This window comes from Vanellus vanellus, assembly GCF_965231255.1.
Source record: "Vanellus vanellus genome assembly, chromosome: 2".
NCBI lineage: Eukaryota > Metazoa > Chordata > Aves > Charadriiformes > Charadriidae > Vanellus > Vanellus vanellus.
Window position 1 is genome coordinate 99730729 of NC_138906.1, and position 144179 is coordinate 99874907.

A 144179-nucleotide genomic window follows, 5' to 3' on the forward strand; every position below is an offset into this window, starting at 1 on the left:
AAGATGGCACAACGGGGAGCTGCCCTGCAACACAGACGAGCGAGGAGATGAGCATGAGTGAGGAAACAGGCACGAGGGCAAGCGAAGAGCTGGGGCATTACAGTAAGCACGTCAGAGGATGCATGGAGCTTGGAAATACCACGGGAAGGTGAAGATGGATATCTTCTTTAAGTGAAGAATTAGTGGAGAATAACAGAAGAAAGCGGGGAAGATGAGGGTGGGGAAGGGGAAGAGGGCATGATGTGAGGGCTCACAGCTCATGCTGCTGCCTTAGCAGACCACATCACCTGAACAGACGCTGAAATGAGAGCAGCGAGGAAGGGCTGGCTACAGATTGGAGCCTTGTTGAACCAAGCAGCACAGTGGCAGAAGCAGCAGAGGCAGGGCTATAGCCTGTCACCTGTGACACACCTCACACTACCCTGGCAAGCAGCAGGGAAACAGGCTGAGCAGAGAATGGATTGAGAGCAGCGCTGAGGAGGAGGACCTGGGGGTGTTGATTGATGAGAAGCTCAATATGAGCCCTCAATGTGTGATCGCAGCCCAGAAAGCCAACCCTATCCTGGGCTGCATCAAAAGAAGCATGGCCAGCAGGTTGAGGGAAGTGAGTCTGCCCCTCTACTCCATTCTTGTGAGATCCCACCTGGAATACTGCGTCCAGCTTTGGAGTCCTCAGCACAGGAAGGACGTGGACCTGTTGGAGTGAGTCCAGAGGAGGGCGATGAAGACGATTAGAGGGCTGGAGCACCTCCCCTATGAGGACAGGCCCCATAGGAAAGCTGGAGACGGACTTTTTACAAGGGCATGTAGTGATCGGACAAGGAGGAATAGCTTGAAACTAGAAGATTAGCTATCAGGAAGAAATTTTTCACTCTGAGGGTGGTGAGGGACTGGAACAGGTTGCCCAGGGAAGTTGTGGAGGCCCCATCCCTGGAAGTGTTCAAGGCCAGGTTGGATGGGGCTTTGAGCAACCTGGTCTAGTGGGAGGTGTCCCTGCTGATGGCAGGGGGGTTGGAACTAGATGATCTTTAAGGTCCCTTCCAATCCAAACCATTCTACAATTCTATGAAAAACAGGGTTAAAACCATATGGTATCAGGTAGGGGAATCTTTACCCTTGGAAGAAAGAAATATTGCATGCATTCTGTGCATTTACACACCTGTAATATTTCATTAATAATATCAATCACTTCCATATTGTGATGAGTAAGTGTGAAAAGGTACTACATTCTGATAGCATCCTCTGGCATTAGTGAAAACATTTTCTAGTGTAATCTACTTTTAATAAATATAGAGCAAATAAGTTACTTGAGGAGAAGAAAAGGGAAAAAATATATTTAACCAAAAAACAGTTCAGGTTTTCAAGCTCTTCATAAGAAAGCATGCCACATAGCAGCATCACTAGTAGGACTCCACTGAAAGAAGAAATAACTAGATTAAATTTTGTTTTGGACAAATACAGTAATTCAGTCTTTTTTCTTACCTAGAATAAAATTACATGCATTTGCTGTCACCCACAGATGTCTATTCTTCCACACAAACCACCGAAGAAAAACATTAACAAGTCTTCCCTTGAAATCTTCATGTTATGACAAATGTATGTTATTTCTCCAGTAAACTTCCCCAGTGTTTCATTTGTATTCTTAAAAATGTTTATATTAATGAATGTTAATGTTCAGCTTATATCCACTGGACCTTATTATGCCTTTTTCCACCCTCCGTTAGGAATTTCTCATATATAGGTATGGGTAGGTATCTGAGTGTTGGATCACTTCTCATCTGTTTCCTGGATAAATAAAAGTAGCCAGAGCTACTTCAGTCTAATTTAGACAGACTTGTTCTCCAGACTTCTGGAGCCCCTTTTCTGAGTCTTTTTTGACCTTTTGATATTCTTTAAGCACAGAAAATAGAACTGGAGTCAATATCCCTCTCATCCTTAGGGCAAACAAAACAAAAATCCAATAACCAAACCAAAAACCACACACCCCCACAAAAAAAAAACCCCGAACACAAAAAATCCCCCCCAAAATACCCTTATAACCATGTATTTCATGCTCCTATTTGTCAGGTAAACAAACACTGTTCTCCTACAAACACTGCTGCAGAGAACATACATCAACAAAGCATGCCTAAACATACATGGACTCAGTCTTATTCACAATTACAATTTGCAGCTTTTCCCTCATTGTAAACCTTGCTGTTTATAAAAAGCTTAAATATATTAAAAAAAAAAAATCCAGAGGAAACCAAACATTTTTTTGTTTTGTTTCATTTTTAATTTGGCTTCACGCTGAAAATTCAATTTACAAGCCATTCATAAGGAAAATGTCCAGCTGGGCAGAACGAGCCATGATTGTATACTGCATGTCAACACTTGCAGTGTATCATTCAGTTCCCTTTTAGTAAATCCTCATATGACTCGTGTAGCATAGCTAAAGCGCTGACATCATTTGGCTCAGTTCATCACACACTATGGACCATTTCAACTTATCGGACAACTAACAAGAAAAAAGAATACTCAAATTGAGGTATTTCCTTTAAGAATTTACTGATCACTGGTATTCAGAGGTAATGTTAAATCATATAGTTTTAAACACTGAAAAATGTACAAAACCAAGTTCATTATTAAAAAATATTATCCTTAGTCTTCCATGCATGCTAATAAAAAATATAAAAATCAAATTTGTAGCACTGAAGCTATACTTTTTGTTCTGCAAAAGTACTTCCACAATGGGAACCACAAGCTACAGTCATTGTTAGTACACCACTTGTTTCTGCTTTTCAGTGTCCAGTCAGTTCAGTGCAAAGGTAATAGTCTATGTACACATACCGTAGGAGGGAAATTTACAGCAGGAAATATGCATTCAGATTATTATTATTATCCAGTAGCACTACGTATCGTTACAGATTTACACTGCATATCCAAGGGCTATGATAATAAAAAGCGTGCAGCCAATACGCGTCTTCCAACACACCAGGTCTGCTTGAGCAGCCTTGAAGTCAGCAGAAGTGGTACCACTGATGGAACAAGCACGTAATTAATACCTTGCAAGGGCTTTCCCACAAAACGGCTTCCTGCTCTGTCAGCACAGGGTTTCGACTAACAGCAGCCTCTTCATGGCAGTGCCTAACTGAGATTCAGTAGCGGTAAGAGAAAATTCCAAAATCTGGATCATTTAAAAGGTTAACTTTTTTGCTTTTGCATCTAAATTCTCAAGTGTATTTAAAAACATAGCAATATTTTTTCCAAAAAGATATAAATGATATCCTCAATGCAAGTTTAACAATAATTCAAGAGATCAAAACCATTTTTTTTTTCTAAATTATGCCTCAGCTTGTTGAAAACTCAACTTTTATAATTCCAAAAGGATGAACTAGTAGTACCTGCGGATCAAATTAGAAATATCTTGCACAGCTGGAGAGATGCTAGGAATTACAAAAAAGTTTCAAAAGTGGTCCCACTGAACAGATGCCAAATACGTCCAGCACAATGCCGCAGTGTTGAAATTGTGTAGTACATCACACGAAGTTAGCAGATGCCGAGTCTTGGTCCTCCTCCAGGCAACAAAATCTATCGCTTCTAAAGAAATTTACTTCTGACTTCTATTTCTAGTGTTACTGGTTTACATGGAGCTCCTACTACCCCTTAGAGCAATTAGAGGAAGCAATATAAAGAAATCACCAAACACAAACAACTATAGACAAGCAGCTGCAATGGTTTCGCTTTTTGTCTAAGCATATACAATTGCTAAGAAGAGATGTTTAACTTCAGGATGCTAAATCCACATATTTAAAAATACAATTTCATTTTTACATGTTTACTTAAAAACTGCTTTTGTAGTCTGGAAAGTACAGCGCTGGCTAACCTAAACCTCCCTTCTGAAATGTAAGAAATATTTTGAACTTCATTATAAAAGAAAACATAGGACAAAAATATATACTTAGGGCATACAAGATCTTCAGAAGTTTATTTCTTCAGCATTTAAAATACAAAATTGTCTTCATGCTGGATAGCGAATAGAGACATGTATTTGGGTTTTCCCCATATACATTCATAGACTTAGAAATAACCTCTCGTCAGATGAATTTCATTTCCAGTACCATGGTAGGATGAAAACTGTCTGAGCTTCAGCTTTCTTCAGCATCCACGAGGAGACTTTGTTTGCTATCACATTTATAGTGCTGCATTCCAAACTTGGATGTAAACAGGCTCACACCAAATGTGACACAGCAACTCAGAAGTCAATCTAATTTAAGGTTTCATTGTATTATATTTCTAAATTTGATTTCTTGTTGTTCATAGGAACACGAAGAATCTCATAAGTTCTTTCAGACCTGCTATCACCTGGACACACCTGCAACGGTTAAAGCATGGGAAAAGAAAACTGCTAGAGCAATACATGGGCCCTTAGTTTTGGGTGGCATTACCAGAAGGTGAATTTAATATTCACCAGCTCCTTATGGCTCAGGGAGAAAAGCCCATGAACATCACTTGAGCTGAAGAGGCAGTGAGGTGTCCCTCAGGCTGCCACACACCTACAAAGAACAGACAGCACAAGCGAGAGCGAGGGACGCAGAAAACCGAATTCCCCAGCGCAAGGGGCAGAAAAGATCCTTCCTTACTGTGGGGAAAGGCCAGCTGCACCGTGAAAGCTCTGTTGCCACACTAGCCTTGATGGGCTTTATTGCTCACTGGTTCAGGACCAGAAGTTCAGCCTGATTTTTCTCCAACTGACTCTTTGGCTCAGAACCAGCACTCTCAAATAACACCCCATTCATAATATCAAAATAACATTTTGATATCATTATTAAAATTACAAAAGTCACTATGACTTTTCTCTTTCTTCTAACATCTTTTGGTCAAAGCTAAAGAACTGAAGCTTAGCACTACCATCCACAGATTAACAGACAGCAGCACCTTTTCCGAGATCTACGAGCGAACCTCAGATAAACTGTGATGTTCGTATAGCCCTGTGCAATTTAGCTCAGAATAAAGAACCATGACAATTATGTTGGTTAAAAAACCAAACCCAAACCCAAACCCAAATAAGTTAATTAACAGAACATCTTACTCAGGTGCAATCTGTGCAAAGGTGATTTTACTGTTTCCATTCCCAGAGACTGATCATTTGGAAACTGCAGATACATCTTTAGTGGTTACAGATGGCCTCCCAAAGTTAGCCTGCGCAGCAGTACTCTGCCACTTTGCTAAAGAAAATGGAACAAGCAGCCGCTGCCATCGCACAATTAGTAAAACTATTTTGCCTAACGGACTTGCAAGACAATCCAGGCAGAGTGTCAGTTACTGTGAAAAGGTCTCAGCATATTTCGCAGAAACATAACCCCTCCATTTCATAAGCCTCTTAAATCCTCTGCGCTCTTGGTAGCGCCCACTTGAATTTAATCCCATTATACATGATAAAGCACATGATATCACCTGGGGGAAAAAAAGAAGCCGTTTTCTACAACACAAATCACTCCGCTTGTAAAAGATGAAATAATTAGTATCTTGAAATAAACCCGAAAGGTTTCCTAGAGAAAGAAACTGTCTTGATCACTATGAGATGCAGGAAATATTCACAGATGCAAGTCCAGGCACGTCTAACAGACACTTTGCTGCTGCATTCTCTCAGTAGTTTTGCCTCAATATTGTATCGTTTACGCACATTTCAATCACAATGTGTCGGAGACTAATGTGTATACCCAGCTCACTGCCTTAGTTATAGCGTAGAACCATCGTGTTTGTTCCTCTGAGGTAGTGCTGGAGGATTTTTACCTTTAAGGAGGTGTTACAAGGTTCCTGTCACAGTTTTAACACTTTTTTTTCCCCCAGTATTCATAGGAAAAAGGCAGGGAGAGCGCATGAAACTGCACTGGCTGTGCTGCCCGTCACCTGGACATTACTTGGATACGCAATGCTGTGCAGTACCTTCGAGAAACCATCCTCTGACTGAAGAACAGCTGGCTAACTTCTGCATAGCTGCAACTGCTAAATGACCCCAATGACAGTCTCAGTCTTGCCGCTCACCTGTGAAACAGATCTTGTTGTTTTGCTGGACTGATTAATTATTTGATTAATAATTAATTCTCAGTGGCACTGATTACAAATTTTTACTTTCCATTTCAAATTGTTGCACCTACTCTTCCTCCTTTTTTCATAAAGGATCTAGCCATATTAATTGGGTAATTGAAGTTTTCCACATTAGCTGAAGTTCAGATGCCTAAAAAGTAATAACCCATCTGAAGCACTTGGTTCACAGGGAACTTCTCTGCTTCTATATGAGTTTAGGAGTTGAACTTAAATTTTGCTAACGTAAAACTCTTGTCCAGCATATTTGTAATTTCTTAACGCTAGGACACTCAGGAAAGTGCTGCTAGAAAAAAGCAGAGGCTTCACATTAAGCAAAATGCAACGTTTCAGAAAGTCTTATAACCCACACCCTGGAAAATTAAACTTATTTGGTGAGTTTTTATCAATTTTTCTTTTTTTTTGCATCTTAGTTCAGTCCCTTAATATATGCAAAGCTGTGCTTCTATAGTTCTGAGATGATGGGCTCTACAGCACATGGCACCAAAGAATACAAGTTGCAGAAATTGAATCAATTTTTTTTTTTTTAAATGAGAATACCATTTTTGAATGAGCGGACAGCAGAATGTGACTGAAACAGTTATCATGAAAAGGTGTACTTACCACATGATAATATAACATCGGAAAAATAACTTAATGGCAATACTGAAGATGGCCTTTTAAGAGAACTCATAAATGGTTAAAAATACACCTGCTTTAGAAAATGTATCAAGTTATGCAAATGTTAAAAGTGCAACAATACCTCTTCCAGAAAAACATTTACTACCTATTATGAGTAAAAACATTCCATCCAGCCCAATGCTTAAATTAGCAAACCAACCTGTTCAGTTTGCATGCAAATACTAGTAAACAGCCACGTATAAAACTATTTACTTCCAGCAGCTTTGCCACTAAAGAGGCTGCATCACTTCCTTACTGCACACGTGTCCCCCTGTCAACCTTTGTGACCTACGGATTTATACCTTCCAAGCAGGATTAGCAAACACACACACAAGCCTAGTTGCTTTTTATCATAGGAAGATTAGTCTAGCTACAATAAATGTATACAGTGTAATTCATTGGTATAAAATTAACTGTACAACCCGATTCCTCTGTAAGTCTTGCAAATTGCCTATTAACGCCTTTTTAGTGTAGCTGCTTACAGCAGTGGACTCCTCAGAAATCTAGAATAGCATCTGCCCTACTGTGGTAGACTTGTTGGTTTAAACATGCTTTGCACCTCCTAAACTTTTCACGGAATCATAGAATGGTTTAGGATCAAAAAGACCTTGAAGATCATCGAGTTCCAACCCCCCTGCCATAGGCAGGGACACCTCCCACTAGACCAGGTTGCCCAAGGCCGCATCCAGCCTGGCCTTGAACACCTCCAGATGGGGCCTCAGCAACCTCTCTGGGCAACCCGTTCCAGCATCTCACCATCCTCAAAGTGGAAAACTTCTTCCTAATGTTTAATCTGAACCTGCCCTCTTCCAGTTTAAACCTATTCCCCCTTGCCCTATCACTACATGCCCGAGGAAAAAATCCTTCCCAGCTCTCCTGTAGGCCCCCTTTAGGTACTGGAAGGCCGCAATTAGATCTCCTCGGAGCCTTCTCTTCTCCAGGCTGAACAGCCCCAACCCTTTCAGCCGCTCCTCATAGGAGAGGTACTCCAGCCCTTGGATCATCCTCGTGGCTCTCCTCTGGACACACTCCAGCAGGTCCATGTCCTTCTTATGTTGGGGACTCCAGAGCTAGATGCAGTACTCCAGGTGGGGTCTCATGAGAGTGGAGTAGAGGGGCAGAATCACCTCCTTGGACCTGCTGGCCACACTTCTTTTGATGCAGCCCAGGATACAGTCAGCCTTCTGGGCTGTGAATGCACCTTGCTGGATCATGTTAAGCTTCTCGTCAATCAATCACCCCCAGGTCCTCCTCCTCAGGGCTGCTCTCCAGCCATTCCCTGCCCAGCCTGTATTTGTGCTTGGGATTGCCCTGACCCAGATGTAGGGCCTTGCGCTTGGCCTTGTTGAACTGTATGAGGTTGGCTTGGGCCCACCTCTGCAGCCTGTCCAGGTCCCTCTGGATGGCATCCCTCCCCTCCAGTGTGTCTACCTTGCCAAACAGCTTGGTGTCATCAGCAAACTTGCTGAGGGTGCACTCGACCCCACTGTCCATGTCACCGACAAAGACGTTGAACAGTACAGGCCCCAGTACTGACCCCTGAGGAACACCACTCGTCACTGCTCTCCACTTGGACATCGAGCCATTGACCACAACTCTTTGAGTGCGACCGTCCAGCCAGTTCTTTATCCACTGAGTGGTCCATTTGTCAAATCCATGTCTCTTCAATTTAGAGACCAGGATACCACGTGGGATAGTGTCAAACAGTTTACACAAATCCAAGTAGGTGACATCAGTTGGACTTTCCTTGTCCACTGCCACTGTAACCCCTTCATAGAAGGCCACCAAATTTGTCAGGCATGACTTGCTGTTGGTGAAGCCATGCTGGCTGTCACCAACCACCTCCTTGTTTTCTATGTGCCTCAGCAGAGTTTCCAGGAGGATCTGCTCCATGATCTTGCCAGGCACAGAGGTGAGACTGACTGGCCTGTAGTTCCCTGGCTCTTCCTTGTTTCCCTTTTTGGGAAACATAACCCCTATTTTCCTTTTCCAGTCAGCAGGAACCTCGCCAGACTGCCACAACTTCTCAAATATGATGGCTAGTAGCTCAGCGACTTCATCTGCCAGTTCCCTCAGGACCCACAGATGTATCTCATCAGGTCCCATGGACTTGTGCACCTTCAGGTTCCTCAGGAGGTCTCGCACTTGATCTTCACCTACATTTTCCCAATCCTCACTTTTGCATTCTGCATCATGGGCAGGGTGGCTGCAGTCCTTGCCAGTGAAGACTGAGGCAAAAAAGTCATTAAATACCTCAGCTCTGTCTCTGTCCCGGGTAACCAGTTCTTGTGTTTCCTTCTGGAGAGGGCCCACAGTTTCCCTAGTCTTTCTTTTCTCACTGACGTACTTAAAGAAGGATTTTTTGTTTGTCTTGATGTCCCTGGCCAGATTTAGTTCTATCTGGGCTTTAGCTTGTCTAACCCAATCCCTGGCTGGTCAAACTATTCCTCTGTATTCCTCCCAGGCTACCTGCCCGTTTCCACTCCCTATAGGCCTCCATTTTCCTTTTGGTCATGTGCAGGAGCTCCTTATTCATCCATGCAGGCCCCTGGCTTGTCTGCCTGCCTTCCCTGTTGTAGGGATGCTTTATGCATTTTTAGTGGGGTTTTATGATGTTTGAAGAAATACAACTGAAGAAAAAAAAAAAAAAGACTTTTTAGATATCTTGTATTTAGTAATTTTCTGTGTTACTTTAAAACATGTTCAAAATACAGAGTACACTTCTTCAGCCATATCGGAATAGCAAAACTTTGTCTGGGTCTCTCAAAATATAAAAAAAATTCAGTTTGATGCAAGAGCTGTACTGGCAAGTGAGGGCAGTGTTGCCTAAAAGTAATAAAATGCTCATCAGAAACATCAAATGCCTTCACACTCCTGCATTTTGGTGTGAGGATTGTTTATTAAATTAAATTGCTGCAAAGAACTGAAGTCATTCCTTCTTATGTCTCCCTGTAAATTTAGGGGCTGTTGGTACCACCAGTTAAAATAAAAACGTGTTGGTAAAATCTGTAATACTTCAATTGAAAGTGTTTACATGTCAATGTTTGGTGAAGGGGAAAGGAAGCTTCCACTTCTACCCTGACATTGCAGCAAGCCACTGAAACTTGACTGTCACAACCCAGCTGTTCCACGGTCAGGTGCCTTTTCAAAAGGCCACTTACGTGGAACTACCAAAACCTTTCAGCAGTCAGTTTGATAGATGAACTGTAACGAAGATTGCTGCAGCAATGCAGTCTGTTACAGGGCTCAGCCCTCAATAAAGCCCCAAGTTTACCACTCTACCATAACGTGGCTTTTCTCTCACCATGAAGCAGTCTAACATTATAGCCTTATATTCTACCAATGATAAAAGTCACCTGAATTATATTATTTAATCTCAGCTTTTGTGACACTATGCGCGATCTAAAAATGTTTCCATGCAGGCTGATCAGGACCTCACCCTATAATTCATCCTGTTATGTCTCTACCTCGTTCAACAATCTCACAAAAGAGGGAGAATCGCAATTCATTACAGAATCTATGTGTTTTGTGGGTTTGTTTATTTTTCTTTTCTAAATGATTGTTTCCACCAAGAGTACTTGCTCACCAAGCCAACAATGCGCTGGTCACTGGCCTTCTTCAGCAGCAGCTCTGGACTGGACTCACTGATGCACACAACTTTCAGTGCCTCTTCGACATGCAACGTGGCGGTTGTTTAAGGGCCCTCTGTCGCAGGCTGCAGTGCAACCCAAGCGCTCTGCACAGCTTGGCTGCACACAACTGCAGTTATTACCCTCATCACAATTAGAAAACATCTCCCTCACCAAAACAAATATGAAACCAAATGAACCCTTTGGCTTTCAGAAGACAGATTCCCCAAGTTACAGACAGCATACATGCAAATTAGGCACGCTCATATTTAGCCAACTTCAATCAGCTTGCTTTGTTCTTTCACAGATTATTATGGACAGAGTATCTCTTCTTCTGGAGCTTCTCTCACCCCAAAGTTGTCCATGGGATAACTAAGCTTACCGTTCTCTTCTTGTCAGACACATGTCTCGGGGAACTCTATCCCATCCCCTGCACTCTGAAATTCTCAGATTCCCAGGCTCACATACAAAGCAAAAAATAACTATCTTAAACAGGCAGCTTAATCCACATGCCATAAAAAGTCTGGTAGAGGAGATGCAATACATCCAGACTACGGTTCATGTGCCTTCCTCCCTTACACACCAAATACAATACACACTGTATAATCACAGAAAGTAGACCTCAGGATGTATCCAGATAACCCTGGGGCATGATCAACATAATCAAGTGTTTTCAAAACCTCTGGTGAAGGAAGGCTCCTCACACCACCTGGAATAATCCATTCTCCTCAGCTTACCTAGGTGTATTGTAAGGAAATTTTCCTAATGCTTAACTTGCCTTTTAAATGAATAGCCTGCATCTACATGGAGAAAAGACTGCTCCTATCTTCTCTATAGCAACTTCTTCTGTATTTGAAGACTGTTTTCACATCTTCCTTCAGTCTCCTCTTCTTTGGATTAAAGAATGCTTTTGGTATCTCTCTCTCTTTTTTTTTTTTTTTTTTTTTTTGAAACTTCATTTTCTGTCCAGGACTCTATCCAGCTACTCCCCATCTTTCTCAGGTGCCCCAACATAGCAGGTACTTCAGGTAAGGGCTTATCACACCTTGGTAACACAGAAATACCACCACACTTTTCACAGGTTACACCATTGATGCATCCCACTATAATGAGTATCTTTTCTGCTGCAATGTGTTAGTGGTGCTTAGTTTGTCATACTTTGTACCATCTCTGCCCCAAGATCTTTTATGCAGTAATACCCACTCCCTCCTCTGTATGTGCAGCTGACTATTCCTATGTAAGTGTAATTCCTCATGTGCCTTATTTTTCCAAACCATTTATCTTATTCTTCATCATCAGTTTTAGCTCAAATCTTGTCTGCCAGTCTGCTACAGCCCTGTCAGCTTGGCACACGTTACTTAGATAAATCAGAAGTTTAATTATTATCTCCAAATGAGGACCTACCTCCACATACCTCACAGAAAGCATGATTTCTTACATTTTTTCCCCATACCCTTTCTATTAAAGCCAGTTTCAGTTTGGAGACTTGCCACATAGTTAGGGATTTCCAAGGACATATTCCAATACCGTAATGCGCTTTAAGACACCTCCTGCTATTTAAAAAATTGTACCAAATGCTTTTATTACTAACAGATTTCCTTTCCTTCTGCTAAAATTCCTGCCTTTCAAATCTAGTTTTAAATTACTCTAACATGTGGAAGATTCAAGTCTCAACAGCTTTCCAATCACAAAACCATTATATTTTAGCACAGCCCTACAAAATTAGTCATAGAAATTATTTGAAAGTAATTTTTGTTTGTTTGGAAGTAGAGCTGCCATCAGAGTTACTTTGTGACGGAGTTCTCCATCCTACTCCTTGAGACTTTTGTCACATTTTTTAATCAGTGAAGCTCTGTGGTTTTATAATAATTTAAATTTTTCTTTGAGACCTCCATTGCTAATTAAGGCATCTGGCTTTACGAAAGGGAAGAGAAGAACCATTACTAATACAAGTGGTTTAGTTTGTTTGTTTGTTTTTTTAAACAGTTCTAAACTATTTTAAGCTCCATATACATTATATGCAGTATACTTAACGTTGCTATAGAGATTTAACTAGAGTTTCTTTCTTCAAGATGTTCTGCAACTTGTTGCTGGCTTGGCCTCTGAAGTAACTGCAACCTTTTCAAACTTGTGCTGATACCATAACATTTTCTTAGTGTGTTCCATACTAAGTTATCTGTATATACAGGCTTGCTACAAAAGAAACCTGTGATTCCTGATAAACGTAGATTAAATACAATCGTGTAAACTTCTCCTATTTAAATGCTGGGTGGACATAATTTGAATTGATTATAAGAAAAAAAGCACAAACAGTTTTGTCACGTATTTGCAGACAGTATGTGGCATGTCAGTTTGGAAAAAATTCACATTTAATTGCATCTGAAAGATTACAGTAGAAAAGTGTTGGGGTGAGGGATAAGGAGCCCTTCCTTTTCATTCTACCATGGAATAGACTGAAAGAGAAACAATCTTGCCATTAAACAATAAAAATTAATCCTTAGCAGGTTTTTGCATTATTGTTTCCAAACTGCTCACTGAAACCAAAACAAAGGGCCAAAATATGCTTGCCTTGCTCAAGAGAATAATCCCACTGAAATCAACAAGACTGACTATGCAAATGTGGACAGCAAAGTTTGGCCCCAAATAAACATCCCCGTAACGAGGGAAAACACTAATCACCAAAGTGCACTTAACACCATAGTAGCTACAGTTTCTTTATACATGCACAGTTTGTGCAACACTTTGTACATGAAACTAGCCAATGGATTATAAATAAGTGTGCCGCTTCCTTTTAAATATGAACATTAATAATGAAGCACATTCACATTTTTGCCTTTCAAAGACCTTTTTGAAAAAAAATAAAACCACCTTCCCCAAAGTAACCTGGAACATGTTTTTAAATATAGCACATATGATTCAAAGAACGGTATTAAGGTAGAAGAACTTTCACACACAAAACTGGTATTTGTTGTATAGTTGGAGTGACTTATGAAAATCCCAAGAAAAGACAATCCTCTCACCAGGAGAGGAAGGTAACAGTTGTAGTGTTAATTCAGTTTCTTCTGCAGGGGCTTGTTTTTATCTTCAGCGTTTTCAGGGCTGAAGTCAGTACAGATACCATTAGGAGCAGAAAGAGATGAAGTCTCCAAGCCACTCTCATCTCCCATCTGATCAGCATAGAGATAGTCTTCTGCAAAGTGTGGGTGCAATTCAGCAAATCTGTAGAAGTCATCTAAAAAAAAAAATGTTGTTACACAGAATCAGCTCTTTGAAACAGAAGGATGCTAAATTTGAATACTTACACATATATAATCATGTGACCACTTTGGAGAAAAATAGCAGCAATTAACATAACGCTATCCCCACAGCATGTTTTAGCTTTTCAGAAGTTTACCACATCCCCAGAGCCAAGATGCTGCAGAGTTATCTAAGCTTTCTTAAAACACTTCAGACCAGAGCTTAGCTTGTATGGTGAAGGGGTGAACAGGCTCAGGTTTGTATTAAAATGCACAAGGAGCACCACACACCCTAAGATAGCATCTCACTGTTCACTGGAGGAAGGGCAAAAGCCCTCCAACTGAGGAACAATTAACAGCAAGAGTAGTCATTTCTTGAAATCTGGGAAGTCTTTTGCAAACATGCCCTTTAATGCTTTGCACTCATAATTCTCTTCAGCCTAACAGCAGCTGTCATTGCTGCCTTCTACTTTCAAGACTTCAGCATTTCAGAAGTCCTAGTATTTTAAAGAATAATATTGTGAGAATATAATTAATTTGTAACACATTATGGAAAAACTGATTTTAATGTTAGATACTAATACGACAATAAAAAGAGCAAGATTAGTTCTTGCGAGAGCGAGGAATCCTTAACACCAAGAAGTAATATATTGAGTTAAAAAAAATCAGACATTGAAGCCTTGTCACAATTTGCCCATATGACTGTTTATTCAGACATGATTTGAACACAAGATACTGTACAGGATCCGAGTCATAAGAAGATATTCTGATAATATAAACTGACACTGGAAAAAGCTGGATGTGAACATTATCACTAACTCAGTCACCTACAATGTATCACACACAGCCCACTCAGATTCACTGTATTATCTCAGAAGAGCTCATGATCAAGCGATGCTGTGAGTTCCCTGGAGTGCAGCGTATATGACAGCTGAAGTAGCCTTTCAGGAGTGAAGCCCAATTCCTCCTGGTACAATTGGGCTGGTGTGGAAGAAGGGAACTACCCCAGCTTTCCCGCTCTGCCACCCTTCTCTGAGATTACAAGTTTTTCTCAATATTGCAAAGGGCAAGGGAATGTCATTTGGCTCACAGGGGCACTGAAGTTGCAGGTCAACCCTGCCTCTGCACTGTTGCAAAGGGACAGGTGGGAAGAATGCAATAAACATAACTTCATCCTTCTGCAAATGAAAAAGTGGGTATCCTTTATCCACAGTTAATATGGATGTAAAGTATTTTGGATCTTGTAACTTCAACAAAAGCTGATGATGTTCAGGCCATAAAAACCAACCAACTGATCACGTAAATAGTAAAGTCTTTAGGGAAAAAAAAACCAAACAACCTTAAATGCATACAGCAAAAAATTGTCTTTTGACAATATTTAATGCAACTTCAACTTTTTAAAAAATATAATCTCATAGCAAAGAACGTGATGCATCTGACCTTTTTCAAGAAGGAAATGTAGAACTTTCATATTTAAAGTATTTAACAGTGGTTAGAAACACTTGAGTGCAAACTGATCCATCAGAATCAAAACAGTTAAGCACATTCAGTGAACCCAGCTGAGCAGATTACTTTTCTGCAGCTAACACTGAGAGAGCAATCAGCTATCAGCTTTAACTGGATCTGTTCTGCAGCAGGCACAAAAGGCTTCCCTTTTTTCACATGGACGCTTTAAGCCCATCCCAAGAATCTATTTCTTTTTGTAACAACACATTACATGTGTCCATCATATTAATGACCATGAAAAAAAAGCCTTTTCTGGGAAAGGTCATTCTGACAGCCCAACTAAGGTAAGAAAAGTATAAAAATTTCAGTTAGCGGTTCCAAAGATACTCTTACAGTCACATTAAGCATAACCTTTTTTTTTTTTTCCATGGAAAAGACTAGAATATTTACTGTAGATGCCATTCTAAGTAAATTTTCCAAAAGCTAATGTATCTTTTCAGAAAATAAATTCAGAAAATCCCTTGAAGAAATTGTTCACACAAGTATGATAGTCTATATCCAAATCGGCATCCTGACAACTCTGTCAGGATCCATCCCTCAATGTTTTATCAGTATTGGATCCAAATGAAAGAAATTCAGATTCCAGAGAGGACTGAGTTGAATGGGATAATGTTTCTGATAGATTTCAGCAAGTAGACATTTTGAGTCTTGCTGAAAGAAGTCCTGAAGATATCAAGGAATATTTATCAAAGTTGTACACAGCAGAGCCCAAAGAAAAGTGCTTGGGATCCCATTTGCCTCATTCATCAGAAATGTGAGACAAGACAATGTAGGAAGAACGAGCTATTCCAGCATTACTTCTAACCACAGGTCTCATCTTGGAGCTCAAGCTTAAAGCAACTTCAAAGCATTAGACTGGAGGAAAATATCACCTTTGTCACTTACTTGGGAAAAAAAGTAGTAGTAGTACCCCCTACTAAAAGAAAAGAGACAAAAAGGAGGAAAGAACACAAAGTGGAGTTCTTTAAGATGCCTGTCTATATTTTTGCATTAAGTATGTATATGTACTACAAGAACTTCAAAAGGTTTTTCTCCTGCCTTTGTGATACCCTCCTACTACTTGATGCTCCTGATGGAAGCTCTGTGGTCATGAATCTTCTCTACTTTTTGTTCCCCCTCAGCTACATTATTACTTTAGTGTACAGGAACTTCACAGGATAATCCTGTGGTTAATATAGGTAAGGATACTACATTTTAAAGAACAAATAATTCTTTCTCCTCTGAAAGTTCTTCTATATGGATATTCACAATACTGCCAATCTCCCCTTTCTTCTTGTTACCAGCAAGCAAGGCAGTCTTCAGAACACTTTCACAGTCGTCATTTGTCCATCAAGAGCAGGTGGAGAGTTTCCTAGAATTTGCCATGCTCACCTACAGAACCTATTCAAATTCTCCAGAATCATGTCTTAAGATTCAGAAGTCTCGCCTCTCTCTAGATTGCAGTGAAGAGATGAGCTTTGGAATCAAGGTGCATCTAAACAGTTAAGCCAACAGCTAAGTACTTAAGAGAACTGACACACAGAACTTTGGCAACCAGTGTATTTTCAAGCATGTGACAAAAATCCAGACTTCTAACAATTCAGATCCAAGACTATCAATCTAGTTACACAATCTCAATTTTGCTATTGGTTGTTCTGTTTACCTGTAACCTGAGCTGCTTCTTTGGGATGAGATCTTTGGCTTCATGGACTCTGCTATATGTGCAAGGAATTTAGGTTTGATACTCTGGATATTATTTTTTGTTCTTACAAGTAAGACTGAAGATTTAATATTCCTGCTTCATATTCTAACAGTCTAGAAAGAAGGAGCTTGTGAGCAGATCCCTCTGCTCCATGTATACAAAGTAATGTCAGTACTCTTCCACCAGATATGAAGTTTTGATTTCTCAAAACTTGTCTGGACAATGCCTTCAGAAAAGGTGTAATCTTCCACCTCTCCTTTCTCAGTATTTAAGTGCAATGAATTGAGTATGTGGAAAGTTGCACATATTCTCAGGAAAGGGAAGAGATTGAATATTGATAGCAAGAACTTTCAAGACAGAAATGCAAAACTAAAAGTTTGTTTTCATCTTATAATTCTCTATCACAATAAATTGGATGTTTATTATTACTATTAAGCTTTCAGAGATGTTAAAATCTTAATGGAAAGTTTATAATATAAAATGAGCACTGCTCTCAGAAAAAGATCCAAGCAAAGTTTCAAAGGAATGACATAAACACCATCCTACTTTGTGTAGCCTCACAAAAGACTACTCTTGACTACAGGAAATAAAATAATGTAAATGAGAGCTAAGCACTTCAGTGGCCAGTGCTGCGGTTCAGTGGTCCAGGTCTTCTTGTGATGGCAACATACCGTCCACTTCGGGGAAAAGTGCAGATTTAAATGCAACAAAGTACTATTAAAGATGGATATCAAAATATGAATTCTTTGGTAACTCACATGAACTGGTCCGAGTTCACGTGTATGCTATTTCAAATTTAGCTATTCTCAAACAATGAAGCGTGCCAAAATTAGAGTTCTGCTAGGCTTATCAGTTTAAGATTCTGTGCTGGTATTTTTGAAGCTGGTGATGGGGGGAGGGAGGGGAAGAGCTGAGTCACCGCCCAAATGAGTTGGGAGACAAGGAGCAACAGAGATAGGCAGGAAAAAGGCCATAGCATGGGATGGACATGGAAATGCTGGTGATGTGACAGATGAGAGGTACAGAAAGGAAAGGGCTAGTACAGTGGGAATATCAAGGAGGCAAGACATAGCAGTCAGGAAGAGTGGAGCAGGCAGTGGCAGTGATACTCATTCCAATAACTCTAAAATAACTCTGTAGTTGAGGCTTTACATAGATATTGTAGAAACTGTGATTTACTAGCATTGATGTCTTAATTTGTAAGATTTTTTACAAATTAAACACATACTGATTATCCTGAAGGAAAACCACTAGGACGGGGCATGTCAAACACTTCTACTGCAGATACATGATACGTTGGCTACCAACAACTCATTTCATACTTAAAAGATACAACTAAATTTAGAATCTTACTGCATAAAACATGAAGACTATGAAGTAACACATAAGTACTTTGATTCCCAGCATAATCTATTCACCCAGCTCTCAGATTTTTTTTCAAATGCAACTTTCTCACCTCCATATCACCTGCATTACATACTACCTAATGAGCAGCCTGTTTAATACCCCCTCATTTCACCCCCCCCGTGACTTATTTTCAAACAGGCTGAGAAATTATTATGGAAGTAGAAAAATCTTATATTCCCCTATATTCTGGGGGCAGAAATAGTGGGGAACAGATACAAGAGGCAAAACAGGACAGAGCTAGGATAGCTTTCTTAAAAACACACATTTGCATACATGGAAATCACTGAACAGAATATGCTGGAGGAGCTAATCTAGGTATTGCCTGACTTAATCTAGAAGGGAAAACCTCTGAAAACATGTAATCCTGGCATTTGATATTAAAGGTGAAACTCAAGTAATTTTTAAAAATGTAAATTTACTTTGTCTGTAGTGCTTTTATTGTTGTTAAAATCAACAAGTCAACTAAAAAAAGGTAAAGTTTAATAAAAATATAACTGTTTTGTATATCATCATGAGTTCAGACAACTGACATTTTGTGACAATTAGATCCACTTAAAGTACTTACCATATGTAATCTCTCCTTTTTCTTTTTCATCTACAGCTCTAAAAAGATGTGTAACATTAATCTGTGACACACCCATGGCAGTCTTCAGAATATGAGCTAAATCCTCTTCTGTTATAGTTCCATTTTCTGACTTGTACAGCTATGAATCAAGACAGCAAGATAAATCATTGCAAAGCTGAATGCTAACTCCTGTGAGCAGCACCACACTAAAGTTATGCAAAATTAAAATTCCATATTGGACATTCTAGCTGCTCTCAGATTGATGTGACCTACTGAGGTTTCTGATTAATCCAGGTAAAAGACAGCATTGATTATTAGTTCACCTACTCAGAAAAAAACCCTTTGTTTACACGACTAACCACTGGCATTTCAGTGATATTCAGAGACAAGACTGTTTAATGCGTTTTGCAGATATGTAACGGAATAATTTGTAGTCCACGGAAAAACATCAATATCTATGACAAATACAACTTCATTAAACTTTCTAGAATAACTCAACTTGCCTGTGTAATGGAAATTGAGACAGAAGAGTTTTGAAACATCCTTGTCAAGCATGACAACACTGCAAATATTGAACCACATAAAAAAATGCTATTTTGGAAACTTCCTTTTAGTTTCTCTACATCATTGAGAAGGCGGGAACTAATGAGACTGAACAAAACAGGCATAAGGATGTATTTCTCACACAAGCAGAAGCTGCTGTCACGAGACAGCACACCTCAATGGAATAAAAAAAAGTCAGTGGAATACAAAAGTTGAAGTACTGTGGAAGACAACATTCATGCTCAAATCAGGAATCTTGCCTTCTTCTCCCTTGCATCTAACTTGCACACTGTTTCACAAGGAGTAGGGGCAAGGACCAGACACTTATTAAATAAAACCTGCTATATTTTCACAGATCAAGTAGTCAGAAGGTGATATTTGATGGTAAGGCTCACAAGCGTCCTATCAGCACAATTCACAACACCCTTTCACTTACTTAGCAATCAGGAAGGGAGGATATGTAGCACTTACGCTGAAGTGCTGCTTAGACTTGATTGCCATAATCCTCCCTTCTCTTTTAATTGCCCACTGCTTTAGAACTCCCATTTTTCAAGTTCTTCAACCATATACTAAACACTTTCACTTTGAAAACTTGTTCAGCTACATGAAATGTTGCACTTTATCCCTGAAAACAAATGACAAGGTGCTTTGCAAGTAGCAGCACGTGGTAGAGGACAGCAACTGTTCGAAGCCACACATTCATGAACTGGCTAGATCCTTCAGTGGCTCCCAATAAGCTGCATGAATACCTTACTCTACACAAACTCAGGAAAGAGGGGAAAGAAACGACTTCTTTTAAGGAAAAAAAAAAGTTTCTCTTCCCCATTTTTCTAGAATACTGTGAGCCCAGTTTTCTCAGCTTGAGACTTTTAACATTTTCAATCATCACTAGCAGGATAAAATGAGCCATACCTGCTTCCCCTTCTTCATACCTGCATAGAACTTCTTTGCAGTTCTACAGTTAACTTCATATTTTACAATTAACCAGGGAACTCAAAATTATGTATTATGAGTTGAAGAACAGAGCAGATAGTGAAGAACAGAATTTGTTTAAGAAACAGTTCTACTAAAGTTAGGTACTTCCAAAAAGGAAATAATTGCCTAATCTGAGCTTTTCTTCCTCTAAAATGGTAAAAGCATTGCACATTATGCATCACGACAGCTGAACTTTAATGAAATACTGCCCAAAAGCCACCTTCAAGTTTACTTTAACCTTTTCCATCTTAGTATGAAGACACAGAGATGACCAAACAGCACCTGAGCATTCCTCTATGCCATTATATAGATCAAACGGAGTAAGCAAGGGCAGAGACATTTCTGCTTTTCCCTCAGAAGTAACAGTAAGTAATAGCAAGTAACAGCAATTAGAGGTAGGTTTTCCCCATTATTTGTAGGAATTAAATATTTTTGCTTCTTCCTCCTTTGTTAAATTTATTTGATACTGGCCAAAGGGCAAGAATGATAGATGTGAACACTAAACATTCACAGGAGCTTCATTTCTTTAGCAAAACATAGTTAAGAGAGTAATACAGGTATGCTGAAGAACCTGAGAACAACTACTCGGAAAGTAAGGCTGCCATGTAGCACCATGGAAATTAATGTTCTCAACTCCATGCATTCACCAGTGATGACAGCATCAAGAGTTAGCATTCTTCGGTTTCAGTAACACTAAAGACCACGTGAGTTTAAGGCAAAGGGAAAAGATGATGCATGATGCAGCAGAGTTAGCGTGTAGAAATAGCAATATTAAAGAAATTAAAAAGTAATAAATCAAGGTTTCAGACAAAACCACCGGAATGGCAAACATTAAGTATTGCTGCTGCCACTCTCCCCAAAAGCCTGCATTAACTGTCTATGCTGATGCTACAACAAACCACTGAGGCTCAAACAAGATCAGGAGCTCTTCTGGGAAGCATAAAGCCTGGGCAGAAACTGAAGGACCAACACAGTAAGACTAAGAAGGAAGAAAATCTTATCACGAAGATATGAAAAAGGGTAAAAAGATTAATCTCTATTAACATGCAAGAGAAGTTTTAAAACAGTTTATTAAGTTGAAAAATAAGATTTCCTTGCAACATTATAAAAGTAGTAAGCACAACTCATTAGCCCTTAGAGGAATCAATACAAAGGACTTCAGGTCTGAGACTCAACGTGCTGAAAAAGATTCTACCAGAGTTCCACAGAGAACTATTTCAAACTGCAAACTTCCGCTATTTTACATGACTTAAACTTGCAATGTATTCCTTCTGAACACGACCTCTTAATTTAACATTGCATGAATGATATTTTACAATGTAATTAAAATGGCATGTTAAACAAGCTTCTGTAAAGTCTAACAGCATTATTACTAATTTCTAAAAAAAGTAAATTACATAGAGGAAGAAAATGCTGCTTACCTGAAATGCCAACTGAATTGTTTCCAGAGTATTTGACGGCTTACAGACAACTGACAGAGCAATAACAAATTCCCGAATGTCAATCATGCCATCTTCATTCTGTGAAGAAAAACCTCACCTCAAGACACTGCAATTTGTCCAAGAATTTTCATAAATAACTAACAGTTGCTAAAGATGCAGAATATTCAGAAATACTATTACATATGCCACTGCAAAAAGGCTCACTGAAATTTAATTAATTCAGGGTAAGAACCTGAGTCATCAAAGCTCTGCACACCCCTTTCAGAGTCTCAATTAGAAGTCATAATTCAAAGATTCTTGGAAGACAGTGCTGCTACTGTCACCCTTCACTTGCATATTTAAGATTTTTATGTTAAACCACCTGAATTACTGGGCTGAAATTAAAATCAGAGAACTAGAGGGCAAGGTAGCCTAATCTAAGCCCTGAATACATGACACCTGCTCTTAGTCCTGAGAGAACACTGTGGACATATCCACCTCCTGGTCCAAAGAGCACCTCATCCAGACAAAGATAATAGTAATTTCCCCATCCTGACTGACTGCCAGAGGAATGAAAACACGCCTCATTTGCCAAGTTCATAGGTCCTTCAGGTTTCAGGCATCCTAGAAGAACAAATGATTTATTTAGAAGGTAAGTGAAATATCAGCTAATAGGCATTGCATTCAGTTGCAACAAGCTGCAGCAGAGGAAAGAACCCATTTTGCTTCCTCTTCACATTTTGCATCTAGAAAGAAAATCAGTTTTGTCCAACTGATATTCCTCTTAACTTCTACCTGAATGAGTACTTTATTTAGTTGATGATAGCTGCTTTTACCTTGCTGAAAAGGAAATGCAGAAGGAAATACTGTGAAGTGCTCAAAAGCACTTGGCACTGGCCCAAATCAGACCCCAGTGAATTCAGCTGGCACAGAATTTGGCTGAAGCAGTTTACCAAAAGTAGTATGATTTTTAAACATGATGTTGTTTCTTACCTCATCAAAAAGCGCAAACATACTTTCTAATGTGTGTGAAACTGGAAATTCCAAGTATGCTGAAAATTCTTTAAGATCAATCTTTTCTTTTTTCATTTTCATGGCACTTGCAGCATATTTATCAAGATCATCTTCAAGTGTTTCTGGCTTCAACCTAGAAAGCATATTATTTTTGCACTTTTTAAAAATAAACCCAGTTTTTACAATACAAATTTCAATATATCAAATGAAGCAATGGATGACAATGGTGCAAACCATTACAAAATCTGCAATCAGAATCACTAAGCAATTTTATTATAAAATAATTTACTCCTGTAATTTTAAGGCTCCCATTAGTTCTTGAACTGTATTAGAAATTATTGCAAGGGCTTAGGAACCCTGGTCATAAACCTGTGTCCTTTATTCTACCTTGATTATAAGCTGTATGTGCAATCAGTTCAACATCAACAAGAAACACAGTCTAGAACTAGCTAATAAGAAATATCAGGTGTGGAGAACTAGGTGGGATTTAGGTTACCTGAACGTGGCTGCATTTTAGGACAGTAACATAAACCAATTATGATTCCAAATTTACTAACGTCACTGAACAGGAAAGACCTGACATCTTGCTTAAAAGAAATCAGGGATTACATAATAGCGATTATACTGTTAATCTTGTTTGTCAGTCCTCATTTTTCACATTCAGTCCGGAGCTGGACACCATTACAAGGTGACCCAAACAAAGTTATAGCAGTTAATACAGCTACAGAAATTTCCTCAGTCCTTCTGATTGCAAAACCAGATTTTGACTGATCAATAAACAGCTTTATATTTATGCAAATGTCTACTATATGGTTGTTGGTGTTTCTTCCCCCTTCCCCCCCCCCCCCCCCCAAAATCAAGCTTCCTGGTTTTGCTTTGTGAAAAGAAGTCTTACTATGAATATAATAAACGGTGCTGCAGGTACATGGGGAAAAGTAAATTCCCTCGCTAATACAACATCAACCAAATTTTGATCAGTGTGTTTCCTCTAAACTGAGTTAGAGTAACATGGGCATCCAAACTTTCCAGTCTGAAGACAAAAGCAGCCCATAGTCTTCTACAATATTCTTCTGCAGTTGTCTGTTTTGCTGTTTGCTGCTGCAGACAAGGAAAAGCAGTTGTTTACAGAACTCACAATCTCACACCAGAATTGTTCCCAGACTGCAGCTGGGACTCCTCAGCAGCTTCCTCTCACCAACAAGAATGAATAAAATACTTGATATCAGCATTCTCGGGAGCTTTTAAAAAAAGATAAGAGCATTTCTAATACGAAGATTATCTGATACGTCAGCTCCAGATCTCGATCACTTGCTGAAATGACCCATCCTAAAAAAATCACTGCTTTTAAGTAAAAACAACTACTATGCTGTCTGCCATTACCTAAATTGACTTATCAAAATCGTACTAAATAAACAAAGCCAAGCCCTCTATTTCTGAATTATAAGACCTGAACATGCAAGAATACTTCCAGAGACCCACAGTCCCTACAGAACATTCATACGTTCTCCATCCTGGCATTAAAGCACCTATCAAGTTTTGGTCCTAGACAGTATAAAAAGAGCAGCAAAACACCCCTCTGCAAAAATTCATTTTCCATGATCAAGTAGAAAAGTAGCACAAACAATGACAAAGGAATCCATGGAGAATTTGAGGTGCACACAGAATGCAGCTTCTCACATGCAGGATTACATGTAAGAAGTATCCACAGATAATACATCCCCACTGTAGAAGCTGAAATGTATTTTAACTGTAAGATGAAGGACAGCTGGCACCAGAATCGTCCCTTGAGGTAAGCCACCACTGACACAGAATACGCAGTCTAACATCTGTCTCTAAATCAGAGAGATTTGTTTTGTAATGAATTGACTCAAAATTCACCTTCCAGAACTCATTTGGTGAGCAGTATTCGAGATTTGTGAGATCCCTTCACTAGTCAATTAAGTCAAAAAGCTAAAGCTTGAAGGCAAAACCTTACACAGAAATTAGCATGGCTTACCACAAAATCTTACAGACATCTTGTGGTTTGGGTTTTATAAATATAGAAAGAGATGTGAGCCAATCTCAAAAAGAGTATGTCGATCAGTGAGGCAAACTTAATGCATTGAGAATGACTGCATCGTACTTCTGATAATTCAAGTTGGGCTCACTTCCCTCCAGTCCTTCCAGGATCAGAAAGTAACTGATGTGTGGATGACCATGACCTATTATGCTGAAGTCTTTTGAAGCCAAGTGTTCCAAATCCCACAATAGGTTCTAAACCAATGTGAAATGGTTTTAATGTCTCAATTGCTTTCAAATTGTTACTTTTATCCCAATTGAGGCTAGGAAAGCTAGAAAGCCAACATCTTGCTCATGAAATCATGCTTGCTTGCCTAATGGATTCCATGCAGGATCTAGGCTTTACAATTGCCCTGGTTTGAGTGACACAGGACTAATTTCTCTTCTGGGAAAACTGCACTTTTAGAAGACTCTAGTTTCTGAATTTGTGAAAATATTTACTTTACAGCCAGTTATGGTGTGGGGGTTTCAAGGTCTCAGTGTTTTTCAAGCTAGCCAGGTGCAGGTATGAGGAGGAGCGAGAGCCAGGCACTTGACCCAAGCTGGCCAACACGGTTATTTTGTACCATGAATGTCACATTCAATATATATTAGAAAGTTTGCTGTGAAGTGGTCTCTCCGGTAATGGCTGCGATCCAGAGATCTGGAAGAGATCTGTCCACTGCTGGGAGTGCACAGGTCCCACTAAATGGTCGAGTATAATCCTTGTATATTTTATATTTGTATCAATATTGGTGCTTTAGTGTTATTAATGTTAATTATTTAGTTTTATTCTATTAAATCAGTTTATATTTCAACCTTCAAGTTTCCTTGTGTTTTCCCCAATTCCCCTTCCCGGGTTGGGAGAGGTCATCGGGTGAGAGAATAATTGTCTAAATGACAATAAATCATTGTGGGTTTCTCAAACCATAACAACGATACAGAACATTATTGCTGTTGTGGTGTTTTGCTTCATGTTTTTGGGCCAGCATGCACTAAAGAGAACAAAAAGTAATTTCCGAGTCCCTGTAGACAGAAAGGGCATTTTTCAAGATTAACAGCTCAGAACATGAAATCCTTCACAGCAGATTTCACAAGGAAAACGAGATCCCTGAAGGTAGGATATTTTCAGCATAATTACCATTATTTTTAGCACATAACATGTCTTACCTGCTTAAAGCTAGTTTTAGCTGTATTTGACTATTTGAAAACAAACTCATTTCTTGCGTGCTGGGAACCTGCCAAAAAACTTCTGGTGTCTCACAGAGCTGGAAGTTGCATAAGAACAGCTGGATCTTGTATCTAGCTACTGTAAACTGCAAGCTCAGAGAAACATGCCCTAAGCCAGAAAAGCAAAATACATTCAGTTTTATGTCTGCTGATGTGCAACTTCTTATCATAATGGAGAAAGGATACTGAACAGCTGCAAGACTGACCTTCTGAATACTATGGCACACCCTGCCTTGATCCAGGCAGCAGGGGCTATTATGGTTGGTATTTGCTATGTTAAGCCTGATCCGTGATCACCTCCTGTAACAGACAGTATTGCTTTTATCATGAAGGCCAGAGGACAACATTCTCCAGAGTTTTTTCTATGAACACTGAGGGGTTATTACTTTGGGGATGCAAAGATCTGCCTACAGTCTGGACCACCATTTCAGGCACACATGGACAGCAGAAGTTTGCATTGTAGTCTGGGTGGTAAAGGCTGTTGAGCAAGAATAGACAGGCACCAGGCCTAGGCACTGCCTAGAAGGATCCTCACGGCCAACTGGATGAAATAATATTGGAGGGTAGTGGTCAAAATAGAATTGCTATTTAATTCAGGGCATTCTTACCAAAATACTATGGCTTTTAAGAGACAGAATTGATTCAACGCCAAGTACGTTTACTAACACTGAATTTCACCAGAGCCAGGGAGTGTGTAAGGAGGTAAACCTTGCAGGCTTGCTCAAGCTGTAGAACATTCTTCCAGGGCAGACATCACTAGTACCCATCACACGGGTAAAAGACACCAATAATACTCAGCCTTAGGAAAGCAAAGGAGATAGTTAAGGATCCAAAAGGAATTCCAAAATTTCTTGCTGCCCGTTGTTAAAGATAAAAATTACTGACTAAGAATAATCCTACTGAGAAAGCTAAGAAATCTAGAAGGCTAGAACAGAGTATTTTTCTGAAACCTGACCTGAAAAGGACGATTTGGTGCAAAACATACCTTTTAAAAGAAGTGGACGTAATCAGCAGAGCTATACCATTTTCAGTGAAAAGTACAAAGAACCTCAGTCTGTGTACTAAAAGCATACACCAGATCAAGAACCTGCCAAACCAAAGGGTCTTGTGCCACATGTATACCAATAATAAAATGCACATTCAGCATGATACCATATTATGTTCTTGCTGTACTTTCTACACTTACTGCTTTCTGATGCACAGAGAAGTCAATTACCGTACTGGAAGAGAAAATGTGTCATCTTGTACAAGTACCAGTGCTGCCTGGCTTCCAAAAAAAGTAATTAGAAAAAAAATGAATGAAAAAATTTTTAAAGAATATTTGCCAAAAAGACTTCAAATGAATAAGAAAAATGAGGAAGTAGAAAACAGTGACTAAAACAGAAGGATGTGAGACACATCCATTCTTGCTAGATGTTCAAAATCATACCTGGGGTTTTAAAAGTGAAAGATTTGGGAAAAAACAACGAGGAAGCAATTAAGTACAGTTAAAGCTACAGAGAAGAAGGAGACTCCCAGGAGTCACATAGAAAAGACAAGGGGTAATGGGTACAAGTCACTTCTGGGTAGATTCCAATTGGATCAGGACTTATTATAAAGACCTGACTTTATAAGCCTCACCTAACAGCAAGCAGAACACAGTCACTAAAAAAAAAAAAAAAAAAAAAAAAATACAAATTCTACTTTGGATGGCAATATGTGGTACATTTGGCACTTTTTTTCTTTTTTCTTTTTTTTTTTTGAAGAGAGGAAAGGTATTTCTAATTTTCAGAAAATAAAACGATTAAAACTGAGAACAATCACAACTAAAAGAAATTGCAAAATCATTTGACTGAAAACTGGAAATTCTCTAAGGAGCTACTGATGGCCTAAAAGCCATGTTTCTATAAGAAAGGGGAAGAAGAATTAAAGCTAGAAGGTCCTTCTTGTTCATGAGCTAAGGGAATGCAGGAATTAGAACGAACAGAAGTTTGAGACAATAGGAACAAATCAATTAAAATCAGAACTTAAGGATCTCCTTGCAGGCAACTATCTTAAAGCAGGTCATAAAAAGATGCAAATGAGACTTAATTATACTGTATTAACACTTTCTGAAGGAGAAGATATCCAAATAGGTGTTTAATTAGGCACAAAATCCAAACAACCTTCAATGTCTACAACATGGTAAGAGATCTAGTCAAAGCACAAATAGAGAATCACTTTAAACAGTGGGGTAATTAACTGTGTAAAAAATCATGAAATGAAGCGGAGGATTTACAATGTACGAAAGCTACAGTAAAGATTGCATATAGCTTAATCAGCTCATTGGTCAGACATAGATTATCAGGATCAACAGAAGCATAACTGCTTCACGACTAACGAACACAGAATTTGAGATGAGGAGACTACGATCAATTGATCTCATTGATGCAGTCATTTTACTACAGAGTTCAGCATGAGGCAGCTGAGTTTCAGCCAGCTGTGACCTGGCAGCTGTATAACTGTGTTAACAGAGCCCAAGCTCTTCATTAGATGAAGCACAAGAACTCAATGCTGTGGCTGCATGGCTTTTGGATTGGATCCCATCCAGCTGAGCACAGATTAAGCAAGTTTTACAATATTAATGAATCCTGTAGATACATAACGTGAACAGAAATAACCCTCCAATGTAGGAAACTGAGGTGTAACTTGATTTCAAAGAGTCTAAACCAAAAACAAGTCTTACTTTGCCTTACTATAAAAATTTTGCATTTCAAATTGGATGTTATCTTGAAGATATGTTATTAGTCAAGGTATGTTATTGCTGAAAGTATGTTATAAGCAAGTGTTAAGACCGGATGCGAAATCCAGCAGATAAAATTTACCGTTCCAGTTATTTAGGGATGTGACTGGATGATTTTAATGCCTCCTTGGCCTCAAAACCTTTGAAAAAACAGCAAAATGACTGCATCGCCATCAAACATGCATTAGAGATGAAGTCATATTACAATCTTCATCCAATTGTGCCAGAAAAATACCATTGTAATAGCCTTCTTACTGGCACACATCCAAATCAAGACAGGATAACCTTTCAGCAATGAACAATTGCTCAAACCAGACAGAGAACTTTTCGGTTGTGGGGAACCTCACTCACAAATGCACATAATTCTTCTAGAGGCCAAAACAAAAACCCAGAAAAGCATAATTTGAAAGAACAGCTTTAAATTGAGCAGACAGAAGCCAGACAATTTAACAAGAGGATTAAACTGAATCCTGGGATTATCAAGTACACAATAAGAGACATGGTGGTTTTTTGGGTTTGTTTGCCTTTTTTTTTTTTTTTTGTTAGTACTGTAAAGTCAGAATCTTTGGAACAAAGCAAGAATCTCTGTTTCCCCTTAGAAGTCTTTCCTATCCAACTGGAAGTCTTTTCAGATGGAGGTCCTGACAATGAATTAATATATGCTTGTCTTCTGAATGCATATGTATGCTGTCCTACATTACTTACTCTCCAACAGATCTTTTCTTTTTTTTCATTTATGTACACAAGCTGGAAGATGAAGGAAAAATTAGTGAAAGGAAATAAAAGTACAGAATGGAAACAGGAAACTATATACTTTCAGGTGAGGAGATGAAAAAAAGGAAAAAGGTGTTTGTATATTAAAGGAGTTAATAGGATGAGGCTTTAGATTTAGTTTGTGGTTGTTCAACAGGATAAGAAGAGAAATAGGAGAAAAATTGGAAAGACAGCAGCAACAAGTTCTACTGTTTGATTTATGTGAATTTTTTCACTGTTTCCTAAAGCTTTTCTGAAAGGTAAAGCCAGAGGGAACTAATGCTATGAGAAGAGAGGAGCCACACTGCATATACTAAGTTACAGTTTCATTAGAAAGTCCATCTAGCAGTAACCTACTCAAAAGATCAACCACTTCTTTCTGCTTCTTGGGAAAGGGTGACCCCTCTGCCCTCACTATTATAATGTTAATCCAGTCACAAGACTGCTATGGCAGCACTGTTCTCCCTTCATAGATGTCACAGGAAAGGGCAATTGACTCTTAACTGTATGAAATATTAGGAAACCTCCAGGATTCCTGACCCTCTTCAGGAGGTGTCTTCTAGTTTTCTTCAAGAATGAACACTTCAGACACACTCTGCTCACTTGTCAGACTGAAAATATGAATTTTACAACCTATGACACCTATTAATTAGTATCTAGGGGTGCTGCCTGCAAGTGGAGAACAGTATTGGTTTAATTTTATATTAGTGATTCTCCAATTGTCATATGACAACATTCCATATGTATTCATAAATGCAATATTGTTATACGAAGGGAAAACTATATAAACACAGATACATAATAAAGATGCACCTTACACATAAATACTGTATATGCTCACCCAAGGCTTCTCACAAGCTTTGCAAATTCTAAAAGACAGGTGTCTGAAGGCAGACGAAGTTGTCCTTCAGCCAAAGCTAGCTGACAATCTTCAAATGTATAGTCCGTCACAGGAACTCCCAACGCCCTTGAATAAACCAAAGAAACACAGTAAGCAAGATAATCTAAGAAAACTGAGCAGAATCATCTTTTTTTTTTTTATAGCAAGAAATCCTGTAACAATTATGTTCTGTATCCTGAAGGACTGTAAGAAAGAGCTCATAAAAGAAACTTCACATACAAAGAATGAAATATGGTACTCTACCCACTGCAGAACATCTATTTTGACTTTACAACTACATGAAAATACAAAAGAACAAGAGAAAAATTAGGCAGTGCACAGAGTTTCAAATTCCTTAATATTTTTATAGAAGTAAATAACAAAAGTTTTGACATTATTAATCTAGAGCAAACCCATATATTTATTAATGATTATGTTAAATATTTATATTCTTATTACACATATTAGTAAATCAATTATCACCTGAGCAGAACAACTATTACCTTCAGGTAGTATTAATACTATACTACAGGCAACATTTCTCTCTAAAAAATGGCTAGAACATAAAATATAAAAGCAAGGAGAGTTAAACTCCAAGAACACAAGTTATTTTTAAGTGTATGACATAAGAAAGGTAGAAGAAAAAAATACTCCCAAGTTTTTGTATGGCAAACAATTAAGTACTCATTGTTGCTTTACTTCTAACTTGATGCTCTGTAGTAACGGCAGCACCAAAAATATACTTCAAGGAAATCCCAGTATTGTAGTTGCACTGCATTTGCTGTGCCAAAGTTGAAAGAAAGACACTTCGGTTTGGAAGATGCCCTTAAGGATTCAGTGTACACACATAAGACAATTCAGAAAGCAAACACTGCTCCATATGAGTTACTCATCTGCCATGTTCTCCATTACACTCAATTTTACTTATGTTAGTATGGAACATTATCTCCATTGTGCACTTTTAGTTTGATGAAGTCTTCACAAAATTTTTTTTCTTGGCTTACCTTCATTCTTTTAATCTACAAGTTCTTCTACCTTACTACTAACTACCTTTTTCATCTGTGAATATAATATATAGTAATGGCAAGTCTGATAGAAAAACCCTGAGGCATGCCACAGTCACTTTGACTTTGATGAAAATTCTGCATTCAGTTCTACACTTTGTTATAGACAGTTTGATCTGTAACAGCAGTTACCTCTCATGCAACAACCACTTAGTTTCTGTTAAATAGCCTCTTCCCCAGAATCTCATTACAAGGCCTTTGAATGCAATGCCAATGCAAATAACAAGCCAGCTCTCTTTTATCCACCAATTAATTGCCAAACTTCAGGAATTCTAATGTATTAGTAAGACATGCACTTAACATTAAAGCTACTGATTAGGGTTTCTCTTTTCTCTCTAAGGCTGAGAAAGTCAAACATTCAGGGACACCTCACTAATAGATATTTAAGCTCAAAAGTATGTTAAAAAAATGGATACTATTTATAAGCTACTTATGAATAAACCAAGGACATACAGGATAGTGATTTTGGCTGAACAGCCTCCCCCTTGCAAGAAGAAACAACAAACAGGAAGGAACACACGGAAAAAGCCAACTAAATCAAAGACATACAGGTACATAGAAAAGGCATCTTAAAATCCTGCAAACTGCTGAAGGCTAGATTGCCTCATATGGGTGATCATAAGCAATTAAATTCAGTTCCTCCAAATTTTTCATTTCTTTATCTGTTCCCATTTCATTGCTCTACTCCTCCTATGAAGGGTGTCCTAGTAGTATTTGCAAATTTGTAAACCACCTTAATGGAATGGACAACAGGTTCTTGTGATACCATATTTTATCCCATAGACTTATGGTTAACATAGTAATGAATGTTGTGTAAAATCCAGATGAACAACTCCTCCATGCCATGGGGGTTTAAATCCATTTCCAAGTTCCACCTGACTTGGAGATCTGGCATTGCAGGTCTTGTCAATACTTGTATTACAAGGTATTCAATATAGTGTTGTATTATACAATATGAAATCATCGGTATTATACAATACTAAATCATTTTTCCTTGGAAATAGAGAGGTGGATGAAAGAAGCAGAGTCTGTTCTATCAGTTAGATTATTTCCCGTTCCCTTCTTTTGTATTATGTGTGTGCTAGATCATCCTTATAAACTTCCCTGTCAACTATCAGTGAAATAGCTGAACTTCTAGGGCAGCAAGGACACACTCTAAACAGTATCATCCAGAGCGGCTTACATAAAAGAACGTGCTAATAACCAGAGATCTTGTCCAGCCAGGCACATTACACCAAATTTCATCAGATCTTAACACAGCAGTAGGTATAGCACACAACTGAAATACAGGAACTTATGGGTGACCAGCTGAAGCACAGGACAATTACAATGAAAAGGGGAAGCTAGTTAAAAAGTTAAAAGAAGTAACTGAAAGGGTAAAGTAGTCATTGGTGGTACAGAAACAACACATCATATGAGGGAATAAAGATAAGTGACAAGACACTTATCAAAAAAAGATTGTGAAAATTAAAAAAAATCCAGTATAACTCAGCAACTGATTAAAGATGGCAATTAGAACGAAAAGACTTTTTTTAAAAAAAAAAACATGTTTTCTCATGGAAAACAGAGAAGACAGACAAGTTAAAACATAACCATAAGGTGGCAAGCCAAAGCAAGAAACAATAACTTGTTAAAACTAGTAGCTTTTCAAACACATCAAAAGAAAGATGACTAAAAGATCAGGCCATTCAACCTGGTGGAGGGTAGAAGCCTGACTGCCGTCCGAGAACCGATGCCAGATTTAAATAACTTCTCTTAAATAATGGTCCCCACACATGTTGAAGGAGCCTAGCCAAAGAGGAATTAAAAAACCCCACAAAAAAACCCAACAAACCACCAAGACCAAACTTATGATACAGCACAAATTCCAAACAAAAGTAGGGAACATCTTAGACTCAGCCAAGCCATAGGGGTAAAATACAACCTGCACCTTTTTATAGCTGTGCACATCCCTTACAGAAGGAGCGGTATTTGGGCCAGACTAATAGCTCTACCAGTACAGGAAAATTCCCACTATAATTAACGCCTGCACGTATGCCCAGTGTCAAAACATACATAAAGCAGGATTAAGAAGGATAAAAACATCTTCTCTTGCTCACCTGTTGGCCATTTTCCAGCCTTAAAAAGCAAAATATATTTGCATACAGACTTTCAGAATTACAAAAATCAGAAGTAAAAAATGAGAAGAAACAACTTTTGCTCACAGTAAAATTCAGTCATAGGATCAACCAAGGCCAGATAAACTAGAGTTCAATGGTCTCAAGTTCAGAAGATAAATCACAAGCTGTATAAGGCTAGCAGATTAATGCAAAAGGACCTTGATTTCAGCTCAGAGTATTGAAGAAACTGAAGCCGGGGAACATATAAAATTCATTGTTTGTGCTAAGACTTGTGAATTTTTCAATTTCTTGGAATAAAGACTGGCATACTAGAGTTTACTGTAAAGCCTGGGTACAGCTGCAACTTGAGATTTCAATTTGAGATTCAAGATGCAAATTGCAAGTGCAACCCAATGTTTTTAATAAACTAGGAATGTAACAGCTTTTCCCACACCTTCATTTGGAAGCATTTCTTTCCTCTTTTCTTCATACTACATCCACTTTCACAATCAGTTAACCTGATCTTGACCTTTTTTATTGTTCAGCAATTTTATAAGGCCAGATGTGCACATGGGGCTTGACACACTTTGCGACTTTCTCCCTCCCCACCCTCTCTGAAATGATGGCTATTTACCTTTCACAATATCACACTACACGAAATTCCAAAGTCAGCAAGTCACTTAAAAAAAAAAAAAAAAAAAAACACACAACCAAACAAACAAAAAACCCCAAATCAAACAAAACCCCAAAAGCCTTCTTGCAAACCCAATCTGTTGTATGCAACAGTTGTACTTGTTATGTCCCGACTTCTCACACCAAACAGCTCTCAATGTCTAACACTTGTGCAGTCATAATATAAAAATAATCAACTTTCTCATTTTCTGCCTACCAATCCACTACACATGCAAAATTCTGAACATAAACCAGACTGTGACTGCTGTAATATTATGCAAAGTGAGAGAAAAATAGTGCAGACAATATTGTGACATTCTGAATCTATGCTTCAACAAAAACATTTTCAAAATGTTTTACATTGTTAATAAGCAGAACTGTGAACTAATTTAGAAAATACTCCACAGGCTGCTCCAAAAAAACCCTTAAAATCAGCTATAATTTTATAGGGTGCTAAAGACATTAAAAGGATAGCAAATTTGGCATTTTACTTCACTATCAGGTGTTTTGGAAAAAGACATACAAAACATGGTCGACAAATAACCCCAGCTTCTCATAGTCATCTGTATAGAATCTTCCTGAACCAGAGACTATTTGTATCGCTGTGATTTAGAATCACTGATGGACCAAATTTTTTACAGTACATCGCAGCTCTGATGAATTCATTTTATGCATCTGGTAGTGAACACCACAATTTAGTACATCCTTTAAAGATTATTTCTGTTTACTTTTAGCTGATCTACTGTTGAGTGCTTTCTATCTCTTCCACTATGTAAAGTAACAGACTTGCCTTACTATGCATACTAGAACACTCATGATTTTCCTGACCTTCAGAACAACTCTCCCCTCCCCTTCCCTCCCCTTTTTCTGTCTTTCTTTCCCAAGATTACGAACTTTCACTTATTTAGTCTTGGAAGGCCAGGGTAGATAGCCCCTTTTATCTCCTTGGACGACTACTACTTTGCAACATTATCCTAGCAAATGAAGGGCCAGTGGTAAGAGTCTGGAGTTCACATCAAGAATATAGTTATCTCATGGTGGTTTAATTTTTAGACAGAAAAAGAAGCTGGTAACAGCTGCGTTTATCCCTTGCGTTAAGAAAATAGGTCCTGTAATTGTTGGTCTGGATAAGATCTTATAGGCTTGTACTCCACAAATCTTCAAGGGGTGAAAAGTGAAACAGGTTCTCTTTGAGTTGTCCGCATTCAAAAATCTAGTTCAAACAAGACTTGCCAAATATTATTTAACTTTAAAAAAATTACTTCTTCCTTGAGAAAATAAACTGAGCAGGAAGCTGCATAGAGTTAACCCTGTTCAGCAACTACATTTGCCTAATTGCCACACTTACAGCATTCACAGAAATAAACAAGAGTGCACAACGTAGTTCTCATCTCCATTTTTGTATATGGCCTGAAACCTAAACAAACGGATGCTTGTTAGCTCCAGCACTTCAGTAATTCCACTTATACTGATCCTCATGCCTTTGATGGTATAAAAATAACAAAAAGAAGTCTTGAATTTCAAAGTTGAGTGCCAAGCAGCCAACCAGTGCTTCTGCAGAATCGCAAATAAAACTTCAGACAGCATAGGTACAGAGCACAGCAATTTTTCCGAAGTTAAATTTAATTGTCCACTGAAAATACAACAAATAGCCATGAGATAGACCAGTAAGCTACTGTAAAACCATATCCTCAAGGCTATTCTTCAGCAACTAGCATTACTGTATCACATATGGTGGCTGAGATGACATTCTGATGCTGTCAAAGCCTGGAAGGAAAAAAAAAAAAAGTATCTGATTTTGGGTACGTAGAAGATTACAAAAGGTGAAACAGACACAGAAGACTATCTGTAATATCTTTGGCCTTCACCAGCATGCTGGAAAAAAGGATTCATTTCTCAAAAGCAGAGACATAATCCTCATGTCAAGCTGATAAGATTTACTGCTTTAACAGTATGACATGTTCCGACAAGGGGAAAGTGATTCTGGCAAGCACTTGAAAACATCTGTCTTCCTTATGTTTTCTCGGTCAAGTTCCATGCCTAACACTCTACACTTCAATTCATTTGAGCATCTACTGTAAATATAAAAACATGTCTTTAAATGTTTGTGTAAGTGGAGATGAAAAACAAAGTTACTGGAAAAATGCAAACCAGACTATGACATTTTGGTATTTCTACAGGAAGTCTGACTTTCTGGGCTCACCACAAAAGAAACTTTAAAACTCCTGGCTAGCGTCATATATGTAGTTATAATGCTGTGTTCTAACACCAGAAAGATCAGAAAAATGAAATGCTCAATCAGGAATGCTGACAGAACTTCAGTTCTGAGGTGCTTACAGTTTTGAAAAACCAAGGGGCAAAGGTACCCAGTTTCCATCAGGTTTCAGTCTAAACATCCCCATAGGCATAAAAAAAAATTAACAAAGTTGCAATATTATAACTTGCATTTTTTAAAAAATTATACCATCTAAATCATATTGTTTCCTATTTTGAAGACAGCCTCTCTAAGGGAAACTAAAAAACTAAAGCAGAACTGTGTATGTTAGTAAGTGTTTAACAGGTCTGTGTGTAATTATCTAAGGAGCTTACATCTGTAATTATGGATGTTACTTTAGACTTGCCCAAAAAGCCTGCAGTGCAGATTTTCACAATTAGCTGCCTGCACTACCACAGGTTTATTTATGTACAAAATGAATAGTGCTAAGTACATGCAACTAACTAGAAGCTGAGCTACTGACATACTCCTTTTAAACATATCTGAGCCCTAATGGATAGTAAGCTAACAAACTGACAAATTTTGTTTTGCGAAGTGGGAGAGGAAGAGTTACCTACTTTTTCTTTAAAGCAGTATTTCTATAACCTCAACAGCACTTTGATTACTTTACAACCATCAGATGTCTTCCAGAATAAAAGTGCTAATGAAAATTAGGTGTTCAAGAATCTATTCAACAGGCAAAAGGTACAATTCCACAATGAAAAGAGACAACTAACGAGGTTTTTTAGGGCAAAAAACCCCACCATAAACAAATTAACTTTAAAAGTGTATCAATAAATTAGAAGCAATATGGAAAGGTGAAGACAGAAGTTGCAACGGATGAAGCTAAGAAACATAAGATTTTTTACAAAGCATAAGAAAGACTATAAACAGCGACATAATCTATCACTAACTGAGGATAATAAAATTGCCAAGAGGAAAAAAAAGAAATCATATGCAATAAATACTTTATATTAGGAAACAATTAAGATGACATATCTTATGAATAAAATGAACTACTTTCAAATGCTTTAACAGTGGTAGAGATGTTTCCTTTATCACTCAAATAAATACTTGTGAAATAAATACTTGTGAAGGCAAGGTCAAATGACTTGTTCTTGATAATTCTAGAAGAGCTGGGGTTGAAGCCTCAAGTCTACACACTGAAGATTCTCCAACACTACTGAAGTTCTAGTAAATCACAAGTTCATAGTTTGAAGATATTAAAAATAAATAGATAAAATGTAACAATATAGGCCAGAAAGCTTGACACAACTAGAAAATATATAGAAGGAACAGTAAGCGTTGAAATGAATAAATTAACAGATCAAAATAATTCACATTGACTACCATCAGTGTAAGGTGGTAACAGCTAACACACATGAAGACCAAAACGACTATTTTGCAACTGTAAGTAATACAAAAGTGGGGCAATATAATATGTATCTACATGATATGACTTACTAACATGGTGGCTTCAGAACTGTATTACAGCAATAAAGAACACATGAAGTGAATTAAACTGAAGATATCACCAAAGTTTGTTTGTTTATTTTAAAGAGAGGACCTGCATGGACTGTTGCCATATTCAAAACCAATCAACATTTTCAGTGATTTGAAAGTGACTCTAAAAACACTTCCTGATAGCATGTTGTAGATAAGATGGACATTGACTAAACAGAGTAGAAGGCAGAGCAAGACCAGAAAGAACGAAGAAGACAGAGTCACTCAAACAAAACAGGCTGTATGAGAAAATCAAATTCAAAGCATATTGATACAGAATAAGTAGAGTGGTCCATACTTTAAACAGTATATTAATCTAATCTGCACATACCTTTTGTGCAGAATAAGAAAATGATCCTAAGGAAGACAAGCATGGAGTAACTATTCAGCAGCAGTGGCTATCCTGCATGAGTAATTCCAGTTCTGATTAAACAGATAATCCCCAAAACAGAAGAAACAGTGAGCTGAGTGGCTGTAAGAAGACTGCACATGACCCAATTTTTGGCCCAATGCTACCGAACAAGTATCTGTCAATGAGAAAAATAGTTGAAGATAACAGACATTAAAAAACTGGTAATTGCATAGCTGAGACTAAGAAACCCTTTTAGAAAGAAATTCTGCATTTTTATAAGTGCTGTAAAGCAATCAACTACTAAGGGGTGGATCTTGCTCATCCTTCTGATGGGGACTGCAACAAAAAAATGTCACTACAAACTAGCACTGCAGGAAGCAAGTATCCACAGGTACAACTGAAAGGTCTGCAGAAGTTGTGAGCCTTAAATTAATTTTCTAGCATAACAGTGTCTTGTAAAAAATGGAAATGTATCACCTGGATTCTTGTTGAATTTGGTGACAGATCAGTGCACAAATACTGAATTACCACCAATCAAGAAGAGATCACCTCAAATTACATTTGAATTAATTAAAACAAACTAGCTTTAGTTTAGGGAAAAAAGAAGCCCATGAATGAGGTCCTGAAACACAGTAGGAAAGGGTGTTTGCAGAATAGTAATCCGGACTGAGTAACTTCTGGTCACAATGTTCTCATCAATGAGATAATCATCCCCAACGTGGTCCAGGAAAAACAAACCAGTGTTCATATTTGAATGGTATATGGCAGCAGAAAAGAAGGATACAAATGGTGGGCTAGCACTTGAATGCATCTTCAAAAGCATACAATCTTTGTCATCCTGGATGAGAAGGAATACAATAAAGGCATGCAGAGCGCTAAAGCAGTTAAAAAATGGCATTTGCTTTGTTATTGGTATGGCTGCCTGAGGGAACACAAAGCTCAGGAGAACAGTTCTGCCAGAAGTCCCTGGCCTGCAACAGAGAGCCAAAAGGCCAGGCTCACTTTGGATTTCACTTTTTGGGCAAGTTAATTCATCTGTCCTGCAAGAAACTAACGTCCTAAGGAAGCAAACCTCTGTGAATGACAGCATCTCCTTTGTCAAACATTTGTTTTATACATAAATGAACAGGAACACCTAGAAACCCCCATCACTCGCATCTGTGGCTGCCCACAGAAAATCTAAACAAGGCAAAATCAAAACTTCAGTCAACAAGTAGAAGCAGCATAAGAATCAGACATCCTGTCAAGTGCTTTGTTCAATACTTAACAGAAGCTGTTCACGAGACAAGATTATGATGAAGGCAAACAGATTTCAGGAGTGGAAATCACACGTATTGTTGCACTCAGCAACTCCTATCAATTCCCTTTGAAATCAAGGGCAAGAGACAAGGTTTTGCTGCAGTACTGGTTCAAGACTCACAAATGCATTATTATCTGGGACTGCCACCTCTGCTGCTGTAAAATATCCAGTAGGATTAGACTCTTCTTCCAGAAAAATATTATGGGGATGAAGGGGAAAGCAGACATCTAAACAGATCCTGAATTGACCTCTTGATATCAAAATGGTACACTGTCACCAATTCAATCTTCAAGAAAAGGAGACAAATCTAGATGAAGCAGTAATACTATCCTTTATTTAGCAATGCAGGGTGCAATGCTAGCACCAAATAGCACCCGAAATGCTAGAATTGTAACTGCTACGCCTCCAGGACAGGCTGACAGGATCTCAGCTGGTATCTCCTATACCAAAAGCCACATGAATGAACTGGGAGAATCTGGAGAACTGCCACTAGAAGTAAGCACATGGAAGTGGTCATAAATAAATAAATAAATTTTGGCTATGTTGATGTTATTTTAACTGGTCTACAGTAATCCATGGTATCCAGGAGTCAGCATTCCGGTTTATTCCCATCTGCATTTTAACTTCAGAAGTTTGATATCCAAACACATTTATTTTCCTTTCACATCAACACAGGATCTGCAGCCCTTTCTTCATCTCAAAGCAAGCCACAATTGCTATCTCCCATTCTGACAGTATTCCCTTTAGACCTGCATCCCACTTCTGTTACCCCAAGTGCCTAATCCTTCAGAGGTGGGAGGGAAAAACAAAAGATAGAGCAAAATCATCTCTCCTCCTATGGGCACACAGAAGGGAAGACTTTCAACATGCAGGTTGTTGTAAACTTCTGTATTTCAAAAGTTCTCTTTATACCTCACAATCCTTGTCATCTGATTGGAGTTCAGATTTAAGGTTTCATAACACATCCTTCTACACAATGTCTGAGGACAACAATTTAGTGCCAGCTGATGGTCTTAAATTAACTACAATAGTCTTTGAGGCCACTGCAACTCTAAGACAGGTTGATTCACACAGATCGTTTTTTTTTTGTTGTTTTTTTGTTTTGTTTTGTTTTGTTTTTTTTTTTCTTTTTGAGAAACGTCCTTTTGTACAATGGATTGAATATTGATCTACTGTTATATTGTAGGCCCAACATCCTTAAGGAAACTCACAGAGCTGGGTTTTGGTTATAAACCAGAGAAGAATTACTAGTTTCTATCTACAAACTTGCCTTTGGTTGAAATTGGTAACTTAGAAACAGAAGAGAAGTTACACAAAGGAAATTAAGATTTCACAAGTTCTTTCAAAATTCAGAGTAGAAAGATTCCTAAATCCTTCAAGAGTCATTAATGAGTGTTCTCTGTAAATACTGTACATCTACTGACTAATGGAAGATTTTCTGAAAGGACAAAAAAAAAGAATGAACAAGAGAGGTTAAAAAATACTACAAAAGAGAATGAAGGTCTGCATATTCAATGTTGGCTTTATTATACACTATAGACAAGTGTTGTATGTGTCCTCTCATTAACATGCAACTTCAATTAGTTTGCATTGTATCAGTACTCTGTTTCCAATAGAAGCAGCTTTCTTGTGCTTTATTTTTGAAATAACCACAGGCTAACAATGAATACATTAAACTATTCTCAACCTCATTAAAAAAGTCATAGCTTAAAATGCAACCTCAATAGCACAAATTTCAGTTACATTAACTTCATAAAATTCAACTATACCTTTCTCCGCACAGCAGCAAGCAGAACTGGCTTGTTATATGAAGATATGTTAGAAAAAGGAGACAACCCAAACCCACCAATTCCTACAGTTCCTGCTACCAATTCCTACATTTCCTGCTGTATTTGTGGCTCCCTGGCCTCCTCAGGGAGGAAGGCAACTGCTATATAAAAAGTTTTGTATACACTACTGCAGACTACAAGAGTCTTTGCAAGCAGGCAACTACGCTGACTTGATTTTATGGAATCACGGAGTTTCAGAGTTGGAAGGGACCTCTAGAGATCATCTAGTCCAACTCCCCTGCCAAAGCACGACTGCCTAGAGCACATTACTCAGGACTGCATCCAGGTGGGTCTTGAAAATCTCCAGAGAAGGGGACTCCACAACCTCCCTGGGCAGCCTGTGCCAGTGCTCTGTCACCCTCACTGTAAAGAAGTTTTTCCGTGTATTTGAACGGAACTTCCTGTGTTCTAACTTGTGCCCATTACCCCTCGTCCTGTCACTGGGAACCATTGAAAAGAGCCTGGCTCCATCCTCCTTCAACCCACCCTTTGGATACTTGTACACCATAATAAGGTCTCCCCTCAGCCTTCTCTTCTCCAGGCTAAAGAGTCCCAGCTCTCTCAGCCTTTCCTCATAAGGCAGATGCTCCAAGCCCTTAATCATCTTAGTTGCCCTTCGCTGGACTCGCTCCAGCAGTTCCCTGTCCCTCTTGAACTGGGGAGCCCAAAACTGGACACAGTATTCCAGTTGTGGCCTCACCAGTGCCGAGTAGAGGGGGAGAATGACCTCCTTCGACCTACTGGCCACATTATTCCCTATGCAGCCCAGGATTCCATTGGCCTTTTTGGCAACAAGGGCACATTGCTGGGCCATGGATAATTTACTGTCTACTAGGACCCCCAGATCCTTCTCCTCCGAGCTACTTCCCAGCAGGTCCACCCCTAACCTATACTGGTGCCTAGCATTCTTCCTGCCCAGGTGCAGGACCTTGCACTTGCTTTTGTTGAACCTCATTAGGTTCTTCTGGACAGGCTGGAGAGCTGGGCAGAGGTCACGCTGGATGGCAGCACGGTCCTCTGGGGTGTCAGCCACCCACCCAGTTTGGTATCATCAGCGAACTTGCTGAGGATACACTCTGTCCCCTCATCCAGGTCATTAATGAATACATTAAACAAGATTGGACCAAGTATTGACCCCTGGGGGACACCACTGGTTATAGGCCTCCAACTAGACTCTGTGCAGCTGATCACAACCCTCTGAGTTTTGTCACACAGAATGACATTTTCTTGATCCTAAAATTAAAATCACACATCTGTTTTTATTCCATATTACAACATACTTACTCTGCCATTACACGTCTGACGTTATTGGCATATAACACTGGATTTTTTCTTTCTTCTTCTGAAGGAACGTACACGGGTAGAAACTGCATACAGAGAACTGAATTATACCAAGAATATTTAACATTTAAACAATCTCTATTATAGCACTGTGGTGAAAAATGTATACAGTTTGCTGCTGTTTACAAAATTATATTAACAAAGGTACCATAAAACCAGTCAAAATTGAACTCTTAAATGCTTAAGGATACATCATACTTCTAGAAACTCATAAAACAGTGACTCTGCTCATTTCCATTTCTTACCTCATGGAAACCAAGCAGAGCTTTATCTTGCTTTAATAAGTAGGAAAAGGATTTTTTAAATGATTTAAAAGCATTAGCATTTTCTCGCACAAACTTTTACAGCCTGTATTGTCCAGCTCTTTGCAGATAAACAAGAAAAGCACCTGCTACATGAACATTGTTCTATAGCTTAAATATTAAGAATTCAAATTCTCAGGACATCAGGTATTTACTGTTCCACCTGCACATTTTGAAATCATTTATGACTGCTCAATGTACACATTAGAAGTGTTTTTATCTTCTGTTGTTGGAGGTTTTGCAAAATTTGTCCTTCAAATTGGATACTGTATATTAATACTCAACTGAAAAGAAAAACTCTAAATAAATGCAGATGGCTGCAGAACCACAGAACAGTTGAGGCTGGAAGGGAAAAATTAAACCAAAACTGCTGGACACCTGCAACCGAAAAGGCAGCTTTCAGAATGGCATGGTCTATATTAAAAGCTTTTGGCTATGGTTTTAAGTGTTCATTGAAATATGATGTAAGCCCCAAGATCACGGCCAGTCTCACCTATAAAAACCCTCAAAACATCCCATTCCTGTCAAGTAATTAACTTATCAGATAGAAGGAACAAGAAGGGATCACTGATTCCCACTGCTGCTCAGTAACAGAAAATTCCCTTAGTAGTGCAATGCAATGAGACAATTTATGCACTAAGTGAATAAAATGTTCGTAATACTGTGGAAAGCTTCTCAAGTAGAAACCAAATTTGTAATAAGCTTAGTTATACTTCGTATAATTACCTATCGGTAAATACTTCTCAATAACTATGAAGTTAGCTGTATCTTCAGAATCGCATAATGGTATGATCAGCAGTACTCAAAATGCTGCCATTAGATGTTTGTCTAACTATTTATTAGAAGTAGTCAGCGATAGACAAATCTTTAATTTATTTGGGGTTTTGCTACAGTTATCTGTCTATGCATCACTGCAATTGAAAACACATGACTCCTGTCTTCTAGGTTTACAAGCAGGTATGCCAGCCTGATGTGATGTAATATACAAAAGAGCAAAGACTGTGAAGCTAATAGGGAGGGAAAGATTGTTCCTTCACGTTCCAAGCTCAATTCTATTTCTTTACTTTGACTTGCAAATTGCTATCAAGTCATTCATCCAAACACAGGACAAGTTTGAGAATATGAGGTAATTTCAGAGGTGTTCTACATGTTTATGCCTAACTGGACAGAAATAGCACAATCATTTCAGCACCACTAACAAAATTAAGAGAAGAACTCTCAGCTACTGTACACTGTGATGGATGTATGAACACTGAAGCTGACAGGCCAGAAAAACAAACTGACATGAGCCAAAACCAGCTGTATGTGCAGGTGATCACATAACCTTTCTTCTTCACAAGACTGCTTGCATGTCAATTCCAAGTACAGGATGGATGGGCAGGACAATATTTAGAGTAACCTATTACAAAATCCACATAGATGCTTGCTTCTCCGTATACACGCTGAATGACATGTATGGTATGCCAGAACATACGTATGCAGAGAAGCCCAGACTAACAAACTTCGGATGCTGATTGCTGGCTGTTAGACCTTAGGAGCTAGCATTTAATCAAAAACATACTGAACTTGTATTGTTTGTCTGTATATCTCCCTCAGCAGTAATTCGGGTATCAAGGCTGGTTGGTACTTGCCAGTATCCCTGTGCAGATGGAACAAAGCAGGAATAAAAGCCAACAAACTTTGGAGACCAGGGGAAAAACATGACTTTGAACACAGAGCAATACATTTTCCTCTATGTTGCTAAATCTGAAGCACTTCCTTACAAAAACAGATTCAAGAAGTAGCTCTCAAGTACTCTGCCTCATACTTGCGAGCAGCTTCGTAAACAGCTCTGCTCCTCTACCGTCTGCCAGCTCGTGCTTTAGTACACAGTATTTCAGAAAGTCATTAGCTTTTAAAAAAAAAATAAAAACAAAAATCACAACCAAAGATCATAACTTGTCCTTGTGCAAGTTCTGTATGTGCTACAGAAACTCAGCATCTGCAAGCAGCTGCTGTCTCAAAAATCAAGAAAGCTCAGCAGTGTTCACTTCTGTGTGAAAGAACCCATTTTACTTGCCTAGGGCTGAAAACCATGTTCCTGAGATAGAGCAAAAATCCTGCCAATCAGCTGGTTTGTCTTGTCTCTGCATGAGGCAGTTGCTCCCTGGCCTTTCTACCAAAAATAGGCCACTGTTTTGGAAATAAGGGTTTTAATTTATTTTTAATATACTATTAACAGCTGAAAACATGCAACTAAAGTGATAACACAAACCACAAATAGATACAACTGTTCAGTGGCTGGTATTTTGTGCGTTCATTATTTTTGCAAGAATATATAGCATAAATAAGTAAACACAGAGTATAGCAATTATAAATACTGTGATTAGCATATGTTATAATAGTACCATGTACGTGTACATAAATATGTAATACTTCTTTCTACTAATTTACCCTGCCATCAGTAAGATATAAGTAGCTACTTCATTATTTAAAAAACGTAAGCGAAAGAACTAGAGAACACCTGTCAAATACCCTATATAAGACCCTTAAAACACCATACTTCTCCACAAAAATGTAATTAATCTCTGTAAGATGCATACGGACAGCAATTTAAAAGGAAAGGTTTTAATTGTTTTCCCATTTTCACTATAGCAGTCTTCAGTCTTAGTATGACATAGTGTTTTTCTCAAAACAAAGTTAAAATATACATAAACTTAAATTTTTTTTTTTGCGTTTTCCAATTTCACATACTGAACAGTGCAGCCTAATAAAAAAAATTACCCAGAAATATTAAGTAACCTATCTGGCCTATAAGAAACCACTTACTATGATTTTTCTCTAGAAGATAGTCCCTATATTATACACCACCATTCACAGACTTGGATATTTAACACACACAGTTGGTATACTACCTGGAATAGCAATCAGGCAATTAAAAGACAAGAAATTTGTTCACAGAAGACTCTTTAAACAGAGTTAGAAATCTACTCAATTTAAATGAATAAGAAAGTAATCTTAAGCCAAGTAGAAAACTGTATTTTGTTACTCCATTTCTAGGCTACATTTTCAGATATAGGAGCCATTTGTCTAAAATATAAGTGCTATTTTAACTTGTTTTTACAGACAGTGTCAAAATATGAAGTTTGAATACAAACTTTTACTGCAGAACTAAGTACAATAACACATATTCTGATACTGCTCAGAATACACTTTTTTTTTTTTACTGACCTCAATTTCCACAGAATTGTGAAATTGACACAAAGTAAGCCACAGAATTTCTAACCTAAAAGGGAGGGGGGAAAAGGAGAAGGATGGAGGAAAAAATTTACATGTAGTGAAACAGTAGTACATTATGCTCCGAAGTAACATTCCTATTTGTAGGTATGATCATATTCAGCTACAAAATTAACAGACAAGGTCTTTGAGAGCACTTCTATACATTACATTCTGTAAGGTAGAACAAAAGCAATTTACACTTAAGTTGCATCTTAAAAGATACCCAAAAGCAGGAAGACAAGCAGCAATATGATATACAGGTACTAATACACACAGTAGGATATGGTGTATGCACAGTGTGTAAAGAAACAGGAAGTCTGTTTCAGGAAAATGCTGTATTCAGCATAGCGTTGGCAAGGTTACTTATCATGACTAAGATTTTATCATTACCTTGGTTTGGAATCAAAGTTCATTATACTTCAGAAGTCTGTTAAGGAAATGCAGTACGTGTGTTTTAGTACCCTAAGACACCAGATACTGGAATAAACTTGACCTTAGAAAGCAGTAAGATTCAAATCCAGGAGAGGATTTAGTAAACCTAAATTAGGGAGCAGCGTCAGTAGCCACATTTTATACAGTATCTAGGTAGTTACAGCAGTCAATTGCTGTGAGAGGAGGGCTGGTCAAAATCCTCTTAGGCAGATAAAGTGCAGTTCCTAGAAGCAACACCCTATCCATTTTGCTATACAATCATTCAGGGCTTTTTTCCCCTTCTTTCCTACTGAACTTCCAATACATTAAAGCAAAGACAAGGAGCAAGAACAGCAGTGGAACTTGTTATTTGGAGTTTATGTCACTGACAGGAAACGTGAAAGTCTGGTTTCTAGGTCCTTGTCCAAGAGCATTAAAATACCTCAATAAGTTACAAGTAAACTTTTCTCTCTGCCATCCTCAAAGACTTAAATTACAAACATCAGTTTAAAAAACTGGTAGAACCTGTATCTAACTGTCCTGGTTTGACTCAAGTCCAATGTAGAGAAAATTTAAGTTGTATGCTTTTGTCAATTTTTGTTTCCAAGGTAGAATCAGTTGATCTGCTCTGAATACTGTCAAACTAGTAAAAACATTACTTCCCATAAGTGGAAGAAAGCGTATAGCTTCCACATGACAAGTTTTCAATCCATTTTATAGGCTACAACTGTGAACAAACAGCATACTCCCGGATACATCAATATTTCCAGATTAAGTTTTGGCTAACACTATGACAGAAGAAGGGAGACATTTGCTGAGAGAGTGAAGACTGTATCAGTCTTAACAGTATTTTCTGCTAAGACATCAGAAATACATTTTAGGTCAACTCAGGAGAATTAATCCTAATTAAGTAAAGCTGTAATTTAAACTGACCCAGTGAATTTGCATAACATCACATGCTGCTTCAGATTCTGATTCAGCTTTAATTTAATTTAACTTTATTAGCAGAGGTCAGCACTTCCAAATAAAGGTTTTCTACACATTAAAGTGATCTGAGGCAACACACCTACAAGTTCCTTCCCTCTCCTTCCTCCTTCTATGTGTTCTTGACTCCTCAGGTAGGACACTAAGCTGGAAGTAAGCTACTCACCTTTCTCCCCTCTGGCTGAGTTAATTTGCTAGATGAACTGCAGCACAAATGCAAGGGAGGAGGTAGGAACTCGCAAGGATAGAACAGAAATCCCTGCATGCAGTAAATGCTGCAGTACCTACTTACTCCAGACATTACCATGGATTCCTCTACTTTCAACATGACAATTTGATTGAAAGCTGAACCTTTAAAAGTGAACAATGATTTCCTCAAGTCTCCAAATCTAGACATATCCTTAATTAGATCTGGTTCCCAGTCCATTTGAAGGTGCAAAAATTAATTGACAAAATTCTACGTTAGTTGAATCTTGGCTAATCCCAATGGTTTCCTCGTTACTACTAAAATATATGATCTCAGGTGGGACATTCAAAACAATAGTTCCCAAAGAAGAGGCTAATGGTAAGCATAGAATCCGACTCCCCTTTACTTACAGTTCAAAATTTCTTGTTTTAATCTTCATCTAAACATTTTAGAACTTCTACTCCAACCCCAATGTGAAAATAATACTAAAAAAAAATATTTTTTTTAAAACAAACAAGAACTGCTTCATCTAGTGTTTTACATTACATGAATCTGCTAAGAAACCTCTAGAATAACATTTTGTTTAAAAAAAAAAAAAAAAATAATCAAAGTTACATTCAGGCAAGATAAAAGAAACAGTATCTCCAAATTCCCTAGGTGGGTTGACTCCTTCTGTGGGACTAGACTATTTTCAAACAATAGCCATACAGATTTTATACAGAAACACAACAAATCAAGTTGCAGGCAATAAAATATGTAGAGCAGACACAAGTTGCTTTACTACAGGTACTTGGCTAAAAAACAAAACAAAAATTTGAAATAAAAACATAAAATCCATTCCGCAAACTACCAAAGTCACAGCAGCAGAATTATACTGTTTGTACCCGGATTCCTCTAACTGCATATTATCATAATTAGGGAGTAATAGATAAAAGACACAAATTAATCCCAAAGAATAATCTAATAACTAGCAATTATTACTGACTATATATGCTTATAAGACTTGTAAATAAAAACTAATGAAGGAAAGCAATCATGATATAAGCAATAAAACATAAACCACTTACGCTCCTGGCCCTTGCCATGTCCATGTGATTGTATCCTAAGAAAAGAATCATGACAGTGGTGATTAATTATGGTACTTTAAACTTTTGTTATATCATAGATAGTATAGCTGATGACATATGACTAAAAGGTTTTCATGGAAACTTCAGCGCCCTCTTTGCAAAAGTTCTTAGCCCCAGTAGGAATCAGCCTTTGTGTAGCTAGGAAATACCCGGTAACCCAGCTCATAAACATAGAGTATCTATATTCATCAAACATTTAAAGATCCAGGGATTCTTCAAATGCTGTCAGCCTCGGAAAAGAAAGTTATCTACCATAAGCTGGTGTTCCTTGATATGCACAGTCCATGTGTATTTTCCTAACTCATCCTGCTCAACAGTGTGTCCCTCAAGTGTCCCTATACTTTACTTGGACCTCCCAGAAACAGATATGAACATTCTGTAACACTTCTGAAGTGTCTGCGACCTATAGAGATGACTGAAAGGAAGTCTGCCCAACTGACATAAAGCAGCAGGATGAGTAAGACCTTACGTCTTACCTCAAAGCAGTATTTTTCCAGTTGCCTTTACTCACAGACAGCATACATCCACCTGCCTGATCCAAGAATCAAAAGGTATGTTATAAGACGTATAAACCCTCCAACTGACTCTCAGGCAAGACCAGCAATGCTTTTAGATGGCTGAGATGAACAGTGTGTAAAACACAGAGAGGACAAATAGCAGTGAAATAAGTGAACAAGATTCAAATAGCAAAAAGGGAACAGAGACCTGGAAAGAAATGTATAACAGGTGACAAGAAGGAATATGACAGTAAAGGTCATTATATTTTTAACTGTAAGACTAAGAAATGGCATAGGAAAAAACTGTAATACTTGGAGACGACATTTAAGCGTAGCAGTAAGAATACAAAAGCCTGAAAATGAGTACCAAGCTACTCTTCTGACCAAATGGGAAAAAAAATAAAATGTATAAGTCATTAATGGAAAGACAAGAGGACTTGGTAAATTCAGGTTTCTAAAAGACCAGATCAGAAAGATGTTTCTATCAACCTACTGAAAATGTTCCAGTTCAGTTCTATGCTACCATCCAAAACCATTTTAGAGACTTTAGGTGATCACATGTGCCACGATCTTGAAAAATCAAGTCAAACTCATGTTTAATTACCGTTTAGAGCAAAAGGCTGCCACAAGTAAAAAAATCAGAGAAAGCAACACAACCATAAGAGGTGAAAATCATGATCAATGCAACAGATCAACAGCTTGGAGTAAGGTCAATATATCATGAAGGACCACTAAAAATTTAAATCTTGATTTTCAACAATTATTTTAAGATCAAACCAGATACAATAAAAGAACAATTCTGTCTTTAGCAATCAACATACATGCATGAAAATAGACTTCGCCATGTAGTGATCTTGTAGAACTTTAATGCCTATAGCTGTACTGTTGAACTCTTTCTAGCAATTTTTATGTCTGATAATACTGCAAGTAAACACGTTATAGGGTTTGTTTTTTCCACAAGGAACTTCCATTTACAAACCCTGACCTTTGCAATGTAGATAGCTGACAATTTCTCTAATCAGAGATTAAATCTGCCACATGGTACAACACCACAGCACTACAAATATCCAGCTCAGCTCTCTAAATTGCAAGAGTGCAGAAGGAGAAAAAGAAAAGAGTGAGCTCTACAAAGGTACCTTGCCTGGGCAATGGATCACTGAACAGCGAGCAAGTATTTTCAGAATCCAGCCATTATGCTGGCTAACTGGCAAGACAAACTCAAATATGCCACGTATCCATTAACAATCCTGCGAGAAATTCTCAATGTGAATGTCACAGCAGACACGCATGCTTTTTCTCATCGAGAACATCAGGATGCAGCAGGGATGATAGCTATAAATGCTCCATAATGGAAACCAGGATTCTGGTCTGCAAGAGGCAGATCTATTTTGTAGGAGACCCCTCCCAGCATATCCAGTATTTTTACGATAGAAACAGCAAGCAGGAGATGGGAAGTGGTATTTTCCGTACCTAGTTTAGACACCTTTTATATTTATCACAGCTACCAGCTAATGCTTATGGAACGCATCCAGTTTGACAGCATTCTGAGTACACTTTGAAACTTTTGTATCTAGATAATGAATCCTTTGAATTGTGCAGAAGCACATCTTCCATATAATTTCTATTTGACATAAGAAAGAGAATCACACCAAGCTTAAAACAGCAGATTGGCTGTGTTTTTACATGCTCAGTAAACCCTGGTACACCAAAGTTGCACAAGAGATGCTGCCAAACCTCTTATCAAATAGCACAGTTACCTGTGGAAGACACTTGGACTTAAAAATGCATTTAAAATGGCTCTGTGATATTTAAATGGGTATACAGCCTTCCATAATTACCAGCACTCTGACAGAAACTTCAAACTAAGGAAAAGCTCCATACATGAAGAAAATTAGTGTAAAAACAAGTTGCAAAAAGGATTGCTGTAGAACCTATGGATGGAAACATTAGAGCTTTTATTTTAATTAGAATATAGGTAACAGCTGTCAAGCATCCAATAGGCAAAATAGTACCAAACTGGATAAACAGCAGCAAATTTTGAATTTCAGGTCTAAACAACATTTTAAGCCTTACAATTTCTTTCTGCTCATGTATCAAGAGGAGCAACATACTAACATACTACTCCTAAAGAAACATTGATACAGGACCAGAGGCACCATCTACTGCAAACAATCATAAGCCTAAAGAAGAAAAGTATTCAGAGGGCAACCCTGACTCGAAAAAGAGTTCTTCATGGCAACCAGAACTAGATTTATTTGCTAGAAGAGAACTAAATTTACATCATCACTTTTGCTACATGTTTCAGTCCAGTGCAGAACAACAGTGCTTTGCCTAGTTCTTGAATAGAGATCAAGGAAATAAATGCGCAAGAGTCCACACACTTAGTAGACACCCCAGGCTCTGATCTCAAAAAGCCTCCCAAAAGAGTCAGGTGCACTCAAGCCCAAGACTGTTCTCATCTGTACCACAGAACTCAGAGCTCTGAAGGTAGATCAGAGCAGGTTCAAGCTAAAAGCAGTGGGGTGACTACACACAATGCATATCTGGAATTCACTGGCTAAGCAAAGATCTTGATAAGAAACTCCTTTCTAAACCTAAACTTACCATATGCAGCAGTCAAGCAAGACAACAAATAGGAAGCCAGAGACAATTAAAGTTTGCTATAAATGCTTTCTTACTGTATGAAAAACAATGTTCTCTCCCTACTCTGTTTTCTTCCTTGCTACCTAACTCAACTGTATCCTAACCAAAATAAACCTCACCTCAATGTATCACATCATGTTCCTCCTTCCTCTCCTGATTTTAACTTTGCTGCAACTCTTCTGCAGTCCCCAAGCTAATCTAAAAATCAAGTAGTAATAGCAATCATCCCCCTGTCATTAATGCTTGGCAGAAGTAGACCTTAGGATGTTAAATGACTCAGTATGGCACTGAAAACTAAGTGTTTCACAGCAATCAAGAAGTAGGAAGAAAAAGTAAAGTTCCATATGCAGATTTCAGGCCAACTCTGATGCATAGCTATATAAATATTTACATATTCATGTTTTTATCAGGGTAGGTTAATGGTTGGACTTGATGATCTTAAAGGTCCCTTCCAACCTCACTGATTCTATGACTCTATGATATTCTTTTACGATATTTTGCAATATTATAAAAAAAATATGAAAAGTTTCATTCAAATTTATATTTATTTACTTCGATGTAAAAAGGCATATTAACATTTGATAGCTTTATAAATAAGTTTAATAATAACCAAAAGAAACAAGGTATACCGAATATCACATAAGGCATGTGCACATTTGCAATTTAAACTGGCAGTGCAATAAAATATTTAAAAATATTTTTAGAAAATAATCTCTCTTCCTGAAAATAAACAATTACAATGAAAAGTCCCAGGCAACCTGCTACAATGCGCTTAATATGATGTGAGCACAACAGACAGCTACACTTCTCACAGCACCCGCAAAAATAATTTTTCGCTTTGTTACTACAAACTAGGTGACTGCCATCACATCTTGTCTCAGGCAAGAGCAAATAGTGGTCTATGTATATTAACTTTACTTAAGTTCTTTACTTTTTTAATCAAACATATGTTTTACATCATCCTGTAAATAGAAAGAACAATGGATGGAAACATGTATAAAACATAAGCACTCATGTACCAAGAGGAAACAAAATCATAGAATGGTTTAGGTTGGAAAAGACCTTGAAGATCATCGAGTTCCAACCCCCCTGCCATAGGCAGGGACACTTCCCACTAGACCAGGTTGCCCAAGGCCACATCCAGCCTGGCCTCGAACACCTCAAGGGATGGGGCCTCAACAACCTCTCTGGGCAACCTGCTCCAGCATCTCACCACCCTCAAAGTGGAAAACTTCTTCCTAATGTTTAATCTGAACCTGCCCTCTTCTAGTTCAAAGCCATTCCCCCTCGTCCTATTGCTACGTGCCCGAGGAAAAAGTCCTTCCCCAGCTCTCCTGTAGGCCTCCTTTAGGTACTGAAAGGCCGCAATAAGATCTCCCCGGAGCCTTCTCTTCTCCAGGCTGAACAGCCCCAACCCTTTCTTCATAGGAGAGGTACTCCAGCCCTCGGATCATCCTCATGGCTCTCCTCTGGACACACTCCAGCAGGTCCATGTCCTTCTTATGTTGGGGACTCCAGAGCTGGATGCAGTACTCCAGGTGGGGTCTCATGAGAGTGGAGTAGAGGGGCAAAATCACCTCCTCGGACCTGCTGGCCACACTTCTTTTGATGCAGCCCAGGATACAGTCGGCCTTCTGGGCTGCGATCGCACATTGCTGGATCATGTTGAGCTTCTTGTCAATCAGCACCCCCAGGTCCTTCTCCTCAGGGCTGCTCTACAGCCATTCCCCGCCGAGCCTGTATTTGTGCTTGGGAATGCCCTGACCCAGATGTAGGACCTTGCAGTTGGCCTTGTTGAACTGTATGAGGTTGGCTTGGGCCCACCTCTCCAGCCTGTCCAGGTCCCTCTGGATGGCATCCCTCCCCTCCAGTGTGTCTACCTCGCCAAAAAGCTAGGTGTCATCGGCAAACTTGCTGAGGGTGCACTTTACCCCACTGTCCATGTTGCCGACAAAGACGTTGAACAGTACAGGCCCCAGTACTGACCCCTGAGGAACACCACTCGTCACTGCTCTCCACTTGGACATCGAGCCATTGACCACAACTCTTTGAGTGCGGCCATCCAGCCAGTTCTTTATCCACTGAGCAGTCCATTTGTCAAATCCATGTCTCTTCAATTTAGAGACCAGGGTATCGTGTGGGACAGTGTCAAATGGTTTGCACAAGTCCAAGTAGATGACATCAGTTGGACTTTCCTTGTCCACTGCCACTGTAACCCCTTCATAGAAGGCCACCAAATTTGTCAGGCATGACTTGCTGTTGGTGAAGCCATGCTGGCTGTCACCAACCACCTCCTTGTTTTCTATGTGCCTCAGCAGAGTTTCCAGGAGGATCTGCTCCATGATCTTGCCAGGCACAGAGGTGAGACTGACTGGCCTGTAGTTCCCTGGCTCTTCTTTGTTTCCCTTTTTGGGAAACATAACCCCTATTTTCCTTTTCCAGTCAGCAGGAACCTCGCCAGACTGCCACAACTTCTCAAATATGATGGGTAGTAACTCAGCGACTTCATCTGCCAGTTCCCTCAGGACCCACAGATGTATCTCATCAGGTCCCATGGACTTGTGCACCTTCAGGTTCCTCAGGAGGTCTCGCACTTGATCTTCACCTACATTTTCCCAATCCTCACTTTTGCATTCTGCATCACGGGCAGTGTGGCTGCAGTCCTTGTAAGTGAAGACTGAGGCAAAAAAGTCATTGAGTACCTCAGTTCTGTCTCTGTCCCGGGTAACCAGTTCTTGGGTTTCCTTCTGGAGAGGGCCCACAGTTTCCCTAGTCTTTCTTTTCTCACTGACGTACTTAAAGAAGGATTTTTTGTTTGTCTTGATGTCCCTGGCCAGATTTAGTTCTATCCGGGCTTTAGCTTGTCTAACCCAATCCCTGGCTGCTCGAACTATTCCTCTGTATGCCTCCCAGGTTGCCCACCCCTGTTTCCACTCCCTATAGGCCTCCGTTTTCCTTTTGGTCATGTCCAGGAGCTCCTTGTTCATCCATGCAGGCCTCCTGGCTTATCTGCCTGCTTTCCTCTTTGTAGGGATGCATTGCTCCTGAGCTTGGAGGAGGTGGTCCTTAGCCAACTTTCTTGGACCCCCCTTCCCTCCAGCACTTCATCCCATGGCACCACACCAAGCAGATTCTTCAAGAGGCCAAAGTCAGCTCTCCCAAAGTCAAGGTTGGTCAGCCTGCTGTGCACCTTCCTAGCTGCCTCAAGGATCTCAAACTCGAGCATTTCATGGTCACTCCAGCCCAGGCTACCTTTGAGTTTGACACTGTCTACCAGCCCCTCCTTGTTGGTAAGAACAAGGTCCAGCATAGCTCGTCTCCTCATTGGCTCCTCAACCACTTGGAGAAGGAAGTTGTCCTCAATGCAATCCAAGAATCTCCTGGATTGCCTATGCCTGGCTGTGTTACCCTTCCAACAGATGTCAGGGTGGTTGAAGTCACCCATGAGAACCAGGGTCTGTGAACGTGATGCCGCCTCTATCTGTCTATAGAGGGCTTCATCCACTCGGTCTTCTTGGTCGGGTGGCCTGTAGCAGACTCCCACTGTAATGTCCCCTGCTCCCGATTTCCCTTTAATCCTGACCCATAGGCTCTCAGTTGGCTCTTTATCCATCCCTAGGCTGAGCTCCATACATTCTAGCTGCTCGTTAACATATAAGGCAACACCGCTTCTGTTTCCCTTGCCTGGCTCTCCTGAAGAGAGAATCCTAGTCAGAGATGACATGAGAACTTCTGATGTGACACACATCACCAAAGAGGCAAGGCAATCCTTATTTTACTTCCGACACACCTCCAACCGTCCCCTAAATAACTTCTATTTTGAAGGGACAGACCGGACCTGAAAACAGCCCCCCAGGGCTTGAAAAGAAACTGCAAGTACAAAGGCTAGCAAAGTTCACTAGGAAGCATATTGTAATTAACCAAGGAATGCAGACAGACAGGATTCTGGCTGCAGTAGGACAGTAAAGTATCTACATCAGGTAAATTGAATAATAATTAAAAAAATAAATCCCTCTTCTCTCCTTTCTCGTAGGCTTGACTTGAGGTAGATGAAGTGAGCTTTGTCTTAATTTGTTTGCCTATACCTTTACAAGCATTTGTAAAAACTGTTTAATTTAGATATTGTAAATAAACACTATAATTTGCATTTTACCTGAATGATTTATATTGAAGAACTACTCCAAATTAGCTAATGTCTAGCATTCCTTAGCCAAATGCACAGTGCATGTAAAACATGGACAACGAGATGCCTTATAAAGGTGCTGAGGTCCTCAACACATTATTCTATTATCATTTAGCTAGTTGTGTTAATTTGTGAATAACACCCCCACATACAAGAGATGCAGACACATCTCACAACAATTAATGGTATTAAGAAAACTCTCCAGCACACACTGCAGTAACAGGGAGCACATGGGAACATAGATCCTGGACAGAAATTGACTGAAAGAGGGTAGATTTATATTAGATATTTGGAAGAAATTCTTTACGCTGAGGGTGGTGAGGCACTGGAACAGGTTGCCCAGGGAAGCTGTGGAGGCCCCATCCCTGGAAGTGTTCAAGGCCAGGTTGGATGCAGCTTTGAGCAACCTGGTCTAGTGGGAGATGTCCCTGCCGATGGCAGGGGGGTTGGAACTCTATGATCTTCAAGGCCCCTTCCAACCCAAACCATTCTATGATTTTATGATTTGTCTTGTTGTTTGTACAGTACTACTTGTAACAACCTGAATAACTTCAAGCACTGTTTAGGAGTAACCTAATAAAAGCAGAAACATTTAAACTGTCTCAGTTAAGACAATATGGCTAGAAGCTTAAGGAATACATGCTTAGCCAATAAGCATTTATTAATGCTTTCCAAATTTCTAAACCTAATTATCTAACCTAAAAGATTTGAGAAGTGGCAACACATTAAGAGGAAAATGCCTCATATTTCCAACTACACTTCACACAGAACTTACCAGTTTGTTTGGATAACGTAAAACCACTGGCTGTACAGGAACTCCAGGAATAAACGCTCCTAGAAGGCACATATGACAATTACTTTATAGCGCATTTTGGTACAGAAGAAATTTATTGCAGCAAAGAAAAAATTTATACAATTAATGGGCTGATATGCATAGGAATTAACTGATCATGAAAAAATAAGATCCAAAAGTAGCCTCAAAAAGTAATCCAAAAAGCAAGCACTGGAGAATGATAATGTATACCCACTTTTTCAGCAGATAAACAATTGAGAATGCATGCTTACATTCTCTAAATTGTCCTCTAACACTTACATAAGTTGTCATTACACAAGGCAAAGCCCAATACCAAATTCAGCTTGATAAGTGATTGAAAAAATATGCAGATGTGCAAGATAGTTAAATCAATACATTCTGTGTGGTCAACAGTACTTTTTGGTGAAGAACCTAAATTTTCTTATGCAACAGCAGCTTTCTATTTTCAGCTGAGCAACGTCGATTTGTAACCTCTGGATTAACAGAATTCATACAACTTCTATTCTGTGGCTACGGAAAAATCTAATAGTTAGAAAGTACTGAACTAGAGCTATTGTACAGAAGTATAACTTCATTTCATATGAAAATTACATTTCTAAAAAATAAGTAGCACAAGATCTCTAAGTGCCATTTGCTAATCATTGTCTTGGTTTCTAGCACAAAGATTAGGTAAGCAGGATAACTATCTCGCTCAAGATTTCTCTAAACATCTTTTTCTCATGAAAACAATTAATAAAGACAGCTTCACTCAAACTATGTTAGTTATAGCAGTTTACTAAGTTCTGCCTAATATTTTGAGTAAAATTAAGAATCAAACAATGGAAGTATACTGCATTCTTAGCATTACATTTGCTTTACAGAGTAATTGCCCAGATATAAAAGTAGTAATTGTTAATGGAGTATAAACATCTTTAAATGAAGGTTGCCTGAATGGGATCCTGCAGAGATTTTGTTCTTGACCCAGTGGTACTTTCTGTTCAGTCTCCAAGAACAACAGCCTACACAACTTTTGAAAGAATCCGAAGATGACAAGATCTGAGTGATGACACCATCACTATTTAAACAAAGCTAGACTAGCTTCCCCAAACACCAAACCAAAAACCTGTGTAGTAAGAGCAAGGAGTGTAGACCACATGAGGGAATGGCATCCTGAAAGCAGTTACCTGAATAGAGACCTAAAGTAATTCAATATAAGTGAGGAAATGAGGAAAAGGATTTCTGGGAGGCTGGATGGATACAGAAGCAGGTTCCACTGGAAAAGAGAGACAGTCAAGAGATAGCAGCAGCATGTACTAGACCAGAGGAGAGGAAGACAGAGTGGGAATTTGAGGCAGAAAATATATGGTGCCTGGAATGTCTATGGCACAGAGGGAGGACAGGAAATCAGGGCTTTAATGACGGATTCAGACTGGGTTTTAAAGCATGATCAGGATTCAGGGGGAGAGAGGAGGAGAGGGAGAGTAAAGAGGGAAAGAAGTGGATGTTCTCCTAACCACCACTCATTCGTCTAGAAAGGTAAGAGCTGAGAGGGGAGAAAGAAAAGCTTTTTGAATGTTTGTTCAGGAGACAATACCAAGATTCCTTCAGCCAAACGAATCAGTACTAGGAATCACAATGCTGACTCATCGTATGATATTCTAACAGCGATATGTAAGTTGTAAGCAACATAAAAGACACACAGTCAGACCAGGACACAATGCACTAGGCAGAAACCTAGGAAGAGTCAAAAACCACATTCACAACTGCCTTGCTCACTGTAGCCTCCTCATTCACCATCTCCCTACCTACATCAGAAAGGCAAGTTTACATTAAACATTGGTGGTTCACTGCAATATTGGCATTTCTCCCTATTGTAATTGCAGTTCACAGCTGCAAAAATATTCAGTTTTACATCCTCTGCTAATTTGATACACTAAAAGGGTGATACTAACCAAAAAAAGCTTAGAATGTGGATGTCATAAGAAAATACTGTAAAAAAAAGTGACAGCCTCTGTAACAGTGCCATAGTGGCAAGAGTCTTGTGCCATCTCCACCAGAATGCACTCAACAGAAGAGCTCGAGAGGAATCAACCACATACAACACAGCACAAATGCTGCATCAGCCTGATACCTTAAGCTTTATAGCTTATCTAAATGCTGCATGACAGATCCAAAACAGGACAAGGAGGGAGCAAGAAGAAAAAGAAAAAAGACAACCACAAGCAAAAACCCAGTAAGAAACACTAGTCCTCCATCTCATATGCATCTCAGAAGCCAAGAAAAAAATCTGAATTATCTAAAATGTTTTGCTCAGTGGAACTACAATCCTTTTGCAGCATCAGAGAATTTCTACTCCAATTCCACCCTACTGCAAGATTTTTAACTCAACTTCTGCAACAGCAAGCAAATTACAATGCAAGTGGTGTTTTTCAGAAAACGAAGACACAAGAACATTCTGTAGAGAACAGAGAAATGAGCATCATACCTACCAGGCTTGAATGTAATTAGACAGGATCGGTTTGTGCAAGTGCCCTCTGGGAATATCATTATCTTGAAGTAAAAAAAAAGTTGACTTTTAAGATCTATTTCAATGTGGATTTATTTATAAACACATATTTCAAAAGCTAACATTAACTGATTACAGTAAAAATGTTTTCAGGGAAAAACAGTTCAGTTAGAGAAAAAAATAGTGCTCAATAAAGAAGTCAAGTAAAGTTCTGTCTTAATATTACAAATATTTTTCTTTATCTGTGAATTTGCCTCTTTCTTGATGTCTGATAATAATTCTATTCAACTGGAACACTGACAACAACCAAAACCACTTGTGAGTACAACAGAATTTTCACAAAAGATTTCGGTACTGGTAAAAATATATTCTGTTTTGCACCAAAACAAAATTCCTGCTCCCAAGCTTCCTGCTTATAGGCTAAGAAAAGGAAGACTTATTTTCGTGTTGCATTTATTACTTGGTATGTGCACAGATGTCAGAATGATAGAGGCTGGAAATAACTAAACAGAATTCTAACAAGGCAAAAAACAATCAAGTTGAATCGAATTCAGAGGAAGAGGTCAGACTTAAAAAAAAAGTTTTGGACAGCAAAAAGCCAAGAACTGCTGAAATTTTGTTGAGTTACGGAACAAGACATTTAAAGGAAGTAATTATATATCATAAGGGGACAATGCAATGTACTAGAATTAACATCACTAGTTTTATTGACCACTTTGGTACAAGCTTGCTAGATATTCTGGAAGTCACTTCAGCTCTGCAACTCAGTTTCTTTATCTGCAAGTAAGAATATTTACTTTAAGTGCTTTGAAATCCATTGATGAAAGTCACAATGTGAAAGCTGTATATCACCTTTCTGCCACATTACAACTGTTTATAATGTTTCTGTAGTCCAGTACACAGATGGAACCACTGTAGTAGTAACAATGCCATGAAAGACATACTGGATCTTAACCTCAAAAACCTCACAAGAATGCTTTGCATTTTTAAAATAATCGCATGCTTCTAGAAAACTGAGTCCTTAGGTAGTCAGCCCTTCCGTCTTATTATGCTCTTCCAAGGCACATTGTAAATAGTCACATTTCAGGTGCAAAAGATACCCTGAGCCACTTATTCTAGCAATGTTTTTATCACATGGTCCAGTTGACCATGAGGGGCACTCCAGTTACTGGAACATCTGAATTGCTTGGGCTGTATTGGCCAGTATTGCATCTCCAACAATGACAGTATGCCAAAACCTTGAGAAGGGGAAGAATACACAACACTCCTCCAGGTATGCTGCTGAGCACCTGATTATTTTCTTCTCAGAGGACTTTTTAAACCTGCTGTGTTCTATCCATTTAGCATCACTTAATAGAGCTGTCTTCCCACTTACTTACCCAGCGTCCCCTTGAAAAATACTGCAATGAACAACTAGTGTTTTGTACAGATAAGAATCTTACATTATATCTTCTAGGAAGGAGGGCATGGGACATCCCACCCCCCACAAACCATCTAAAGTACCCCACAAACAGAAAGGTAAACTGCATATCCAAAGCCTGGAAATGCCAAATACCATCTGTCACACAGGAGTAATAATACAGTACCTGTGGCCATTTACCATCAGACTGAGCACGCCTCTTTATCTCTTCAACAGTTTTCCTGCGAGAATCCTGGTCTGACCGAGATACAAATACTGGTCGGATGTATTTGATTAGAGCTGAAGAGGAAAGAAAAAAACAAGCAAACCAGCCTTTATTTCCCCTTTGTTTGAAAAATGTTTTTCCCCCAGTAGTCCTCTGGACAAAAAATTTGGTACAAGTACATAACTACTTAACTATATTACACTGCAAACTTAAATACTCAGGTGAATTATTGCAGTTTTATTGAAATATTTTCATGAATTCCTGTGAGGAAAACCATTTGCACAATTTTGGCACTTTGTACTTGTTCAATTTTTAATAGACCAATACATATATATCACAGATAATGTGAAACATGATTGTATGTATTATGCATAGTTTTCTGCAACAAAGCAGCTGTGGATGACTATAGGCCATTTCCTCCTACCACAAAAATCACAAAATCTATAGCGACCCCCAACCCAGCAAAGTAGCAGGAATCTCCCTAAGCAAGTGCTTCCAAAAGACAACCTGTGGGTCAAACTGTCACTGTCTTTAGATCTTTTGTCTTCCATGACAGCTCAGCTTTACTGGAGCTACACCAAAGATATTCCACACACTTATAATTTCATCTTTTCTGGGGAATCAGCATCAAAGGAAAAAGCATGTTTATTTTCTGAGCTGTCACCTGTTTGCCTGTTCCTCATACTAGATGAGCCAGATTCAGGCATCCTCTTCCTGGCTCAGTGGGAAACCTCTTATACATAGCCAGAAACAAAAGATGAGCAAGAATCAGAAATCAATCCATGAAATCCTCTCCATGCATGTCTGTCACAAGGACACTGATGACCACTTACAAAATAATAAGTAGCATATACAACTCTTTTGCAGTGTCAAAAAGCACTACAAGAGGAGCATCTTCATACTTTAATTTAAGCAGGTTGTCTTCAAATACCTTTTTACCATTTTTGTATCTTGTAATCTTATTTGAAGGTTCAAGAGTCACCATCAGCTCTTCTATTTACCCAAAATAAAATATAAAATACAGTTTTCATATTTCCAAGCACCATGAGATGAGTTCGCTGACACTAGTTGTATAATCTTCTTTTGTCAAGGATAAACTTGCTGCATTAATGGATCAGCCAGTGCTTAAAGTGTAAAAAAAAAAAAAACCAAAAACAAAAACAAAAAACAAACCACAAAACAAAACAAAAAAAAACCAAAACCACAATGGTGTAAGGAATTACAGTCCTGTACTCAGCAAAAGGTGCTGGTTCTGGTGTTACTGCACTGGCTGTTTAACCAGCAACTCACCAAAATCCTATGGTTCTGTGAAACTAATTTGTCATACCTTACAACTTCCCAAACATTCAGCATTCAGCCAGCCTCAGAAATACTGCTTTTATCACATAAGTTGCCAAAGCTTAGGAGACAGTATATCAGAGAAAAGTTATGATACTCTTGCACTTTTTCCTACATGCCTGCTCTTAGACAACATCCATAGAACAGTGCTTGCCAGGGGAACAAAGATCATCATGGGCCAGCTAGGGTTACTGCTGTGGAAAGGCAAAAAAAAACCAACCCAAACAACCCAAAACAACCCCCCAAACAACCATGCACAAAAAAGAGAAATAAACAAACAAACAACAAACCAGAACAAGCAATAAAAAATGCAAAAGAAACCATACTTGGTTTCATAATTCTGTCGTTTTCTTTCTTAGTGATGCTGGTCCTGAGTTTCCTCTACTGCTGCAAATTAGTATTCCGTAGCAAAACCAACATTATCAAGTAAAAGAAAGCAAAAAAGAATCAAATATCCTCAGCCTTCACCCTGAAGTTTCTTTTACGTTAGGCCCAAATGATGGAACTCATGACTTCAGGCCAAGGAACGAACAAGATAATTCCAGAGCTCCAAGACTCTTATCTGAGGATATACTGCAAGCAGGGTCTTCTTTATAAGACACAAAGCTAAGCGAACAGATAGATTTTACTTAGGGCAGTATGACAGAAACATCAGACTATAGCTAACTTACCGATTTTGAGTCTCTAACCGCTAATGCAATCTATATCTAAAACTGCACAGGCAAGCAGTGTTAACCTGGAAGCTTTACTGTTACAACCTTCCCAGAGGCAAGCTACTGCAATGTTACCAAGCCCCAACATAACACACAAGTTATCTTACAAATGGGCAACACCACAAACACCCACACACTCATATACAAAGAAAAAACGATTATGGTATTCTGAATAAGAACAGAGACAACTGAAAGCTTGGTTTCCTATGGATTTGTCCTGCCTGTTAAATTATGATACAAAATAGGCTGTAGGGTAAGGTCATTTTTCTTCATCTTTCAGACACTATTTTCATGCAGTTTGCAGAACTTACTATCTTTTAAACCACCAGCTTTCTTTCAAATATGTGTGAAGCCAACACTTTCAACCCATCACATCAAATCTTAGCCTGATAGACAGGGTAATCATATAACTGAAAGTACACATAAAGGAAGGTTAGCTCTGTACTTGCCTTTCCTCTTATACTCTTTTCATAGCCACATTTTAAAACAGAGCACAAGACTATACAGACCTATACTCTCACCCCATATTTTCATGCTCAGTAAATAGACACGAATCTGAAAATTCAAAGGCTGTACCAAGTCGATCTGTGCAAGAAATAGTCAGGAGTAGGGTCAAAGGTCTGTAAAGAGAAGCTGAGAAACATACCAAATAGGCGCACAAGATGAGATTGCAGTCAGAAGTCAAGTCAAAACATAGAGAAGCCTGGGGACAGTACTGTAAGGTAGTATATGAGACAAAGAATAGGCAGGACTAGAGCAAAGTCAGTGCACGAGCAAATAGCAGGATGCATGAAAATGCTTCAGACAGCTGGCATACTGAGCAACTAGAGGAAACAAGCAGAACTGTGCAACATGCTTCATAAACAGAACATAATCTTAACCTTCTCTGCTCACTAATTTAACTGTCCAAGACCAACTGTAACCAGATAGTGAAGACGGCAGCTCAAGCATTCAGAGATGCTGAAAGGTGTGTTTGCCTGTCTCCTCTCACTCCATTAAAACCACCCTTAAATTATGAATTCTAGTGGGCGATGTCAGACAATCCCTCAATTCACACCATTCACCTGGACAGTGTCATTATTCCAGCTTTTTCTATAGCAGTCAGTCCTACTTGATGTTGTCACTCTCATCCCCAATTTCAACTCATTACAAGCAGTCTTGAAGACAGGTGACACACGCTGTACTCCACCTTCTTAAGCATGTGCCTGCAATTTAAACAATACTGCCAGTAATTAATCAAAACTTCTGCCTTGCAGGCAGCCAGAATGCCAGACATATTAACTAACAGAAAGTTGCTCTAGCACGAAACCTTTTTTAGGAGAGCCTGCAAAAATTCAGTATTGCTTTAATTAATAGCAGGGTGGCAGCTCCAACTGATTTCAAAACCATAACTCCCATACAATCATTTCAAGCACCAGCTGATGCATAAGCAAAAAAAAAAAAAGTTTCTTTCTGATGAGCTGAACACACATAATTGGTGTCAATGAACTCCTCAGGATAAAGGGTGGAGAGAAAAAAAAAGAAAAAAAAGAAAAAAAAAAAAAAAAAAGGTATTTCACCTATTTCACCTCTCTATTTCCAGCCAAATGATTTGAAACAAGGTTTCCTCACCCACAAGACATGAAGTGCTATTTAATATACAATAGAAGGAAGTATTGTAACAAACCATTTAAATTATGTTTGACAGTTACAACCACATAGTAGATAAAGCTATACTGGCAGCATCACCACTGGTCTACAAGGCATCAGAGAACACAAAAAGGAATGGAGTAGCAATGTGGCCCTAAATACTGTTTTTCTACACACATTTTTGAGTAGGCAGTTATATTTTCACCACTGTAGAAACAGCATCAGAATAGCAGATCTGCTGCAGGAGTAGAGAATGCTGAACCTGAGGCTTTTACTCAGCCTCTCCCCCAAACAACACAAAATCCCAGCACATACATTCCTCTGATACACTGAGATGGCAGCCTATAGAGCCACTACAACTGTGTCTGTTTAAATTTAGCATGGAGGTAGGCTGTGTAATACAGATAGACTTGCATGGGATAACCATCTACAGTATTTACTCCTTGATGGGTAAAAATACAGATTATTTTTCTAATAACATTTGTCTTCTTGTGCATTCTCGTACTTAGGGCTTACAAAAACATGAAGGTTAAAGTTTGAAAAGCAGTATCTTGTGCTTAGTTTTTAAGAGCTGCCTTACTCAAATGAACATGCTCACAAAGTTCTGAACTCACACCTCTTCTAATGAAGTAATATCTAACACAAAAACTGATCTTTTTTAGAGAGAAAGAAGAAAAGAAATCCACAAGGGGCTCAGAAGTCTTCTGAAGGTTACGGGAAAAAGAAACATTAAGGTTCCAGAATAAAATGGCTTCCTGTGTATATGGACACACAGACCTTAAAAATGGAAAAAAGTCAAACACACACACACACACAAAAATACACGAAGTTTTATCAATCCACAAAATTGAAGTCAAGCAAAATTAGGATATTTTCCACCTGGAGTTACATTGCTCTTACAGACACAGTGTTATTTTAGTCATGGGAATCTACGTGAGATTTATAAAGTTAGTGGTAGTATCTTATTAGAGCAAAAATCATACACATATACTTTTTTGACCCAAGCCTGAACCAACCACTAAAGGTAAATACATGTCAAGAGCAACAACTCTGAGTTTGACTAAATGCTTAGCAGACAGACCACCTGACAGAAAAGATACCAAGTATTCCTGGTATACAGGCAGTGTTAATGGGAAAGTTCTCCCTATTTCCAAAGAGAAAGGTGGGAAACATGCAGTCTGTACAAAAAGGAAAGGTCAGTAGCGGGAGGTAAATAGTGTTCTCTTTAGCTTTAAGAGAAGTAAATTCAGTGGTATTTGGGTTGGTCTTTCAAAATGTGATCTATTTCCTTTAAGGACTTCTTGAGGGACAAAGACCCTTTTCATACCACAAGGATTGCTGTTTGCTCTCACACCTGCAATACCTGTATGAGGGCATGGCTGTATGTTTTAGCTTTCTGCTGCCAGTCTAGAAAGTATTTTATGAAGCCAGTTTTGATGGTTTGCAGGTTTCCTATATACTGCAGTTTGTAACTTCCATAAATGATATTAACAAGGATGCTTAAAGAAAAGTGATGGTGGTTTAGGCATCCTGGCAGCAGTTTAAATAAGAAGTAATGGTTACTGAATTTATGGTGAAAAAAAAAAAATAAATCCAAGTCCAGGATTCCAACGCAAACAATAAAGGCATACCTTTAATACACAGGTGACAGTGTAACTATAGTAAGTCTCTCCAACAGAGCTCCTGTGAGGACTGAAATACTGCAGGACCATATGGGTGCCCACAGCCTGTAGAAAACATTGAATTTTGAAATGGAAGCTTTTAAAGGAGAGGATGACATGGATAAGCTTGGCAGTAACTTCAAGATGCTCCTCAGAATTGAAGAGCTCATTTGTGTACTCAAGGCAGGCTACTATGCCAACATAGCATAGGATGTTGGCATTCAAGCTGGTGACCTTAACAGTGTTTAAGCTGCTGATTTACAGCGTATAAGGAAAAGTCTGTGACGCCTTCACTTATTGCACGTTTTTCCAAAAGGGGTTTAAGGAACTGTTTTGATGAATCTCAGAAGTATTTAAATGCAAAGTCCTCACTGAGCAACTATGGGTCTACCACAGTTCTCCCCCTTGTGTGCTTTGGAAGGTTGGGGTGGGGTTAGCAATTGGGGTGGAGGACTGGAGGATTAGGTTGCATAACAGAGCTGATGAGTAAGTAATTCGGCATCTTTTTAAGCTCCCAGATGACAACATAGCCAGCTACCACAGCATAAATATTTCCCAATGAATGACTTATTTCTTGCCTTTCTTGAGCACCATAACTAAAAGACCTATGAAACACTTTCAGGAGATGAGCTCGAACAAAAAAAAAAAAATAAAAATCTTAAGTTTACTAATGTGGAAAAAAACACCCACAACAGAATTGATAGTTTTTACAGCACAGTAGAATTCACCCTTCCTCTATAGCTCTCCTGTAATCTGCCAAGTACAAATGACCTCCTTGCCCTTTATAAACTTATGCTAACATATTCCCTCATTCATTTCACAGGTACCAACTTCCTCTCTTTTTCAGAAGGTCAGGTTACAGATGTTGAGGAGTTGCTTAAATTTTAAATTAGCTTATCACCTTAAATTTAGTTTTTAAAAGTTCAGTGCACAGAAGACATTTGAATCACAGAAGCTGTCCAACAAAATCCTCACCAAATCATATTTGCTGACAAACCCCTTTTCCTTCTTACTGAAGTACTTCTGCAGTAGCACTGACCACTTCAGCAATAAAAAGTAACTGTTATACAGATTGCTTTACCAGCCAAAACCAAGGCAGAACAGAATTTATGCAAATAGCTTGTTCTGACTTCAAGTGGGGTCCAGTAGACAAAACAGGAAAGTTTGAGGACCTGTGCTGATGAATGAACTGATCTAACTTCTTCAGCCAATGTAAGGTGCAACAAATTCCTAGATGTCACCCGGAAAGCCAGTGTGTAGAAATACATGTCCTTCCCCAGCTTCATGGTGATGTGCTTTGTCTGTTCTGGCATTCTCTGCTTACCAGATACCGATTTTATTTGGTCATCATTGAAATCTCATTTATATTTGGGCAAGCAGTTCCTCCCCAGAGCTTGTTAACCTAACGTATGTGCAACAAGTGGGTAATTGTCTTCATTACTAACCACTAACTGAAGGGGTCCTAACTCTTCTGTCACAGCAAAAGAGCGTTTTTTAATTTTTTTCTTTTCTTTGTCTTCCAAAAAAGGAGGAAGTTGTCTGAAAGAGTCACAAGACTTAAGTCTGCTTCTGAAATTGGACTTTGTGGTCCAGGAGAGCTGCCTTCAAGTTAGAAAGCAATAAAACACTTGTACACAAACACACTTGTGGAATACTTCCAGTCCCATAAAGAAAAGGCTTTAAATCATCTGGACTTAAAAGTGGATCAAAAAGCTTAATATTCCATGAATGGCAAACTAAAGGTACAGTAATACAGGCAGCTGCTCCAGAAACCTATCAAAATACTTCCGAAACCAATCTTTGTAACCAGTTAGCAATCAGATCTTTTTGTACCTGCTAAAGCACCTGATCCCTCTGGTACATAATGTACAATGTCCTGATAAACGCTGTAATTTCATCAAAAAGCCAACTTATTTATATTATATTTGGATATTTTGGATGAAGATCTGCTCTTCACCCAAAGTCCTCATCCTTGGAAATTATCCACAAATTTCCTCTGCTGCTTCATTTTTTATGTGCTGACTTGTGCTCAGAGTTAAATGAATGTACTTTATTCAAAACTTTCCAGAAGACTCTGAATGACCATTAACAGGACCCAATTAAGAGATCATAAGGTTAAGATTATCAATGCCTGGCTCCAAAACTTCACTGGAGATGGTACTACAAGTTTGCAAGATTTACAAAATTGAAGAATATAAAACACAATTCTGACCTTTCTGGGATAAATTCTAGATGAATGTCTTGAGTGTTGACAATTCACCATGCAATTCAAGAAAAACATGGCCACCTTTTCAGACATAGCATAAGAGAAATACCAGTGGTCCAGTAACATGAAATACATTTTTGTGTATGTAGAGAAGCGTAAATAACATTGGAATTAAAATACTAGATCAAAGGAGGAGAGGACAGTCAGTACTATCTGCTTCACAGAAAACCTCTTTCAGGTAGTAAAAGAAAAAATAGTGAAACTTTGCAGTGGAGTGAAGTTGTGATTTTTTTCTTTTAAATTTTAAGCCCAACTAATCGTTACAGTGATTACTTACCTCTCTGTTAAGGTCCATTTACTATAATAACCCAAACTGCTGCCATTAATGTTGCTCATATAAAAGTATTCCTCTAAAAACAAAAAAGGTTTTTGAACTCTGAATCCCAGTTACAACCCTTGCCACGCCTCTTCTCCATGGCATTTTTCTGAACACTTCATAAGGGACTACAATAATTTTGGTGGCTTCATGACACAAAGTGAATGTAGCTGCAGCTATGCAAGACAAAACACTTATTTACCTGACTACACTGTACATTCCAGTAATATTCCATCAAATCACTACATGTAGTTTTCTGCGTTTTCTGTAATTGGTTTTGCTCACACATGAACAAAATCCAGGGAATAATTTTAAAAATTTAATGTAAGTCTAGACTTTCAATTGAATTCTGTAAAAATTACCTTAAAATTAAATTAGGTATATAGGAAATAGTTTGAACTACTCAATGTGCGTTATTTGTGCTACATTCAGTGTAACTACAACCTTCATACCCCTACAGATTCTCCTCAGACTTTCCCACTAGTCCCCTCTGAATCTACTATGTGGGATAGTTAAACAGCTATTATAGCATTCTGTCAAAAGCCATTCTGCTGTTTCATCAAGTTTTAGTAACACAACATGGCCCGGAGTTACCTCATCTATTTTAGGTCATCCAAACAGTCCAGCTACAAGTAAAGGAGAGGTCCACATGGGCTACTTCATTTTGCTGAGCTACCAATTATTAAGAGTCAATTGAGTCAGCTGAGAAAGAAAACAAGCCTGTCTCTGCTTCTATGGGTGGACTGCTGCTAAAGCCCAAGTTGGCCTGGATACACCTATACTGTGCAGGAGTGTCAACATACTGTCCCACAACAATATCTTATTTCAGTATTGGACAAGGGAGTTAAATTTCCTTTTGTTTTCACACTATACTTGTTTGTATACATTTGTTTTTAAAAACACATGCCTACACCCTTTTTGTTCAAAGCATCTATTCATTTTTACACAGATTTTTCACTGCCACAAACTTTTAGTCAGATATTCAATGAAACTGAGATAAGCTACAGTTCTGGCCTGAGCTTCACCTGACAGAAAGAGACCTTTATACCATGAGATTCCCTACATGAAGCCCATAGGTGTAACCACTCACCATTTGTGGCCATATCTCAGCTTCTGGTTTTGAACATGTCCTTAAAACTACATTGTCTAATGAAATCTTAGGAGGATGTCAACACCAACAGCCCGATTCCACTTAGCTGCAGAGGAACTCAAAGTTTCTGTACAGACTTTTAATTTAATGTCCCTATCCAAAGCCAAAGTAAAATATTTTGTCCTTTTTATACTACCCTTAAAATCTACACAGTGAGACACAGGAAGATTCTTTGAACTTCGCTGGCCCCTAGAAACAACATGGTGGGTTTCTCCAAAATACTTCCACAGAGACTTTGGTTAGAAGTCTACAAACATAAAAGCTTTTTTTTTTGCACAACTGCACCAAAAATCACAGGTCTCTCTCAGGCCTTTGTGAGAATCTACATTCCAAAGATAGCATTCAAACACTGCCAACTTGGGCATCTGCATTTCTTATGACTAAATCCAAGTGCACAACAATCTGTTCTTGGTCATCTCTCACACCCTGCCTGAGACAAACTTATTGATGCATGAAGGACCAGCAGCACTCCCTCAAAGTAGGGTACCATTCAGAGCAGACAACATTCCTAAAAGCTTATTTCTGGGATGGCACCCCAACTCGCACCAGGAAAGAACTTTTGAAGGACTCTCTATAACCTCACCCTTTGCTTCTATAGCCTCATCTGAACTTGCTTTTCTATTTGTCAGGTCTTAAAATCTTGCAATTTCACTGCAAATTTAACCATGAGTTCTGTAGGACTGTTCTGACTCTGTACAACCATTCAACTTTGGAGAAAGGGAAAAAACCAACACCCCCCGCCCCCATGTTTTCTATTGACTTTCAAGGTAGACCAGTAAAAAAAAAAAACAAAAAACAAAACAAAACAAAAAAACAAACCTCACCATAAATTATAGCTAAATTTTCTTTGTGTTTCAGGCCACCTCATACACAATCACTGAACTTCCTAAGTAATCATTTTTAATTGTTCTTGAAGAAATTAAGTATCTACCAACTTACTTCCCCAAACAGGAATATCTTTGCTTTCAGCTTTCATCACAATGGAGGCGAAGGTCATAGTTACTGGAATGGCATCAAAGTAGGAAGAATGAGGAGCCACAGTTAATATTGCTGCTTCTGCTGGCAACGCCTGTCTGCCTTTTACATTTATCCAATGGAATCCACCAGCAAGCCACATCATTCTCATTATTGCTTTCAGCAAAACATCCACTATCCTGCAAAAAGTTGAGAAAACAGTTATGCTGCCACGGGAATACCTTAAAATAATGAAAAGAAAACGTCACATAAAAACTTTATAAGCATGACAAAAGTACAGATATGATATGCTGCTTAAACAGAGCAGGAACACTGCATAGACATTTTGTTTTTTCTTTCTCAGCAGATTTAAGACCACTTTGCAGGTAAGCTGCCATTCAATTTCATTTCATGCCCTCATATGAATGCTTTTTAATCACAGTAAGACTGGCATTTATTTTACCACTAAATTAATTTTGATTCAGACTATCACTGTGGAGTTTCTTCTATACAACGTCTAATAATGCTTTCTAGTAACACCAAAAAAGCTTTAATAAACTAAGTCCTGAAAAATGCTATTAGGATATTGCTAGAATGCAATGGGTTCGAGTTTATCCAAACAAAACAGTGAAGAAATGTAGGGCAGAGAGTCTCAAACATGGGAATACCTACAGAACACATATGGGGAGCTGTGGAAATATTTTATTCTTCCCTTCTCCCCATCTCCTCCTTAAGTGTTTTGGGTTTGGGTTGTTTTGTTTGTTTTTTCTTTTTTAGTGGGGTTTTGTTTGCTTGTTTTTTAAGCTGACAGTCATGAAAAGAGAAACATTTACCTGGAACCAACACAGTGCAAAAACCAAACACCAGGAATTATTATATTCACAGGGACTGGAGAGCAGGGTGACACCAAAAACTAGATGAAATGGGGGAGGGACAATAACTGTATGCAAGATTGAAGGCAGTCCATTATTCCTTTAGTTATTACACTGATACAATTCCAAATTAAATGCAAAGTGACATGCCCCTATGGTTCTCAATGTCTTTCCCTCCTGTGATGCAAAATACAATCAGCTTCCCTCATGCTTGTGCCAGCTCCCAATTTTAAAGTTGTCTTAAGAACAGGTGATACACTCCTTTCTTGCTCCTCAAACAGCAGTTTTCACAGATGGGTGAACACTGTCTTACGTTCTACCTTCATTTGCATTCCAATATCAGTAAGCAGAGACTTACTAATAAGCATCAAAGCATGAAGTAAGACCTAGAGAATCAACAGAAGTTTTGTCAATTCATCACAGGGTAGCGAACAATGGGGTAAAGCAGTTTAAAACAACAATTTAAAATACGAAATCTGGGCACATTCCATACTGTCAATCTTCATAACAAGAAGTTGACATTGCAGGAATAATTGAAGTTGAAGGATGTCACAATGAACCTTCACACTACAAAGGTAAGAGGCCAGACATGATCAATTTTTCTTCCTGTAATTCCTGGGACACCTGGTAAATCAACAGTTTTAGTTTTTAGTTTCTCGTCTGAGGCAAGTGTTTAAATAATAATTTTTATGGTTTTCTTTTGAAGAGAAAACCAGGTCTGTGGAACAGCTATCAGGTATTTCCAATCTTCTCGATTTCAAACTGCTGAACTAAATGATTCCCTCACTATTTCACCGCATCAGTGACTTACTTTCGCCACCAGGAGAGGGGCTTTTCAAGCTCTTGCTCATCAGATCCCATTGAAGCAATGAATGCAAAAGGCCAGGCCAGCAACATCATAAAAGCAGCAAAAAAGAGTCGGATAGGAAACAGAGTCAAGGTCATGAAGGCAATCTGCAAAATCCAAAACAAATGCATTATTTTAACACAATCTCAGCCTGAAAAAGTCAGCAATTCCTAGAAACTGATCTGAAGTCTTAACTTAAAAATTTCTAATGCTAAAACCAGCAGAATATGCTTCAGTTCCAAACAAACAATTGTGGTGTACACATAACAATTTTGTATTCACCAATCTTAATTATAGCTGAAACAAGCACACTCTTTAAAGTTAATGCAGTCTTAGCTATCTACACTTCTTCAGACCCTATGTTTGTCAGTGAATACATCCGCATGCTCTTTTCCCTTTCTGCAACCTCACATTAAGTAAATATTTAGCATGGGTATGTTGTAAATCTTACTGCACTACAGAGAAGCCATCCAGTCCATCACAGCAGCTCCCAGCCAGTGATGTGCACTTCAGCAGCGTGCATTCACATGGCAATACAGGACTCAACGTGGAATGCTCTCTTCCAGGACTGGGCAGGCATCAGTTCCTCTGTAGAACGTTCTTTGAACCAGAAGCTGTAGGGAACCACAGTAGGGAACACTGTGCAGAGACCTCTGGACAAACATCCAGACACACACGTGAGTTTAAGTGCTAGGTCTGTACAAACACGCACAGTCCCCTGGAAAGCAGAGGTTTTCAAGAAGTTATCCACTCCTGGGAAGCCATGGTGAACCTAGTTGCTTCTGCACCTCCTCCCAGCACTCTAGTTCTCAAATAGCCCATTCCCAGCCAGTCAGTCCTCTGCCCTCAATTTTGGGGAAAAACATGTCATGTTGGAACTTCTCCCACAGTCTTTTGAAGAATTCTCCCCAAAATAGGGCCTTCCTGAGCTGTTTGGAGTTGTTCCCAACTGTCCTCCAGAAAACATAACTTAGCAACTATCTGTGCAATGATCCGCTATGCCAGGAAACAGTTCCAGGAGCCAAGAGCCCCATCTTTCTCACTCAAAGGACAGAAAGAAAGAAAAAAAGCTCTTAAAGCAGAGGAGGGTACAGCTTCAGGAGACAGAGAACTGAAAACTTGTTCGAAGCTGACTGGGGGTAGCACAAGTGCTCCTCAAGGTGTACAATGGAGGCTAGCAAAACATGAAGAAGACACTATGAAACAGAAGGACCATGTAAACAAAGAGAATTCAAAAGGACATATGCTACATATTCACAGGTGTTCCAGATGAAGTAGAAAACCACGTAGTATCACAATGGCTGGGCAAGGATGAGTAACAAGGCATAAGGTGCTGTCTCACGTTATGCTTAATCTGATGCATCTCCAGGCTGCTGCGGAAAGCATTATTCATATTCTTCTTCTCTTCCCTGATGCAGATCTAGTCATCATGCAGCTCAGTTTTCCATTGATCAGTTCCTGCTTCCTCTCACTTCCCAAAACAGTTCAATAATCAACTCACCCTGTAGCTGCACAAATCTGTAGATCTAGGGTAAAGGTAGGGAACACACAGCAAGAGAAAAGCCTGGGCTACCAGTATTGAACCCTAAGCTACCAGCCCACTGCAATGCCAGATTTTAGAGTGATGGTCCAGACTTGCACTGTAATCTCATAACAACCACGGTCTCAATCCCCAAAACAGGATTACCGTCCCTGGGTGGACTGCTTTAGTTCGCAGAATTGGAAGGAAATGGATTTTCTTTTTCCTTAGACAGGCTAGTTTCCCAGATGAATCAGTTCAACTTCCTAAATATGATACCCTGTTCTCTAAATTGAAGAGACATGGATTCGACAAATGGACCACTTGGTGGATAAAGAACTGGCTGGACAGTCACCCTCAAAGAGTTGCGGTCAACGGCTCAATGTCCAAGTGGAGAGCAGTGACGAGTGGTGTTCCTCAGGGGTCAGTACTGGGGCCTGTACTGTTCAACGTCTTTGTCGGCGACATGAACAGTGGGGTCGAGTGCACCCTTAGCAAGTCTGCCGATGACACCAAGCTGTTCGGCGAGGTAGACATGCTAGATGGGAGGGATGCCATCCAGAGGGACCTGGACAGGCTGGAGAGGTGGGCCCAAGCCAACCTCATGCAGTTAAACAAGGCCAACTGCAAGGTCCTACATCTGGGTCAGGGCAATCCCAAGCACAGACACAGGCTCGGTGGGGAATGGCTGGAGAGCAGCCCTGAGGAGAAGGACCTGGGGATGCTGATTGACAAGAAGCTCAACATGAGCCAGCAATGTGCGATCGCAGCCCAGAAGGCCAACTGTATCCTGGGCTGCATCAGAAGAAGTGTGGCCAGCAGGTCCGAGGAGGTGATTTTGCCCCTCTACTCCACTCTCGTGAGACCCCACCTGGAGTACTGCATCCAGCTCTGGAGTCCCCAACATAAGAAGGACATGGACCTGCTGAAGCATGTCCAGAGGAGAGCCACGAAGATGATCCGAGGGCTGGAGCACCTCTCCTATGAGGAGAGGCTGAAAGGGTTGGGGCTGTTCAGCGTGGAGAAGAGAAGGCTCCGGGGAGATCTTATTGCAGCCTTTCAGTACCTAAAGGAGGCCTACAGGAGAGCTGGGAAAGGACTTTTTACTAGGGCATGTAGCAATAGGATGAGGGGGAATGGCTTTGAACTAGAAGAGGGCAGGTTCAGATTAAACATTAGGAAGAAGTTTTCCACTTTGAGGGTGGCGAGATGCTGGAACAGGTTGCCCAGAGAAGTTGTTGAGGCCCCATCCGTGGAGGTGTTCAAGGCCAGGCTGGATGTGGCCTTGGGCAACCTGGTCTAGTGGGAGGTGTCCCTGCCTATGGCAGGGGGGTTGGAATTCAATGATCTACAAGGTCCTTTCCAACCTAAAGCATTCTATGATTCTATGATGAAGTTATACCAACTCATGCAACTCTGCATTCATAGACAAGACCACCACGTCTGACAGCAAATAGGGTAGCATTCATCTGTAAACTGGAGAAGAGATAGCAGCTGCCTTCTAGGCTCATAAGATGAGAAGAACCAGCTGTCAAGAAAAAAGGGAAACAAAATGCAGGTGAGGACACAGTCGACACAGTCCTCTTGGATTCACACTCTCTCCCTCCTACTCCTCAAGGTCTTTTCCTATACCAGGCCAAAGCTGATAGTGAGCTATTCAGTCCTTTGCATCTCTGTAGCAATCCTTTGCATCAAGACCACTTTAGAGCCACATCCCAGAACGGAAGCAGTAGTTGCATCCATAAGGTTGTGAAAGATGGCATAAGTGTGTAGAAAAGGACTCTTGGTCTTCTGTGTCCAGAGACAGCAGTGGTGGAAACTACCAGCAAGAAGCAGTTAGTTCCAAGTACACAGGTGTACAGGGTCTGGCTGTGACACTAACGTCTTTTTTAGCAGATGGTAGTGCAGTACCTGTCCACACAAGAAATTTGAAGGAGAAAGAAGTACATTTGGCCCCCGAGGAAGGTTAGGAATTAACAGAGACACTAACGTTTGAAAAGTAGTTCAGTCTACACCTACGGTCAGCTTCTATCCTGTAAAATCTACGTACAGTAGTAGTGTGAAGTCTCAGACACAAAATGGGAGAAGATCTTGTCCCCACTAGCCCCTGTCAGAGATAAGAATGCAGGAGACACACACTCCTTGTCTGATGTTGTACAGACATCTTATTTCAGTGATCATATTTCCAGATATTTAGGACACTCACCCAGACATGTTTTCTATGAAAATTACAAATTCTACCTGGCAATAAGTCATATGGAAACACCTGTGTTTTGAGATACATTTTAAGAAAAGCGTAAAGGTCCATCTGGAGCTGTACCTTGCGAGGTTCAGCTTGTGACCAATTTTCTACAGAGTTTGACTACAGCTCATTTAACATTTGCTGGTCTACAAGATCCTACATAGTTTTTCAGAAGTCGAAGTGTATGCTGTGAAAGACCAATGGACAGCAGGAAGGAGAGGATGGTCTTACAGCTTGTAACAGAAGGCTGCCCTGGGAAACTGTACTCTACTCTTCCATCAGAAGAGTTTCAATCTGATGAAAGGTAACTCACTTAAACTAAATAGGTATCATATGTTCTCCTCATTTAGAGACTCTGCATTCAGATTTGAGTATGAACTTGCAATGAAGGTATAAAAACTTCTGTCCTTTTTTAAGTTCTCCAAAACATCAGGTCCTACATATCTAAGCACTGAGCAAGAGAATCATAGTACCCTTGTTGCTCTCTCTGCATGCCTCCGTTTCCTGTCTTGAAAGTCACTATCATACCTCTCGTGCACAGAGAAGCTGAAAAAATGCATCTTTGAAATTAGCGATACAATGAGAAACATCATTAAAAACAGTTTATTCACAACAAAATTTCCATGACTTATTACAAAGTAATGGTCACCTATTGAACAAAGAAAACAGAATCATGAACTGCACATTGAACATGGTAAAGGTTTTGATTTTTGTTTTAAACATATCAGATGGAGACTACATCTCGCCCCACACTTTCACTTCCTCACTATTATCATCCCTATAGCCTCAAATCACCAAAGACACACTGAAAGAGCTAGGAATTCATTCCTCAACAATTCTCTTACTACCTGCTTTCCCACTCTGCAAGTTCCCCGATTGACACAGTCATGGAGATAAATGCACGAGCAGAAATTTTCATGTGCAACTAAGACAATCTAAGAGCTCATTGCTGCTAAAGACAGTGGTCCTGTTCACTCTCCCCTCAATCCTCCCCTTGAGTCTGCTCCAGCACTTATCTGAGCTTGCAATGAGCCAATATGCTCATTAGAGTGAAGAAAAGCAATCCCAGCAAACTAAAACAATCAGAATACAGAAAACCACAATAATCTGCTGGTTTAATGAGCCAAATCAGCTCACCAAGGCACCAAAGGAACACCAGCATTGGTGCAATAAAAAGGCCAGAAACACCAGAAGCAAGGAAAACAGCATTGTATTGTATTTTTAAGTGTCAGGGAAACAAAGCTATGAACACTTTGTGACAGCTCCAGTAATATTTCTGCCTGTTCTGCAGAGGTAACTAGAATCAAGAGCTTTGACTTATGCGATAGGTGCTCAGAGGTTGTTAGGACGAACAAAATTCATGGTTAATGAAATCATGTCTTTCTTCCAGAAAGGATCTTTTTATTATAGTACTAAAATAAAACAGGTAGCTTCAAGAATGACCCTTGCTGTCACCCTCAGATCAGAGTGAAATAACCATCATTTCTACAGGAAGCATGAGAGTCAGTTCTCAAATAGGCTTACTGCTTTTACACTCTTGTTATCTCCCAGTTTTTATAAAGGCAATAAACGACAACGTGAACAATTTCTTGGCACTCAAATGGGTTTCTTTTTGCTGATGTTCTTCCTCTTTGTGGTTGTTTTGTTCTCTTACTTTCTTTTTTTTTTTTTTCATTCCCACAGTCTCAAGCTGAAGTGTTCTAAAATGCATGTACTTTTGAGTTGTATTAATGAGCAAAAAAGCTAATCTAACCTCTTGCAGGATGCAGGAGGGATGAGGTGGTAGTACAGATAATGGGGCTATCTGACAGAGCATCAGCAACAGACAACAGAATGTCAGACAAAGCAGTCTTGTCTCTCAGTCCCGTGTGCTCACTAACTTCTTCACGTACCTCCAGTCCCCACACATTCCTAATCTTCCTCGAGAGGCTTTGCAATCCCAGAACTCACCCCTGTTAGATTCAAAGGGCAGAGAGAAAAGCCTGTGACACAATATGTGCCTACAGATGAACAGGAAGTGAGTTCAGCTGTAATACTTCATACCGAACCCTCGGTAATGGGCCAGGACTGTATGGAAGAGAACGCACGTTGCTGTAATTCACTGTAAAGCATCCTCCTCATTCAAGAAGTCTCCCTTTCTGGGACAGCAGCATTTCTCATAAGTGGAACAGTTCCACAGCTCTACAGTTCTTCTAACAGTCTCTATCTCAAGTACAACTTCTCTTTTAATCAGTGGAGAGGTTAGGAGAACATGATTAAGGCAAAGAAGAAAATCTATCACTGTTCTGTATGGTGGTTTGTGTGCTTTTTCCTCACATAAAACTGCAGAAACAAGACTGCAAGAAAGGCTGGATTGAAGAACTCTGTGCCGCTGTACATCTATAAAAAAGATTGTTCACTTAAAAAGCAAGACCTAGCCACACTGTAAAAAAAATACAGAGCTTTAAACGCATCTTACAGTTTTAATTTAAAATAACAAATCCTTGAAATCCAGTGGCAAAGCTTATGTCTCATACACATGCACAGGACAGCCCATAGAGAAGACAGGTATGTTCTACGACCAGTCACTTCGCTGGTGAAGTGGCTAATGGTCTGGTAGGACTAACTACAGACCAGCAATACCAGTAGCTCCTATGAGATACTGTAAAAACTGTCAAACTGGCACTGTGCCCTCCCAACAGTATTTTTAAAATTCCTTATAAATAACCAAGTAGAAAGTGACATTAAAAAGATACATTAACACTGCAAAAATAAAACAGTTTTTGTTATAATTATATACAATCTTAGTCCATATGAACACATGCTATCTTTGCTTCTCTCTTCTCCCTAAGAGACTTCTACCTCGTTAATTACGCAGAAAACATGACTTAAGGAAAGGACTAGGGTTACCCAGAAAAGAAACAATTACAACTATGCGATTTATTGAGGGAGCTCTAGGTACAAACTGCACGAGGCAAATGACACAAACCTTTTTTGTCTTTTCCTATTCAAACAACAATTTATCAGTAACCACTGAATTCAGCATTTAACTGTATCATTCTAGGAAACTTGATTAAAAAGAATAAAAACCTTTTCCACTGCAGTCTACTATTAATTCCTAATTCCTTGGCTGCCAGATACTTAACATGAGGCACATTCTGATGTTTTGTAAATCAAGCCATACAAGTCTTGTGTAAAGCATCTGGACAGCAACAGGGCAACGCAACAATCAACCTCGCTCTGAATGTAAACGAAAGTTGGATCTAAAGCACCTTGATCCGAGACGTTTATTAGTGGATCTTAATTTCCGTGTTGATAGGGCTGTCAGGCCCCCAGAACGACACCCTTAAGGAAGTAAAGTATTATAGCGATGAAAGTAATAGAAATGGCCAAGCCCTTATTAGGTGAGCCTTTGATGGTATTTCTTCGTCCAGCAAGTGACCCAGATCTTACCGAAAGCCTAAGACAAGGGCCATGTACTCTGAATATCCAACCACCTACTGCTCACCCTTCGAGGAGCGAGAGGCAGTGGCACAGAGGGAAGAGAGAAAAAAGAAAGAAAGAAAAAAAAAAAGCCATGCAACTGCAAATTTGCATTTTAATACCGATTCATGTCATCTCATGCTACCTGTACAATGCGTAAATTATGCTGCAGGGATTATTTACCCAGGGGCCAAACTTCAGGCGCACGGGATGCCTCAGCCCAGGCATACCTTCACTCGACGCTGGAAAAGCGTGCCTCCACAGGACTGCCCCCCCCCCCCCCCCGCCCTCCCTTAAACCTCCCTTAAAATATTTTTTTTCTTTTTTTTAAAAAAAAAAAAAAGCTTTTTTTTTTTTAGTATAAAGCAGCAGCGGAGAAGTTGTGGCACACGCCCTCCCAGCGGCGGGCGCTACAGCGGCCGTTGGCCGCGCGAGCCCCCTCACCTCACGGCCGCCCCCACAGCCCCCCGCCCGCCACCACACCGCGCCGCCGTCCCCCGTCTCTCTCCCCACCCCCCCGGGCCGTCCGCCCACCCACCCGCCCGCCGCAGCCCTCCCAAGCCCGGCTTGAGGGCGCACACACACACACACACCCACCCCGATTTTCCCCGGTCCCGCCGCCCCCGGCGGCTCACAAAGCGCCGGCGGTGGGGTGTCTCCGCCCGCCGCAGGACGCGGCCCGCCAGCCGGTGCGCCGCGGGGGACGCGCGGAAGGAGGAGGAGGAGGCGGCGGCGGGAAGAGAGGAAGGGAGGGAGGGGAAGGGGGAGCGGCGGGCCCTGCACGCCCCTACCTTGGCTTTCTCCAGGGGGCTGAAGCGCAGCTGGTGCACGAAGGGGCTCCGCGGCGGCGGCCCGCGCTCCCGGCTGCCGGCCACGCAGCATCCCCGGCCGCGGCTGCTCAACTTCATGGCGGGGCAAGGACTAGGCGCGGCCCAGCACGGCGGAGGGGGCGGGGGCGGACACTGCCGCGGCGACCGCTATGTCCCCGAGTGGCGGCGGCGGAGCCGGGCGAGCGGGCAGGAGGGCGACCACCGGCGAGTCGCCAGACTCGCTCGATCGCTCGCCACTAGACGCCGGCCCCCGCCCTCCCGGGGGCCCGCGCATGCGCCCTGCGCGCCGGCTACAGCGGCTCGGCTGGGCGCCGGTTTCCGCGTCGGGTGGGTGGGAGGGAATGGGGAGGGGGAGGGTAGGGGGCTGGGCGGTGGTAAGGATGAATATCCGTAATATCAGCCGTCTCACAGGTCTTGTAAAGCAGTTCTGGTAGCCTTATTCCGTGAGGTTTAAATTGAGAAAAGTAGCTGCAAAAGCATCATGGCTCTACAGCTCCCAGTCATTGGGTGTAGAACTGCAAAATGGTCCCCGAGCCCTACGGTTAATACCACGTGTACTTCTGATGACCAAAGCTATTCAACAGTTAACCTGTTAAACAGCTAAATAGTTTCTAACTTTTGAAAGATGGGGAAAAAAATTCAGAGGTTAATCTCCACGGTGCCGGGGTTTGCAAGGTGCTGCAGGCTCAGCGTCTCTCCACGATTTTTACCACGGATGTGAAATAAACCCGCTGTTCTTAAAATCAGTGGATGTGCTAAACAGTAACCTGGTAAACCACTGTGAGAGCAACTGCCATGTCATCTGGGCTGCTTAGTAAAATTAACACTTACAAACAGGCTTGCACAGCCAAATGTGTATGTATTTTCCAAGAAGACAAGCCATGCCTCTGGAACGACAGCTCATGTCTTGGAAAAGAGCGTCCAAAAAAAATTTCAAGCAAACTATTACAGATGAGGTCCCAGTGCAATGGGACCAGTGTGACTGTTGGAGGTACTTAAAGGATTAGCGTACAGGAAATCGATTACTGTGTCTATTAATGAGACCTGTACTAGAACAAGGTGTGTAGCTCTGACATTAAAGATCAGGTCATGCAGAAGAGACCTGCCAAAATATTACAGGACTGGAGGAAATACCTTGCAACAATAGTTTTAAAAAGCTACATCAATTTAATTTGTGAAAAAGGTCTGCAAGAGTTGGCTTTACTGCAGTGTTCAAATACCTTCACAAGGAAAATGTACTGCATGCTAGCGCTTTTTAAAATGGTAGATAAAAAAAACATGTAAGAAGAATCAGTGGTCGGGAGCTGAGATAACCTAATGCAAATGTAATGCTTTTAATCATAAACAAGCTCCATAGTTCAGTTTGGGACTAGCAATAAGACTGGCCCATCATCAGAGTGTGTGATCCAGTGATGTCTTTTAACGTTAAACTCTTTAAAGTATTTTCACCTTGTTCCAAATGATTTGGTTGCCCTCTCCTTTGCTCCCTCTCCAGTGACTTCAAGCCAGTGATTAGTTTGGCCATACAGGGCTTATTTCAATAATAAATGACAGATTTCTTGAAGAATGAAGCGGAGACTCCCTCTAACAGGGTCCACACGCCACGTGGCCAGGGAAAGTTTGGTTGCAGCTCACCACAGGGGTCTACCCGGCTTGCCAGCTGCTAGAAGCTGTCCTGTCAGGTCAGTGGGCAGGAGGTGGTGGCCACTGTCTACCCAGCACGCAGCCCGTCGCAGGGCTCCAGCGCATGCACTCGTTCCCTGTCCGGTAGGCATAGGACACCAGATGCCATGAGGGTATTGGAACAGGTTCAGCTGTGAGATGGAAGCAGGCTTCTTTAGTTCTCTAGTTGGGTTTTATTAGTTTTCTAAAACCAGCTTCCAAAAATGATCTGATATTATTATTAGACACATCAGAGTTTTTTGGTATTTCTAGCATCTACCATAATTGTAAAATCTAGTGGAGCAGTAGACATCTGCCCGTTCCTTTAGCAGTTAAACCTTCGCTATTAGAGCACCTGTTCTGTATTACTGGGTGCACAAGCAGTACTCTAACTTTTTATTACGGCTTTCATGGCTTTAGTCTATTATTTTCTAATTACCACATCTGTGCCACTTGAAAAAGTTTCCAGGAGACTTTGTAGTTTTACAGAACTCATTTGTCGGGTAGGAATAATGTTCCATGAGCTGTAATTTGATGGCCATCTTCTAGGTTGTTTTAGAGTCTATATGAACATACGCAAACTATCAGGAGGTTAACAGGTGCTTCCCTGGGTTTTGGTTCTCATTTGTTTTCTTTAAAATTCTGCTGTGATCAGTATAACTTAAGATGAGTGAGTTAAAATGTCCAACCTAGCTTTCTTAAATTTGCAGGAATGTGTTTCCTCATCTCTTTAATCTGGAATTGTAAAAAGACGGATGTAAGCCGTGTTTCTTGTGGAAGAACGTTCACTCGGTGAAGGAGCTGAGCATGAGCCTTGGAATAGGGACAATCCCATGGTAGGGCTGGAATGGGAAAGGCGGGCTGGGAGTCTGCAAGCAAAACAGGTTGGCATATGGTAAACAGGGGGGTGAAGGGACTGGCCCACATGGCAGGATAGAATCACGCTTATATGACGCTACTCCTTTTGGTGCAGTGAACTGAAAAGTTTCTCTGGATCCTTTCAGAGATACATGATGAGGCTTGCCTCTGGAATATTATACGACCCTGAGAAAATGGGGGTAAGACTCTGCAAGCGCTCATAAAAAAGGGCAATGTTTTATACTTACGACGTATACCACAATATAATTGTTTAAAAACAGGTATTGTCTTTCTTTTTGTGAATTAATTTGGAGAGTGAATAAAGTATGACTATAGTATTGGGGTTTGATTGCTAATTTTTTGTACAAATCACAAAAGAGCTGTAACTGATGTTGCTCTCAAGGCTGGCATATGTTACATAGCTCATCTAATAAGGACTTATAAGGACATAAGAAAAGGTGATGAATTTATTGCAGGATTTATGGAATCTACCTTGCTTCACAAGAGGAGAAAATGTGTAATACATTATGTGGATGTAAGTGTATTATGATCCAGTTGGAAAAGGAAATGTTGAAGCTGACTATCATGAGAATAAATTGCAGTAAGCTCTCAAGTAATCTCCTCAGGGAAACTGTGGAACCTGAAACCATTAAAATGAGACTGCAAACATACAAGTGCCATTCTACCGTAGTGTGCAAAATCTCTAATTGGTCCTTTCTGTCATTCATTCATATGATTTATAAGGAGTTGTACAAATAAGAGGACTCCCGTATAAAAAGCATACAAATATTAATTATGAAATATGCTTCTGTGAGCCTTGAAGTAGGAAAAGGAGTACTCAATATTTAACAACTAAACTGAAGTGGTTTTCTCTAAAATAAATCAAATAAGTGTTCATAAAAAGCAAATATGTTGACCACAGCACTGAACTTTCTCTAAAAAAAAAAAAAAGTAAAGATTTTCTTACCTAGGAAAAGTCCTTGCTTTGATTTTTATGATGGTCCTTGACCTTGATGGCCATTTGGTAGAATCAGCTGATACCTATTCAAGCACAATTCAGGTACACCTCCACCCTTGAAACAACTCTTCTACAGTTTATTTCACATGTTCCGTAGGGTTTTTTTTTTCTGTTTTTTTTTTGTTTGTTTGTTTTTTTCTTTCTTATTTTTTCCCTTGTGACTCCCATTGCAAATCTATTCAGTGTTTAAACCAGGAAAGGCTTTAAAAATATTTGAATAAAAATGTATTCTGTGAAGAAAAAAATAAGTTCATGTTGAATTACTAGCAGTAGTACAGATTTTACAATGAAAATGTGCTCACATTTTTCTTCTGATTTGTGAGGAAATGCAGAATCCATCTGACTTTCTTGAATCAGGAAAGGAATAGCTGGATTTAGTGGCAGCTCTGTGGGAAGAACAGCAGTTTCTTGTTTTGATAGTACTGTATTATCTTGGATGTGTCAGCCTGAAGAAATAAGAGGCCCTTGTGACACACACAAAAAAAGGATGAGACGTCCTTCATTCAGGAACTATTAGGAAACATAATTCAAGGTTTATCAAGAAATAATTGTTCACTTAAGATGTAATTTTCACCTCAGGATTTCCAGTGTTACCATTCACACATGAACTTGGCTTCAGCAATTGTGAACAAACTCATCAGCTCCCATCTGAAGATAGCCTCTCAGTTCTGGAGCAGAAGGCACAGGTTTTAGGTGTGACAGAGTCTTTGCCAGGTGCTGAGCAGTCCACGCTCATTGCACAAACCCCATCCCTGCACACCACTGGAAATGCTCAGCTTTAGGAGGGTGAGTGAACCTTAAGGAGCAGTGCGTGCTGATTCTGTCCTTCCCCAGTTGATGAAAAGAAATTTTGGGCAGCTGGAGCCTTGCTGAACTCTTTCAAAGCCTGATCCAAGACTGTGGAACAAATTGCTCTGGGATCTGAGATCTGCCTCCTACTTGATCAACAGTATCCCAATTCATCTTGTGTCTTTTGTTTGTCCTTTATTGTTCTTAGACAAACCCAGAAGAAAGAGGCCATAGTGGTTCTGGTAATATCTCACTGGCCTTTAAACGTTTTGGTTCCCAGAGGTGGTTCAGATCTAGACTAAAATTCTCTCAGTTTTTACTTGAAAAACCACATCCTTGTAAGTGGCCACACACACAAGATGTATGAAGATGACAATAGACCCCAGATAAAGGGGACAAGGTACAAATTAAAGTAGCAAATATTTTCAGCGCTTTGCTAAGCTTGTAGCCCTCTGTATCTGTGTTCTTTCTTTTTCATCTTCGTACGCCTTCCTCCCTACTTCTTTCTCTGAACGTCTCAGCTAAAAGCACTTTATGTTTCTAGTCCCAACAGGAAAGAGCAATCCTAAGGAAATTAAACAGCCTCTCCCTGACATAAGATAATCTTGGAAGGCAGGGAATTAAATCCTTGAATTCTTTTCTGTGATTTTTCAGGTACGTCTGTGGTTTGCAAGTAGAACATGCACGCTTATCGAATTCTACAGATGAACTTAACCTCAAAAGAAGCAATTTTTCTCTGCCCATATTTAAAGCCTGTGCCCAGGTATACAGCCACTAAAGCTCCATATGATTGTCATGGTAATTTTTGCAAGTTGGAATACTAACTAGTGTGTCAACTTTTTCCATCTTCCAGATCACATTATATAAAGTAGATAAGAACATCTTAAGCTTTCTGCAGACTTCAGACTTGTATTTTTGTGCAAGTATTACAATATCTTATGAAAATAATTTCTGAATTCCAACATGTTTGAACTTTCAGTTTGCACATGTTCTTTTCTGCCCGCTTCCGACGATTTCTCATTTCGAAGTTACTGCATGTATTTACAGAGGTTTCGTATTAGGCAACATTTATTTAAAGAGCACAAAGTTAACATTATTCAGAAGATGAGTAAAGCGGTATCCAAAAGATTTATTTTAGGAAGCTTTGTGCATTATTCATATAACAAAATAATCATGGAGATTGCTGATAAGGTGGATCAAATCCATATAAATGAATTCACCAGAAGCAGTCTTCACAAAATTAATACCATGATCCCATCACATCTGATACCACTTTCCAGTCACAGGAAATGTTTCATTTAATTTTTCTGAAGTAGTAAAGTCTACTATTTAATATGTTTTAAGTATTTATTTACTATAAGGTAGTAACACTGGTTAAATATGCAAAACATAACATACAAACATTTTATGCTTTTGGAAGTGCAAATAGGACGAGCTGCCAAAAGATCCCCGGGCAAGAATGTCCAGATTGAATCTGTTGCCTTGGGAGGCAGATTATAGTGAGGCAAAATCACAGCCTGTAGTGAAAAAGAGACCATATGGGACTCGCAGTGGTGCCAGTGGCTTTATGCCCAGCTCATCCCCCTGCCCATGCCAGGGAGCAGCCTGGCAGCTGCAGCCCTCAAACGAGACAGGGCAAGGCAGGAATGGGCAGCCGTATCTTTCATACCTGTGTAACCCTCCCCACTCTGCTGGGGGAAGAGGGAGGTAAAGGAGAGAGACAGAGAGAGAGAGAGACAGTGCGTGTGTGTGTGTGTGTGTGTGTCGGTGGGGAGAGCAGGGATACACTGACTGCTCTCCAAATGCAGGTGGATGCACAGGTCTTCCCTGGGGTCAGTAAAATCCAGGGATCATGTGACAATACAAAATATGTCTGTGCAACAGTAAGTGGTTTATGCCGATTGCATTTGGCTTCCACAAGTAAGAACCCTAAAGGGCTGCACCTGCATATCTGCCAGTCAGGATAACCCAGAGGCAAGACGGGACACAGGGAGAGCAGACGGCATAGCCAGTAGAACAGAGTAAGACGATAAAGAACTGCCAAATACAGATACATTGCTTCAGGATGCGTCATTGACTGCGTCATCCGGTGGAATAACCCATCTAAATCTAAGCATATTAAGTTCTCCAGTGAGTTTATTAATGTGGGCTAACACCATCTGTTTGTGGACACAGGGCATTTTATCTCTCATTAACATGATACAGCAGTTAAATTTAGATAGGCTTTTGTATGAGCTGAGTATCACTTAGCTGTTCTTCATGCTATGAAGGATTTCTAGGCGCTGGAGAATGGAGTGGTTAGTTAATATGACTGATTGTACCTAAAATTTGTACAGCTTTTCTTAAATTCAAGATCATCTTCCCAATAAAAAGACAGTTCTCTGAAGACAATATTTTGTGTTAGTAACATTTCGATGGAAATATTTTACAATAGTGAGCCATGATGACAAACAATAAGGATGGCAAAACTGAATGCATTAATTTAATGTGAAAGTTTAAAACCCTGTCAAGTAGTAATAATCACTTGAAATTATTCAGTTAGAAATTGCATAGCCCCGTTCTATACTAATCTTGTACTCAGATTTTAACACTTTTACATTGGCTTTTGCCAAAAGGTAATTGATTTTTTTTGTGTAAGGTGGAATAAGATGGTACTAGGTATCCAATTAGTCATTCACAGGATCTCACTGCTAGTGACTCTTGCTTCATTCATAGTGTGCTACTGCTGGCTAGATCAGATTGTTTTCCCAAAGCTTTGGCAAGGACGGGTAGATCTTAGAAAATCTATCCGGTGGCAGAGGAGAATAGTCATACTGCTGGTGCACCGAAGAGCCTCAGTTAAACAAAATGTCTTACAGGAGGTTTAAGCTCCTCTGCGTGACTTCACACGACTCCACCCACAACCACCAGTAATCACAGGCCAGCCAGCAGAGGATTTGCTAAGGGAGCAGGGGAGATTATTGCCCTTGCGCGTTGCTAGCGCTACAGAGCTACTCACACGCTGCACCCGGGAAGCAGCGGTAGCTGCATGCCTGCATGGTGGCTGTAGCCCCTCGGTGGAGCAGCCCTGTCCGTATCCTGTAATCCATGTGCTGTAGTTGTCTGGCTCACATCACAGTGAGCCAGAGAAGGGAAACGGTGTTCAGAGATGATGACTTTTTTAAGAAGGCAATGGGATCATCAGCCCAGAATCAGCTGATCCTCCCAACGCAACATTCAGGCTCCCACTCATGTCATAAGCGTGCGATTACGTGGCTCTTCTGTTTGGATTGAGCGTGTGTCTGCCCCAGCAGTCCTTTGCTTGTGGCACGAGTGAGATTGCTACCAGAGTACCACGTCCTCCCTTCAGAAATGACACTAGCCTTTAAGCGAGGTTTCAGCCAGAACACAAAAGAATATTCCACAGTCTGGATAAAAAAACAGCTGGTGAGAAATCTGGCATCTAATGTACTCTGTAGGATTCATAATTACATGCACTTAAGGAGATTTCTAGTGGTAGATGACTCTAACCCTGCAGCAAATGGTTTCATAACAAGATTCAATGACTGCAAGTAGAAGCTAAAAGCATCCAGATTCAAATTAAATTGGAGAAGAGATTTGGGGAAGGGCTAGTGAAAAGAAAATAATTAACCGTTTAAAAGCATCCTTTCAGATGCTTACATCTCTCCCATTAGATGTTTTTAGTAAAGATTTGATGTCTTAATAGAAATAGAAATTAATGGAAAAGTTACTGTCTGGGATTTGGGGCAGAAGTTATAGAGATCAACTTAGGTGGTCATGTGGTGTTCTGCCTGAATGGCCGTTGCTCCAGAAGTGGTGGACTTTACCTCTTTGGGTAGGAAGTTAAACTAATGAACTGCACAGGAGATCTACCAGCAGCCAGGGACTTGGTCAATGGTCACAGGAAGCATCAGAGAGAAAAAGCAAAGTGTGACAGGTAGCCAAGTTGAAATATATTTCAGGCTCAATCGCCCTAAAAATCTCAAGTTTCATATCTGTAGCACTGGTGAGGCTATTGTTGTCACATGAAGTGTTTGCAAAGTCAGGGAATGACAATGACTTAAAAGGAGGTTTCTGAGAAGACAGCTTTTCTTTCAGTTGAACTGCTGCTGTGGTGTAAGGCGTTTTTCTTTTCTCCTTCTTTTTAACTGCTTTCTGGGATTCTCTAGAAAGTATGGGAGAACTTTATTCCCATAACTTTGCCTCTTTTGTGCCATCGACTCGCTGCCTTCCAGTGTCTGACATGATGCAGAGAATCTTCTATACTTTTCCAAAAAATGAACCATGAAAGAATCCACAGCATGTGAGGAACACCCTCTTAGCTTGGCCTCTCCTTTGAGTCAAATTTCTAGTCATTGGCTTATTCTCTGACTTACAAGAAATACAGCTTGGTAGCCTCCCAGTTCAGCAGAAGCTTTGCAACAGATGCATACACCATACTTTCAGTTCTTGGTCTCATGTCATTTACGATATAGGAACTGGTTACATGCAGGTAATTTGTTGCCACAGACCACATATGAAAACTGTAGTTTTATATCCCTCTGCAAAAGATACAGGTCAATTAACCCACAATGTCTTGTGTTCTTCTGTGAATCCCCCCAAACCTCTTTTACACCAGCATGTTGCTCTTCTTCCCTTGGGACTGCTGCTCATGCTCTTTCCTCATAGAAAAGAACCAACTTCATTGTATTTTGCAGTAAAGATGCATTGACAAATTGTACAATAGGCATTTGTTTTATTGGTATATTTTTTTTAGCCAGTCTTTATATTCTGCCACTTTTAATCATAAGTCATGGAGCACGCAGCTTTTGGTTTCAAGCTTTTTTTCTTTGGAGGCTGAATTTTTTTACACACACACAAATCTGTTGGTAGGATGGATAGAATTTGATTTTTGCTGCACCAAGTTCGGTAACTTTCAAAATTCTTAATATTTCTTGGTGTATCTCCTTGTTCCTTTGTGATTTCCAGGCAGAGTGCTTATGTATAGGTAGCCCGGACAAATAGCTAAAGCACAACAGTTTTCACCCACTACCATTTAAGTTGGGGCAGGGTCATTCTGCAACAATGAATGAAGGAGATGAATTCTACATCTGCATGTGGAAACTCCTGAAAGAAGGAGATGCCAGAAAGCGTAGCAGCAGTGCATATCTGTCCTTTGATGGATTTCAAGTAAGTAGCAATTCTGGTTAGCTGGCAGCAGTCACTGAAGAGGCTGAGAACCTATCTACGCTGACCTAGTAGTTATGGGGGAGGCTGCCTGGCCCTTGAGAGGGCTTTCAAGTTCAGGAAAGCACAATAAGCTTGTGCCAAGCAAGTTTTCATCACAGGCTTCTCAGACCAGGGTAAGTCAATCCACCAGGCACCTGTCTGGTGGAAGAGGACATGTCAGAGACCCTGATGGCTTTGGAGGTAATGGAGTGAGCCCAAGGGCTTCTGCTGTGGAACTGAGACCAATGGCATCTCAAATCCCTGGTGAAGAGAGGCTGAGCATAAGACCCGCCACTGTTTGCTGCAGTGAAAGGAGTTTGGCTGCTATCTCTGCAACCAGAAGTACACTGTGGCAACAGTGGCTTCAACACCTCTTCTGTTCTATGGGACAGGAGAACACAGCCTGACTGCTGCTGTCATGGGACATGGGACATCAGGACCACTCTCACCACTGCTACTACTTGTCCCTTCCTCTACTAGGTGCTCTATGAGGTAGCAGTGGGGCATGGGGCAGGGGAAAAGGCAGACACAGGAGGAGATACTCAATAGTGAGGGCCATAAATCTGGGAGAGGCGGTGTAGCTATCTTTATTTTGGGTGATATTCTGAGTACTCAGTGTCCATGATGCTTCCCTTTAAGGACACCATTTTACTAGACGCATAGGCATGCAATCTGTAGCACGGAATCAAGGCTCGATGAGGTAGGGCAAAGTGGGCTACCCCCATCAGTCGCAGAGTTTCGTAGAAGAGACATCTGCAGTTCAAACTTCTAGCAGCTCTGTCTGTCCCTTTCTTCTATACATCTTGCTCACCCACAATAGGCTAAATGGACCTGTCAGCCTCCACCTCAGATTTCTTCATTTGTCTGTCAGTGCAAATTTCACTGCCAGTCAGCCTAGGGCCAGGTTCAGCCATTCCTCTCTTCTAGCAAAGTAATTATTAAAGGGATTTGAAGCCTGGAGAAGAAAACAAACTGCCTTTCCCTATTAAGGGTGATAAACCAGTCTTACTGTAGCTACAGACTTCTCTGTAACTCTGAAAAACAAGGGAAGTATTCTTTCTGTGAATAAACTCTGTGTACTGAGTACATGAATCTGACCAGCAGCCCACGTGAGTCTGTGGTATTTCCAGATGCATTACAACACTGAGTACTGCTCCTTCATGACGGCAGCATGTCCTACTGTCGCAACAACTGATTTATCAACGGTGCTCCAGTTACACCAATTGTAAATGGTGACCTTCCAGACGTGAGAGAAAAATCATACATCCCAAAAAGGAATCTCACTTAATGAACTGTAGCAGCCCACTTTTAAGACAGGAATTTTGCTGGTGCTGCCAGCTATCGGTCCGTTCCACCAACCAGTGGTAGCTGTTTTGAGCCAAAGACAGGCAGTTCTTGCAAAAAGAAGGCTCTTTGGGAAGACTTCATGTAGGCCTGCCTGCTCAGTTTTAGCCTCCTCAACCTCACAAATCTATACCATCAGCTTTTCAGATAGTTGCACAACCTGAGTTGTACAGCAGCTCTCACCAGGCTTGAGCGTGTCTGGGAAGCCTGGGTACGACTGTGGCCCGTGTGCCCGGTGGCTGTACACAACGCGCAGTAAGTCTGGTGCTTTCAGCGGCCGCCCGGTCTGGTTGCAATGCCCGCTTGCTCTGCGGCGGCCCGGCAAGCGCAACATTCCCAGGAACGGGCTGCAGTTGTTCTTCATGCACCCAGCGAGAGTGAGGTATCCCCAAATGCACGTGAACCCAACTCTGATGCACACCGATAATGTGTTGGGCATAACTACGTCCACAACTTTTTGGTCTGTACTCGTTCTTACCTTTCTTTCCCCATCTTGGGACTTAAGTGCTTAAGCACTTTTAAAGGGGATGGATTTGAACTCTTTGAATCTCTCACTGGGAGATACTTTTTCCTATCTTCAATCATTTCTGCAGCTCATCTCTGAAATGCCTCCAGTATTTCAACATCCTTCTTATGTATGTTGCTGGTACGGGCTGGACTGATGAAAAAGCTAATCTGCTGCGCAGATGGAAGAGAGTACAGAGGAAGGTATCGGCATATGTACCCAAGAAATCAGAGAAATTAATGCCTTTTGGGGTGTTCAGTCTACACTACAATGCCTGCCAATGAAATAGCAAAAGTGTGTGTCTGTGTGGAGGATTATTTTGGGATTTTTTTTGTGCGTGTGAGTTTACCTGTCAAAAATGAAGAAGATGGTAACCCTTATGGCAATAGTGGAGGACGAAAAAAGAATAGCAGCAAGAATAAAGATGGCCAGATAAAGAAGCTGCACAATATATGCATATACATATTTTTCCCTAAAACGGCTTTCTGAGAGATGGTGTTTCTGCATAAGCCTACTTTGCAGAAGGCATTTTAGAGGCATCTTATACAGGCTTTGTGAAATTCTGCAGCTGCAGAGAAGCATGAGGCAGGAAGGCCAGTCTCTGCTTGTGCCTGTGGGCCAAGGGCAATGGGCGCTCAAGCAGCTTGGCCAAGGCACGCTGCCAGCTCGTAGCCACGGGCAGGAGCTGAGGGTTAGCGGGAGGAGAAGTTGTAGGAAAAGGAGAACGAAATTGAAAATGTTACGCTTGTGAGTTCTTAGGAGCATGAGGAGAGAACAAAATTACTGCAGCCTGGGGATCTGGGAAGGTAGATTGAGATCTGCAAGAAGACACCTCACGTTTGTTTGGTCACCAGCCCATGAAACAACTTGTTTCGCCCCTTGCATTGCAGCAGGTGAAACTGTTTATTGCTTTTCTAAAGCCAGGAGCACCATCTAGTGGAAACCTGTGCGGGTCCAGCAAATAGTTCAAACTCTTTCTTGAAGGTAACAGAGATTTTGTCTTTACAGTAGAAGGGTATAAGTTTGCTTTTATCTCTATTTACAAACACAGGGGACTAGTTTAAGTCAACATCACAAATCACATGAATTACAAAAGTGTTTTTATTCTGTTCTCATTCCTATCTAGCCACTGTTACTAGCAATTTTCACGGCCATCATAAAAATACAGTATATCCCTTTACACAGTCCTTTCTTTTTAAGTGCTGTGGGTTCCCCACTGCTATACTTAACATTTGGTGTTTTCACATTCATATTACAGTACTCAGTGTCCTAACCAACTCCCTTAGACTCAATTTATGTGCCTGTAAATATCTGAACTAGGACAGAGGGGTGCAGAAGAGTCTGGTACAAACGTAGAGTCTGTATTCAATGAAAAATCAGCACAACAGAAGACCAAAATAAGAATTGCAAATAATCTCTAGAAATAGATGTTTATCCTTTAAATTCCTATGCTTTAGCTGTAGTAGATTGTGACATTAGACTCTCAAAGCTACCTCCTAAGATATATATTTTCTAACATTTTATGAGAGTAATTTTGTGCTGAGTTATAAATAAATATAATTAATTAAGTGAACTGCTTCAGGCTAGAAAAGAGCTGTGTGAATGTAAGAGAAAGAATATGATAAAGATCCCCTACGTTGTTACTATTTTCTCATAATGTGGCGAGAGAGCGCTTTAAATGAAGGTGCCAAGTGGATTATTTAAAGTAACAAAGATGAAGTACCTTTATACACGATTTATAAACGAAGTATAGAATTCCGTGTAGCGAGATGCTGTGGAGACCAGAAACAGGTTAAAAAAATGGGATTCGGCATATTTTTGGAGGTTAGGCCTAATGTGGCTGTTAAACACAGCAGTTGAGCTGCAGCCCTGGAAATTTCCCAGCTGCCGCTAACTGGAAGCTGGTAGGATTTGTCAGTCTTAAGACGAGAGGAATAGCTGGATTGGTACAGATCATGGGCCAAATAATCCATTATCCTGTCTCCAACTGTGTCCAAAAGCAGATGGAACAATCAAAGCAAATCTGTGAAATACTTCCCTTTTAAAACTTCCCCAGCCGAGTCTGCTGCAGTCTCTTTTACAATGCTGAGGATCTTTTAAGCACTTCTGCAGCCTCCATTTGAGCCCCACCAGACTTCTTGCAGCCACAGCCTCTTGGGCGAGGAGTTTCTCAGCTCTCCTGTCTGCCGCGTGGTGAGCCACTTCCTTTGGTTTCCCTTGAACGTGGCTGCTGCTAAATTAATTTGATGGCTTTTGCTGTTTGCGCTGGATAAGACAGGGAACAGCCAGTCTCTTCTCCATCCAGGATATTGCAAAATCGCTTGCTGTGAGCCCTTGCTGTCCCCGTATGTTACTGGAGCACTGCTCCCGAGCTCTAACTCTCCCCGCTGCACTGGGGCACGATGAAATTTCAGCTGATTCAGGGGGTGTTTCCACTGTGACATAAGGCAGGTTGCTTCGGGGCCCCTGTGGTCCTTTCCTGCTGCTGGCCGCAGGCTCCTGCCTCCTTCTATCCTTGTTCCAGCATCCATCCAATTCAAGAGCTGCGCCTGTGATATAGCATCGGGCTGCTTTGAGCTGCACTACCTGCGTTTCCAGTTCTGGAAATGCAGCACAGGGATCCCTGGGCTGGATTTTCCCAGAACGGGCTCAAATGAAACCAAATGGTCTCGGGGGAAAAAAAACAAAAACAAAAACAAAAAAACCCACCAAAACCCCAAAATAAGCACAGGTTGCTCAGGACCATGGCTCAGCTCATAAACTCTCCAAGACCTGAGATGGCTCTGCAGGTGCTTTGCTTTCCTACCGGAGAGTCTGCCAAGTGTGGGGTCCTGGAGAGAGGGCTGGGGGTGTGCAGGCTGCCAGAAGGGCACTGTATCCCAATGGCTCAGGGAAACTTCCTGGAGCCAAATAAAATAAATCTGCCTCTGGAGCTGGACTCAGCCATCCCAGACTTAAACAAACATGATGGTACTACATGTCTATTTTGCCATATCTTTATAAATTTGGTAACTATACTAGTTATAAAATTAAATTAAATTTAGTAACTATTAAGTTAAACTTAGTTAACTAAGTTAAACTAAGTTAACTTAGTCAAATTTGGTAACTGTTACCTAAGTTAGGGTTTTACTAACACAGAAAAGCTTTTATACCGAGCAGTTTGCTTGAGATGGATTGGCAACCTCAGCACTAATATTTATATAATCCCTTTTTTCCTTTTTTTTTTTTCCCTTTGTTTCTCTCTGTTGCTCTTCCAGACTCTTTCTTTCCATAATTTTGTCATACTTGCAATTTGTTTCCTTCCAGCCTGATGGATTTGCCTTGCTGTTATGTACTCAGTAAAAAAGAGTTAAGGACGAGAAAGTCTATATTTTGGTGGATTTGGTGTATCCAGGTCAGCGTTGCAGCTGAGTTGGCTGTCTTGGGAATGGAGTAGCGCCATTTGAAACAGCAGCTGCTCCTGTCTGAGCCTCCAACCTTGTAAGTATGAATTGTGCCTGTGGCAGCAAAATTAATGGCTAACATAAAAGGAGAAATAGAAAGCAGGTGGCCTCTTGAAAAAGCAGCCAGAGCTCCAGGACCACATTTGTACTACAGAGCACATCATCGGCGATGCATTTTCTTTACCCAAAATATTTTCTATAACCCTTTTCTGTAACCTTACTCCTTATTTGACCCACGGTCCTCCCAGAGGCCCATCCATCAGCCTGGGAAACTTGATATTAAAGTATAAGTAAAATGAATACATTCAGACCTCAGTAAAAAGACTGCAAACCACGGCGATGCTGCCCATGTCTGTTCATTTATATTTACCATTCAGATGCTTTTATTCGTACAAGCAATCGAGTCACGAACACCCCCTTCCTCAGAAGAATGCAATGCCATCATGCAAGGCAGCATATAGTTGAAGTCTGCATCTTCCTTTCTAATTACAGTGAGTGATGTCTCTTTGTTGATTCGACTCTATGTTTCACTGAACGTGATCAAATACGTTTAAAATTCCTTTTTCAGAGACGAGCTTGAGGCACGGAGATCAGGCAGGGATAGGAATCTGGCTTTGTAACGTCTCCATTTTTTTTCAGATCTGCAGTCTGATCCCCTACACCGGAGGATCATTCCCTAACAGTGGCACAAAATGTGAACCTTACTCTTTTTTACAGACGTATTTAAAAAATCTGCCTTTTAAGACAGGCGAGGTGAGCTACCTAGGAGTTATTACATGAGTAAAAGCTGGCAGACCTGGTGATCCATCTGAATAGGTAATTAATTCACATAAGTCTACATTATGAGATACAGACCGATACTACAGAACAAATTATTTGTAACATTTTGTAAGTACTAAAATTAATGTTGTATGAATTTGTCATTTCAACAAAAAAGTTATGGATTGTTTGTATTATAATTTCATCTTGTTAATGTAAAAGTAGGGATTTTGCTTTCCCTGGCCTCTTGGGAAGCAAAAAACCAGTGTATCTAATTATCCGAACACTCAGGAACATAAAAGAATAGCAAGTGGTGAAATTATAAATCTGTTGGAACAACTCCATGTTTTCTGATTAAACTCTATTTCTGGTGGCTCTCAGCAATCATGTTCGTCCTATGTTCATAGTAATTGCATGTGTCAAAGCTGAGGCCTTGTGTAAACTGTACCAAATGAGTTACAATTTTAATTTAGAAGGAGATAACTGTATTTGCCCCTGCAGGCAGATTGCATCGGGTCAGAAGTATAAAAATGAATAAGAAAGAGAGTAGGGAGGAGGCTGGAGGGCCTCCAGGTTAATAATAAGTAGAAAATCTAATAAGGCTTACATTACAACAGTTGCATTTTAGGGGAGGGGGCGAAAAAAATGTAATTTGCAAACATGAAGCCAAACTCTGTTACTTGCATGAGATCCATGTGTATGAGCGCTCATTACTATATGCACTTCACCCCTAGTACTACACTGATGAAAAAATTTGAAAAAAAAAAAGAGTTTTCAAAAACTTGGAAGCTCTCAAAACCTGATGTATTTACACTGTTTAAAAATACACCCTATAATTGCATTATATTTCAGATTGTTTCTGGTTTAAGCAATACACTAAATAAGTGTCTTAATGTTACATTGCATTTTGAAAAAGTTAGTGTCCTCATGAAGAATAAAGTATTTCTTTCCGAATTTAAAATATTTTTTTTTATTTGAAATTGTAATCAAGACTGTTAAAAATATGTATGAATATGGCTGGGAGGCTACAGTATTTTTTGTAGGTTTGAAAGCGATCACTTTAGCAATGAGTAGGTGCTGTCAATAATTTTTCTTGGTACTCTGGGCTGCGGAAATTGTTTCTGCCTGACCTTCTGTACAGAAGACCAGAAAAACCCAAGGGTTGTTTGAAAAGAATTAGATGGTACTACTGCTTATAATTAAGACTTAATTTAATTTGTCTACAGCCTTGCAAAATTTTTCCTGTAAGGAGCCTGCTTCAAGCTGATTCTGTGTTTGTGCATGTTTGATTTTCACCTGAAATAGTCCAGTCATTTCCCAGAGTGAGATTACAAGAAGCAGCCTGTTTTGTACCTTTTAACGTTTTCTTTATAATTGCTTCATTAAGAAACCGTGGTTCCTTCGTGTTTTAGTGCAGGATAGTTAATTTGAAGACTGTGGGAGATGGATAATCTGCTACTTCCTCTATTAGCATGTTTCAGAGGTAAACTACGCTCCCCATTAAAATATTCTGCCTGTTTAATAATGTGAATATGTCAGGCTTTAGCTTTCAGCTTTTAGTTCTTGTTGCAGTTTTCACTGCCGGTTTGAAAACCTACTTAATACCTGGATTAGTATTTTTCCCTCATGGAGATAATTATACTGTGTAATCATTTCTCCTCTCAGTCTTCTTTTGTCATACGTTAAAGAGATTGAGGTCTTAAAGTCTCTCTCTCACTCTTGGAGGCATTTTTTGCGGTTTTCTACTATTTTTTTGAACCCTTGGACCATCTCCAAATTATGCACTGCGAACGACAGTGCAATGCTTTCACTGCATCTCGTTGTATAAAAGGAAGAGTGGTCCTCGTGATTTTTTTTTACTATCCGTTGCATGAATTTATTCTGAAATGTTTTCTGCTCTCACTTCAGTTTGAGATCTGTTCCCCCCAAACAGGGGCTGTCCCTGGTCTTCATCGGCAGCCACACGAACAACTTGCCTTTTCCGCGAGGTGCAGTACTTCCATGCAGGCTGTAGATGCAGCTCTCATCTGTGTTGGACCCACTCCTCTCTGCCAGTCTTTATGCATTCAGAGCTCTGAACTGAGCCATTCAGTCAAGACATGAAATGTTTCATTAAGAACTTCAGGACGGAGCTGATGTGTCTGGGTTTTGGCTTTTGGGGCTTCATTTGGTTGGGTTTTGTTTTTTTTTCTCCACGGAATTGTATTAATTTTTCATTGTTTTGGAAGTGTAACCCAAACCGTCTTCTGAACATGTATGAACACAAGATGTTTGAAGCAGAATCTGCAAAGGCAGGACGATGGAGTGAGCATACAGGAAACAGAAACATCAGTCTTCTTTCTGCACACGACCTTCATGCATCTTCTTTTTTGGGTAGGGTGCAGGCTGGGGACTCAAGGGGAGTACACAAAACCACTAGGAGATTTCCTTTTGTAAAAAATCATTTCTGCATTATAGTGAAGTCAAGGCTTTCAAGTGTCGAATGGGAAACTAAAAATTTGTCAGTAATTATTCCAACAATGTTACAACAATTCCAGAAAACCAGTATATATAATATACCTGGCAGTCGTCTTTAAAGCTTTGTTTGACTTTACATATGTCAGCCATGATTACAGACTTCAAAAGGCCTAATGAAATTTGATAACTGAGCACATTTTCCACCAGCATATTTGCATAAACATATCGCAACACGTTTACTTATCATGTCTATTTGGTTTTGGTTTTGTGTGTCACTTTTGAGCAGGATGACCTAACCATCCATCAAGAATACTAAAGTATAACTTTATAGTTATATAACTTAATAGTTTGAACTTGATTGTGGTACTGATTTAATATTTGAAGAAGGATGAGAAGACAGTAAACATTGTGGGCAGAAATCAGCTCCTTTTCAGAGAGAAGCTTTAATGTAGTTTTGTGGCAAAATGAACCACAGATGTATACGGGTTCATGCATTTTAGATATAGGAAATTATTATTCAAACTAAGGGGAGTAAAATCACTTATAGGTTATACGTTCCTTAGGAAACAGTTCTATCATTTCCATTTCAATCTCCTATAAAAAAAATAAATTCCTAGAATAATTTCTGAATGGCCGAAGGCAGATGGAAATACTTTAGTCTTTTGCCAAACAAAACTAGTTCACAGTAGAGTCACCTGCAGTGTTTTGTAAACTAATATTTTTTTGCAAAGCAGGATTGGTGCTGTAGAAAAATTCCCACCCCCCCCCCCAATTTCTAGAGAGAAAATCTTTTTCTGTCCTGTATTACTCAAAAGCAAAAATGCCTTTAACATGAGAGCCAACATGAATTTATGTAATCAGACAGTTTACCATGAAGTATTCAAAACCAGAATAACATGACAAATTACAGCTTAGCTGATCCTCTTGGAGCTTCAAAATGACATAATTAAATGTTTATCCTGTTCCATGTGGTCTGTTAGCAAACATATTTCCATTGGGTACGGACCTTGCCTTTTCTCAGAAATAAATAGTTGTCTAGCAGTGGGAGACATTTAATAACAAATGTAAATAAGTGACTAGAAGAAGCCTTCTTTCTCCAGATTGTAGCTTTCATTTATGCTTTGGGAAAAAAAAGTGATACGGAATAATCACATGCACAAAACCTTCTTGTATGCAGGCAGTTACTGCTTGTTTCGATATTGGTAGTTTTGAATTAATGCCCATGAGATGTGGATTCTGATAAAGGACGATGGCCTGAATTTTGTTCTCGACTATTGTCTAACATGAGTGACTACATTAAAGCGATTGAAGCTACTGCAGATTTACATCAGCATTAAAAGAAAGTGGAATCTTTCTTAAAGTAATGTAATGAGTTCCTTCATCCCGCTTAATCCTGTTTCACTGCAGCAGCCTATTACAGCTCTCACGCTGTTAATTACTTAGTGAAGCATACTTAACTTCAATTGCTCCTCAGAGCCCCACTCCCTGATTCCAAATGACTTTGTGTGAAGTGGAGATCTTTTCCGATTAACAACAACAAACAAGAAATTATACTGTATCTACTTTCATTACTGCCTTAGACTATTAGCTGTTTCTTTCAAATTTGAACTTCTATTTGTTTACAGATTTCTTTTTTTTCTGGAAAACTATTGTAGGACTTCATTCTTTGTGTGAGTAAAAGTCAACTTCATTTTTTTTTTTTCTGAAATGTCTTACAGAATATGGGTAAAACGGTTGTAACTCAGCCTTAAAAATATTGCAAGTTTTTTGTTGTTGTTTTTTTTACTTTTAGATAAGATATATATTCATTAGTACAACTTTGTATAGTATAATTACATCTATTTCTAACATTTTAAATCATTGTGAAATAGCCACAATTTACTATAATAGCGCAAGCTAAGGATTTGAAAGGCTTATTATTTTTTCAAAGTGCACTTGAGTTTTGCTGTTTTGCCATCCTGTTTTTACTGTTAGTTCTGCCCTGTTTATGAGACTTCTCAATTTCTTACTATAAACCAGAAACAATCTGTCTTCTTCGTCCGAACATCCTCCTTTGGGATTTGAGTCCACTGACAAGGAAAAACATTACCGTTTTCAGACCTCTCAGAAATATCAGGGCTTGAGGTTGAGATGGGAGCGACAGTAAAGCAGAAAAAAAGGCACCCGTGGTTCACATCCTCCGCAACAGCCTTTTTCATTTAGCCTGTCCCTTCTGTGTGCTCCCAGGGCCGCTCTCGAAGCTGCCACCCTTTCGCCTTTTTGCCTCTACGGCGTTGCTCCAGGCTGACCAGGACGGCGATCGCTGCTGCAAGAAGCTAATGCCTCTCCCCGTCTTCTGCCTGGCAGAGCTCAAGCCAGACAGACAGGCTGCCACTGCCAAAGGCTACCTGCAAGCCCAGAGCCAGCAAAAACGTTCACAGTTTATAGACAACCCTTTTCTCCTCGCCCACGTTCCACCATCTGACCGAGTAATGGTCCCCGCTGTGTAAATGACCATTCCTTTTCCCTGCTGATTGATCTTTAGGCTCCCTGCACAGCCGTAATCCGCCTGCATTTTCCTTCAGAGCTGACATGGAAATATCGAGGAATATTATCCTGACAGCTGATCCCTGAGAGGCTTTCTTAGGAAAACCCTTTTTATCGATGAGTCCTCATTAATAATTATATTTGGGCAACCATGATTTAGCCATTTTACAACCCGTCTAATATGAATAGTGATTCCTGTAGTGATTTTTGCTTTAAATGCTGTGCATGACTGAACAGAAATCTTCAGGGGCAAAGCTTGTTTTTATAGCTATACTTAACATTAGTACTAATAAGAACATAATGAAATTCAATGCAGATTGAAATTGGACACAATCAATGTGTTGTGATGACAGTCTAAGGGAATTCCTCAGTGTCCTTTTTGTCATGGAGTCAGTCCCTGAAATCAGATTTGTTGACCCTAGAGGCAGGCACCGATGTATAAAATTTGTGACCATGGGATTCTATCTTTTTATAAGAAAGTCCCCACCCAAAAATGCTGTGCTCTGTATACAACACAAATGTAATTTCATCATGCACGCCAAAGGTTAAAGTGAAGGCTAATCCATTTTTGTGACAAATCTTCACAATGGTGTCACATCCTGATCCAAAGTGAATCATGCCACTCATTTGGATTTACCCCCAAGATCAAAATGAACTAACAACCAGAGTCAATCACAGAGTTTGCAACAGTGATGGGGTTGGCAAAAAAAGACCGTCTTTTTTTTGGCCTGAAACTCTTCAAATACATATTCCAAAGAGCCTAAAATTGAAGAAACCCCATCGTAGTGTTTTTCATAGTGTATATCGCCAACGTTATCACGTGACGGAAAATGAAGGCAAGCTTTCATGTACACAAGAGCCTCTGTGCCCAAACCCCCAAGATTTTTTCCAAATATGAGTTGGCCTAACAAGGAGTGATGATTACAGATCTTGCCATGCTGATGTCGTTAGACCATCATAGCTACCGTAACACCAAAATACTGTGTGTGCTGTTTGTAAAGAAAGGTTGTATAGCTAGCCTTTGTCCTTCAGTAACTGGCAATCATCAACAAATGTACCCCTCTTTTTCTCAACACCTTGCCACCAGTTTTCTAAGTTCTCGAGAATTTTTTATGATGCTTCTCTCTGAGAATCAGTGAGCCTGACAATGGAACCCTCTTGCTTTTTGCTATTAATTTTCATTAAATAAATTATGAAAGTCTTCAAGGTTTAATGCAACAGATGATGAGGCAATTAGCATAGACTGAAACAAACAGTAAAACACTGTCTTTGGAATAAACAGCATCCTGATGAATAATACTATGGCACTTTCTCCAGAAGTTTTCAGTAAAGCAGCAAAATCATTGCGCATATCAGTAGTGGCACATACCTTCTCTGTGCAAGAACCGATTCATCTGCATCAATAATCTAATATTTTCACCTATTGTCATAGATTCAGCATATTTCAGTACCCTGATGGGATTCCTTCCACTTGTAGGGGATGACAAAAATATTGTTGAGGGTTCATCTGGAGAGGGAGTTGACTCAACTTACAGCAACCTTTTAAAGTTTGCAGTCTTTTTCTGGTATAGGCATTGCTCCCTTCTTAGTGGTGTCAGTGTAGAAAGCCCTTGTCCATCCCTCTTGCGTGGCTGGGAGTACTGCTGTTATTCCAAAATTAGGCCCAGGGAAGTATGGTCCCATGCGCTACCCAGCTACAACTGTAATTTTCTGGTCATTTTTGTGATATGATTCTTTCTCCCTGGGTAGGCTTTGCCATCTTTCTAGCCTCGTAAAACATATTTGGATTTCTTTTTTGGGCTTCTGGTCCCTCAGACTGCTGGAGTAGGTTGACAAAATATTTATTTTGCTCACAGATCAGTCAGCAAGCTCTGTGGCTTCCTTCACCAAGGTAGGTTAGATAACCACTCTGGAAGCTGATATCAAGGGGAGTGGGTATTCCTGAACCTTTCTAGATACATTGTCAAGGATTGAAAAAAATGCCCTTGTTTCAATCTCTGCCTAGCTCAAGTTTAGTAATATTTTGTTCTTATCTTAGACATAAGGTTGAATGAGCAAAAGCATCCTGAGAAGCTGAGACAGCAAGGAAACTCTTCACCCACATAGCTAACTGCAGTAACACCACGTACTTCCCTCTAGGAACATTTTTTTTTTTAACAAAAGAGGCATGAAGAGACAGGAATAGCCTGCTGTCATATCAGTCAAAACCTTAAATTGAGACGCAAAACAATCATTTCTAAAACTTGGGCTGGGGCAGAGTGCCTAATGTATAGTAATACAATAGGTATAAACATAGAAGTTAGGCTTTTTTAGTAAGGTTTGATATTTATGAATTCATGATTGGAATTGTTAATTTGAACATTTGAGTAGAGCAGGATAATTAAGATCTATGGCAGTAGCTGAGCACTTATGTTTCAATATAAGATCATCAAGGATTATGTTTAGTTACGTATCTCTGCTTCTATTGCCCTTGGTTTGCCTCAGGAAATGGAACCTTATGAACAATTTTAATGAACAAACAAACAAAGAATCCAATCTAGGTCAAATGACATTTGTTTTGGGTTCAGTATTTCTCAGGTTAAATTCAGGCAGTGGTGTTTATTGCAACAGAGAATTGATTGGGTCATGTAGGGCACAGAGTACAAATAGCAGTGTCATTCACCAATAGGTACCACAATTTCCTCCAACATGTACTGAACTCCTACCGGTCCTTCCAGCACCGGTGGAAGAGAAACAGTAGAGACTATCAGTAAAACACACTTCGTTTTCATTTCTATATCTTAAATAAGCCTCGAGGCTAAGGCTCAAATGAGTGACAGCCTGGCTTATGTTGTTTTAGTCTACAAAAGTGTTTTATCAAATCGGTAGTGCTGTGTGTCACTCATATGTGACCTCTGTATGGAAAATGTTTACACGATATTATTAACTGTTTTGCTCCAGGGTTTCCTCATGAATCTGCGATATTCTCTGCATTAACAACATGAATAGCTGTTATATGTCTGTAACCAAGCTTCCCAGATCTCCAACCAACTTTCCTGAAACTGTTGTTTGAAATTGCACTCCCACCCATGCCTAGAGTCTTATCAAGCACCTTTATTCAGATATTTTTTGAAAAAGTTATTATAAAATTTAAACTTGGGATTTCTGTGTTGCTTGATGGACTTTCAGCAACTGTATAAATCATCAGTTCCCAGTTCAGTCTCCCCTACCTGAGAGTATATAAAATAAAAAGCAATGACATGATTATCCAACACAGTGGTATAAATATGATATTCCATGGTTTATTAGTGTTAAAGATATTTATTTTTCACAAAAGAGATGCATCATTTCCCCAAACAAATTCTTTATGGTGCCCACTTTTTCTAGGAAAAAGATTTTTCTATCAATCAAGTCACTTTCGAGGTCCTTTTCAGACACATACATTCCCCCTCTCCTTTTACAACACCACATACACCACCTCTTTGCTCTAAGTTATGTTTTTCTCTCCATCTTTCTTTTCTGTCTTATGAGACTTGTTTTACTTTGGCAAGGTTATTTCTCCAGATCCAGAAATAACAGTTTCATGAGTGACTTGTGATCTACTCTTCCCCACCCCAGGAAGGACTTGTATTTGAAAGCTATACTTGATCCTTCAAACCCTTAAAGAGGAAACAAGGTGTTTTGAGCAGAGACTTGCTCTTCAGCTGCCTTATATTTTTAAGTAAAACAGACCCTGCAGCCTTGCAGTTGGGTAATGGAGCCGAAATATGTTCATGTAGACTGGGGTGGTTTTACTATTGTCACCTGTTTTGCTCATTATCTTTTATGATCCTGACCTACAACTCAGTTTTATCAGTGAAACTGTGTTCCCACTAATTGTGCTTTGTGGGAGGCAACACACTGTTGTTCCTCAAACAACAAACTGCTCCTTATAGTGGCATGCTTTGCCCCAGAGCTCCAAGGCTCTGGTCCCTCACTGGCTCGTGCTGCATACATGCTAGAATAGTAGCATCCCTGTCTGTGGCGCACCGTGTAAGTCCCTCTCATGGGAAACTCAGACAAGTTTGAAAGAACAGTTCACTGAACTATTTCTGCACCCTACAGAAAACAGAGACACAGATGCAGAAAATTGTTAAGAATGCTCCTCCAGCACCATCTCAGTTAATCATTTGCATCTTCCTTTGACAAACTCCCATAACGACCTCACAAACATGCCCCAGCGTATTTCCGACATACTTTCCACTACCTGGTATAAGGATGCAACCATGATAGCATGTCAGTAACTTCTTATGGTTTTAGGTACTTGGCTCATTTTCAGTTTCTGCCTTTATGTTAAACCCATGAAATAACACCTGGGGTCATAGGGTCATCTAAAGAAACCAGGACTATCACCGTCATCTGGTTAAGTGACCAGGTCAAGTAAAGGAAGGAGTACTTCATGCTTCACAGTCCTGCAGGTTTGACGCCAGTGCTCTGTACTAAGGTTTGGAGGAGCCTGACCTATATTTTGATCCTCTTGGCCCCTGAAGGAGGAGACAAGGATGGAGAGGAAAAGCTGTCTTCTGGGGGTGCAAATCAACCTGCTTTTCCTGCAATCATGTTTGGAGTGATTGGAGGGACACTTGGAGTGAGGCAATGCCTCTGGTGCACTTTATCCTTTGTCAAGACTTCATTCACACTTATAGAAGACCCTTTCTCCCCATTGACCCCCACTCATCCCCATCCAGGAATGAAGAAGGTGTTGATGTAGACTCCTACCACCTGACAACCCTGAATCATTGGAAGGATGCTTCCACGTAGCAATTAGCTACATCATTGCTCAGGATTCTGCTAATCAAAAAGCTTATTAAAAAGCCACTCCCCTCCCAGATGGACCTAGATGGTCAGCCAGGTGCCACCGCACACAAACACACACATCTCCTCACCTCAGTCTTCCAACACAGACCAAATGCCTGAGCACTACTTTCATTCTTGTAGTTGTAAGACTACAAACTCATGCAGACAGAGTGTAGATATATGCTGAGAACTTCTGCACTGCTCAAGTCATGAACTTGGGCAATTTCTTTTTGTCTTACCAAATTCCATTCAGACTTGGCAGAGGTATGAAATGATGCAAAAATAATTTTTCCTAGCTTGTTTTCCCCGGGGAAATGAAGGATGTCAGGCTAAATCAATAAATTCACATGCCAAAATGATTCAAAGAATAGTTCTGGCTTGCTGTGCACAAGCTGGGAAATGCCCAATTTACAGTTACTGTTTAGCTTTCATTTCAGCTCTCTTGCACTTCTGACCTGTACAGTATATGACATGGGAGTCATTCAGGAGAAGTTGCACATACTGACATATAGTAAATCCGCTTTATTTGTCTCTGGGATAATTCACCACTATTGCCGTACTCTTTGGTGCAGAGAGTCTCTGCCACAACCCTTCTGATTTGTACATAAGACACTTTGGATTATTTGTTACTTGTTAAAGCAGAGCTTGTCATTACAAATGTGCACACATACTAAATAAAAATGGAATTTCCTCCCGATGAATCCTTGGTTGTTAGAAGACCAATATGTCAGCTTAAACACGGGTTACAGGCTGCAGAGATGTTGTGGATTTAAAGCCCCCACGTCAGTGGCCACTTTAAGTCAGATGGGAAGCAATCAGTGAGGCTGATACGGGCTAAAGACTTCACCTTTTAACAGCAACAATGATGAGTGGAAAGGCTTATCTAAGCCTTGCACTGAGCAAGAAATCGGAAGCTGCACAGGAGATACCTACAGATAAGCAATCTGATATATGAAAGAATCTAGTGTGCTGAACACGTCCTTTAGTTGTCTGCTGAGAAGTCAGGGAAGCGTTCTGAAGCCATACTTGGTGCAAAACCAAGTAATGTTTTGAGCTGATTGGAAAAAAATGCATACAGCACTGAGCGGTCATGTGGAGACTTGCTTATTTGGGACTTTGGCAAAGCCTGCGTGGGCTGGCCAGTTCTGCCAGCAAGTTTCCTTGTCCTTCTCCTGGCACCTTGGACTTTCACCGCAGCAGATGAATCTCTGCTGAAGCGAGGCCCCGGTGGGCTCAGAGCACTGCCGGTGGAGGAGGTTCAAGGTTGGAAATGTTGCTTTCAACCCTCCATGAATCCAACCTTGGGAACATTTATGGTGCAGAGAAGACAGGTCTTGTTTATCAAATGCCAGCTAGTAGCAAGCTGCCGCTGAGAGATGAGGAACACACTGCTGCCCGTAGCGTTTGTTGTTAGGCTTGTGAGGTTGCAGTTTGGGACAGCCTATGTTTCTTATGTACGTTCTGTTAGACAGGGAGGGGGGACCACTGATGTCCTGAGGACAGTGAGCCTGAGCAGGTGGAGAGAGGAGCAGGGTGAGGCAGGCAGCAGCCCTGAGGGAAGGACCTTCCCTGCAAGGCTTCAGGGAGCAAGAGACCTGTTTAAATACTTGTATCTCAGAATTTACGTCATTCAGTTAATAAGCTTTCTCTACCCGACAAGTTACTTTGCATCAATATTTGATGCTGAGTTCTAATAAATCCCGCTTTAAAAGCTGGAGGCAGATGGTATCTTCTGGTTTTCTCACTTCAGAGATATGTGGAGCAGTTCCACCTCAAGGCTCTAGTTGATTTGGTCCCGCCATCAGTACTGAGCACCGCAAACTACCTCAGACTGCAGCGGGTGAAATTGTCAAGTGAGACCGCCCATCTGGGTAGGACTGATGAATGAAAACAATTTGGGACCTGCAGAGGGAAGGTTTTGCGCTTGGAAAAATTAAAAGCTAACTGCCTGCCCATCTCTTACGCTGAAAATACAGAGACCCAGACTGGCAGTGCTGTCTGCAGGGTGTTTGTCTGGCGCTCAGATGCTCCAATGCCTTCTCAGGAAGTAAGAGTGTCACTGGGGTTAATGGTGCAGCTTCTACGGCAAATGTTAGTGCTTGAATTTGTTTTCTTATCACCTCACACTGCAGCCAGTGGGCAGGGACTACTGCTGTTTGCCGGGAAGAAAGATCTTGTCAGCCAGTGGCGATGAAGAATGTTTTAAGTGAGATGTTCCAGCTGTGGCAAACTAACTCAGAAGCAAGCTCGGAGTTTGGCGCGAGCGTAACTGCCAACAGTTTGCATCCTGCTGGATTCACCCAAGAGGATGAAGTATCACCATGGATACATCACACACAGAGTTTATGTGCAGCTTTGAGAATTAGGCATCAATTCTTAAACCAGGTTATTATGTCAATAAGCATTTTTTTTTGCTATTGAAATAGTGTTTCTGATGGGAATACACTTGCAGCAGTCCAGCAAAACAGGATGGTGGCAGTTGCAACAGCCAAGCAAACTGATGCTTGCAAACACTGGATACTTTCCAGCTTTTCTTGGACCAGCAAGGCACAGCTCATCAAATCTTTCACTTTGTGCTATTATCTTGTATTTTGGTGATAAGCGCACGTAAGAAAGAATGTTGATTTTTTGCTATAATATATTGTGTGTTAAGCATTTATTCTGTAAAATTTTCACTTGTTAATGGTAGTTTTGGAATCATTAGAACTACAAAAGAACTATGGATTTCAAAAGCATCACTTCCAGAATGTTGAAAATTGATAATTTCTGAAAATTAGTCACTTATGGATAGAAAGCCAAATTTCCCAATCCTTTTCGAGGGATACAATTGTAGCCGTAATTAAAGATCATGACATAATGCATACACTGACATAGGTTCTCCCTTGGAAATGTTTGGCATTCAGTCACCACTGCCTGATAATGTCAAAACTATCATGACAACAAAACTATGACTACTGGGTATGGTGATGCTTAATAGTTTTTATCTTAAGAGGGTTAAAAGGAATGTTATGAAGCAATGGAAGGGCGCTTCCATTGAGAGAAGACTCTCACCTGAACATAAAATGTCTTCTACAGATGAAACAAACAATTTCTAGTGAAAAAACAGAAAAATACTCCACTTAAGTATGTTAAGAAGTACTGTGTTTCAGGTTTGGAGTTTTATTTATTTGTGTCGAAATGCAGGATGAATTTGGGTACCTAATGCAATGATTTATGATAGAGTTTGCAATTACACTTTGTTTTTTTCCACAGGACCACTGCCTCATCTACAGCACCAGAGTGATCGCTCTAGCTGACTAAAACTGCCTTTTAAATATATTTTTATTAATCAATAGAAGGGCCCTGATTTTCCTTTTTGAATGCTGCCCAGATGGATGAAAACCTGGCTTGCCAAGGAAACAAGCTGTGGGTGTTACTGGTGTGTGTGCCCATTTCCCTGTTCTAGGCACAATTTTTTACTCCATGCAGCAACATTCAGTGATGTAAGTGGTCATCCTCTCTGGATATTGAGAGTTAAATGTCTTCTGCAGAATACCTCCACCAGTTTTATTTCAGGGGCATGGCTACAGAGCAGAAAAAAAAAAGTGTCAAAACATGGAGATGACCCAATTCTCCTCTGCTGCTTGTCACAGATCTGAGAAACGAGCTGACCTTCAGCCTGTAGGTCATAGCAGCTGCAAGTAGCCCTGAACGGATGGAATACAATGGGTAATTTTAAAATGTTTATTTTGAAAATATTCATGGCTGCAATTTATTGGTTTTTAAACATCTGTTCACTATTTTTCCTCTAATGAATTTTTAGACACAAGGAAAATTACCTAAAATTTCTATTTTTGCCTCTGTGCTGGGATGGCACCCAACACAAGTCCTTGCAGGCAGCTGCCCAAAGTAGAAAAAGAGGGTGTGCAAACCTGTTTACAGCTTGATTTATTTAACCATAAACACCAGCTCAGGACTGGGGGTGACTAAATAGCATGTTGGATAATGCTTTCTTTCAGAAATCTTAGATCCATACTAATGTATGGTTCCCAAGGAACAACTCCTCCTTAAGAGACCAAAGCAGGCAAAATATTCTTATTTCTAGTTCCTGAAAGACCTTGTACAGTCAAAGCCAGCCACCACACATTATACCAAACCTGAACTAGTTAATAGATTTAAAAAAAAAAAAAGGTAGACTGTATAAACAGCATTTCAGCATATTCACTTAATCTTAGCAAACACCAGGCCAAATTCCCTAGCATCTGAGGGAAAACAGGACACCTGCACAGGAGAGAAACACTGCCAGCCACGAGTATGTGATAATTCACATTTCTAGTTGGAACTTCTCAAACTGTGATTTCTGAAACAGTGCTTATATAAATGGAGAATGGAGAATAAAATTTATCAGTGTAATCATTAAAGAATACGTGTCTTCTGGCAGAATAAATTCTCTTAAAAGACAGACATCTTCTCCAATAAGTCACAAGCCTCTCACGACCTTTTCTCCTGTGTCAGTACTGTTCCTCATCTACAAGCGAGGCCTCTGCGCCTAAATAAAAGGAGTCTGAAACATCAGCTGAGAAAGGAACGGGAGGAAGATTTCCTTGAAATCTTTTTCTTATTCAAACCATTCAGCCTTTTGGCAATACCTACCAGAAAACTCCCCAAAGCAACACTCACCCCCAAAAAACTGTTACCGAAAAAGGGAACTATAAAATATTGTGTCTGGTACAGTCTGGGGAATTGCCCAGGTCTGTGCTGCTTCTGCTTTATCTACTTTCTCTGTCCTGGAAATCTTCTCCTTGGTAATTGTTTGCCTCCTCCCTTTTAGAAACATGCTATACATACAGTTTTTATGTGTATTGAAGCCCCTTGTGTCTTCTGTCCATTTTTGAACGCACCAATTGTTTCCTACTGAAGAGCTTCAGTATGGACCTGGAGTAGCATATGGGTTGAGATAGACATGGTACGTGGTACACCTCTCTCGTGTAGAACGCACCGTAAGCCACTTGGTACCAACAGGGCTGATGGGTACACCGAAGGCATCACTTTTCATTGCCAGAATCATATCTGCTGTAAACACGACCTTTTCTTGCCTTTTATATCAGGCACTTTGCTACTGCACTCTTTTCAGAGCATTTCAGAGCAGTGGCTGCAAGTACAGGACACCTATGTGTGTGCTAAGGGGACAAAATTGACAATACAGCAGCGAGACTGTCTCCTTCTTAGCTCTCTGCAGAGTTGGCGGAGGGCGGAAAATATAGGCTGGAAATTTTATTGTAACACAAAGTACTGTGACTTGAACTTCTGCAGCCTTTCCTTTGCTCCTGGCAGTGCTCTTAAAACAATTTGCTTATTTTTCTAATGTGTGTCATGGGGACATGTAGAAGGCTATTGTGTGCCACACGCAAACCGCCTGCTTCCAAACTTGTGGTACTCAACACACGGGTTAAGCATTCACAGAAAACCCTCTGCGGGAGTGGAAATGTCAATCACAAAGTGGTGACAGTAATGATCTCTCAGAAATCGTTTTGTTCTTTGGAACAGAAGTTGTGGTGGTTCTTATTTTTTGGTCAGTGCTCCCATGTCTGGTTTAGCCACAGGATCCAAATAAAAGGCTGAATATATGTTCTTCTTTAATGGCTTTTCTGTGACTTTGCCTACTGTGCTCGCTCAGTCCCCAGTGCAAGGTCACAAAACTTAACTGCCGTAAGAGGACAGCTGAGGGCTGTGTGCTACACCGAGTCCAGAGGGAGCAAAGGGAGTAGGTGCCTACCTTAGGACGCACCCACATGAACAGTTTTGTTGCTTTGTATAAAGAAGTACCCGGTTGTTAGTGATACGGATGAGAGAGGTTGGCTTTTCATTTCTTTGAACGGGATTTGTTGTAGCTGAACCTGCTTTTGTGATCTGTTGGTGTTAAAATCTTCCAACTTTTTCTGAAATATAATTGACAAAGCCACAAATGAGTGACACAAGCCGGTTTTCCTGAAAGGAAATACCTGACCACTCATGGTACAACAGCAGAAGACATCTCTGTTAATATACATATAGTTAATATATAATATACAAATACATGCCTGGGTTTCCCATCCTCACTCCCAAGAGATACTGTACTATCAAACATGAAGAGAGGTCTTCACCTCCAGTAGCTGCACTTCCAGTGCTGAACTTTACATCTGTTTTAAACAGAAAATTAGGGAAGATAGATAGTCGTACCTGAACCGGATGTGAACACTCCTTTTATTTTTTCTTTAAAAAGATTATTACCTATTCTGTCTCCGTTAAGAGCACGGGGTACTCATAAGTGGAAGTAACGACCAAAATACTCAGATGGTAACTCACACTTTTAATGTTTGAAGTGTGCAGTGTAGGCAGTACGAGTTGTCTGATGCCCCCTCGTGAAAAACCTCTGACTTTAGGGGCTTGTCATCTTTCGGGGATTGTGTTAGCACTCTTCTCTGTGCCCAGTATAACCCCAAAGCAGAGAGTGGCCTCAGCTCCCTACTTCCATGGTGAGATGAAAGTTTGGAGCTAGCTGTGGGCGGGCACAGATGGTGACAGAGCAAAAGGCCAAGAAAAGGACACTGAGCGGGGAGTCATCCCCTGTGAGGGCATTCGTCTGCTGTATCCTCCACTGCCCTGTGTGTAGGGCTGCAGAGTATGGCCTGTAGTAATAATGCCAGTGGCCATGCTGCGTCGTTTTGTGGGATAAATCTGATAGACACATTGCGCTTGAGGGGGTGGCGGGGAATACAGATTGATTCTGTATTCTGATTGATTCTTGATACAGAGAGGTGGGTGCTGGTCTCTTCTCACAGGTAATTAATGACAGAACAAGAGGGAATGGCTTCAAGCTCCACCAGGGTAGGTTTAGACTGAACATTAGGAAAGAATTTTTCACAGAAAGAGTGGTCGGGCATTGGAATAGACTGCCCAGGGAGGTGGTTGAGTCACCATCCCTGGATGTGTTTAAGAGACGTTTAGATGTGGCGTTGGGGGATATGGTGTAGGGGAGAACTTTGTAGAGCAGGGTAGATGGTTGGACTCGATGATCCCAAGGGTCTCTTCCAACCTAGACAATTCTATGATTCTATGATTCTACATGGGGATGATCAGGACATTAACGTGGCACTTAAGTTTTCCCCAGCATAGCAAGGACGCACTCTTGATACGGTGGAGGGACCTCAGAGCCCAAAGTAAAAAGTATGACATGAAAAATAAGCTTGAAAAATACTCAATGAAACCTAATCGGTACAGGAAGAGATTCCGTTCATCCTGGGAAAAGACACCCAGGGCTCCGTTCAGGTGCACTGAGCCTGTACAAAAGGACGCTGGCTCTTTGTCCCACGCGGCTTGCCAGGCACAAGCACTGACCTCGGGAAACAGCGTTTCAGACCAGGCCTGCCGCAAAGGTGTTGGGCTGAGTTAGGCAGTGACCTGTGCAGGGCTGCAGAATGGTTCATGGGATGGTGTGTGGTGCAGTTATACACGGGCTAGAACAGTTTTGCCTGGCATGATGGGACGGGTGGTGCTAAAGGTGCCTTGTGCATGGCAAAGTATACCCTAGAGCTTTACCTCGTTAAGCGTGGCACCTTTTTTCTATTTGTATAGACAAGTCAGTAAAGCAAAGATTATAACCAAAGTAAAAAGTGCTGGATTACAGATAAGTTACTGGAAATGTAGAATACAAGTGTGATTTATAATTCAAAAGCTCAAGCCATAAATGAGTTCAATGAGTCTTAAATGAATGCAATAGCATACAAAGTGGTGTGACTTATAAAACAGGTTTGGACTTCACACATCAACTAGGCAGGATGTAAATGCATTATTTGACAAGGTATGTCATCAATTCAAGGCATAAATAGTATCACAAGCATATTCTGACAAAGGTCGTCTTGGTTGCAGCCAGTGCTCAGTAAGAAGGAGGAGGAAAGAGCGGATGATATTTCTGCAGTTGCTACACAGAAGAGGCTGAGAGAAGAGGTCCTTTTGCCACCTCCAGCCACCTCTGCGGGGAGCGCCAGCCTTGCGCAGTGGACATCAGCACAAAGATCTCCCTGCTAGGCTAGGGGGGGACAAAAGCCGTGCATGTGCAGGGCTGAGCTGAGCTATTTCCCTTGATGTACTTGAACACAGCTGGGCATTTCAGGTTTGTGCTTATTTTTGTCAGCGTGCTCCGCTGTTCCGCGTCGGTGTGCTGGCTCCCTCCCAGCCAGATGGGTATCTCTGACGCCGCGCTGCGTTGCGCTGTGTACACATGCCCTCTGCCAGCTACATATCCATTACAAGTTCTTGTGGAAATGCCAGGACAACTTAGCAGCCTGGGTAAATAAATCATGACCAAATGACAGAGCTCAGCGTGACTGTGAGCTCACAGGGAGGCAGGGCTGGACCCGGGTGGCTGGGCAGGAGGAGGCACCTCTGGAGCACAGGGCTAATCTCGTGCTATAGCTGAGCACCGTGAGTTTTCCTGTTATCTCTGGTTTATTAGACAAAAGGCCGTTCACTGCAGTCACCACAGAAACGATTTTTCACCACCCTACTTAACTGCTTTGGAGTGACACGCTGCATGACAAAATGACCTAAAATATAAGACTTGTCAAAAAAACTAGCAGTTCAATATGTTTATATTGTATTTAACAGCATGCATAAAAAATGCAAAAATTAAAATCCAGAAGTTATTGTTACCTCATTTTTTCACATTTTATTTTTTTTTATGGACTTTTATCCTTTCTCTTTAGAAAGATAAACAAAATTTATCTAAGCCTGTGCATCTCCTCTGCTTCTTATAACTATTTTACTTTTCAAAACCTGAATGAGCTAAGTTTTACATTTACAAATTTTTTTTTTTTTTTTGAAAGATGTAGCTTGAAAAATCCCATGGAGCAATGTGAAACTTGTCTGGGATTTCTCACAGCTACAAGCAGAAAAAAACAGAACTTCTTTAGAAAAGCAGAAGTTTCTTAGGAAGTTGTGGCTATTGGACATCACAGCAAAATATTTCTTTCACCATTTAAGCAGAGGAGGCCAAGACACTTCCATACGCACCCATAGTCATCTCCTGCTGAAACCACGCACATGTACACTGCAGTGAGCGAGGCAGAGAGTATCCAGACCCAATTAAAAAGAAAGGGAGAAAACACGTCTTGAGGACCACAATATGATGATGAGCATTCCCCGGAGGTAAATAAGGGCAATGGTGGTGGATGGGTCTTACCACCCTCTAGCGACAGATGGGTTCCCAGAGGAATGGGTGTAAGGACGAGGCGGACGCTGCTGTGAGGTCCCAGGAGGAGGTAGCAGAGACGCTGCTGAGCAGCTACTGAGGCTCAGCCAGCCACCAGATGAGCAGCCCACGCTGCACGTCCCTGTGCACACACATGGTGGTGTTGGTTGGGAAAGATCCAAAGCAGAGCCAAAATGACTCTGAGGCTCTGCCAGGTGCAGGGCACAGATGTGGGGGCACAAATATTGTTCCTGCCAGTCTCTGCAGTCAAGACACTGCCAGGGATGGAGGCATCCAAGAGAGAAGTACACGGTTTCATATCTGGTGTTGGCAGCGGGCTTTTGGGTTTTGTCAGAGCTGGGATGTTGTTCCAAAAGCTGAGGAGCAAAGATAAGGGTCCACCACACACACAGACACACACAAAAGAAGGGGGCAATTTTACATATCAGCTTGCTAATCTAGTGGGAATAGCTTTAACACGGGATAAGGAATAAGTGCAAAAGCCTATTAGGAAGTAAGAATATTAGTGAGCTAGATAAGTGTATAAAACTGTTAAGGTGTATATTTATTTTAATAGAATACTGGAAGGAACAGGGAAAAGGACAGTGGAACATCTTAAGATACTTGTAAACTAATGCAAGACCTCTGAAGAATAAATAAAAATAGTGAAAATTTTAATAAACACTCAAAATTATGATTTACTTAGTGTGACAGAGTTGCTGGAATAATTCACATAGTTAGAACTGAATCCAGCTGACTCCTTGTCACTATGGGCCAAATCTTATTTTGCTATTTGCAAGGACAATACAAGGTAACTTACTGTTTCCTTATTCATGGTGGATTAACAAAAATCAATTTTATGAGAGCATCAGAGTAGGTTTCCCTGACACTGTCTTCCCTCAGTGGTAAGGTCCCTGACAGACAGCCCAGCTTTGGGTGCACTTGGTTTGGCCGTGGCCCAACCTGCCTCCATCTCTGGTGCTCCTGATCTCAGCGACGAGCAGAGGGCTCTGTGCTGGTCAAGGGTGGGTTTCGGAGCAGCAGCTGGAGAAGGGGCGAAAGAGGAGGAGGGCTCCTGTGCAGGAAGGAGATGTGCAATGGGGTTGGGGACTAGCTGGGGGAGTGCTATGGGAGTGGGGAGGAATCACGGAATCATGGAATCACGGAGTTTTCAGAGTTGGAAGGGACCTCTAGAGACCATCTAGTCCAACTCCCCTGCTAAAGCAGGATTGCCCAGAGCACATTACTCAGGACTGCATCCAGGCGGGTCTTGAAAATCTCCAGAGAAGGGGACTCCACAACCTCCCTGGGCAGCCTGTGCCAGTGCTCTGTCACCTTCACTGTAAAGAGTGTTTCCGTGTATTTGAACGGAACTTCCTGTGTTCTAACTTGTGCCCATTACCCCTCGTCCTGTCACTGGGAACCATTGAAAAGAGCCTGGCTCCATCCTCCTTCAACCCACCCTTTAGATACTTGTAAGCATTAATAAGGTCTCCCCTCAGCCTTCTCATCTCCAGGCTAAAGAGTCCCAGCTCTCTCAGCCTTTCCTCATAAGGCAGATGCTCCAATCCCTTAATCATCTTAGTTGCCCTACTAAGGTAGGAAGGTTCCCTACTGAGGTGAGGGAGGTTCTGGCCCCTGGCAGTAGCTGAGTATAAAGCCTCAGCGATGGCACTGCCAGGACATGGGCAGGAGCCCTTCCCATTGACATCCAAGCAGCTGCTTGGAGAGAAAAGGGTAAACAGCATTGGCTGTATTGGATCACCTCACATTGTTGTCTCTGTCTCGCAGTGGCATCAATTAGCCTGCTAAAACAAAAGGCTTGGCCTGTGAGAACAGATAAGAGAAAGACTTACTTCAGAGAAACCCTTTGAAGCCCTTACCCTGAAAGCCAGGCTGACCCGCTGTAAGAAAACTCAACCTGTTGGCAGAAGGGACAAGCACATGTCTATTTTCAGGCGGGAAATCTGCTACAAGCAACAAAACCAGGAATGACAACAACTGGATGAGCAGCTGGCAGAATGAAACCAAGCAGGCAATCTGAAGATAACAGGGTTTTTCAGCAAGCTAGACAGCTGCTGAGAGGGGACTAGGAGAGGACTTAGAGCACCCAGCTCTCCTTCGGATGCAGGAGTGGGATGTCTCGATTTAGGAGCCAGCAAAGCCAAGCAGCAGAGGGGGTCTCTGAGGGCTGATCCTCACCAGCAGGGAAGAGCCAGCTGGGTATGTGGTGGTGGAGGACCACTTCATTGAGGGCAGTGGGATTCACAATCCCTCGAAAAGGATGGAGGAAGAATCACAAAACACAAGCAGTTGTTTCAGGAAGAGTTGGCAGTGGCTGTATGAGAAGCGGTATTGCAAACTGGTCTGTTGAGGAAAAAAAGGCAGGCGATGACAGAAGAGACCAACATGGCTAAATTATGAGATCTTCATTGTTCTGAAACAAAGCAAGCAAACTGTCAGGGCCATGCGGTCACTGCCAGCCCTGACTGTCCCTGCTCAGCCCCCTGCAGCTCCCTGACCCATGCCCATGGTCCCTTGCAGTGGGGACAGTGTCCAGTTCCTCACAGCCCTGTCCTGTCCCAGGGCAATGATTTACTGAAAAACACATAGTAACCACCACTTCTGAGCCCCTTTGTGAAAGCAATAAAATGAGTTACAGAGTAGATTTGTCAGAAAGAAGTTGTAAATTTGTTAAACTTCTGCAGCAAGTTGACAAATCTCCTGGGCAGATGAGAAGTGGTCAGTGGCGTTCGTCACTGTTTCATGTGATACGCTGACAGCTGAGATAGAGAAGCACACTCTGGACAAATTGCAATAAAATGGCAGAAATTGTTTGGAAAATTATACTCAAAGACTGTTTACGACTGATATCACTGTCAAGATGGACAGGGTCCACCTTGTGTCCACAACTGCTCAGTATTTTTGCAGATGACTTAGAGAATGGGATGAAGAAGATGTCTGTGAAGGTCACAGAGAGTATGAAGATGAAAGGACTATGAAGGAAGGTGCAGTTTGAAATAATAAGGGTCCCAAACAACTGGAGAAAGAAACTGGAAATGATCAGAGGTCCAGAAAATACCCCCTGTGAGGGAAGTTTGAACAAACAGGGGTAGCCTAAAGAAAAGAAGGCAGCATTAAACTTTGCTGGCAGCCTTTAAATAAGCTAAAGATGGCTTATAGGGCAGATAGACAGTGAATGCATGGAGACCTGCGCAAGAATCAATGGTTCAATTTGCTTGTCAGTAGACTCAGCTTAGACACCAGGAAAAGCTTCTGTGCTTTAAGGATGGTGAAACCCTGGAAGAGATTCCCTCAGCATGCCAGAAAGCCTCGCCCCTGGGAAGTATTGAAATTCAGATTATGCAAGCTTCTGTGAGGGTGACACAGGAATCCCTAATCTTGGTTTGGGAGCGGGGAACAAGCTAGATGGCCATTTGAAAACTTTTCCAGTCCTGAGTTTTATGATCTTGCCAAACAGTCTTGATTACTGTGCAGCTAGCTGGTCCTCAGTATCACTTACCACACTGCCAAGTTGTCTGTGGTCACCATATCTTTGTCATTGCTGTTGTTTTTTTTAAATCTTATGATAATGTTAAATGGTATCAGACTTAGCACTGATCTTTCTTTTAGTTTACTTGGAAAACAATGTATGCTATAATATTTTCCCAATAATGACTATTGAGGTCTAATGATAGTTAGTCATCATCCAAATTAGTCAGTGTTGCTGTGCATTTCAGCTCCAGGAGACGGCCATGTGAAGAAGGGGCGAGCGTGGTTGAAGTTTGGATTGATGCAAGTGTGGTTAGCATAAAAGGTTGGTGCCTGTCCCATGATGAATTAAAAGCTTTTTTGCAGAACAAGAGAAAAATCTGGACTGCTGTCTCATGAAAAAGGAACTGCTGTAGCCATATTATACATATGAAGTACATTAGCCTAGAGCAATCATAACTTCCGTAAGTATATTTTTAGATTTCACAAAATATGAAGCAATGCAACGGATTAAGCCTCAAAATACCCTTCTGAAGTGGGTGATCAAATGCTGCTATTCCTAGCTTTTCAAACATGAAAGCTTAAGGCAATATGAGACTAGCTGAAAGCTACTGTACACAGGCCTTGAAATCGCAGGTTCCTGATAGAGCTGTGCTCGTATCATCTGTGTCCCGTTCCTTTCCTTGTATTAATTATGTAATGAGAAGATTAAAACGTAACCAAGAAAAAGAGAGTGGTGGGGGTCTAGTCTGACTCTATGGGAAAAGAAGGAATCCTCTCACCGGAAAAGTAGATAATTCTAAAAAAAACCCCAAACCAGTATTTTTTTTTCTGTTAAAATAAATAATCTATTTTGTTCTAGCTCTCGCATAGTTTCTTTATAGATGGATGCTACTAAAAAGCCAGTTACAATCTATGGTGTGTCTTCTACATTGTGGATACGTTCACGAGATGGTCGCAGTGGTCTAACTCACCGGATGCAGCAAGGTGCAGATGGGTCACAGCAGCTATTTTCTTCTCGTAAGCAGGATGCATTCTGCAGCCCCTCTGGTGGGGGATTGCTCCTCCGCGGCTGGTTGGAGCTCTGAGATGAAGGGCACTGCCACGTACCCGGCTGCGCTGCCCTGCCCGCGTCACAGCACGCTCGTACCGTGCTGGGTGCTGCTCATGGAGGTTTACGGCTGCTTTTGCTCTCCCACTGTGCCTGTATGTGAATGCTTAAAACTAACATCTCACAGTTTTACGTGCTTTATAGAACTGTGCCTTTTATTTGCTCTTTCCTGAGAGGAAGGTATCAACAGAGATACCAGTAAGAAAGTAGACGGACTGGCCATTGCAGAGCTGCGTTTGGAACTGCAGAGATAAGATGCATCCACTGGTTTGTTATTCCATATTTATAATACCTACCCTGAACCTTGTTGTTTGGGAGGTTTTCTTTTTGTATTCAGGACATCTCATTTCGAACTTAATCCACTTTCTGAGCATGACATATCTTAGTTACAGGTCAGGACTTGGCTTTTCTAATGCTATCGTGCTAGTCAAGTGAGTATTGTTGTTTAATATCACCCAACACTTTGAGTTGTCAATGTCCCCAGTATGATAACCTGCTTCCTCTTTCCTGCAACACGTCACCCATTAGCATTCCAGCTGCATTACACACTCTCTTTAGGGAAACAAAGTTAGGGCACCAGGCTCTCCAAACATTAAACAAGGTGACTGACGTGTGTGGAACACTCAGGGTTCAGCAACAGCAGTTAACAGAGATGAACGCTCACTCGGAAAAAGACTTTCAGCTGGTTAAATTTAGAAAAAATACAGTCTCTTAAATTATATTACTTTTAATTATGTTACTTTAATTAATTTGTGATTTTTTAAATTTAGATATTTAATAGAAATTGTAATTTATGAAAAATTTTTTACTCGCTGCTTATATCTTACCAAGTCTACAGCCAGCTCCTGGTTACTTAATGTACTGAACTAGTAAATTTTATTTTAAAGCTCACCTCATATTACCAAAGCAATCAGAATTTGGGTCATATAAAGTAATCCACTGGGAATACAATAAACAGTAATTCAGTGTGGGTTTATATTTGTTAAATCATTGTTTTGAAATAACAATAAAAGATAATAGAAACCAGAATGGAAAGGATCTTTTAAAATAAAAATTCCGTCCATTTGCTGAAGTGAGACTCATAGTTTTCCATGTATTTTTTCCAGTCCAATTTTAAAAATCCCAAGGGATATTAAGTAACAAATTAGACATGAGCTTCCAATATGTTGTGCCTATGAAAAAAAGGTCAATGTGGTTTTGGGTTGCATTCACCAGGCACCCTATCATCATATATTGGAGCAGGAAGCTAATAATCTTTCTTTATGGGGTTTTAGGATGCACAACATGCTCTTGCAGTGCTGTGTTCAGTTATGGGCATCTTATTACCAGAAAGATATTGACAGATCATAAAAGCACAAGGGCTCGGGTCATCTTCATTTGTCACAACAGTGTGACATTCCACCCTTCTCCTTCTCCCAAGAGGAAAAAAAAGCACAACAGAATCTGACTCTAGAAATATTCTGATTTATTTATTACTAAGTTATGGTAATAAATGCATTGTTCGTATATTATATTATGCAAGTTTAAGTGACCTGCCAGTCTTGTGAGAACAATTCTGGATCCTTGCTGTGTATCAAAAAACCAGAAGACTATGGCTTGAAGCTGCAAATGAGAAGTGCAAGATGATGTTTCTGTATTGTTCCTGCACTAGAATGGCAAAACAATCTAGGTGTCCTCACATACATTCACCATTTGCCAAAAGTTGTTGGCATCTAGAAGTCTTTCCAGGATACCATAGGATCATGCAACTTCCATAAAAAATATTTTTTTTTTTTTTTGTTACAGGCATTACTAATTTTTTAAACATTTAGAAACCTGTAAGTACTCTTAAGCTGATCACACTCGCCTCCTTTGTAGAGTATTAAGGATTCTTAATTATTAATGTATTTGCATTACAATACTTTGTGATTTTACAGATTTTTATGATTTTGTTTCATTAGTCAATGCCCAAAGAAAACATTTCTAATTTCTTTAACTACGGAACAGATAGTTCAGTAGGAATTTCCTCATTAATATTCTTGTAAAAGCTTTTGCAATTCTTTGGAATTTCTTCAGCTTCTCACTGGAGTAAAAGATTTCCAAATGTAGGGCAACTTTTGTAGCTTTATTCTGCATCACACTGAATTTGAAAATATCCTTTCTGAATTGCTGATGCACGGGGCTTCGGATATGCTTTCAATTATGCCATAAGAAGAATGAATGCATCACATGTTTATTCGTGTTTCATGGGAGACTAACACCTGGAAAAGGACGTGATCCTGGCCAGAGTGGGGAGTCCTTTGGCAATATGGCCTCAACCACCTCACAGACCCTTACCCTTGTAAATAAACGTGTGGCTTTAAGAATAAACATGCTCAAACCACTTCTAAACTTTAAATGAAGATTGGCTCATATAACACCCCATGTTGTATGTAATATGTAATACATAACGTAAGGCATGATCTATAGGTAGATTATAATATCCATGCTTACAGGATAACATACACAGAGCTATATGCACTCGTGCATGTCTATATGCACACAGATGTATCAATACATAGACATTAATACACAAATATACAGCCGTAATGGACCATGCAAAGGCTTCAGGAAGGTCACCCCTGAAAGGGCAGAAAAGTCAGGATGGGTCAGACTGGGGCTGTGCTCCCTCCACCTCTGTGTTCATCTCTCTGCGTCTCTCTCCTCCCTGGCCCACAGCCTGTAAAAGTTGACGCCATAACATGTGAAGTTCAGTCTATACCACTGTACAGGCACACAGTCTATAAGACAGATAGGAAAATGTTTTGTGTGAGACAGGAAAATTCACTGAGGGAAATTCTGTGGCTCCGGTTGTGTGGGTCAGGCTTGGAAATCAGCACGGTTTCTTCAGTCCTTCGAATATCTGAACTGGGTTCCCGAGCGACTGAGGTCACGGTGCCGGGCTTTGAGCTGCCTGAGGAAACCACTGCAACAGTTCCCACCCTGGTGAAAATGTGAGGTTATGAAAGCAGGATCCTGCACTACAGATGCACATGCCCTGGAAATATTGTGGAAAGGCAGAAGGTGCGTTTTGGGTCCTTTATTCTTGGGGAAACTGAAGTTCTTCCTTAAGCACCAAAACCAACTGTTTCATTTACAAAGTCAGTAGTTTGGTAATTGTAATATTCTCAGGGCTATGGAAGATTGCTCAAAGCATAATCTAGTGTTTGCATGTCATTTTTCAGTTACATTTGCTACCCCAGGCAGACTCATTATACATTACATGATGCGATCCTGAGTTCAGTCTTCCTTCGAAACAGTGTTTTCTACAACACTATATTTGCTCCGGTCTCCACTTTAAACTTCATACTCTTCAGTTTCTGCAACCTGTGCATTTTGCTGAAATCTGAACGGATTTATAGAAACAACCAGAAATGTCTGCTGGCTTTTCACTTTTGTTCCATATACACATGTCAAAATGACACAAAACTGGGGAAATCCCCGTGGCCACTGGTATGGACAAGCCCTACGCTGCTGTTACCTAAGGCATGGCAGTGCCAGCATCCCTCTCCCTGTGTGCCACCATGGTCCCGGTCACTTCGGTGCCAGGCGAGGATGCTGCTGGCTCTTTCTTGCAGCGTGTGCCGCTTAGCGACATGCGAGCGGCGGTGCCCTACTCCCCTTCATCCGCATTTTCACCTCCCCTCCATCCCTCAGCACTGTGAAAAATGAGACTTTATCCCGCAGCGAGAGCCTTTGGGAAGCAGCAGTTTTACAGCTCTCCGTTTATTGCGAAGTTAACGTTGGGAAACGCATATATACATCGCCTCTGAAATGTCACCCTCTCTTAGAGTAAAACCCTCCGGCTTCAGTTATTCTGTCCCTCCTTTGGTGGGCTGCACTGCTCCTGGCCAACGAATGGTGGAGCTCTTGCTTTGAGAAATGGGGATGATCATTTCTGCGCTCCCAAACTGCTGCAGAAAGAGGTACGTACTTGTTTTAAACTGCAGGACTGCTGAAGGAACAGTTCTGCCTGTTAGACGGATGCCAGTGGAGAATAGAAATGCATCATAGCGAAAAAGTCTAAAACTTTTTTTTTGTTTTTAAAGGCAGCCACATCAAGAAGGGTGGCTAAAGTATTCTGATTCCATAATCTTCACTTTCTGAAATTGGCATAAACTAGTGTTAAACGTAGCTCATTGGATTATTTTTTTTTATTTTTAATTTAAAAATTCCGTTCATATGTAGCAATTAATATTTCAGTTTTGCAAAGACAAAAAAATCAGTTTTGTATTTTAATATTAATTCCTAGAAGGTAAATAAAAAGTAGGCTGTGGATTTTCTAGTGCACTCAGTTTTTGTGCTATTTTCAACAGAGTGGTTCAGATCACTCACTAGTACTTTATAAAACTATGTCAGAAAAAGAAGTGCAAACCAAATAGCTTTTATAAGACCATTCAATCATTTAAAACAGAATTTTAGTTCATTTTCCTGGAATTATGTTTGTACAAATCTTTATTTGAATCCTTTTCAGATATCTGTTCCCAATAAATATATGGTTTTTTCATTTCATATGAGACATTAATGACAGGGTTAAAAGAGTTGAAAATAATTTATCCCATGCAGACACCATTTTGGAACATAGGGAATAAAATCATATGTGACTGCTAGAGCTATTTGTTTTTTTAGATCCTTAAGCATAATGACGCTTATATATATATATATTTGTGGGAAATTTATGTGTGTGTGTGCAGGTTTACATATCTTTCCAGCTATGTCTGCCTAGAGTAGGAAAAAAAACAGATCACTCTTTCTCCCCTGTCATTGCAATGCATATACAAAAGCACAAACCTGTGTTATACTGCCAATGCCACAGCCTAAGTTCTAGCTAGTTCCACCCCAGCTACTGGCAGTCTTACAGATTTGAGGCCAAAAGATCTGAATTATCCTTCATATGCCTGAAAGTTATGCTTGGGATATACAACCACCATGTAATATTTAGTAAGACACTAATTATGTGGCAGATTAATTAGTATGTCCTGGCCTTTCTGTTGCACAATGGGCTTGATAATTTGCCTGTGGATTGTTCCACACAGCAGAAACCCAAACCAAAATAATAATAATAAAAAAACAAAATCAAAACCAACAACAACAAAAAACCCCACACGCCCTCAAATCCAGTCTTCCAACTTGCAAGGAAGCTCTCATCTAAGTCCGAACAACATGAAGCGTTTCAGTGCAATTTGTTTTTGAGCAGCTGTACGGAAGCTGACTGGCCAGGAAAGCTTTCCCTCTTCATTTCTCCCTTTGCCATTCTGTTTTTCTTCAGGTGGGAGTGACTACTTGTCGTCAAATAATGTCTGCCTCCGTTATTCCTCAGCAAGGGTCATGGATAAGGTTTTAGCACTGGGTCTTCTCAGATCCTGAAGGTTCTACCTATATAACCTGCTGAAAAGCCACTGTATTTGAAGCAGCATTTAATTTGTCCTCTAGTCTTACTGCAGTCGTAACTACAGGTGTGGGGGTTTTTTAAGGGCTCGTTGTTAAAGGGGCTGTAGGGTTCACAGCACTGCAGTCTTTGCCAGTCAGACAACACTGTGCACACAGTGTGTACCCCTGGAAGCGACTACCTCGGTGATTCAGCCTAAGTGCTGTCCTGAAGCTGACCGAAATAGGTTTACTTTGACACTTGGTTTAGTTTCAGTCTCTGATTGACTTGCCGCCAAACAGTTTCTATCCATCAGTGCAGTCTAATTGTTACTTTGGTGGCTGTTTCCTGAAGCAAAGAGGCAGAAAGCATTTTATAAGTGGTGGGACAGGATTTAAAATATGATCAGATGTTGCCAGAAAGCTTTATGGACATGTGTATAGCTCAAAAATTACTGCTGAATCCTTTCTTAAAATCTGGGTAGATATCAGAATGCTGCTGCTGCCCTTAAACTGAACTGTTGACAAAGTTTTTAATTCATACCTCATAAACAAAAGAGTTGGGAAAGTATTTAAACTTCTCTTTTTGTGAAGAAAACACATGTTTGCAAACCTAATGCTACAGCAGAATTCCCAGGTTGCGCCTGAGGACTGGTCTGGAGAGCAGCAGACTCTGAGCTGAAGGGAGGGCTCGCTCTCAAGGGGCCTCCGGATTTCAGATGCTCCGAAGTTTCTAGTTTTTCAAAGTCTTCTACTGGAGCAGACCGCACTATGGTTTTAATAACTCCTTTTGATAAGATACTATATTGTAGTGATAAAGTGCCTCAATTAAATTTCTCATCTTTTATAAAAAATGACTGAAATGTAATTCAATATTATAACTGGAAGGTGCTTAGTTGGAAGTGGATTTGGGATCTTCATTAGAGTCAGTGGCTCGGAAGGAGGCATTTAGATCCATTCCATCAGTTTCCATCTCTGCTAATGTCAGAGAAAACCAGTCTAAATAGCTGTCTAGAAAGATTTTCCCCCTGTGGTGCTGTGCTCTAAATTAGACGATTATGAAGTTTTCCGTGCAGCTAAGTGTAATTTATATTAAACTGAAGTATACCTTATTATTTCTGAGGCTGCACTTGAGCCTTTGGTTTCAGGTTGATGAATTATTTTAACAGTATTCGGCATATTAACTCACTTCTTGCAATGGATGCAAATGACTGAGAGACGGGAAACGGCTGGTTAACTTACTTGCTTTGATGCTGCAGCGCTACAAAGCAGAGCTAGTAGGTGTGAAAACTGTCCACCTTTTGCCAGACCAGTATCTCGGCAAATATCTTCATGTATTTCTCATGTGGGAATTCTCAGCAAGATGGGTCTTCCGATGGCTGGTGGTCAGGACGAAGCCGTTTATCAGCTATTGGGGTCCACAGAAGCTTGAGACCAACAGCTACCGTGAATTGCTCAGTTCTTGAAAAGCAGAAACCATTTCCTTTTAATTTTCTATTAAACTTTAATCCGGATGGTTATTTCTGATTTCAGGGTGATTTGCCCTTCCTGTTTTGTTGGTTTTGCAGCCCCCATTCATGTCTGTTCTGCCGCGATAGATGGCTACCGGTACTAAGCTAACTAGTTTGAAGCTGGCTTAGGTTTCTTTCTACCACAGGGCACTCCCGGGCTGTCACATTCATGCTAACTGCAATATATAGGTACTGATAGCTATAGACAAGCTGGCACCGTGCTACTCTTACGAGTACCGGTTATACCCACTGCTAGTTAAACCAGACAAAATTTCACTTCCATTTGCCTACAGAAAGATTCATTTGTGCTCTCCTTTCACATTTCCTCTGGGAACGTGCTGTTGGATCTCTTAATCTGCCCTTAAAATTTCTCTTTATTTGCTTTTACAGACACTTAACTTTTTTCCCCCTGTAACACTTAGGAGGAGAAAGGTAAAGCTTATGCAAAAGCTCACTCAAGGATGTTGATTTTGAAATCATCTACTTCTTGAGGGGATACCCTAGGCATATTCCGGGAAAGTTAAGCTGTCAAACCTCATTAGCTGTGCCTTTTCAACCCGTGATACATCTTTCTCTAGTCTCTTCAACATTTATTAAGATAATTCGCTTCATAATTTTCTCCCCTAAATAAAATATATAGAGCTTGATCTTACACTGATGCGAAGTGGATAGTACACTCCAGCAGAAGATGCAGCCCTGTAAAAGGCCAAAGAAATTAGTTTGCAAAGAATTCTATATGTGATACCAACACTGATGAGACAAAAGCTAGCTTTGCACATATATCTAGTCTGCTTTCTCTTTGCACGCTGAAAAAAAGAGTTACCCCAAATTAAGCCCTTCAAAACCAGAAAATATCAAAATGTTCAGCACAGTCTGTATAAAATTTGACACCGCACTGCTGAATATATTGTTACTGTACAGACTATACTTGAGAAACAGAATGTGACTGTGTATATAATCCTTGTTATTTCACACTCTCAGGTACTCAGTATCTTTGTAACCAACATCCCAGAGCACTCTTTTTTTACTCTGATTTCTCGTAAGGCGGCTTGCAAATAAATAGTCATAGAAACTGAAAAAAAAATAATTTGTCTATGCAAATAAAGAAAGTTACAAAACCTCATGAATGTTGCTATTCCAAAGATGGACAAAATTTTTTTTGACAGATGCTCGTATAATCAAGCTGTCCTTGAGTAATGAACCTCAGAAATCCTTTACTCTTCACTAAGGTCTATTGAACAATGAGTGAACTTTACAGGATTTGTCTTTACTTAGCTGCTTCTGTTGTAAAGGCTAAAGCATACAGTTTACACATATTGAACCTCTGGTTAATTATTTTTTTACATGCATTAGCACTGGTTAAATTAATCCACATTAAGTGACAATGATGTTAACTCTGTCCTGATTTCGCAGCAGTTATCATTCAGTGTTTCTAAGTATTTTTCCTAGGAGAAATCCTAAGACAACATGCACTTGCAACAGCAATGGGCAGTTAAATACATTGTACTGCGATTATGTTTTACTGTATGGAGAACTTTTCATCAAAACATTGCATTACAATTGAATACTGAATTATGTTCCTGCCAACAAGTGATGCATCAAATCAGTATGATTACAGTCAGGATTGAATCAGGAAATGAACTGTCAGAATCAATTGACGATTATCCTGCTTTTGGAAATTTGTAGTTGCATCAGTCAGAAATGGACTTGAGAGAGAGGGCCAATAAATGCCCATGAGCTGCTGAAGATAAAAAATCACAGATCTGAAACCAAACACAATCTCAGGAATAGTGTATGCTTTACTTTATTATAAGCTGGTATTTACCCCGTTTTTAAGATTCATAAATCCATCGTCTAAATCACAGGCATAGAAATGGGAAAAGAAACACAGCAGAAAATTGACATCAGCACAGAGATGGGTTTAATGTTTCTTCCCGATGCAATGTCTAATCATCCCAAATTCTTTTCCTGTTACAGCGTAACTACTCAGGTATTCGGCAAAGGTCTACGTAATAGCCAAAGAATTAGAATATTGCTGCAAATGTTAGAAAACCTCAGTGATTCAAGGTATTATGGAGCTGTTACACAAGGAAGGAAATGAAATTTAGACACCAGCAGTCTGGGGAGCTCCTCTCTACTCCCCTGTTACAGCAGAGCAGAAATAGGAGGATGAGAAATCCCTTCCACTGTGTCCTTGCAGCAGAAGCAGCAGTCTCTGCTTCCAGTCTTTGTTTCAGTCAACTAGGTAGCTTTCTGAATTGCATCAAATTTGAAGCGGGCCCTTCCAGGGCCTGGAAAGTTTATGTCACGCCTGGGACATGCCCGGCTGGCATCTCGTTTCCTTCGGCAACCCCTCAGCCCCCACTGCACTGGCAACCTCCAGCTCCCGTGTCAGTCCCTTCCCTCCACTCCCCTCCCTGCCACATCCCACCGCATGCAAGCTTTCCCCCCTGGAAAGCACTCTAGGGCAAGTGCAAGTGGGACTTTGCTCTTATAAATGCATAAAATTCAAAAACCGACAACAAGCAGGTAAAGCAGATACTGTCCCTCAGGTTGGGTAACTCCTTTCTTTGAGAGCATGACTGGAAGGGGACATACAGCTGCATCCCCTTTCATCCAGAAGCTCAGGAAACATCTCGCTCACCCTTTTCTTCCTGTATTAATTTATCTCTCTTTCTCCTGCTGTCAGCTTTGTCTTGTTAACTGGTTCCTGTTGAAGTGACTTGACTTCAGTAGAGGGACTTGGTAAAGTCCCCATTGCTGGAGGTTTTCAAGATGTGATTGGGCAGGGTGCTAGATAATCTCATCTAGGCTCCCCTTCCCACGGAAGGCTGGACCAGATGATCTTCTGAAGTCCCTTCCAACCTGGGCTGACCTATGATTCTATGACTTTGTTCAGGAGGTAACTGAGCCAGAAGGAGAGACATGAGTCTGCAGAGGAATGATGATGGCATGCATGTAGAAAGAGTGAGTCCTGGGTTCCAATTTGTGCCATAATAACTGAATTAACTTTCTAATTTACAGGCGCATTGCATAAATGGCATGTATAATCTCTGGAGCACTGGAGCAGGAACTGGAAACTCTCTCATCTTCCTCAGATGTGACCACACAACTAGCGGGCTACAAAATCAGAGTCCATTTTCTTCCCCTTTCCCTTGACTCAAACAGCTGTGTTCCCCCGTCACATAGCACAGAAACCTGTGGGCGCAGTGCTTGTCTCAGAGACAGGAGATGTGGAACTGGAAGGTCTCAGGCAAGGGAAGGAACTTATTTCCTCACTGGGCTGTTCTGCAAGAAAAAGGCTGCTACTGTACAGTTTGGCAGAAAGCCCTTGCTGCTTCTTCACCTTGGCTGATGGAAGTTGTTTGAGTGAAAGCCAGAAGAAAGGGAGCCTTAAGCAAACAGCTTGAAGAGACAGCTGAACGACCATCTTGAGTAGGGAAGCCACATGGTGGAGGAAAGGCAAGTTTTCAGAGCCTGGCCCCAGCAGGGACAGCACTGTTGGCAATCCCAGGTCCGTTGTGCAGCCACAAACTCGATGAGGAGGCAGCCCCAGGGACTATGAAAGTGCTGGAGCCTGCTGTAGTCCTGGAAACATGGAAGTTGCATTGTACCACTGAGCACCAGGATGGTAGCAAATACGGAAGTAATGGTCCTCTCTTGATCTGAGCGCCTTCAAAAAACGGTGATTCACAGACTGAAGCACCCAAGTGCAAACATGGTCCCAGGGGGAAAAAGATTACTATTATTTTGCATCAGGCTAGGATTGAAATGCTGTTCTGGTCTAAGCTTAATTCTCCTGTGTGCTAGCAGTATACCCAGACCTTCATCCCTGTCTGTAGAGCACAGGATCACGGCCATCCCTGTTGGTGCTGGGCCTCAGAAGGTAAAGTTGCACAGCAGGAACGAGTCTCATGAGCTAGCAGTTAGGGTGCCTGGCTAGAAGCAGGAAGCCCTAGGATTTGCTACCTTTTCCTTTGACGGTTTTTATGTTTTATACTGGAGACCTGTTGGATAAAAATGAAACCATTGCAGAGTCTGTTGCTGGGATGTTAGAGGAGAGAGATCTATACCAAGAAACCTGACATCATTGAAAATATGAGTGACAGAGGAAAGTAGTAGAGATAGCTAGTGTTCAAAAGTTAATTTGAGCTTTTCAGGACTAGCATCATGAATCTGCTATCTTATGGCTGCGTTAAGCAGTGTTATGCATTTCGGTATCCACAGACCTTAGAATATCAGAAAAAATTCAGCAAAACTAACATGTGGATACCAAAGACTCTATACTGGGGACAATATGTCAACTAATGTGCCTGAAGAATATTGCCTCTACCACTGCTCGCAGAATCAGGTTACTTATAAAACATGGAAAAATCCAATGTAAACATAAAATATTGGTGAAAACATTTACTGTTAGAGAGTGTCCCAGCCTTGAGCCGCAGCTGGGATGTTTGGGTAGGGGGAAACAGCTGTAATGTGCATTTAAAAAGACAAAATGAACTAACATTGCAGTAAGATTCACTGATCACCACAACAGATCCTAGTCCTAATTGTCTCAGAGTGTATAGGGCCCTTTCTGCACATTTTCTTGTATTCTGGTAGTATAAAAATTTTACATGAGACTGGAGGACTTTTAGTTAGACTAATAATGTTTTCAAAAGCAGCAGCTTAATGCTTTGTTCCCAATTCTTGATTTAGATGACTTGCCAAGTAACTTGATAGTCAGAGTTATTCTTTAGAAGCTTCTTTGCTGCTACTGTAAAAATTATATGTGTTTGGCCAAATTCTTCAGCTCATATTTATGAATAGTCATAGCAATTCTGATGCAATGAATGGTTTGCATATAACTGGTGAAATGGGACCAAGTTATCATGCAGATTATTAGATAAATTACAAGAGGAAAAAATTAAGACCGAAGCAGAAAGAAGACAAGCATTTGCAAATCACACCTAAGACACCAGTTTTGCAAAGAGCTCTACTCACTGCAAGCAGTCCTGCCTACTCCAGTCAAACTCCTAACAGTGTCTCAAGATAACCATGTGCCCAAGGCGTTGCTGGACATAAGTGTTGATCAATAAATCGTCATTAAAAACAACTACCATTACATGACAGACCTGCAGGAAAATCACAACTTAAAAAGGAGAATAGTTACAAGAGAAATGCTTATTTCTTTCAGTGCCAAATTGCTCAGAAGAAATTGAAAGATGCAGGTGTTTTCTTTACACTAAGAACTAAAAGTAGAAGCATCCATTTCAACAGAGGATGCCAATACAGTTACCTCAGTAGTGTTAATGCTGAACTTTCTACTAAACCCCCTCAAATACATCAAAACATTACTTGGTGTTGTACGAGACACATATAAGAAAGAGTTGGGATTTTATTGATATGGTGTTTCACCACTGAACATGGGAAGAAAACCACCCCCCTCCAATCCACAACATGAAAACAAGAAAAAACACTGCTTTCACTAAGAGTGACTGGGGACTTACTGCTTTAAAACATGATCAAATTATCACATTAGCCAAATATCTGTAACCATTCATGTCTACTCTTAGCTTTAGGTAGATGAAAGATAATTAGAATTAACTGAGGTCACAGTGAAAAACAGGTCAGATAAATCCCTTTACCTGCTCAGGCACAACTAACCAAGCCACGGGACTGCCAAATTGCTTAGTGTGTGACTCAGTGTCCTACCAAGATTTACAAGACATCCTCTGCACATACCACGTGCTAGCCTGATCAATATAAAGCAAGAAATCTGTACTCAGGTGTATCCCTGTGCAGAGAGGCTTGAACTTGGTTTACAGTGGCCATGGAAGATGATCTAACCACAGTGATACTGGATTAAACAACAATAGGGGAACAGGGGGAGGGAAACAGGAGCAGAAGAGAAGGACATTCTGCAGTATTAGCTCTGCCACTTCTTGGTTTGTTGGGAAAGAAGGGACTACACTATCCTCAGTGCTTGGAAGAAAGCCTCAATGCCTAATTCCAGGAGAAAAGCCATGGTTATGAACACCAAATTGAGATAAACATCAAGAATCTTGCGAGGAATAGGACTTAACCTCCGGCCTTCCTATCAGTATGTCCTTCCTCAGCATCTCTAGTTTCTTGTTTGGCATGCTGGTTTCTGCAAATCCTATTCCTAGATACTTTAGTCTCACTGTTTTCCACAAAGAACCTGCTTCTGCCTAATTCACGACTGTGAGCTTCACTAGGCAAAACTGCCTGGAAGCTAAATGCTGCAGCCCTCAACATCCAAAGGCCCTCGTGAATCAAGCCAGAATGTATAATCTTTGAATAGAAAATCAGAAGATACACTCCTTGTACATGTTGAATATTTATCTGATTTCTGAAATTAAAAATGCACAACCTATTCCTTTCAGGAGAAACAGCTGGTCATGAAATCCTACTTTTCTAGTGCACCTAAATAAATGGACTGACACATTCTCTTTAAACACTAAGTTTGCGGGAGGAGGGGGGTTGTTTCTTTAATTTTTGTGATTTATCAATTTACTTGTTTACAAAGTACATACTAAATTTCAAATGAAAAGCTCTTGTCAAAAACAGAACAAGGTACTTGCTAAAAATCCTAATACTAAGTAATATTCTATGGAGAAGTAGGCTTCCCTTCCCTTCCCTTCCCTTCCCTTCCCTTCCCTTCCCTTCCCTTCCCTTCCCTTCCCTTCCCTTCCCTTCCCTTCCCTTCCCTTCCCTTCCCTTCCCTTCCCTTCCCTTCCCTTCCCTTCCCTTCCCTTCCCTTCCCTTCCCTTCCCTTCCCTTCCCTTCCCTTCCCTTCCCTTCCCTTCCCTTCCCTTCCCTTCCCTTCCCTTCCCTTCCCTTCCCTTCCCTTCCCTTCCCTTCCCTTCCCTTCCCTTCCCTTCCCTTCCCTTCCCTTCCCTTCCCTTTCTCTTTCCCCTTCCCTTCCCCCTTCCCTTTCCCTTTCTCTTTCCCTTTCTCTTTCCCCTTCCCTTTCCCCTTCCCTTTCCCCTTCCCTGGGAAAATTTCCATTCCATGAAAATTTACTCCTGAGGTATTGCCTGATGGGCATTATACATTGAGTATTTCCTGTCTTTTCAATTCCTTCATAGCTGAAGTTTGTTTGCAAAAGTTCACACCCTGTACTCTACAGCGGTATCTGTTTCATGTGGGAGGTAAATAGGAGGCAGCTCTGTGTCTGCCACAGTACATCACAGGAGATGCTTCCATTTCGTTTCTTTGAAAAAAATAATTGGTTGTTCAACTCAAACTGTTTTAACAGCTATTGTTTAACCAAGCCCAGTTCCAAGTGATTAACAACCCTTACAATGTAGCAACAAAGACTGTATGTTTAGAAAAAGATTATATTTACTTGCTTAAAATAAACACTGAAATATTTATGTCAAGACATAAAATCTTGAGTAGGTATTTCTGGTAAATAAAAATTTATCCCTCTTGCAAAAGTAATTGCTTTTCCACTACATTTCAATTGATAAAAATAATTAATAGAAGTATTAAATATTGTGGTGACATTGTATGCATTATGTGTGGATTAGTTTTGCCCATTGTCAAAATAAAAAAAATGGAAAGAACATAATATTCTTTAAGTATTAGAAACTATGAGTTTTTCTCAGTAGAGAAAATCCGAATGCTTTTTTCTCCGTTAACATTTCAATTCAATAAGACCAAACATGCCATGAAACCCCATCATGTATTGGATTAAGTATGGAACTAAGGTTACTCTTCCCACCTTTGTCATAAATAGTATTTTGAACTAGAATTTCCCAGGCATTTTTAGTTATAAAATAGAAGTTCACCTCTTTCTTTCACTAGGTCAAATTTAGAGACTTCCATCTTATTTCATAGCAAATTAACATTAAAGCCAGGCCTAGAAGAGAGATCCTTATTGCCCAAGACCACACTTAATACATTCTTTCTTTCTGTATAAGACAGGCAATTACATTTACCACAGGTAAAAATGTGTTGGATTCAAGTTGTCTGCAGCCTTGGGCTTATAGGTAAATAAATACTATTAGCTCAATTTTATGGATTTGAACTATAAGACTCTTGACAAAGTAAAGACCAGATTCTTTGGTTACACTGAATAAACCTTGTTACATGAATAGGTATGTTCTTTTTAGTGGGATATAATGGTAAATCATTACTCATTGTGAATAAAAAGGTAATGAGTCCGGCAGCCATCTGTCACAATTTCACTTCCCACAGCAGGGATTAGACACAAAACTGAGTTAGCAGTTTGGATATTTCACCTCACATAGTGCCCAATTCTGGGCACACCACACAATTAATTTTCCAAAAAGTAGCCTGTTAGTCAAAAAGCCGTTGCAGCTTTCCTTACACAAATTTAAAATGTCACACATAAAAAGGTCTGTGACCAGTTTGTGAGTTGATGTAAGGCATGCAATGCTCTATGCCTTTTCTCTTCCTATCAAACCTATTGTCATGTAGAATGAGCTGTAAGACTGATCATTATGAACTTCCATACCTGTAAAATGGGACCAAATCCGTTGAATTTACACTCATTTTGAAAACACACAGGATTTTAGAAATATTTTCATCCTTTGAATATCATTATTATGTCAGTTTTACATAGTTACAGTCTCCTTTCTTCCTTTTTATACTAGAAATCATTGCAGTTTAAACTAAAACAAATGAACGGAGAGCACACATTAAACTGCAATAATCATCCTCAGCCTTTTGTTGTGGAGAGACTACAGGGACTAAAGTAATGTATTGGACTGGAGGTAAAGTATTGCTAGCTTCATGGCGTCAAATGTTGTGAATCTGACCGCAAAATAAAACAGAATTAAAAACAAACAAACAAACAAACAATCAAACAAAAAAAAACAAAGAAAAAAAGAAAAAAAGAGCCATTGCTTCCAAAACAGAGACACGTAAAAAACCCCAAAGAATCTTAGGCAATTTATTGGTATTATTTTACCTTCTTTCCCTGCCGTCTTCTCTGCATGAGATAGTCCTGCCTGCTATTGGGACTTCCTTGTGGCTGGCAGATGTGCTCTAACACGGCTCCATTTTCCACCTCCATAGCTGAGTCTAACGGCAGGGCAGTCTGTAGGGTAATTGTCTGGAAAATGCACAGCTCGGGACACCGATGAACTTTAGGATGCTGCTCCTCCCCCTCCTCCTTTCCTTGACTATTTGGAGCACTTCCAGTTGCCAAGGAGAAGAAAGGCCGGAGTGTCCTGCCTGCTTCCTAAGCAGCCTAGATAACTGTTCCTGTCCAGTAGACAGGCACCTGGAAAGGGAAACAAGCCTAAAATTGATCATTTCTTTCATGGTAGACACTGACTGCAGGATGACCCAAAGTCTCAAGAAAAATCCCAACCTTGGTAAAACTGAAGTAAGCAACAGACCTTTGGTGCAAATGTAGATGTGTACAAGTTTCTGAAATTCCAAGATTTGGAGGTTTCACTTTTGGAAACGGGAGGCATCTACGAAACCTAGATTCAGGTTCAAAGCTGAGTGTTGGAATGCTGAAAGCTGAAGAGGGGCATGCAGCCTGGGCTTGGGTTTCTGTAGACTGAAGAGGTTCTCCTGGCCGCAACCGTGTGAACGATGGTCTGTCCCATGTTATCAATTGAGAGACCTCCTGTGCTAGTGAGTAATGTAATGAGCTTACAATCAGGAAGGCTTACAGAAAAGAAATGGCCAATACAGGGGAAAAAAAAAAAAAAAGAAGTAAAATTGCCACCTGATACTACCAGAGATCAAAGAATTCCAGCAAACAGTGGAAAGTGTTGTGCTTTTGCACTTGTTAACTGATTGCACAAGAGGGAAGACAAAGGAGCAATGCTTAGTCTAGGCATCTGCTTCTCTGTGAACTGTGACAAAGACATGAAGAGGCATTTACTTGTTATCATCAGCCCAGGGAGAGCCGTTCTGAGAATGGAAATGCTAATCATCAATCTCCCTGTGCATGCAATGTCTCTGTTTAATAGCTGATAGAGCGTCTCCAAAGGGGCTTTTTTTTGCTCTTTGTTTAAAATGACATATAATGGACCTGGACTTATCAGTGTCTCTAAATGCATTTTCTGTGCTTTATCCTTACTAAGGGATTTAGTCCGTTCTAATGAATATGTGCAGAATTGATTTTGAGCTTGGTATAATTTAATCCATCAATTTAACATTAAATTAATATGCGAAGGGGGTCTCTTTGTGGATGAAAAACAGAAGGGGAACATTCTTATTAATTTAAAATGGACTTGAGAAATGGAAAGAGGCTGCTGCTATTAGTATCTGCCACTGGGCTTAACCACTGGTTAGTGAATTACCGTGTGTGAATGCTGCAGCTGCTAAAGCCACGGCGACCGAGCGATGTCTAGCGCACGCTGAGCCTGGAGCTCGGGAGGCTGTTGTCACCTCTGCAGGTTTCAAACTGCTAAGCGACGTCTTTCTGAGAACACTGATGGCTGAAGGCTCCTCGCCATCCTCCTGCTGAAAACGGTTGTCTGTAGACTGGCGCTCCCCAGACAATTCTTCACGTGAGAGAAGAGTCCAAACCAAAGCCGTGTCACAAGCACCGTTGAATATTTGGGTCTGTGATCAGATTTCACAGCTGACTCCTCATTCTTGAATTGGACAAGTTCCGAATAGGAAAAGATGCTTAGACTGGGATGTTATGCAGCTTTATCAAGAAGCACAGTGTTAAACCATGCTTTTAACTCACCTGTGGCGATCTAACAGGACTGACAAAGATGGCAGATGGCAACAACTAAGGTTTAAAATTATAGCTATAATTTTAAACAAGGATATGCAAGAAGGGCACCAGTATCTGAAGCAAATTTATCCAGAGCAGCATGCTTTTAAAAATTCTTATCAGAGGCCCATTTTAATCACTCGATCATTTTCCTTGGGATAAGGTCAGACTAGCAGGCCTGTTAACTGACCTGTCTGGATTCCCATTTTTAAGCAGCGGCACAATACTAGGAATGCTGGAGGGATGGGAGGAAGCTGTCTTCCAGCTGCTGCTGAGAACGACCCAGGGGGTTCCTTAGTTTCACCTTGGAGAAGTCCTGGAAGTCACGTGCTGCAGACTTGCCGACTCTGTGGGTATTTTTAAAGGTTGTTGTTAAAATCCTCCACGATTATGGATAGAGAAGGTTTTTCACCATCATTATGTGAGATATCATCTGCCTCTTGCTCCTAAGAGCACTGGTTCCCAAGAGCGGGAAGGCGGCAATGGAAACGTGCTGGGGCTGATCCAGGAGACCCAGAAATATTCCAGAGAAATGTGACAAGGGGAATCAGTGGTTTAGAATGGCTTTCACGTGAGCGGAGAAAAAAATAAGCTAGGAACTCAGTTTGTACAACAGAAGATATAACAAGGCATAGTAGGGAAAAATTATTGGTTTAGCATATCCAGAGAACCTGGTGACAACCTAGTGAAGTCATCAGAAAGAGTTTAAAGCAAAGGAAAGCATTTTTCATAACACATAATTAAATTTTAGAATGCATTGCTGTAGGGGATTGTAGAAGATAAAACTTGAATTGAGAAACCCACTGGAACGATTAGTGAATTGATTTGTGAATATTAATATTTTAACCAGGCAGTTGGCTGCTCAGGTAGAAATGGTACTGTAGAAGTATTTAGGTTACTGTCACACCTTGTGCAAGAAAAGCATCTTTTCTTGTATCATATCATCAGGGCTTTTTTTTTTTCCTTAGATGGCATCTGCCGATTTGCAGCAGAAATAGGAACACTTGATAAAGAGGGAATGCAGAGCACAGGGCAGGAGAGCGCTGATAAGTAACAAGACAACCTGGTTAGAAAGACTGAAGGGTCTTTACCTCTCTCCTAATAATATATGGATGATTTCTCTTGCAGAATTATCATGCTAACACATTAAGCTCCAAAAAGACTGATCTGCATCATGTGCAAATCAGGATGCTTTCTCTTGAAAGGATTTAATGTCATTTAATCATTTTATCTGTTCGAGTACACATCAGTTCTGTCCATCAGAGAGCACTAGTAAAAGCAAATTTTGGAAAACTGATTATAGTGGAATAGATATTGCCTCACCAAATAGAAAGTACACAGAAAAAAAACGTGAAGAGCAGAACAGAGTTAATGGTCTTTGGATCTGTTAGCTTTAGCTACATGCTAAAGATGTGATGAATCTTCATCACAGCTTTAGGATGTAGCCCATCAGCTGAAACCCCAGCTGCCCACAGAATATTGCGAGTGACATGCAAAAAAGAAAAGGGATGAGAAAGAAAGAGTTTTCCCACCTACAGCTTCTCTAGACAACCCTTACCACTTCAGCAAGACACTTGTCATCAGGATCAGTCCTCCTTGGAAAGGGCAGATCCTTCATCAGAGCCTCGTACCCCTGGAGAAGGAACCTGCTCCAGCAGCCCTGAGCAGAGGGACACGGACCACTCAGAGAAAAAGGAAGATATGTGCTCTGGAGAGGGAAGGGGAAAAAGTCCTGGTTCAGTCACACGGGACAGACAAGGGCTTTGCTTGGTACATGGGGCAAAATGTCATCCTGACCAGACAGTTACTTGGGCCTGCAAAATTCAAAGCTCTCTGTCCTGCTGAGGACCTTTAGCTCCCTCTTGTAATGGTCCAGTCCATCAAATCCTGTCAGATAGTTTCTCTGGGAGTCTTTGGTGGAGGACTTTGACAAAAGCTTTTTTGGAAATCTTAACCCCTTGTCCCTCAGGATAGCCCAACCACGCGTTTTTTGCTCCTTCAGAGAACTCTACCAAATGCAGGGGCCGTGGCTTGTCTTTGCAAAGGCTGTGTCTTTCACATTGCACTACATTTATCCAGCTGCTTGCCAATGCTGTCCTTCTGTATAATGCTCTCACTGAATGTCGATTGTCTGATAAGCACCCTGCTGTGGGTAAGTTTGAAATTTTGTTCATATTCTAATATTTTAATTTGTTTAATTTTTATTAATAACTTACTGATAATTATTTCTAGTTAGTTAATGTTATTCCTCAATCTATTTTGGCCTGCAATATTTTGGTCATCAGACCTGAGGTTCCATTTTAATTTGGTTGTTTGAATGAGCTCCAGTTTTTGAAGGACACCAACTTAGTACCAGTAGCCCCCTTATTCGACCGTTTTTCCACTCTGATTAGGGGTGGGAGCATTTTGTTAACAGATGCTATAACTATACCCTGATTTTCTAATAGGGGGCATTTAATACAATATTAAAAATTTATATTAGAGAGATAAACACTTATGATAAAAATGTTACCCTTTTGACTGCTTTTATTTTTTATTTCCCATTTTTATGCAACTCTCCTTTTCAAAATTAAAAACTACCGCAGTGGATATTTCAGGCTTTTTTGCTCTGAAAGGAAAGCTGAATTTAAAATATGTCACACCTTTGCAACATGGTTCCTCAGCAGTAAACTTTTGGACCGGCCTCAGATCAGGAGCTGCTTATTTTTGTGTGTGTGTGTGTCAGAGGTCTCCCACTGGACTCCAGTGGATCTTCATACCTGGTGTGATACATGGTGGCCAAGTGGCCAAGCTGCATCACGCTCACCTGAAATGTTGTCCTTCAGCCAGAAGGAGAAGCAGAGAGTGCGTACGCCCTCCGAAGTGCTACTGCAGTTTCTCCTGCAGCACAGTAGGACCCATCACAGGCAGTTCCCCATGCGCTGGCAGACACCAATGGATTTCGTCCATTCCCCTTGTGACCCTTTCCATGGACTGTGGTAAGGGGCAGAGCCTGGTCATATTCTTCCCTGTACCCACCATGGTCCTGTGAAATGTGGCTGGAAAGACAGTGATGGTGATCTTGGGGATGGAGGCTGGAGAAGCAGAAAAGAAGTGCATGGGGCACCTTCTCAAGTGTCTGTTTTGGCTGACATGGGCTGACAGAATGGAAGTTATGAGGGAATAATGTGTTCTGTGACAGGAGGGACAACCTTATGGACGGGCAGATCACAGAAGCCTGATTTTCATGAGAAACGTGGCTAAAATCCTACACAAGCTGTTCTGGCTCATTGGAGGTACTGCTATACCTTTAATGAGTTCTTGAGTATTAATTACAAATCTAGGATCACTCAGACTTTTTCCCACTCTGGAGTGAGAAAAAATGTTACTATATATTTGTTCTGACAACATGTATGGCTAACAATACTGTAATTTCTTTTTTTAGCTATTCCTTTTCCATAAAAGTAATTTTTTCACCATCTGCTCCCGGTGACTCAGAGGTGAATGAATGCTACTTTCACAGACAGAGCTGCACAGATAAGTTTTATTTAATTTTTTTTTAAAGGATGACAGCATGGCATGAGGATCACAGGGATGATAAAGCTTTGGGAACAACTGGAAAGATTTCTGCTTGAACTGCAACTGAGATTTTTTTCAGGCTTGCTGCCTGAGCACACTGGGAGAGGAACACACTGTCACTTTCCTGTATTTGAGGGACGAGATTGTGCTTTAAATCAGGTGACTAAAGAAACAAAACCATAAAATGGAATTGCTAAAAAACTGTTAAATACTTGATCTCCTGAAGCATTATTTGTGAAAAATAGATATTTCTTTTCGGAGTGCCAAGAGTGCCTGCTGAAGATTTTACCAAGGACCTGTAAATTACACCACAGATTTGCTGTAAGTTATACCACAAATTTACTGCAAGCCATAGCATAGCTCCTTCAGTGGCTGGCATGCTGAAAAAAATAGAGGGTCGTATGGTGTGAGAGCACTGTGTCAAAAATATAACTGAGAGGAATCACTGTGTCTAGACAAGATACATGGTGGGGTTCTGCTATTCATGTAGGCAAAACTTGACATATTATATCCCAACAGTAACCATTATCCCAAGATTATAGCCAACCTTTCAAATTAGCAAGACCACATAGTTGTTGAAGGTTTGGTATAGTGTAAATCACTGATTACTTTCATTGCAGATCTACCATACAGATGCTTGCAGGTGTCTAACCTGCTAAGAATGTGCCATGTAGTGGACGCTATCAAGAAAAGCAATTGACAGCCATATCTTGATGTGTCTTGTCTCAAATTCCACCTCACTTTTGATAAGAAAATATTTTAACCCGGGCAAGCAGCAACTCTGCCAGAAGACATCGATGTGGGAAGACATCTGTGTAGTCAAAAACTTAAAGATGATAATTGCAAAGCTGCGAGTCATGTGAAGAAACAGGTCTAGCAAGAGGATGAATGAGGTGAAATCAAGATTGTTCACTGGAAAAGGCAAATAAACCATCAGCCAACCATCAGAAAAATCAGCGCAAATTTGGAGCTTTGTGGGGTGCCACTATCCCAGGGACTGTGTTCTCTCACCAGATTTTTAACTTTCTTTGTGTGCTGGGTTGGCCCTGGCTAACAGCCAAGCACACACTCAGCTGCTCAATTACTCCCCCATCCAGAGGGATGGGGAGGAGAAAAAGAAAGAACAGGAGCAAGAAAGCTCGTGGGTCAGATAAAAGACAGGAGATCACTTACCAATTACTATAATGAGCAAAATAGATTTGACTTGGGGAAACAAGCTTAATTTACTGACAATTAAAATAAATATTTAATTACCGATTCATGTAGTAGGTAACAAAAACAACAAAAAAGAAACAAGCTTCTACACACATAGGGGGAAAACACCTTTTCTTCCCCATTTCCAGGCTCAACTTCATTGCAAGCACCTCTCCTCACAGAGGCTGCCCCTGCAGTCCCCCCCTTCCCCCAAGTACTTCTCTTTTCCTAACAAGTGTACCTTTTTGTAGGCTGAGTGTCTAGCTAACGAATACCTTGCAGTTACTAGCTAAGAGGCAGGACAATGACATGAACATATGGCCACATCATACATCATAAGCCTTCCAAAGGCTTGCACAGTGAACAGGAATGCACACATGCAAGAAGCAGCTCTGGCAGAAGCCTATAAGATGTAAATTTTCTCAAGGTGCTATGGTAGGTTGTGGTGTCCTAACAAGAGAGATCACAGATCATTGGCGCCCATCTCCTTTATGAAAATATCAGCTCCGTCTCTCACCACAGTTGCACCAAATAAAGATCTGCACGCATTAAGAACTGTGGTAAAAACCTCCTTTGCAATAACTACCTGGTGCCAGATACGTTGTCAAGAAGCCACCTAAGACAGGTGGCCAAAGGTGACAATGACTCCACTAGTTTTGTCTTCATTAACAGCCGGAGCTCAGGAGACTGGTTGAAAGATGGTCAACCCAGAAAACCAACCAGAAATATCACTGACTGGTGCAGCCTCAAGGCTGGTGGCTTCCAGTGACACTTGACTCTTTGCAGTATGGTGCCCACGGACAAGGGACAGTGCTGCTAGATGGATGATGATGAAGGGGTATCACATCATTCCCTACCGAGTGATAAAGTAGGAAAGGATGATTGACAAAACTTCCTCACAGACTGGCTCTAAAACCTCTTTCCCTTTGGTTTAAACTGTAAATGAACTATCTGAGAGGATGCACATGTTAATACAAGTAACACATGTACCAGCAAAATAAGTCTAGAGTGCAAATATTTCATGTGGGGGGAATGAGAAAGGCCTGCTTGGGGCCATAGTTTGAGGGGTGCTCAGAGGTTTTTTGGGGGTGAGGGGAAAAGAAGTTCACAGGATGCTCTAAAGTACTGAGGAGAGTAATGGCTCAGGGAAGGAAACTGGAATTGAACGAGAATGAGAATTTACTCATAGCCCCAAATTGCTAGATTAGCTAAAAATATGCCCCCGTTTGTTCAACCTTTTAAGATACAGTTAGGTTTTTAAATCTTTTCTGCAGCCAGGAAGGCTAGAAACAATAATGTTTTTTTCCTCTCTCCTAGAAAGGAAAATTTCTTATATATTTGCATCCTCCATAAGGTGACTTTTTAAAATTAAAACCATAATGGAATATAAAGGAAAATCACAAGTTTGCAATGCTGACCTTTGATCTAGGAGAACCAAGATCTACACCGACTTCCTCTTCGACCTTTCAGCAAATAATTTAGCCACATAGGATGAAAAGCTGGCA

At 40.4% G+C, this 144179-nt stretch overlaps 1 protein-coding gene across 1 annotated transcript; it reads right to left on the reverse strand.

Moving 5' to 3' along the window:
• Positions 1–13132: 13132 nt before the first annotated feature.
• Positions 13133–81197, reverse strand: LPCAT1 (lysophosphatidylcholine acyltransferase 1). Its single transcript, XM_082479671.1, has 14 exons — positions 81076–81197; positions 73026–73168; positions 71328–71542; positions 61277–61389; positions 59674–59734; positions 57167–57225; positions 49009–49043; positions 46312–46366; positions 42743–42825; positions 30347–30472; positions 22704–22857; positions 21711–21809; positions 18772–18910; positions 13133–13608 (listed from the first exon to the last, which is right to left on the reverse strand). Exons 1-14 carry the CDS (start codon positions 81190–81192, stop codon positions 13424–13426), a joined length of 1584 nt encoding a protein of 527 aa, XP_082335797.1. The 5' UTR covers positions 81193–81197; the 3' UTR covers positions 13133–13423.
• Positions 81198–144179: the final 62982 nt, after the last annotated feature.

Coding starts and splice junctions, on each gene's coding strand:
- LPCAT1 (XM_082479671.1), bottom strand. CDS start 81,192: ATGAAGTTGAGCAGCCGCGGCCGGGGATGCTGCGTGGCCGGCAGCCGG. Junction 71,543..73,025: donor CCCCTCTCCTGGTGGCGAAA/GTAAGTCACTGA, acceptor AACTTTTTGCAG/GATAGTGGATGTTTTGCTGA. Junction 30,473..42,742: donor GTCAGACGTGTAATGGCAGA/GTAAGTATGTTG, acceptor GGTTTATTCAAG/GGCGTTGGGAGTTCCTGTGA.